A 144179-nucleotide genomic window follows, 5' to 3' on the forward strand; every position below is an offset into this window, starting at 1 on the left:
ACGACGAGGAGAGGAAGTAGCAGAGCGCAGGTGTTATGGTTGTGGGCATCTGGGGCATCTGCAGGCCTCATGCCCAGCCAGCTCATGGAGAAGTTGTCCTCAAACCCCTACAGCACCTTCAGGTGGGGGCCGGCCTCCAGGTTCCCTTACCCCTCGCCCAAGAGGACGCCTTGGATGGAGTGAGACCCAGCACACATGCTATCGATGTGGACAGCCGGGGCATCTGCAAGCCTCCTGCCCAGCTGTTCAAATGAGGATTAATCCTGTACCCAGTCGTATTATTAATTATGTACAGGGACCCGTAGAAGCGCTCTTGTGCAGCGCGAAACGGCCGTCGTCTCGTCTGCCGCACTCTCCCTGGCTAATTTCCTTTCCCCCGTGCCGTGAAGATGTTTCACTTGTTGTTGGAATAAACACTTTGAACTGCAGTCGGTGAGTGCATTTGCAATCCTTTCTTACTATGTTGGATTTACACAGACTTTTTTCATGCAAATAGCACCTCCCCCTCTTTCCCAGACTGCTAGATCAAAACAAATGAGCCTATTGTAAGTTTCTCTGTGTGTGGGACGTTGTGCTGCTCTGGTTTTCTTTTGTATTTCTTTTAATTATGTACAGCCAAGTGCCATGGAGGACGACGTGTCACCACTACGTGAGGACTGGCCTTGTGCCTCACCCACCCATGTTGCACCACTAGGAGTTTATGGTGTGCGACCTGCAGCTATGACGACTTCTGCTCATCGAGGTAAGCACTTGCAGGAGGTCGTGCTGGATGGACAGAGACTTATTGGATTTTGTGACTCAGGGGCTTTCCTCACACTGGCTGATCCCCGAGTGGTTCGGCCTGAGGCAATCTATCGAGGACCTGGGATTGTCATTGAACTGGCTGGTGGACAATGGAGGACTATTCCCACAGCCACTGTGGATCTGAACTTTGGTTTTGGGGTCAGGCGATATGTGGTTGGGGTGATGGGTGGTCTGCCTGCAGATGTTCTTCTGGGCAATGATGTGGGAGAGCTACGATGCCAATTCGTGGCTGCATGAAGCCACATGTAAGTTACGCTCTGCCTGTGCGTACTTAACCAGCGACCTGTAGAGGTCCCTGGTACGTACACAAATTGGGAGGGGAAGGGATTGTCATGATATGTACTTTTGCCCTGTCCTGTATTTGAATAAGATGCCATTTGATGTATGTAACTGTTCTCTGGTTTCTATTAGCTGTAATTTATGTATTCTCTTGTGCTGGGAGTTCACCTGTAACAATATGTCTCCTTCCCCCAATACTTGCAGCCCTAAGCTCTAATGTAATTAAGCTTTGTCAACATCACTAGTGGAGGAATAGCCATTCTTCCTCACAGCAGGTGGCTAGTCAAATGTACATACTACATAGATTAAGCGGAGCCCACCAGTCTAGAATCTTCTGGTGGACCCAACCATTGAATAGAAGGTGTGACCCCTACCCGCCTTCATGGGCGGATCCCAGGAGCTCAGACAATCCATTCTTATTTTGAGATCAGATGTGAGTTGATCCTTGAAGGAGAAGGAGTGGGGATTCTTAGCTGAGGCAAGACCCCATGTCCATCTGGGACTGCGGAAGCGAACTGGGCGAGACTTGAGCTGAGGACATATCTCGTCGTTCGTGGGATTGTTTTGGGATCCCTTGGACTCGTGTGGACTATTGCTTTGTTAGCTGGCACAAGGATTATCGGGAGGTGCCCCCGAACCTGTTCTGTGGGACTAATTGTGGACTCTGTAGATCTACCTGCATGTGTTGTTCCAGCGTTCTTGATAATAAATCTGTTGAATCATCCCTCGGCCTGTTGTCCCTTCTTGCTCTGCCGTACACCCCGTCACATAAGCAGACTGAGAACACAAGGAAAGACAAAGCAGGGAAGGAAGCCACAGACAAGGAGACCGAGAAAAGACAAAGTACAGACAAGGCAATGGAACAAGACACAGGGACAAAGACACAGGGACCAGGATATTCTGCCTCCTGGAGGGCGGACTACAAGATCAAGGCAATAGCACAGAGAAAAGCCTCCAGAGAGGGAGTAACTCAGAGCAAGGCCAGGCAAACTCAGCAGCTAAACACTAACTGAGCTAACACATTGCACAGGCCCAGACCACAGGGTGGAGCTGCACTATATACAGGAGGCCTCTTGATAATTGGTCAGGAACTGATTAGACAGATGCACCTGATTCCTATAAGAACCAGAGAGTTCAGGCGCCGGCCCCCTATACACATAGCCATGAAGCATGCACAGAGCAGAGACACAGAACATGGAGCTGGCATGAAACAGAAACCACATCATGGCCTGGAGCAGTGGGTAAGATTGTGTGAGAGATGTGAGGCCATGCCATGATGCCAGCAGAGTTGTTACAACCACCAGGCTCAAGGTGTGAGCCAGGAGAGGTATGTTTTTAAGTTCTGAAAGGGCTATGGCAGCCATAAAATTCCTTCCGTTATCACTGACTACTAGGGTTGAGCGAAACGGATCGGTCATTTTCATAAGTCGCCGACTTTTGGCAAAGTGGGGTTTCATGAAACCCGACCCGATCCCTGTGTGGGGTCGGCCATGCAGTACGCGACCTTCGCGCCAAAGTCGCGTTTCATATGACGCGTTCAGCGCCATTTTTCAGCCAATGAAGGAGGTCGCAGAGTGTGGGCAGCGTGATGACATGGCTTTCGGTCCACACCATCTTAGAGAAGGGCATGGCAGTGATTGGCTTGCTTTCTGCGGCGTCACAGGGGCTATAAAGGGGCGTGCACGCCGACCGCCATCTTACTGCTGCTGATCTGAGCATAGGGAGAGGTTGCTGCCACTTCGTCAGAAGCAGGGATAGCGTTAGGCAGGGAATATAAAACCCTATACCGCTTGTGCTATAGCGATTTCCACTGTCCAACACCACCTTTTCTTTGCAGGGACAGTGGAGTTTTTTTTTTGGTGCATCAGCTCTGTAGCTTAGGCTGCCTTATAAGGCTCCCTGATAGCTGCATTGCTGTGTCTACGCCGCTGTGCAAACCAACTGCTTTTTTCAAAGCACAAATCCTGTTGTTCCTTCCTTTCTGCACAGCTATCTTGTTTGTTTGTCCACACTTTTGTGTGCAGCAGTCCTTTTTATTGCTGCCTGCCATACTTTTCTGAGATTACTGTAGGGAGATAATAATTGTAGTACAGTCCCTTTTTTTAAAAAATATATCTTCAAGCCACTTTCTGCCCCTGAAACTGTGTAGTGTGAAACAGTGGGCCTGTATTTTTCTGCACTGTCCCACACCTAAAAAGGGAGATTTATATTGCCATTCAGTGCATCTGTGCCAGTCCAGTCTGTGGTATCTCTGTCAGTCATTTTGTGCCACAGAAACAATACTGTAAAACAGTGGGCGAGATTTATTCACTAGTCTTCCATATAAAAACAAAAAGGGGAGATTAATATTGGCAAATTTGTGCATCTGTGCCAGTCCAGTCTGTGGTATCGGTCTGTCATTTTTTTGCCACTGAAACACAACTGTAAAACTGTGGGCCAGAATGATTCACTAGTCTCCCATCCCCCCCCAAAAAAAGAAGGGGACATTAATATTGGCAAATCTGTACATCTGAGTCAGTCCTGTTAGTGGCATATCTGTCAGCCACTGTCTGCCACTGAAACACTACTGTAAAACTGTGGGCCAGATTGATTCACTAGTCTCCCATCCCCCCCAAAAAGAAGGGGAGATTAATATTGGCAAATCTGTGCATCTGCGTCAGTCCTGTTAGTGGCATATCTGTCAGCCACTGGCTGCCACTGAAACACTACTGTGAAACTGTGGGCCATATTGATTCACTAGTCTCCCATCCCCCCAAAAAAGAAGGGGAGATTAATATTGGCAAATCTGTACATCTGCGTCAGTCCTGTTAGTGGCATATCTGTCAGCCACTGGCTGCCACTGAAACACTACTGTAAAACTGTGGGCCAGATTGATTCACTAGTCTCCCATCCCCCCCAAAAAAGAAGGGGAGATTAATATTGGCAAATCTGTGCATCTGCGTCAGTCCTGTTAGTGGCATATCTGTCAGCCACTGGCTGCCATGGAAACACTACTGTAAAACTGTGGGCCAGATTGATTCACTAGTCTCCCATCCCCCCAAAAAAAGAAGGGGAGATTAATATTGGCAAATATGTGCATCTGCGTCAGTCCTGTTAGTGGCATATCTGTCAGCCACTGGCTGCCACTGAAACACTACTGTAAAACTGTGGGCCAGATTGATTCACTAGTCTCCCATCCCCCCAAAAAAGAAGGGGAGATTAATATTGGCAAATCTGTGCATCTGCGCCAGTCCTGTTAGTGGCATATTTGTCAGCCACTGGCTGCCACTGAAACACTACTGTAAAACTGTGGGCCAGATTGATTCACTAGTCTCCCATCCCCCAAAAAAGAAGGGGAGATTAATATTGGCACATCTGTGCATCTGCGTCAGTCCTGTTAGTGGCATATCTGTCAACCACTGGCTGCCACTGGCACTGGCTGCCACTGAAACACCACCAACATAGAAGAGGATTCTTTACTGTTAGGGCGGTGAGAATCTGGAATTGCTTGCCTGAGGAGGTGGTGATGGCGAACTCAGTCGAGGGGTTCAAGAGAGGCCTGGATGTCTTCCTGGAGCAAAACAATATTGTATCATACAATTATTAGGTTCTGTAGAAGGACGTAGATCTGGGGATTTATTATGATGGAATATAGGCTGAACTGGATGGACAAATGTCTTTTTTCGGCCTTACTAACTATGTTACTATGTTACTATGTTACTACTGTAAAACTGTGGGCCATATTGATTCACTAGTCTCCCATCCCCCCAAAAAAGAAGGGGAGATTAATATTGGCAAATCTGTGCATCTGCGTCAGTCCTGTTAGTGGCATATCTGTCAGCCACTGGCTGCCACTGAAACTGTGTACTGTAATACAGTGGGCCTGATTTTCCCTGCACTCTCACACACCTATAAAAGGAGATTTAAATTCACAACAATTTTGCATCCTCCTTGTAACAGGTTTTACAATACCAAATAACGTTTGTAAGTTTGGTTACATATTTCCAAGAATGAGGAAGTCTGGTGGAAGAGGTCGTGGCCGTGGGCGGTCATTGCCAGCTGGTAATGATGGTAGTGGTGGTGGAGCATCACATGGTCGTGGTAAAAGCAATATAGCACCTAAGTCTTGAGTTGTTCAGCCACCGTCATCGTCTGGCAACACAAGGCCTCGAACGCTCCCTTTTCTGGGAGTAGGAAAACCGCTTTTAAAGCTGGAGCAGCAGGAACAAGTTTTGGCTTTCCTTGCTGATTCTGCCTCTAGCTCTTTTGCCTCCTCTTCGGAAACTGCAAAAGGTAAAAGCAGCATGTCATCAGTGGATGTTCCCGGTCAGGGACAAGTCGCTTCCTTGCGTTCTTCACCCAGAACAACAGAGAAGGATGCGTCAGGCGACACAACGGGTTACTCCATGGAGCTCTTTACACATACTGTTCCTGCATTAGAAAGGGAAATTGTTAACAGGTCATGCCCATTACAAGATGAATCGGACATGGAGTGCACAGATGCACAACCACAGCCAGATTCTTATGCTGTTCCTTTGACTCAGATCACAACATTGCCCTCGCAGTGTACTGATCCAGAATCTGACCCAGATGAGACTATGGAGCCCCATCACGAACGCTATAGCACCGGCTTACACGGTGACACAGAGGAAGGTGCACAGGACGTAGAAGAGGAGGTCATAGATGACCCAGTTGTTGACCCCGATTGGCAGCCATTGGGGGAACAGGGTGCAGCCGGCAGTAGCTCTGAAGCGGAGGAGCCGCAGCGGGCATCAACATCGCAACAGGTTCCATCTGGCAGGCCCGTATCTGGCCAAAAAGATGTGGCTAAACCAAAACCAGTTGTAGGACAGCGTGGCCATCCGGTTAAAGTAGCTCAGTGTGCAATGCCTGAAAAGGTATCCAATAGTAGGAAGAGTGCAGTCTGGCATTTTTTTAACCAACATCCAAATGATCAGTGCAAAGTAATCTGTAAGAAATGCTCAAGGACCTTCAGCAGAGGTCAGAATGTTAAAAGTCTAAATACAAGTTGCATGCGTAGACATTTAAACACCATGCACTTGCAAGCCTGGACTAACTACCAAACGTCCCTTAACGTTGTTGCACCCTCTCACAATGAAGCTAGTCAGCAACGCTACATCCCTTCCCTCACTGTAAGCCCAACGTTTACCACATCACCTGCAGCAAATGTGGAGGTTTCGTCGCAAGGCCAAAGCAGTCAGGGAATCACCAGGTTCTTGGTACGAAACACTGTATGTAGGCCAACAGCAAGAATACCATCACCAACCCTCTCTCAGTCTGCCATGTCCACCAGCACCCCCGCTAGTTCCACCATATGCAGCTCTCCAGTCCAGCTCACCCTACAAGAGACTCTCATTAGGAAAAGGAAGTATTCATCCTCTCATCCACGTACACAGGGTTTGAACGCCCACATTGCTAGACTAATCTCGTTAGAGATGATGCCCTACCAGTTAGTTGAAAGCGAACCTGGTATAAGAGAGATGCCGTAAAGTGGCTACCAGGTACACATAAAATTGGCCATTTTTATGCGCTAAACGCTCTCATTTTTCATATTTCTAGTGCAGTAATGCAGTTCAATTTTCGTGTTTCATGTTTGCATGTTTTAGCGCTGCAGTGTGCTGCCTTATTTACTTGACTATATACGAGTTGGCGACTCTAGGTTCAGTACCTGTTCACACTTAGTCTATGTTTGGATGTGACGGTCAGTTTTTTGAAATGTATTCTTTAGCCTTCTGATCGAGCACTCCGCCTCCTAGCCACAGGTGTTTTAATTACAGCAGGTCCAATACCCCTCCACAGAGAGAGAGAATTTTAGTCTAAGAAGAGGTTTCACAGGTACCCATTCAGATAGCGACGTTTATTCTCAGCGAAGAAAGGCAAGTGTAGGACCTGGTATAAGAGAGATGCCGTAAAGTGGCTACCAGGTACACATAAAATTGGCCATTTTTATGCGCTAAACGCTCTCATTTTTCATATTTCTAGTGCAGTAATGCAGTTCAATTTTCGTGTTTCATGTTTGCATGTTTTAGCGCTGCAGTGTGCTGCCTTATTTACTTGACTATATACGAGTTGGCGACTCTAGGTTCAGCACCTGTTCACACTTAGTCTATGTTTGGATGTGACGGTCAGTTTTTTGAAAAGCAGTCAGGGAATCACCAGGTTCTTGGTACGAAACACTGTATGTAGGCCAACAGCAAGAATACCATCACCAACCCTCTCTCAGTCTGCCATGTCCACCGGCACCCCCGCTAGTTCCACCATATGCAGCCCTCCAGTCCAGCTCACCCTACAAGAGACTCTCGTTAGGAAAAGGAAGTATTCATCCTCTCATTCGCGTACACAGGGTTTGAACGCCCACATTGCTAGACTAATCTCGTTAGAGATGATGCCCTACCGGTTAGTTGAAAGCGAAGCTTTCAAAGCCCTGATGGACTACGCTGTACCATGCTACAAGCTACCCAGTTAACACTTCTTTTCGAGAAAAGCCATCCCAGCCCTCCACCAGCACGTAAAAGACTGCATTGTCCATGCACTCAGGCAATCTGTGAATAGAAAGGTGCACCTGACAACAGATGCATGGACCAGTAGGCATGGCATGGGGCATTACGTGTCCATCACTGCACACTGGGTTAATGCGGTGGATGCCGGGTCCACAAGGGACAGCAATATTGGGACAGTTCTGCCTAGCCCACGGTCTAGGAAACAGTTGGCTGTAGGGGTTGGCCCCCCCTCCTCCTCCTCCAGCAGAAGCGACAGCTCGTCCACAGACCGTAGTCACACGACCACTCCATCCGCAGCTGCCACTGTTGCACACGAGGTGTCCCATTATGGAACAGCTAGTGGCAAGCGTCAGCAGGCTGTATTGGCAATTAAGTGTTTGGGCGACAACAGACGCACCACGGAAGTTCTGTCCGAGTTCTTGCAGCAAGAAACTCAGTCATGGCTGGGCAGTGTACATCTTGAGGCAGGCAAGGTAGTGAGTGATAACGGAAGGAATTTTATGGCTGCCATAGCCCTTTCACAACTGAAACACATTCCTTGCCTAGCTCACACCTTAAACCTGGTGGTGCAGTGCTTTCTGAAAAGTTATCCGGGGTTACCCGACCTGCTCCTGAAGGTGCGCAGATTTTGCTTACACATCCGCCGTTCGCCCGCACACTCCAGCGGTATGCAGAACCATCAGCGATCTTTGAACCTTCCCCAGCATCGCCTAATCATCAACGTTGCAACAAGGTGGAACTCCACACTGCACATGCTTCAGAGACTGTGCGAGCAGAGGCGTGCTGTTATGTATTTGTGGGAGGATACACATACACGGGCAGGCAGTTGGATGGCAGACATGGAGTTGTCAGGTGTGCAGTGGTCGAAGCTACAAGACCTCTGTCAAGTCCTTCAGTGTTTTGAGGAATGCACATGGCTGGTTAGTGCAGACGATGCCATAATAAGCATGAGCATCCCCCTAATGCGTCTGCTGATGCAAAGTTTGACGCACATAAAGGAGCAGGCGTCTGCAGCCGAGGACGAGGGAAGGCATGATGACAGTCAGCCATTGTCTGGTCAGGGAAGTCTACTGGACGAGGTGGCGGGCGAAGAGGAGGAGGACGAGGAGGATGATGGGGATGAGTATTTTTTGGATGAGGAAGCTTCTCAGGGGGCAATAGAAACTGGTGGTGTTGCAAGGCCGGGTTCAGGGTTTTTGAGGGAGGCAAGTGACGTTGATTTGCCCGAAAGTGCTCCTCAACCCAGCACAAGCAGTGAATTGACAACTGGAACATTGGCCCACATGGCGGATTATGCCTTGCGTATCCTAAAAAGGGACCCCCGCATTATAAAAATGATGACCGATGACGATTACTGGTTGGCCTGCCTCCTGGATCCACGCTATAAGGGGAAACTGCAAAACATAATGCCACATGAGAACCTTGAACAAATATTGGCAACCAAACAAGCAACTCTTGTTGACCGTTTGATTCAGGCATTCCCAGCACACAGCGCCGGTGATTGTTCTCACACGAGCTGCAGGGGGCAACAGGGCAGAGGTGTTAGAGGTGCACAAATCAGAAGTGGCGTTGGACAGAGGGGTTTTCTGACCAGGTTGTGGAGTGATTTCGCAATGACCGCAGACAGGACAGGTACTGCAGCGTCAATTCAAAGTGACAGGAGACAACATTTGTCCAGTATGGTTACTATTTTTCCTCCCCTATCGATGTTCTCCCTCACCCATCATTCCCATTTGATTACTGGGCATCCAAAATAGACACCTGGCCTGAATTGTCCGAATATGCATTGCAGAAGCTCCCTTGCCCAGCAGCTAGTGTGCTATCAGAAAGAGTATTCAGTGCTGCTGGTTCAATACGGACCGAAAAAAGGACTCGTCTGGCTACCCAAAATGTTGATGATCTAACCTTCATTAAAATGAACCACTCATGGATTTCTAATTATTTTGCCCCACCTTTCCCGGCTTACACCTAGCTTTCCTTTAAAAAGGTCTTGCTTTTGGACTGGTCTTACTGAGTGTTCCAATTTCTCCATTTGCAGCTGCTGTATGTCCAGCATACGACACGTTTACACCTCCCTAAATGGGCTGACTCCCCCCACGGGGCCGTGGTCTCGCCACTTGGCGAAAACACCCGTGAGAGTGCCTTTTTTTTCTGAAGAGGTGGGTGTGCCCACTTTTGGTCGACTGCACTGGCACCGGGTCCCTCATAGTACAATGAAGTGTCTCTGGCGGTGGTGGCGCGCACTCAACGTCAGACACACCATTGTAACATGAGGGGCCTTGAGCCAGTACCGCCGGGCACGAGAGAGTGTCCCCCACCTCCCATCTCAAACTGTGCTCTACCACTTGCAAAATTATCTGTCACTGCTCCACCGCTGTTTAGTCTATGCGGTGAAATCCTTCAATGCCTGGCACTGACAATACCAATTTGTTGACATGTATGATGCTACTTAAAATATTCTGTGGCCCTGTCCTACATTTACACCAGTAAATACTTTGCGCCAAATAACAATGTCTGAAAGTCATCAGAGGAGCCCACCCCTGTACCTAAGTATGCCACCCTTTTTTGGGGGTTTTGTTTTTTTGCGAGACATTAACATCTATGTATTCTTTTGGACTACTGTGTCAGACACTCCTTCCAATAGTCCTCCGCTGACCACACCAATGCTGCCTGTGTACCTCTGCAAGATCATTGAAACTGCATTGAGCCACCTTTTTTTATGTTAGGCCTACTAAGTCTGTCTGCGGTCCCTCCTTCCAATAGTCCTCCACTGACCACACCAATGCTGCCTGTGTACCCCTGGAACCTATTTAAAAGTGCATAGACACCTTTTTTTTTATTTTAGGCCCACTAAGTCTGTCTGTGGTCCCTCCTTCCAATAGTCCTCTACTGACCACACCAATGCTGCCTGTGTACCCCTGGATCCTATTTAAAAGTGCATAGAGCCACCTTTTTTTTATTTTAGGCCTACTAAGTCTGTCTGCGGTCCCTCCTTCCAATAGTCCTCCGCTGACCACACCAATGCTGCCTGTGTACCCCTGCAAGATAATTGAAACTGCATTGAGCCAATTTTTTTTTTTTAGGTCTACTAAGTCTGTCTGCGGTGGGGCTACTAGTTTGGTTGGGGCCTACTAACGGTGTCTGCCGCTCTAAGATTTTCTCCTGGTTTCCTTTCCTGAGCTGCTATCTTCAGGCTTTCATTAAGTAGTTTTAATATTACACTGCATTTGGCCTACTAGTTTGGTTGGGGCCTACTAACGGTGTCTGCCGCTCCTTGCTGTTCTCCTCCACTGAACAAAGCAGTGCCGCCTGTTTACTACTGTTACCAATTTTGAACTGCATTTAGCCTACTTACTGATTTGGGCCTACTCACTGTGTCAGCCTCTCATTACAGTTGTCCTCCACTGAACAAAGCAATGCCGCCTGGTTAGTCCTGTTACGAATTTTGAAATGCATTTAGCCCACTTTATTATTTGGGCCTATATCTGTGTTTCCTCCTCATCCTGCCCATTGCCCAGCCAGTGCTAGATGAGTCTGCTGGTACATTGAACCAGACCACTACATTCCCCTTGCACGCTACACAGCCAGAATCTGACCCTGCTGAAAGTCAGGTTCCCCTTCCCGCATACTATACCACCTTACACGGGGACAAAGAGGAAGGTGCAGGTGAAATTGCAGGTTCCTTCATCAGGTGGGGTGGGGGGGAATACTCGTTGGCGACGTCACTGGCACAGGGCCCCTCATAGTATACAAAAGTGTCGCTGCTGGTGGGAGGCGCCCCCGTCGTGCAAACACACCGCCGTACTTTGAGGGGCCCTGTGCCTGTGCCAATGCGAACGAGTGGGCCCCCCCTGCTTGCTCAGGATCAAAGCACTTGCAAAGTTGAAATACTTACCTCTCCCTGCTCCACTGCCGTGACGTGGTCCACGTTTCCTGGGCCCACTAAATACTTGAACCACCATACCCCCCACAACTTTAGCCAAATGACCTCCAATTTCCAATGCCTAACTATTATTATAAGGTAAATTAAGATTGACAAGCTTCGGTACCAAGAATGGATGTTTTTGCCATTAAAATGGGCACTGTAGGTGTTTTCCTGGCCTCCACTCACTGCCGAATATGCTCCCCCATTGACTTGCATTGGGTTTCGTGTTTCGGGCGATCCCCGACCCCGACTTTTTCCGATAATCGACCTATTTCACTCGACTTGACTTTTGAGATAGTCGGGTTTCGCAAAACCCGACTCGACCCTAAAAAAGTAAAAGTCGCTCAACCCTACTGACTACCTTGCCTGCCTCAATATGTACACTGCCCAGCCATGACTGAGTTTGTTGCTGCAAGTACTCGGCCAATACTTCCGCGGTGTGTCTGTTGTCACCCAAACACTTCATTTCTAACACAGCCTGCTGACGCTTACCACTAGCTGTTCGATAATGGGACACCTCGTGGAGTGGTCGTGCGACTGCGCACTGTGGACGAGCTTTTGCTGCGAGAGGAGGAGGAGGGGTGGTGAACGCCTGCAGCCAACTGTTTCCTAGACCGTGGGCTAGGCAGAACTGTCCCACTATGGCTGTCCCCTGTGGACCCTGCATCCACCACATTAACCCAGTGTGTCGTGATGGACACGTAACGTCCCTGGCCATGCCTGCTGGTACATGCATCTGTTGTGAGGTGCACCTTTCTACTGACTGATTGCCTCAGTGCATGGACAATGCGGTCTTTGACATGCTGGTGGAGGGCTGGGATAGCTTTTCTCGCAAAGAAGTGTCGACTGGGTAGGTCATAGCTTGGTACTGCGTAGGCCATCAGGGCTTTGAAAGCTTCACTTTCAACCAACTGGTAGGGCATCATCTCTAACAAGATTAGTCTAGCAATGTGGGCGTTCAAACCCTGTGTACGCGGATGAGAGGATGAGTACTTTCTTTTCCTAACGAGAGTCTCTTGTAGGGTGAGCTGGACTGGAGAGGTGCATATGCTGGAACTAGCGGTGGTGATGGACATGGCGGATTGAGAGAGGGTTGGTGATTGTATTCTCGATGTTGGCCTACATACAGTGTCTCCTACCAATAACCTTGTGATTCCCTGCTTTGGCTTTGCGACGATACCTCCACATTTGCTGCTGGTGGTGTCCTAACCGATGGGCTTACAGTGAGGGAAGCAATGTAGCGTTGCTGACTACCTTCATTCTGAGCAGGTGCACCAACGGTACGGGACGTTTGGTTGTTAGTCCAGGCTTGAAAGTGCATGCTAGTTAAATGTCTAAGCATGTACGTTGTATTTAAATTTTGAAGATTCTTTCCTCTGCTAAAGATCTCTGAGCATTTCTTACAGATAACTTTTGACTGATCATTCGGATCTTGGTTAAAATATTGCCACACTGAACTCTTCCTACTATGGAATACCTTTTCAGGCATTGCACGCTGTGCTACTTTGATCGGATGGCCACGCTGTCCTAAAACTGTTTTTGTTTTTGACAAATGTTTTTGGCCTGAAACGGGCGTGCCAGATGACAGCTGTTGCGATGTAGATGGCTGCTGCGGATCATCCTCCTCTGCTTCAGAGCTACTCGCAGCGGCACCCTCTTCCCCCAATGGCTGCCAATCTGGGTCAACAACTGGGTCATCTATCACCTCCTCTTCAATGTCATGTGCACCCTCCTCTGTGTCACTGTGTAAGGTGCTATAGCGTTCGGGACGGGGCACCATAGTCTCAGTAGTGTCAGATTCTGGCTCAGTACACTGCAAGCCTAATAACTATCTGGTCAGTATGTTCAAATATTTAGTGCAGTGTTGCCCACCCTTGGTATAGGAGAATGGGCTTGGGTTGTATGTTTACCATATGTTCAGCATTTGGTCAGTATTTTACCTCAGTATCTGTAAGCCAAAACCAGGAGAGGAACAATCAGAGGAAAAGTATAATAGAAACATATGCACCACTTCTGCATTTATCACTCACTCCTGGTTTTGGCTTCCAAACCCTGAGGTAAAATGCTGACAAAATACTCAATGTGCGAACATGGCCTCACATGTCGAACTTAATCCTCAATGAACTATCTATGGCGGTATTGAGTTTGTTTTACACTTGACCTTTTTCAGTACATTGTGAGGTCGGGTAGTAGGCATCTATATACATAATTGTCTAAGGCAGGGGTGTCAAACTGCATTCCTCGAGGGCGGCAAACCATGCGTGTTTTCAAGATTTCCTTAGCTTTGCACAAGGTGCTGTAATCATTATGTGTGTAGGTGATTAAATTATCACCTGTGTAGTACAAGGAAATCCTGAAAACATGACCTGTTTGCAGCCCTTGAGGATTGCAGTTTGACCCCCGTCTACGGGTCACTTCCGTCTGTTTGTCTGTCCTTCTGTCACGGTTATTCATTCGCTGATTGGTCTCGGCAGCTGCCTGTCATGGCTGCCGCGACCAATCAGCGACGGGCACAGTCCGATTAGTCCCTCCCCTACTCCCCTGCACTCACTGCCCGGCGCCCGCTCCATAATCCCCTCCACTCACCGCTCACACAGGGTTAATGGCAGCGGTAACGTTACTGCTGCTATTAACCCTGTGTGTCCCCAACTATTTACTATTGATGCTGCCTATGCAGCATCAATAGTAAAAATATGTCATGTTAAAAATAATTAAAAAAAAACCTGCTATACTCACCCTCCGCCGCCTTTCTCGCTCCTCGCCACGCTCCTGGGATCGCTCCATTGCAAGCGGCAGCTTCAGGTCCCAGGGCTGGTGTGCGACAAGGACCAGCCGTGGCCCTGGCACCTGGCACCGGAAGCTGCCGCTTGCAATGGAGCGATCCCGGGAGCGTGGCGAGGAGCGAGAAAGGCGGCGGATGGAGAGTATAGCAGGACTTCAACGGGCTATAGGTGAGTATATGTTCATTTTTTTTTTAAGTCTCTATACTACGTGCCTCTGTGCTGGGCAATATACTACGTGACTGGGCAATGATCTACTACGTGGCTGTGCAATATACTACGTGGCTGGGCAATATACTATGTGGCTGGGCAATATACTACGTCGCTGTGCAATATACTACATAACTGGGCAATATACTATGTGACTGGGCAATATACTACGTGACTGGGCAATGATCTACTACGTGACTGGGCAATATACTACGTGGCTGTGCAATATACTACGTGGCTGTGCAATATACTACGTGGCTGGGCAATATACTACGTGGCTGGGCAATATACTATGTGGCTGGGCAATATACTACGTGGCTGGGCAATATACTATGTGGCTGGGCAATATACTACGTCGCTGTGCAATATACTACATAACTGGGCAATATACTATGTGACTGGGCAATATACTACGTGACTGGGCAATGATCTACTACGTGACTGGGCAATATACTACGTGGCTGTGCAATATACTACGTGGCTGTGCAATATACTACGTGGCTGGGCAATATACTACGTGGCTGGGCAATATACTACGTGGCTGTGCAATATACTACGTGGCTGGGCAATATACTACGTGGCTGGGCAATATACTATGTGGCTGGGCAATATACTACGTCGCTGTGCAATATACTACATAACTGGGCAATATACTATGTGACTGGGCAATGATCTACTACGTGGCTGGGCAATATACTACGTGGCTGTGCAATATACTACGTGGCTGTGCAATATACTACGTGGCTGGGCAATATACTACGTGGCTGGGCAATATACTACGTGGCTGGGCAATATACTACATAACTGGGCAATATACTACGTGCACATGCATATTCTAGAATACCCAATGTGTTAGAATCGGGCCACCATCTAGTTCAGTATATAATACGTCACGTTAAACAGAAAAAAAAGTTATGTCTCATTAAAAAGGAAAGAAAAGAGAGAAGAAACTAGAACTGACCCAGGAGGGAAGGGGTCAATGACGCTAAACACACGGGCTGACGCACTGCGGGCGCCTTTGCCAGGCTGAGGCTACAAACAGCTCACAGCCAGACCTTTGCCCTTCCCAAAGATGGCGCACGAGTTTCCGCTAACGTCCGTGACGTAATCCCGCAACGCACGGTGTGACGGAAGGGTCTCGTCTGTGGAGCTGCAGGCGGTACAACTGGTAGACTGGGCGAACTGGTGATCACTGGGCCGCAGCGGACCGGACACAGTTCCCGCTTGTTGTCTGCACTGACCGCGCTGCTGTGAGGCTCCGGCCCGGGAGCCGGAAGGAGAGAATATGTCGGATCCTCTCTGGCTCGTCTCTGGGATTCTCCTGCTACTGACGGCGGTGGCTGCGGCCTCGGACGCTTCATGCCCGGCGCCTTGTGTGTGCGACGGGAGGATGCTGGACTGCAGCAGGAGAAGACTGGGCAGACTGCCCGCAGCGCCGCTGCCCGAGGGCATCACCAGCCTGTGAGTAGTGAGGGTGGTGTACGTCCAAAGTGTACGGGGCAGCTCGGCCCGGGCCAGTAATGCTGTGTATACAGGGGTGTATAAAGGTCTGCCGGGGATACAGATATGTGTGTGTGTATATAAAGGTCTGTCGGGGATACAGACATGTGTGTGTGTGTGTATAAGGGTCTGCCGGGGATACAGATATGTGTGTGTATAAGGGTCTGCCGGGGATACAGATATGTGTATGTATATATAGGTCTGCCGGGGATACAGATGTGTGTGTATAAAGGTCTGCCAGGGATACAGATATGTGTGTGTGTGTATAAAGGTCTGCCGGGGATACAGATATGTGTGTATAAAGGTCTGCCGGGTATACAGATATATGTGTGTGTGTATAAAGGTCTGCCGGGGATACAGATGTGTGTGTATAAAGGTCTGCCGGGGATACAGATATGTGTGTATAAAGGTCTGCCGGGTATACAGATATATGTGTGTGTATAAAGGTCTGTCGGGGATACAGATATGTGTGTGTGTATAAAGGTCTGTCGGGGATACAGATATGTGTATGTATATATAGGTCTGCCGGGGATACAGATATGTGTATGTATATATAGGTCTGCCGGGGATACAGATATGTGTGTATAAAGGTCTGCCGGGTATACAGATATGTGTGTATAAAGGTCTGCTGGGGATACAGATATGTGTGTATAAAGGTCTGCCGGGGATACAGATATGTGTGTATAAAGGTCTGTCGGGGATACAGATATGTGTATGTATATATAGGTCTGCCGGGGATACAGATATGTGTGTATAAAGGTCTGCCGGGTATACAGATATGTGTGTGTGTATAAAGGTCTGCCGGGGATACAGATATGTGTGTGTATATATAGGTCTGCCGGGGATACAGATATGTGTGTATAAAGGTCTGCCGGGTATACAGATATATATGTGTGTGTGTATAAAGGTCTGTCGGGGATACAGATATGTATGTGTGTATAAAGGTCTGCCGGGGATGCAGATGTGTGTGTGTATAAAGGTCTGCCGGGGATACAGATGTGTGTGTGTGTGTGTATAAGGGTCTGCCGGGGACACAGATATGTGTGTATAAAGGTCTGCCGGGGATACAGATATATGTGTGTGTGTATAAAGGTCTGCCGGGGATACAGATATGTATGTGTATAAAGGTCTGCCGGGGATACAGATATGTGTGTGTGTATAAGGGTCTGCTGGGGATACAGATATGTGTGTGTGTGTGTATATAGGTCTTCCGGGTATACAGATATGTGTGTGTATAAAGGTCTGCCAGGGATACAGATATGTGTGTGTGTGTATAAAGGTCTGCCGGGGATACAGATGTGTGTGTGTATAAAGGTCTGCCGGGTATACAGATATATGTGTGTGTGTATAAAGGTCTGCCGGGGATACAGATGTGTGTGTATAAAGGTCTGCCGGGGATACAGATGTGTGTGTATAAAGGTCTGCCGGGTATACAGATATGTGTGTGTATAAAGGTCTGCCGGGTATACAGATATGTGTGTGTATAAAGGTCTGCCGGGGATACGGATATGTGTGTATAAAGGTCTGCCGGGGATACAGATATGTGTGTATAAAGGTCTGCCGGGTATACAGATATATGTGTGTGTGTATAAAGGTCTGTCGGGGATACAGATATGTGTATGTATATATAGGTCTGTCGGGGATACAGATATGTGTATGTATATATAGGTCTGCCGGGGATACAGATATGTGTGTATAAAGGTCTGCCGGGTATACAGATATGTGTGTGTGTATAAAGGTCTGCCGGGGATACAGATATGTGTGTGTATATATAGGTCTGCCGGGGATACAGATGTGTGTGTATAAAGGTCTGTCGGGGATACAGATATGTATGTGTGTATAAAGGTCTGCCGGGGATGCAGATATGTGTGTGTGTATAAAGGTCTGCCGGGGATACAGATGTGTGTGTGTGTGTGTGTATAAGGGTCTGCCGGGGACACAGATATGTGTGTGTGTGTGTATATAGGTCTGCCGGGGATACAGATATGTGTGTATAAAGGTCTGCCGGGGATACAGATATGTGTGTATAAAGGTCTGCCGGGGATACAGATATATGTGTGTGTGTATAAAGGTCTGCCGGGTATACAGATATGTATGTGTATAAAGGTCTGCCGGGGATACAGATATGTGTGTGTATAAAGGTCTGCCGGGGATACAGATATGTGTGTGTGTATAAGGGTCTGCTGGGGATACAGATATGTGTGTGTGTGTGTATATAGGTCTTCCGGGGATACAGATATGTGTGTGTATAAAGGTCTGCCGGGGATACAGATATGTGTGTGTATATATAGGTCTGTCGGGGATACAGATATGTGTGTGTGTATAAAGGTCTGCCGGGGATACAGATATGTGTGTGTATAAAGGTCTGCCGGGGATACGGATATGTGTGTGTATAAAGGTCTGCCGGGGATACAGATGTGTGTGTGTGTGTATAAAGGTCTGCCGGGGATACAGATGTGTGTGTGTGTGTATAAAGGTCTGCCGGGGATACAGATATGTGTGTGTGTATAAAGGTCTGCCAGGGATACAGATATGTGTGTGTATAAAGGTCTGCCGGGGATACAGATATGTGTGTGTGTGTGTATAAAGGTCTGCCGGGGATACAGATATGTGTGTGTGTATAAAGGTCTGCTGGGGATACAGATATGTGTGTGTATAAAGGTCTGCTGGGGATACAGATATGTGTGTGTGTGTATAAAGGTCTGCCGGGGATACAGATGTGTGTGTGTGTGTGTATAAAGGTCTGTCGGGGATACAGATGTGTGTGTGTGTATATAGGTCTGCTGGGTATACAGATATGTGTGCGCGTATAAAGGTCTGCCGGGGATGCAGATATGTGTGTGTATAAAGGTCTGCTGGGGATACAGATGTGTGTGTGTGTGTGTATGTATAAAGGTCTGCCGGGGATACAGATATGTGTGTGTGTGTGTATAAAGGTGTGCCGGGGATACAGATATGTGTGTGTATATAAAGGTCTGCCGGGGATACAGATATGTGTGTGTATAAAGGTCTGCCGGGGATACAGATATGTGTGTGTGTGTGTATAAAGGTCTGTCGGGGATACAGATATGTGTGTGTGTATATAGGTCTGCCGGGTATACAGATATGTGTGCGTGTATAAAGGTCTGCCGGGGATACAGATATGTGTGTGTATAAAGGTCTGCCGGGGATACAGATATGTGTGTGTGTGTATATAGGTCTGCCGGGGATACAGATATGTGTGTGTGTGTATAAAGGTCTGCCGGGGATACAGATATGTGTGTGTATAAAGGTCTGTCGGGGATACAGATATGTGTGTGTGTATATAGGTCTGCCGGGTATACAGATATGTGTGCGTGTATAAAGGTCTGCCGGGGATGCAGATATGTGTGTGTATAAAGGTCTGCCGGGGATACAGATGTGTTTGTTTGTATAAAGGTCTGCCGGGGATACAGATTTGTGTGTGTATATATAGGTCTGTGGTGTGTACAGGTGTGTGTGTGTATATAGGTCTGTCGTGTGCACAGGTGTGTGCGCGTGTATACACTTTGTGCAGAATTATTAGGCAAGTTGTGTTTTAGAGTATTATTTTTATTATTGATCAACAACTATGTTTTCAATCAACCCAAAAGACTCATAAATATTAACCTCTTAGTGACAGAGCCAATTTGGTACTTAATGACCGAGCCAATTTTTACAATTCTGACCACTGTCCTTTTATGAGGTTATAACTCTGGAACGCTTTAACGGATCCCGCTGATTCTGAGACTGTTTTTTCGTGACATATTGTGCTTCATGTTAGTGGTAACATTTCTTCGATATTACTTGCGAATATTTATGAAAAAAATGGAAATATGGCGAAAAATTTAAAAATTTAGCAATTTATAAACGTATTTTAATGCCCTTAAATCAGAGAGATATGTCACACAAAATAGTTAATAAATAACATTTCTCAGTCGCCCATGACAGCACTACCAGAGAGAGGGGATCCGCCCTTCAGGGACAGGAAACCTACAGGATAAAAGGGCGGTACCTCTCCCCTGCATCAGTTTGGTTTCCTGTCCCTGATGGGGAACCTTCTCGGACGGTACCTGTCATGAACGACCGGAAGACTAACCTGGCGAAGATCCGGAACCGGCCAGTCCGAGTTCTGGCGGCGGGGAGGCCCCTGCCACGGCTGGTCCGGTATCCGAAGCCGCCACGACTTCGACCGAGGGGTCTAGAAGCGTGAGCGGGGGGAAGCGCCGCCGCCACTCCGGATAGGAGTTGGAGCGCTCCAGCACACTGCCGCAGGACGCCAGGATCCAAGATGGCGCCGCACCGGAAGTAGTGGAGAGACTTCCGGTTCGGGGGCAGTGAGGTGAATGGCTACACCAAGATGGCGCTGCCCCGGAACCGGAATCCTTCATTTATTCAGTCGCCATGACAGCACAACGAGAGAGGGGATCCGCCCTTCAGGGACAGGAAACCTCAGACATAAAAAGGGCGGCACCTCACTCCCCCGCCAGTTGGTTTCCTGTCCCTGACAGTGGAACCTCTTCAGGCAGACCTTTTTTGAAGAAGGTTGAAGAAAGAAGTCTTCCCACTCCTGACAGGCCGGATCAGGTAGCGGGGGTCCCCTGCCTCGGCCTAGTCAGGAGGCCGGTAGCACCACACGGCAGGGGGACTGTTAGTGTCGGTGAGAGCAGGAGGAAGCAACCCCAAGGGGTTAGCTTCTAGGTGTCACATTACCTTGTGAGTATACGCCGCCGTGTCTACGTGGCCTCTGGGGTCTGTCCACTCCTGCCTTGGTGGTCCGTCTTGGCCGGAGGACGCTGCCGTCCTCTGTTCGGCGCGTCTGCCCTCGGCGCCGCAGCTGTGACCGGAAGGGGCGTGTCCGGATGACGCAGCGAGCGGCGCCGGGCGGTGGCGCGGCCGCGCATGCGCGGTAGCGTTCTTTCGCCGGCTAATGGCGGCGCCCAGGGGCAGGGGGAGGATACTGGCCGCAGGGAGTTCGGCGCTCAGCGTGGGGCACGGCGTGCAGTGGCCAGAGCCTATCGGTAGTTAATACCGATCGTTGACACCTGGAGGAAGCCCTGCTGACCCCCATCCGGGGGTGGTACCCAGGGGGATGTATTTAAGAGCTGCACAGATGCCCATCCTGGTTCCTGTCCATTTCCTAATGGAGTCACCGGAGGGAACTCCGCAGCTGTGCGGTGAACAGCAGCAGCCTTTGGAGCAGCCACAAACAGGAAAGTCTCAGAGAAGCTCCCAGCGGCGTTCCAGTGGCAGTAGTCGTGCTGGTGGAGCTAAAGCTGCTCAGAGGCCCACCAAATCCTCGGGCCGTAGGAATTCTCCGGCCAAAGAGGACCCCCCGATCACGGTACCGTTTACTTCAAGGATGGGTAAGTGAGCTACGTGAAAGTACACTTTCTGATTGGTGTCCCTCCTTGTATTCCCTCTCTCCTTATTTAGGGGAAAAAATGTGCTTCCAAAGCTAAACATAGGGAGTGTGCCGTTTGTACAGAGCCTCTCCCAGATGGGCATAAAAAGAAGCTGTGCAGATCCTGCATACAGCACTTAATCGAAGAGGAGGCCCCTGACCTGACGTCTACCCTTAGGGACATGGTCAGACAGGAGATCAGGGACTCCTTAAAATCCAGTTCTCATAAGAAACAATCCAAGAAGAGAATACTAGGTTCATCCCCTGTATCAGAGATGGATTCCGATATTGTGAGCTCGGATTCTCATCCATCATCTTCATCTTCAGAGGACGTAGAGTCTAGCCGAACATGTCTATCATTAGATAGGATTAATCATCTGGTGAAAGCTGTCAACAACACCATGGGGATTGAAGAGACTCAGCCAGAATGCTCCATTCAGGACATTATGTTCAGGGGCATAGACCGTAAATCCCGAAGGGTTTTTCCTGTGGTGGAGAAAATCAAGTCTCTGATTATGAAGGAGTGGAAGAAGCCCGAAAGAAAGGGGTCACTTCCGCCAGCATTTAAGAGAAGATACCCGTTCGGGGAAGAAGCTTCAGCTTCTTGGGACAAAGTCCCGAAGTTAGACGCAGCAGTGGCCAAAGCATGCAAAAACTCTTCTCTTCCATTTGAAGATTTAGGTAACTTAAAGGACCCGCTCGATAGAAAGGCTGATGTGTTCCTTAAAGGAGCTTGGGAGACTTCTGCGGGATCCCTGAGACCGGCAGTGGCGGCTACTTGCACAGCTCGGTCCTTGATGGTGTGGCTAGGCCACCTGGAAGATCAACTTAAGGATAAAGTGCCTAGAAGTGAAATCCTATCATCTATGCCCATGATCCAAGATGCTGCAGCCTTCCTTTCGGATGCATCAGCGGATTCGGTCAGGCTGGCCGCAAGATCTTCAGCCTTATCCAACGCAGCCCGCAGAGCACTTTGGATTAAATGTTGGCCAGGTGATTTACAAGCTAGGTCAAGGCTATGCGGCATCCCCTGTGAAGGAGTTCATCTGTTCGGTCCGGTACTTGATGAGCTGCTTGAGAAGGCGGGCGACTCTAAGAAGCGGTTCCCTCTATTAAGAAAACCTTTTTATAGGCGTGACTACAGCAGGGGATGGTCTTATCGCCGCAGATCTGATAGAGAACCAAATAGAGATTCATCCAAATATTACAGCAGCAGCAGAAGAAGAGGTAGGGGGTATATGTTTAACACCCCTCGGGACTCGAAGAAAACTCAATGACTAGCGGTCCAGGTGGGCGGTAGGCTTTTAGCTTTCTACCCAGCCTGGTTGAGGATCACCAACAGTCCATGGATACTCAGTATCATTAAAGAGGGATTAAAGTTCCAGTTTCATCAGATCCCTCAGGACAAATTTAAACTAACTCCTATCCGTTCTTCTCCTGCAGAACAGTTGGCGTTGGAGTCAGAAGTTCGGGATCTCAGACAAAAGGGGGTTCTTATTCGGGTACCCACGGAAGAGCGAGGTAGGGGGTTCTATTCCCCGTTATTCTTGGTAAAGAAGCCAGATGGGTCATACCGTACCATTATTAATCTGAGAGGCTTGAATGAATTCTTGCTAATCCCATCCTTCAAAATGGAATCTGTGAAAACGGCAATAAAGCTTCTTTTTCACAAGTGCTTCATGGTGGTCTTAGATCTAAAAGACGCCTATTACCATGTTCCGATACATGCAGATCACCAGCGTTTTCTCAGGGTGGCGATTTCTCTTGCCGGCACAGTGGAGCACTTCCAATATCAGGCACTCCCCTTTGGTGTTGCAGTCGCACCCCGGGTCTTTACTAAGGTTATGGTAGAGGTTATGGCACACCTTCATGAGCAAAACATACTGATAATTCCTTACTTGGATGACTTACTGATCGTGGGGCATTCAGAGTTACACTGTAAAGAGCAGTTAGAGAAAGTGATGGTAGCACTTCGTAACTTAGGTTGGATTGTCAATCTTAAAAAATCGCGTCTTCAACCCTCCACAGCACAGCAGTTTTTGGGTCTTATTGTAGATTCAGCTCAGCAGGAATGTCGCCTGCCAGACTCAAAAGTTGATGCTATCCACCGGCTGGCCTCTAGAGCAATTAAAAATCCCGTAGTCTCCTTAAGAAGTGCTATGTCTCTTTTGGGGTCACTTACTTCTTGTTTTCCGGCGGTGATGTGGGCACAGTTTCACTCTAGGTCTCTTCAGTGGGATGTTCTACGTAATTTTCGGCGACTAGGCGCCAACCTAGATAAGAAATTCTCTCTATCCGTAGAGGCCACGGTTTCACTAAGGTGGTGGACACATCCCTAATCTGCGTAAAGGGGTACCTTGGACATATCATATATCACGAGTAATAACAACTGATGCTAGTCCCACGGGGTGGGGAGCACATTGGGAAAATAATTACGTTCAGGGTCTATGGTCCCGATCTGAGCAGGACTCGTCTTCCAATCTGAAAGAATTGATGGCGGTGGAACGCGCCTTGGATAGGTTTCTTGTACCTCTACAGGGTAGACATGTTAGAATACTCTCGGACAACCAGGTGACAGTTGCTTATGTGAACCGCCAAGGAGGCACACGGTCTACGTCATTAATGAACGTTACAAATCGTATTTTTCAGATGGCCGAAAATCACCTACTCTCCCTTACGGCCCTTCATATAAAGGGGAAACTAAATACCATGGCCGATTACTTAAGCCGCAACGAGCTCAAACAAGGGGATTGGTCTCTAAAACCGGCTGTCTTCAATCAGATCGTACGGTTGTGGGGATGTCCAGAAATAGATCTGTTTGCCAGTCGAGGAAACAAGAAGCTCCATCAATTCTGTTCCCTAGACCCAAGAGACAACCCGTACGCAATCGACGCTCTTCTGATCTCCTGGAACTTCAGTCTCGCCTATGCGTTTCCCCCTCTGAATCTAATTCCTTTAGTTCTGAGGAAGATTCGGGAAGACAAAGCCCGAGTTATATTAATAGCTCCATTCTGGCCCAGAAGGTCTTGGTTCCCATGGTTAAGAAGCATGTCCATTTCCCAACCATGGATTCTCCCAGAAATTCCAGACCTCCTCTCCCAGGGTCCAGTTTTGCATCCACGAGTAGCCAACTTACATCTGACAGCGTGGAACTTGAGAGGTCACTTCTGAAAAAAAAGGGATTCTCTCAGAACCTTATAAATACGCTGCTTAAGAGTAGGAAAGCCTCCACGACTAGCATTTATGTTAGGATATGGAGGAAGTTCCTATCAAGCTCAGGAGCACAGATCGATCAGAAACCTAATATTGCTCAGATCCTAGAATTTCTACAGAAGGGCCTAGATTTAGGCTTAGCCACCAGCACCCTTAGAGTTCAGGTTTCGGCTCTAGGGGCACTATATAATTCCAACATAGCTAGTAATCACTGGATAACAAGGTTTTTCAAAGCGGTCACCAGATCCAGGCCGGTTATTAAACAGAGAATAGTTCCATGGGACCTAAATCTTGTGCTCTCGGCTCTAACACAAGCTCCGTTCGAGCCCATTGACTCTGTCCCGATCAAGATTCTGTCTGTCAAAACAGCCCTCTTAGTTGCCCTCACATCGGCAAGAAGGGTTAGTGATCTGCATGCATTGTCCAGGCAGCGTCCGTATATGCAAGTTACGGAAGATAGAGTGGTGATGAGGCCTGACCCTCTTTATCTTCCAAAGGTCGCGTCAAAATTTCATAGGTCCCAGGAGGTAATCTTGCCTTCATTTTGTCCTAATCCCTCTAACAATAAAGAACAGAGATTTCATTGTTTGGACGTGCGTAGATGCCTTCTCAGATATATTGCAGTAACAGACGCCTGGAAAAAAGATCATTCCTTATTTTTATCCTACCAGGGAGTTAAGAAGGGGCTTAGGGTATCAAAGAATACGCTAGCCAGATGGATTAGGGAGGCCATATTTCTTGCTTATACCGCAGGTGGCGTGGAAATTCCAGAAGGCATAAAGGCACACTCCACTCGTGCGGTAGCCACATCTTGGGCTGAGAGGGCAGAAGTGTCGATTGAAGACATCTGTAAGGCGGCCACATGGTCTTCTCCATCCACCTTTCTTAGACACTATAGGTTAGATCTAGGTGGCTCCTCCGACCTCACGTTTGGGAGAAGGGTGCTGGAGGCGGTTATCCCTCCCTAGTCACTTTATTCACTTCTCTGAAAGTCTCTCGTTGTGCTGTCATGGCGACTGAATAAATACGTACGCTACTCACCTGGTAGCAGTGTTTTTTCAGGAGCCATGACAGCACCCTTATATTCCCTACCCTCTTTGTTTATGGGTTCAACACTTCCTTTAGTTAATTCCTAAGTTTAGTCACTGGGTGAATTGTACCATATATTAATATTGTCTATGTGCTACTAACCTAGAAGGTCCTTTCATACTCTGTAAACCAACTGGCGGGGGAGTGAGGTGCCGCCCTTTTTATGTCTGAGGTTTCCTGTCCCTGAAGGGCGGATCCCCTCTCTCGTTGTGCTGTCATGGCTCCTGAAAAAACACTGCTACCAGGTGAGTAGCGTACGTATTTCCGGGTCGTCTAGCTGCGCGCGCATGCGCAGTGGCTAGGAATGACAAAAAAAAAAAAAAGAAAGCGCTTCCCCCAAACAGTGCAGCCACGGGGGGAGGGGGCCAAGCGCCACCCTTTAAAAGAAGGTGCGCTTGACAGACCCTTGCTGCATGCTGTTCCAAGATGGAAGACAGCGATCAGCAGCTCCAGCCACCGCCGCCGCCACCGCAGCAGCAGCAGCGCCATCGTCAGCGCCAGAAACCAGATATCCAGGGGAAGAGAACTTCTGCAAGCAACCGAAGTTCCCGATCCAGTAGCCATTCCACACCATGTAGTTCCAGTGTGGTAAACCTGCGGCCGGCCACGGATCATACGCCTCAGGATCCTACCCCTCCTCCAGAACCGGTACCTGTGGCTGCGTCAGATTGGTGAGTGATCTTCGTGAAAGCTCATTTTTTTGTAATTGGGGTTCCCCTTCTCCCTTATCTAGGCAAGGAAGAGAACGGGGAAGATGAAAAATAGGACCTGCCCCTTATGTGAGAAAGCATTACCACAGTCCTGGGAGAAGAAATTATGCGACTCCTGTATTGAGCGAGACCCCGAACTTCGCCTCTGAGTTACGCTCTGTAATTAAAGCGGAGGTTGAGACGGTGTTTAACTCCCTTAAAAGCGACAGGAGATCTACTAAGAAATCAGTTCCTGATAGAAATTCCGACTCTTCTAGCTCCGAGAGTAAAAACTCGGATACGCAAGATTCATCCCTCTCCTCTTCAGACAGTGAAAGTGGGGGTCGTCATTGCTTCCCCCTAGACGAGGTTGACGGCCTTGTAAAGGCTGTAAGATCGACGATGGGGGTGTTAGATCCTCGTCCTGATAAAACGGTACAGGACATTGTTTGGTGGTCTTTCCCAAAAAAAGCGTAAGGTGTTTCCCCTTAATGAAAATATTCAAACGTTAATTAAGAAGGAGTGGGAGAAACCTGAGAGGAGAAATGCATCGGTTCCCTCTATTAAAAGGAAATACCCCTTTGAAGAAGAGGCTTCGGTCTCGTGGGATAAAGCCCCCAAACTCGACGTTGCGGTAGCTAAGGCCTCGAAAAAGTTTGCATTACCATTCGAGGATATGGGAGCCTTGAAAGACCCTCTTGACAAAAGAGCAGATACTTTTCTTAAAGGGGCCTGGGAGTCAGCCGGAGGATGCTTAAGGCCAACTATAGCAGCGGCATGTACGTCACGTTCCTTAATGGGTCGACAACTTAGAGAAACAGATTAGAGATGGGGTCCCTAGGAATAAAATTTTAGAGTCCATCCCTATGATTAGAGGAGCCGCGGCATTCTTGGCAGACTCTTCGGCCGACTCCATTAAATTAACATCTAAATCGGCAGCTCTCTCAAATGCGGCACGTAGAACCCTATGGTTAAAAAGCTGGCCGGGGGATTTACAAACTAAACACAAACTGTGTTCAATCCCCTGTGAAGGTAAATTCCTCTTTGGAGAGACTTTGGACGATATCCTGCAAAAAGCAGGTGATAAAAAGAAAGGTTTTCCCATCCTGGCCCCAACATATAATAAACGGCCCTTTCGGAACAGAAAATTTTTTAGAAGGAGACCACCGAGGGAGCAAAACCGATGGGATGACGGGAGAAGGAAAGACAGAGGTTTCCTTTTTGGTAACTCCCCTCGAGATAGAACCCCCCCCCCCCCCAAGTGACGTCTTCCCCAGGGTGGGAGGGAGATTGACTCAATTCCTCCCGGCCTGGGAGAAAATTTCGACCAGCCCTTGGATATTGAAATTAATAGGAGAAGGGCTTCGCATAGAATTTTTATCCCTACCCCCACGGAATTATGTAGTATCACCGCTGAGATCATCTCCTCAACAAGAAGCTCTAGAACTAGAAATTGTAAAACTAGTAAACAAGGCTGTCATCCAAGAAGTCCCCCCTCTGGAGAGAGGGAAGGGATTCTACTCTCCATTGTTCCTGGTTCCCAAACCGGACGGAATCTTCCGAACTATAATAAACTTACGGAAGTTGAATACCTATGTAGAAAACTACAGATTCAAAATGGAGTCAATAAAATCAACGATAAAAAATCTGTTTCCCAACTGTTTTATGATAGTTCTAGATCTCAGCGACGCATTTTATCACGTCCCCATCCACAAGACCTCTCAGAAATTCCTCAGACTGGCAGTAGTCATAAAAGGACAGACCAGGGAATACCAATACAGGGCTCTTCCCTTTGGCATATCAATTGCTCCCCGCATCTTCACAAAGTTGATAGCGGAGATGATGGCACATCTGAGAGAGGAAGACGTCTTGATTATTCCATATCTAGACGATTTTCTGATTGTGAGCAACTCGGCCGAACTCTGCCGTCAACAATGCGACAGAGTCATAGACACCTTAACAAAATTGGGCTGGCTGGTGAACCTCCAAAAATCAAAACTGGAACCAACCAAGGTTCAAGAATTCTTGGGTCTCATCCTGGACTCAAGTTCTCAGGTTTGTTACCTACCAGACAAGAAAAAACAAAACATAATCCACCTAGTGTCACAAGCGCGTGCAAACCCTACCATGACTCTAAGAAAGGCAATGTCATTACTGGGATCCCTCTCTGCCTGTCTCCCAGCGGTTCAGTGGGCACAGCTCCACACAAGGACACTTCAGTGGGATATTTTAAGGAACCAAAAAATACTAGGAGGACGGTTAGAAAATCGAATGACTCTAAGTTTACCCACTATTCATTCCCTGGGCTGGTGGCTGAATCCCAACAACTTATCAAAAGGGATTCCCTGGGTAATAGAGGCGTCTCAGATAGTTACCACAGATGCAAGTCCCACAGAATGGGGGGCTCACCTAGACGACAGTCACTCAGGGGATATGTACAATTCAGGAGCTCAGATCTTCCTCAAATCAAAAAGAGTTGAGGGCCGTGAATCATGCACTACTGTACTTCCTAGACCAACTGCAAGGCCATCATGTCCGAGTATTCTCGGACAACAAAGTAGTAGTAGCTTACTTAAACCACCAGGGGGGAACCAGGTCTCAATCATTAATGGAAACTACCTCCGAAATTTTCAGCCTGGTACAGAACAACTTCCTGTCCCTATCAGCCCTACATATAAAGGGGGTGGAAAACCAAAAAGCGGACTTTCTGAGTCGTACCCAACTAAAGCAGGGGGAGCGGTCTCTAAATCAGGGCATATTCAACAAAATTACAGATCTATGGGGGAACCCTGTAATAGACCTCTTTGCCAATATGCACAACAAGAAAGTGGAAACTTTCTGTTCCCTAGATCCCAGGGGGAATCCTCAGGCCGTGGATGCATTCACAATACCCTGGACACAGACCCTAACATATGCATTTCCCCCTACTATTCTCATTCCAGCAGTTCTGAGAAAGATCAGGCAGGACAAATCCAGACTCATCTTGATAGCCCCCTTCTGGCCCAAGAGAGCCTGGTTTTCATGGCTGAGGATGTTATCGATCACCGATCCCTGGGTGCTTCCGGATCTTCCGGACCTCCTGTCTCAGGGACCGGTGTTCCACCCTCAATCAGAAAATCGCCATCTGACAGCGTGGCTTTTGAGAGGTCACTATTGAGGGAAAGAGGGTTTTCTGACAAACTAGTGTCTACACTAATGAAAAGTAGAAAACCTGTGACCACAAAAATATACGGCAAAACATGGAAAAAATTTTTGTCCTCCTCTGGGGTAAAATTGCAAGATGGTGTTCCAGTGTCTGAAATACTAGAATTTCTACAGAAGGGCTTAGACTTAGGCCTTTCGGTAAGTACCTTAAAGGTACAGATAGCAGCTCTAGGAGCTTTATACTGTGAGAACATAGCAGCCAACCCTTGGGTTATACGGTTTATCAGAGCAGCCGCAAGGTCTAAACCGCTAACTATAAGTAGATTACCAACCTGGGATCTGAACTTAGTTCTGTCAGCCTTAACAGACTCCCCGTTTGAGCCCATAGAATCGGTACCCCTTAAAATTCTTTCTCTTAAAACGGCCCTCCTAATAGCCCTGACTTCGGCCCGTAGGATAAGTGACCTCCAAGCCCTGTCTGTAAACCCTCCATTTACACAAATTCTGGATGATAAAGTTATATTAAAAACAGACCCTTCCTATCTACCGAAAGTTGCGTCAACATTCCATAGATCCCAAGAAATTATCCTTCCTTCTTTCTGTCAAAACCCTAAAAATAAGAAGGAAGAGAAATTCCATACACTAGACGTTAAAAGGTGCCTGGTCCAATACATAAAAATCACCCAGCAGTATAGGAAGGAAGGGTCTCTTTTTATCTGCTTCCAGGGACCCAGGAAAGGACTCAAAGCTTCTAAGGGCACTATAGCTCGATGGGTCACAGACGCAATAGCTTTGGCGTACTCATCCTCCGGGAACGCCATTCCGCAAGGACTGAAGGCACATTCTACAAGGGCTATGGCGACCTCCTGGGCCGAAAGGTCAGAGGTACCATTAGATCAGATCTGTAAGGCGGCCACCTGGTCATCACCTTCAACTTTCTTCAGACACTACCGCTTAGACCTAGCCTCTTCGTCTGACCTAACCTTCGGGAGAAGGGTTCTGCAGGCTGTGGTCCCTCCCTAAGCAATGATCTCTGTAATTCTCTCTGGTAGTGCTGTCATGGGCGACTGAGAAAAGTGTAGTTACTCACCGATAACGGTGTTTCTCAGAGCCCATGACAGCACCTGCTTATTCCCCCCCCCCTCATCACGTGTGCGGTGAGCACATTATTTGTGTGAAGTGGTTTTTTACATATAGACACGGTGTTCACTGTTAAGCATTATGATTAAATTGCATATTTTTTGTGTTGTTGTGACTAACCTGGAGGACCTCCGATGCTCTGTAAACAAAACTGATGCAGGGGAGAGGTACCGCCCTTTTATCCTGTAGGTTTCCTGTCCCTGAAGGGCGGATCCCCTCTCTCTGGTAGTGCTGTCATGGGCTCTGAGAAACACCGTTATCGGTGAGTAACTACACTTTTCCCTCATGTCTACTTTACATCACCACAATTTTGGGGAAAAAAAAAAATTTTGTTAGGAAGTTAGAAGGGTTAAAAGTTGACCAGCAATTTCTCATTTTTCCAACAAAATTTACAATACCATTTTTTTTTTTAGGGACCATCTCACATTTAAAGTCACTTTGAGGGGTGTACATGACAGAAAATACCCAAACTTGACACCATTCTAAAAACGACACCCCTCACAGTGCTCAAAACCACATTCAAGTTTATTAACCCTTTATGTCAGACCTGGGCGAGATGTGGCCCGCGGGCCGTAAACGGCCAGCCGCCCCTGGCACCGCTCGGCCAGCCGCCAGAGACAGTGCAGCTGTTGCGCGTCGCTGGTTCCCCTTCCCTTCAGCCACGCCTGTGCGCCCTGCATTCAAACCCCTGTCCGCTGAGAGGCGCTGACCGCCGCTGGCACTTCCGCATCAGGGAAGCGCCAGCAGTGGGTGACGTCACTCAGCGTGACACGGGCTGCTGTGCTGCTCTGTTGCGCCGGACGCCGGTGTTCTGTGTGGCACTGCGGCTGTACTGAGGTCACTTGTGGAGTCAGACGGTGACGGTGGTAAGTGCTCCATGCCCCGGAGACCGGGTGATGGAGCTGCCTGGCGCCTGCCTGCATGATGGGGGGGGAGGGGAAGGGAGCAGCGGCCAGCCCTGGGGGGAATGCGGATGGGGGCAGCACAAACAGGACATTCTGGGGCTATGGGGCACAATTATAAGGAGTAAGGACAGTATTATGGGGGCACAAGTGACAAATCAAGACAGTATGGGCTCCATACTGTCCTGATTTGTCACTTGTGCCCCGATACTGTCCTGATTTGTCACTTGTGCCCCCATACTGTCCTGATTTGTCACTATGGGGGCACAAGTGACAAATCGGGACAGTATGGGGCCCATACTGTCCTGATTTGTCACTTGTGCCCCGATACTGTCCTGATTAGCAAACAACTGGCTAAGACGATGGTGCAGACAACAAGGATTTGGATTCCTGGACCACGGTGTGAATTACTGGTATGATGGACTCCTCGCCAGAGACGGACTACACCTCAACAAACCTGGGAAACACACATTCGCCAGAAGACTCGCTACACTCATCAGGAGGGCGTTAAACTAGAAGAAGAGGGGACGGGAAGAAAAACATTAGACTCGAACAAAGACGACCCAGGAAAACATACTCAGAAGGGAGGTAAGAACATTTCTAAAACAATCCACAGTGAGGAGATTGGAACAAAACAAAATCCTCTAAACTGCATGCTCGCAAACGCCAGAAGCCTGACAAACAAGATGGAAGAACTAGAAGCAGAAATATCTACAGGTAACTTTGACATAGTGGGAATAACCGAGACATGGTTAGATGAAAGCTATGACTGGGCAGTTAACTTACAGGGTTACAGTCTGTTTAGAAAGGATCGTAAAAATCGGAGAGGAGGAGGGGTTTGTCTCTATGTAAAGTCTTGTCTAAAGTCCACTTTAAGGGAGGATATTAGCGAAGGGAATGAGGATGTCGAGTCCATATGGGTTGAAATTCATGGAGGGAAAATTGGTAACAAAATTCTCATTGGGGTCTGTTACAAACCCCCAAATATAACAGAAAGCATGGAAAGTCTACTTCTAAAGCAGATAGATGAAGCTGCAACCCATAATGAGGTCCTGGTTATGGGGGACTTTAACTACCCGGATATTAACTGGGAAACAGAAACCTGTGAAACCCATAAAGGCAACAGGTTTCTGCTAATAACCAAGAAAAATTATCTTTCACAATTGGTGCAGAATCCAACCAGAGGAGCAGAACTTTTAGACCTAATACTATCTAATAGACCTGACAGAATAACAAATCTGCAGGTGGTCGGGCATCTAGGAAATAGCGACCACAATATTGTACAGTTTCACCTGTCTTTCACTAGGGGGACTTGTCAGGGAGTCACAAAAACACTAAACTTTAGGAAGGCAAAGTTTGAACAGCTTAGAGATGCCCTTAATCTGGTAGACTGGGACAATATCCTCAGAAATGAGAATACAGATAATAAATGGGAAATGTTTAAGAACATCCTAAATAGGCACTGTAAGCGGTTTATACCTTGTGGGAATAAAAGGACTAGAAATAGGAAAAACCCAATGTGGCTAAACAAAGAAGTAAGACAGGCAATTAACAGTAAAAAGAAAGCATTTGCACTACTAAAGCAGGATGGCACCATTGAAGCTCTAAAAAACTATAGGGAGAAAAATACTTTATCTAAAAAACTAATTAAAGCTGCCAAAAAGGAAACAGAGAAGCACATTGCTAAGGAGAGTAAAACTAATCCCAAACTGTTCTTCAACTATATCAATAGTAAAAGAATAAAAACTGAAAATGTAGGCCCCTTAAAAAATAGTGAGGAAAGAATGGTTGTAGATGACGAGGAAAAAGCTAACATATTAAACACCTTCTTCTCCACGGTATTCACGGTGGAAAATGAAATGCTAGGTGAAATCCCAAGAAACAATGAAAACCCTATATTAAGGGTCACCAATCTAACCCAAGAAGAGGTGCGAAACCGGCTAAATAAGATTAAAATAGATAAATCTCCGGGTCCGGATGGCATACACCCACGAGTACTAAGAGAACTAAGTAATGTAATAGATAAACCATTATTTCTTATTTTTAGTGACTCTATAGCGACAGGGTCTGTTCCGCAGGACTGGCGCATAGCAAATGTGGTGCCAATATTCAAAAAGGGCTCTAAAAGTGAACCTGGAAATTATAGGCCAGTAAGTCTAACCTCTATTGTTGGTAAAATATTTGAAGGGTTTCTGAGGGATGTTATTCTGGATTATCTCAATGAGAATAACTGTTTAACTCCATATCAGCATGGGTTTATGAGAAATCGCTCCTGTCAAACCAATCTAATCAGTTTTTATGAAGAGGTAAGCTATAGACTGGACCACGGTGAGTCATTGGACGTGGTATATCTCGATTTTTCCAAAGCGTTTGATACCGTGCCGCACAAGAGGTTGGTACACAAAATGAGAATGCTTGGTCTGGGGGAAAATGTGTGTAAATGGGTTAGTAACTGGCTTAGTGATAGAAAGCAGAGGGTGGTTATAAATGGTATAGTCTCTAACTGGGTCGCTGTGACCAGTGGGGTACCGCAGGGGTCAGTATTGGGACCTGTTCTCTTCAACATATTCATTAATGATCTGGTAGAAGGTTTACACAGTAAAATATCGATATTTGCAGATGATACAAAACTATGTAAAGCAGTTAATACAAGAGAAGATAGTATTCTGCTACAGATGGATCTGGATAAGTTGGAAACTTGGGCTGAAAGGTGGCAGATGAGGTTTAACAATGATAAATGTAAGGTTATACACATGGGAAGAGGGAATCAATATCACCATTACACACTGAACGGGAAACCACTGGGTAAATCTGACAGGGAGAAGGACTTGGGGATCCTAGTTAATGATAAACTTACCTGGAGCAGCCAGTGCCAGGCAGCAGCTGCCAAGGCAAACAGGATCATGGGGTGCATTAAAAGAGGTCTGGATACACATGATGAGAGCATTATACTGCCTCTGTACAAATCCCTAGTTAGACCGCACATGGAGTACTGTGTCCAGTTTTGGGCACCGGTGCTCAGGAAGGATATAATGGAACTAGAGAGAGTACAAAGGAGGGCAACAAAATTAATAAAGGGGATGGGAGAACTACAATACCCAGATAGATTAGCGAAATTAGGATTATTTAGTCTAGAAAAAAGACGACTGAGGGGCGATCTAATAACCATGTATAAGTATATAAGGGGACAATACAAATATCTCGCTGAGGATCTGTTTATACCAAGGAAGGTGACGGGCACAAGGGGGCATTCTTTGCGTCTGGAGGAGAGAAGGTTTTTCCACCAACATAGAAGAGGATTCTTTACTGTTAGGGCAGTGAGAATCTGGAATTGCTTGCCTGAGGAGGTGGTCATGGCGAACTCAGTCGAGGGGTTCAAGAGAGGCCTGGATGTCTTCCTGGAGCAGAACAATATTGTATCATACAATTATTAGGTTCTGTAGAAGGACGTAGATCTGGGTATTTATTATGATGGAATATAGGCTGAACTGGATGGACAAATGTCTTTTTTCGGCCTTACTAACTATGTTACTATGTTACTATGTTACTGTCCTCAGGGGCACAAGTGACAAATCAGGACAAGTGACAAATCAGGACAGTATGGGCCCCATATATTTTTTATATATATATATATATATATATATATATATATATATATATATATATATATATACATATGTATACTACAGTATTGGGCAGAAACCCTATTGAAAAAGCCATTTGGCGCAACGTGCGTTCGGGGGCTTTGAGAAGGAGGGGGTGCGCTTCCTGACACCTAAAGATGGGTAAGCCTGCATTGTGTTACTAGTGGCATCTTGTTATTTATGCATATGGGATACCTGTGGGACCCTGTACAGCGTATGTGCACTACCACTATGTCAGCTATATAAAGATACATTGGGAGTGTTTCCCCCTCTTTGCTCAAATTCCGTCATGCCTTTTCCTTATTGTCCCTCCTTAGCCTGCATGGTGCATACAGCACGTTTTTGCGGCATTTGACTTATCTTGGTATATGTTTGTTGATATATTTTGTTTATAATAAAATTACGATTGACATTTTTAATACAATTATGTCTTTGTGGACTTTATCACTCTGCTTTTTCGTGTTTATATTTGTCTGGAGTGGTCCCAGTGATAGGACACCTCATCGGTGTTTGGGGAGAGCAGAATTTTGTCGCTCTCAGATATATCACACTTCGGTGCTTCTTGATTGTGCTATTATACAGTATTGGGCAGACCTGGGCAAGATGCGGCCCGCGGGTCGCATCCGGCCCGCCTGACAATTGTAAACGGCCTGGGTAAAAATTAGTTAATTGTTAGTCCGGCCCTCTAAAACCATCCAAATTTGTCATGCGGCCCCATGGCAAAATTAATTGCCCACCCCATTGCTTTATGTGCTTCACAGGAACTGAAATAATGTGGAAGAAAAAAATGAACATTTAACTTTTTTTTTTGCAAACATTTTATCCAGATCCAAGTAATTTTATTTTCACAAGTGTATAAAGAGAAAATGAACCAAAAATTTTGTTGTGCAATTTCTCCTGACTACGCCGATACACCATACGTGGGGGAAGGGGGGGGGGGTTATAGGGTCAGATCGCTGATCTGACACTTTGCACAGCACTGTGTCAGATCGGCGATCTGACATGCAGGGCTGTAGGCTCACCAGCGCTTGCTCTGAGCAGGCGCTGGTAAGCAACCTCCCTGCAGAACCTGGATGCAGCCCTGCGGCCATTTTGGATAAGCAACCTCCCTGCAGAACCCGGATGCAGCCCTGCGGCCATTTTGGATCCGGGGCCTGCTGGGAGAAGAAGGTCGGAGACCCTCGGAGCAACGTGATCACTTTGCGTTGCTCCGAGGGTCTCAGGGAAGCACGCAGGGAGCCCCCTCCCTGCGCGATGCTTCCCTATGCCGCCGGAACACTGCGATCATGTTTGATCGCAGTGTGCCGGGGGTTAATGTGCCAGGGGCGGTCCGTGACCGCTCCCGGCACATAGTGCCGGATGTCAGCTGCAATAGTCAGCTGCATCCAGCCGTGATCGGCCGCGCTCCCCCCGTGAGCGCGGCCGATCGCATATGATGTTAGTACATTATATATATATTATTGGCCATTAATCCCATATGACGTACTATCCCATCGAAGTGACCTGGGACTTAATTCCCAGTGACGGGATAGTTCCCGTCACTGGGAATTAAGTCCCAGGTCACTTCGATGGGATAGTACGTCATATGGGATTAATGGCCAATAATGCTGTTAACCTGCATATGCAGGGATAATCTACAGGTTAATGGCATTAAGAAGGTGTGAGGCATTTTGACTGACAGCCAGCTCAGCAGTGCATCAGTTCAGAGCCGGCTGTCAGTCTGTGCTGAGATGTGCTTTCAGTGATGTGAACAGTGACTGCTCCTACATGACTGAAAGCCGGGATCCCCAGGGAGGAATATAGTTAATTTTCTCCCAGGTGCTGCACTCTCAGTACTGTGGCAGGGCACATTCATAATGCTGTAAATCTGCAGGTTAATGGTGTTATCAGACCTGACAAGTTCCATTTAACATGGCCGGGTCCTAACACAAGTAATCATCTGTTCTTCTTCCAGAAAAATTAGCCGATATTTCATACAAATTGTCATGAGAATTTCCTCTAATACCTTGATACTGGAAAGAATGAAAAAAAAAAAAAAAAAAAAAAAATATATATATATATATATAGGTCCTTCTCAAAAAATTAGCATATAGTGTTAAATTTCATTATTTACCATAATGTAATGATTACAATTAAACTTTCATATATTATAGATTCATTATCCACCAACTGAAATTTGTCAGGTCTTTTATTGTTTTAATACTGATGATTTTGGCATACAACTCCTGATAACCCAAAAAACCTGTCTCAATAAATTAGCATATCAAGAAAAGGTTCTCTAAACGACCTATTACCCTAATCTTCTGAATCAACTAATTAACTCTAAACACATGCAAAAGATACCTGAGGCTTTTATAAACTCCCTGCCTGGTTCATTACTCAAAACCCCCATCATGGGTAAGACTAGCGACCTGACAGATGTCAAGAAGGCCATCATTGACACCCTCAAGCAAGAGGGTAAGACCCAGAAAGAAATTTCTCAACAAATAGGCTGTTCCCAGAGTGCTGTATCAAGGCACCTCAATGGTAAGTCTGTTGGAAGGAAACAATGTGGCAGAAAACGCTGTACAACGAGAAGAGGAGACCGGACCCTGAGGAAGATTGTGGAGAAGTGGAAACATCCAGAGCCACCGTGCACAGGCGTGTGCAGGAAATGGGCTACAGGTGCCGCATTCCCCAGGTAAAGCCACTTTTGAACCATAAACAGCGGCAGAGGCGCCTGACCTGGGCTACAGAGAAGCAGCACTGGACTGTTGCTAAGTGGTCCCAAGTACTTTTTTCTGATGAAAGCAAATTTTGCATGTTATTCGGAAATCAAGGTGCCAGAGTCTGGAGGAAGACTGGGGAGAAGGAAATGCCAAAATGCCTGAAGTCCAGTGTCAAGTACCCACAGTCAGTGATGGTGTGGGGTGCCATGTCAGCTGCTGGTGTTGGTCCACTGTGTTTCATCAAGGGCAGGGTCAATGCAGCTAGCTATCAGGAGATTTTGGAGCACTTAATGCTTCCATCGGCTGAAATGCTTTATGGAGATGAAGATTTCATTTTTCAGCATGACCTGGCACCTGCTCACAGTGCCAAAACCACTGGTAAATGGTTTACTGACCATGGTATTACTGTGCTCAATTGGCCTGCCAACTCTCCTGACCTGAACCCCATAGAGAATCTGTGGGATATTGTGAAGAGAAAGTTGAGAGACGCAAGACCCAACACTCTGGATGAGCTTAAGGCCGCTATTGAAGCATCCTGGGCCTCCATAACATCTCAGCAGTGTCACAGGCTGATTGCCTCCATGCCACGCCGCATTGAAGCAGTCATTTCTGCCAAAGGATTCCCGACCAAGTATTGAGTGCATAACTGAACATTATTATTTGATGGTTTTTTTGTTTGTTATTAAAAAACACTTTTATTTGATTGGATGGGTGAAATATGCTAATTTATTGATACAGGTTTTTTGGGTTATCAGGAGTTGTATGCCAAAATCATCAGTATTAAAACAATAAAAGACCTGACAAATTTCAGTTGGTGGATAATGAATCTATAATATATGAAAGTTTAATTGTAATTTAAACTTAAATGTAATTGTAATGTATAGGCTGAACTGGATGGACAAATGTCTTTTTTCGGCCTTACTAACTATGTTACTATGTAATTGTAATCATTACATTATGGTAAATAATGAAATTTAACACTATATGCTAATTTTTTGAGAAGGACCTGTGTGTATATATATATATACACACACATCAGCAATTAAAACATTTTTCGAGACTGAATAGTGTTTTTTTTTCTAAATTTAAAAATGGGTTGTCCAGGTAGTCCCCTTATAGAAGAAAACACTATATACTCGGCTGCGATGCTGTGGCTTATTATATTGTTTTGCCATGTGAGCCCTGTGGATCTGTAATAGATGAATGAGGTATGCATGGTGTCTCTACTTTTTTTTATTTTTTTTTTATGCACCTGTTGAGTGAAATAGGCATGTCTTAGGCTACTTTCACACTAGCGTCGGTACGGGTCCGTCACTATGCGTCGTACCGACGCACGTTGTGAAATTTATGCACAAAGTGGGCAACGGATGCAGTTTTTCAACGCATCCGCTGCCCAGTCTAAAGTCCGGGGATGAGGGGGCGGAGTTTTGGCCGCGCATGCGCGGTAGAAAATGGCGGATGTGACATACAAAAAAAGTTCCCTTGAACGTTTTTTCGTGCCGACGGTCCGCCAAAACACGACGGATCCATTGCACGACGTACGCGACAGATGCCAAACGACGCAAGTGTGAAAGAAGCCTTATCTGAAAAACAGATTACTAGGTCATGCTGCAATTTTATTTTTTACCCTTTGACCATCGGTTCGGTTTAAAAAAACCCTTGTGAACTAACCCATTGACTTGCATTGGTTAGTGTAAGCTCCTTTATGTTCATGTAGCGTGTGCACAACGCATAGACATAAAAAAAATTGACAGAACAAAGTGCTCTAACAAAAGGGCTTATTCAGATTTAAGTGATTTTTCTGGTATGCAAAAATAAATGACCAATTTTCATCAGTGTTTTGGACAGGGCTGTGGAGTCGGTAAGCTAAATTTTTCTGACTCCGACTCTCCAGCCCCGGTTACTAGTGATGAACGAGTATACTCGTTGCTCGGGTTTTTCCGAGCACGCTTGGGTGATCTTCGGGTATTTTTTAGTGCTCGGAGATTTAGTTTTTTTTATTTCTACGCAGCTGCATGATTTACGGCTGCTAGCCAGCCTGAGGACATGTGGGGGTTGCCTGTTTGCTAGGGAATCCCTTCATGTGTTCATGCTGTCTAGCAAGCCGTAAATCATGCAGCGACGGAGACCAACTAAATCTCTGAGCACTCACAAATACTCGGAGACCACCCGAGCGTTCTTGGAGAGACCTGAGCAACAATGCTATTTGCTCATCACTACTGGTTACTACTGAGCATGTACATAAAGTGGAGCACAGATTCATCTCATCTAAACCCCACAGCCCAGGTCACTACTGAGCCTGTACATAACGTGCAGCACAGATTCATCTCAACTACAACCCCACAGCCCTGGTCACTACTGAGCATGTACATAAAGTGCAGCATAGATTCATCTAATCTACAACCCCACAGCCCTGGTCACTACTACTGAGCCTGTACATAAAGTGCAGCACAGATTCATCTCATCTAAACCCCACAGCACTGGTCACTACTGAGCCTGTACATAAAGTGCAGCACAGATTCATCTCATCTAAACCCTACAGCCCTGGTCACTACTGAGCCTGTACATAAAGTGCAGCACAGATTCATCTCATCTAAACCCCACAGCACTGGTCACTACTGAGCCTGTACATAAAGTGCAGCACAGATTCATCTCATCTACAACCCCACAGCCCTGGTCACTACTGAGCCTGTACATAAAGTGCAGCACAGATTCATCTCATCTACAACCCCACAGCCCTGGTCATTACTGAGCATGTACATAAAGTGCAGCACAGATTCATCTCATCTACAACCCCACAGCCCTGGTCACTACTGAGCCTGTACATAACATAAAGTGCAGCACAGATTCATCTAATCTACAACCCCACAGCCCTGGTCACTACTGAGCCTGTATATAAAGTGCAGCACAGATTCATCTCATCTACAACCCCACAGCACTGGTTACTACTGAGCATGTACATAAAGTGCAGCACAGATTCATCTCATCTACAACCCTACAGCACTGGTTACTACTGAGCATGTACATAAAGTGCAGCACAGATTCATCTCATCTAAACCCCACAGCACTGGTCACTACTGAGAATGTACATAAAGTGCAGCACAGATTCATCTCATCTAAACCCCACAGCACTGGTCACTACTGAGCCTGTACATAAAGTGCAGCACAGATTCATCTCATCTACAACCCCACAGCACTGGTCACTACTGAGCCTGTACATAAAGTGCAGCACAGATTCATCTCATCTAAACCCCACAGCACTGGTCACTAGTGAGCCTGTACATAAAGTGCAGCACAGATTCATCTCATCTAAACCCCACAGCCCTGGTCACTACTGAGCCTGTATATAAAGTGCAGCACAGATTCATCTCACCTCTGACACCACAGCACTGGTCACTACTGAGCCTGTACATAAAGTGCAGCACAGATTCATCTCATCTAAACCCCACAGCCCTGGTCACTACTGAGCCTGTATATAAAGTGCAGCACAGATTCATCTCATCTACAACCCCACAGCCCTGGTCACTACTGAGCCTGTACATAACGTGCAGCACAGATTCATCTCATCTACAACCCCACAGCCCTGGTCATTACTGAGCATGTACATAAAGTGCAGCACAGATTCATCTCATCTACAACCCCACAGCCCTGGTCACTACTGAGCCTGTACATAACATAAAGTGCAGCACAGATTCATCTAATCTACAACCCCACAGCCCTGGTCACTACTGAGCCTGTATATAAAGTGCAGCACAGATTCATCTCAACTACAACCCCACAGCCCTGGTCACTACTGAGCCTGTACATAAAGTGCAGCACAGATTCATCTCATCTACAACCCCACAGCACTGGTTACTACTGAGCATGTACATAAAGTGCAGCACAGATTCATCTCACCTCTGACACCACCGCACTGGTCACTACTGAGCCTGTACATAAAGTGCAGCACAGATTCATCTCATCTAAACCCCACAGCACTGGTCACTACTGAGAATGTACATAAAGTGCAGCACAGATTCATCTCATCTAAACCCCACAGCACTGGTCACTACTGAGCCTGTACATAAAGTGCAGCACAGATTCATCTCATCTACAACCGCACAGCACTGGTCACTACTGAGCCTGTACATAAAGTGCAGCACAGATTCATCTCATCTAAACCCCACAGCACTGGTCACTACTGAGCCTGTACATAAAGTGCAGCACAGATTCATCTCATCTAAACCCCACAGCACTGGTCACTACTGAGCATGTACATAAAGTGCAGCACAGATTCATCTCATCTAAACCCCACAGCACTGGTCACTACTGAGCATGTATATAAAGTGCAGCACAGATTCATCTCATCTAAACCCCACAGCCCTTGTCACTACTGAGCCTGTACATAACGTGCAGCACAGATTCATCTAATCTAAACCCCACAGCCCTGGTCACTACTGAGCCTGTACATAACATAAAGTGCAGCACAGATTCATCTCATCTACAACCCCACAGCCCTGGTCATTACTGAGCATGTACATAAAGTGCAGCACAGATTCATCCCATCTAAACCCCACAGCCCTGGTCACTACTGAGCCTGTACATAACATAAAGTGCAGCACAGATTCATCTCATCTACAACCCCACAGCACTGGTCACTACTGAGCATGTACATAAAGTGCAGCACAGATTCATCTCATCTAAACCCCACAGCACTGGTCACTACTGAGCATGTACATAAAGTGCAGCACAGATTCATCTCACCTCTGACACCACAGCCCTGGTCACTACTGAGCATGTACATAACGTGCAGCACAGATTCATCTCATCTAAACCCCACAGCACTGGTCACTACTGAGCATGTACATAACATAAAGTGCAGCACAGATTCATCTAATCTACAACCCCACAGCCCTGGTCACTACTGAGCCTGTACATAAAGTGCAGCACAGATTCATCTCATCTACAACCCCACAGCACTGGTCACTACTGAGCCTGTACATAAAGTGCAGCACAGATTCATCTCATCTAAACCCCACAGCACTGGTCACTACTGAGCATGTACATAAAGTGCAGCACAGATTCATCTCATCTAAACCCCACAGCAATGGTCACTACTGAGCATGTACATAACGTGCAGCACAGATTCATCTCATCTAAACCCCACAGCACTGGTCACTACTGAGCATGTACATAAAGTGCAGCACAGATTCATCTCACCTCTGACACCACAGCACTGGTCATTACTGAGCATGTACATAACGTGCAGCACAGATTCATCTTAACTAAAAGCCGAGATCCTTAGATCAGGAACAGAACAGATATTTATAGGACATTTCACAACTTTCCCAAATTCATATGAAAAAATATTCAGCACATCCTGCACTGAACTACTGCACCCAATTTATTATATGTTTTCAGAAATGGTCCATTTTATACCTACACTGGCTCCACAACTCGACTCCAAAGCCCTGGTTTTGGATCAGATTTTCATCAGTTTTTTTCAGTTTTTACCATCTGCTTCATCAGTTTTTTTTTTTTTTTTTTCATATGAAAAAACAAATGAAAACTGACGGAGGCTTTTCAAGCTTCTTTTATCATTCTTGAAAAGTAGTCAGGGCGCTGATGACATCCATACATTTGCTTTGAAAAGTTTGATCCAAGACAGATGAAAATTGGTTATGTCCCTGTGTGACTCGACACAGCCTGTAATAGGTACGAGTTCTGCATGTGAAAAACACAGCTATGGCTTTTACCCAAAAAACGAACATTCTAATGAGCCCTAATTAATGAACTTTGTCATTTGTAGTGTGCGCAGAATACCTGAGACTCAGAAATCTGCCCGCTGTGGGTGTAAGGGTATGTGCACACGTCAGGTTTTTTTCCTGACAAAATCCGGAGAATTCTGGCAGAAAATCGCGTTTTTTTCCGCGCGGATTTTTCACGGTTTTTGCGCGGATTTTTTGCGGAATTTTTGCGTTTTTTTTTTTTTTTTACTTGAAAGTCATTTTGGCTTAGAAATCCGCAAAAAGAATGAGCATGTCCATTTTTTTTTGCGGTAAAAAACGCATCCATCTGCACAAAACATCCGGAATGCATTCTAAATGATAGGATGCATATTTTTAGCGTTTTTGATGCGGAATTATAGCGTTTTTATAGCGAAATTCCGCAAAAAAAACGCTAAAAATCCGGACGTGTGCACATACCCTAAAGGTGGTTTAGGTAATCTTCCCTGTATTAAGTGTTCATCCAGTAAATTGTCAGCCTGTGAGTAATTCGCTCCTACATAAACACACCAGAGGAGTGAAACAAAGCCACAGCGTGTGAGATTTCTGCAGGCAAGGCTGTGTGACATTTGTATTGCTTTTTTTTTATTAGTAATTTTTCTAGTTGTTTTTTTTTTTGGCTTATCTTGCACAGTATGACGTATCGACATGTGCATGAAATCTCTACAAGCGCAGAATAATTAGGCAGCCACCTTTCCACATGTACCTGTACTTACACTTTTTTCCTGGACAAAGAGGATTGAAAGGGCACGATAATAGATTGAAAAGTGTTGCTCAGTATTATTAGTTATGCCGGTGTGTCACTTGCAACTGCAATGCGAGAAACTCGTGCCTCAATACCCAACCGCCGGCACTCTGGACCGGAGTGTGCGGCTGCATGTATTCCTATGCCACTGAACGCTCCGTCCTGAACCGCCGGCGGCAGTGCCGGGTATTGAGGCGCGAGATTCGTGAGAGTTTCTTTGTGAGAGTTTTTTTTTTTTTGGGGGGGGAGGGCGCAGCATGGAAAGAAAGTTATGAAGTTATGCACTCATTTCATTAGGGGATTTGTCATCATTCCTATAACAAATTGCATGTAAAGTTGCTTTCAAGGCCCTACTTTTTGTCTTGACTGCCTTTTGCAATATTGATATAAGTTCCTACTATTTTGGAGTACAGGTTATGGCAGAGAAAGGGTCTGCTCGGCACTTGTCTCACTAACTGGGGATAAACCAGTTAAATTAAACTACTGTTGTCGGTGTTTTGTATCAGCGTGTCATCAATAAACGGTCCGTGTCAGTCTATACCCTCCATGTGTCATCAGTGTGCGGTCCGTGTGTCAGTCTTTACCCTCCATGTGTCATCAGTGTGCGGTCCGTGTGTCAGTCTTTACCCTCCATGTGTCATCGGTGTGCAGTCCGTGTGTCAGTCTATACCCTCCATGTGTCATCAGTGTGCGGTCCATGTGTCAGTCTTTACCCTCCGTGTGTCATCAGTGTATGGTCCATGTGCTACTTTACCCTCCATGTGTCAGTGTACGGTCCATGTCAGTCTTTACCCTCCATGTTTTGTCAGTGTCTGGTCCGTGTTAGTCTTTATCCTCCGTGTGTCGTCAGTGTGTGGTCCGTGTTAGTCTTTACCGTCAGTGTGTGGTCCGTGTTAGTCTTTACCCTTCGTGTGTCGTCAGTGTGTGGTCCGCGTTAGTCTTTACCCTCCGTGTGTCGTCAGTGTGTGGTCCGTGTTAGTCTTTCCCCCCGTCGTGTGTCGTCAGTGTGTGGTCCGTGTTAGTCTTTCCCCCCGTCGTGTGTCGTCAGTGTGTGGTCCGTGTTAGTCTTTACCCTCCGTGTGTCGTCAGTGTGTGGTCCGTGTTAGTCTTTACCCTCCGTGTGTCGTCAGTGTGTGGTCCGTGTTAGTCTTTACCCTCCGTGTGTCGTCAGTGTGTGGTCCGTGTTAGTCTTTACCCTCCGTGTAAACTATAAAGCTTCTCCTATAATTTGCAATGTTAAATACAAACAGCACAGATTCCATCCATGTGCTTATGTGTTTTTCATTAACCCATAGACTTGTATTGTCACACTTTATCTGTGATGGCGGAATAAAACAGACATGTCTCCTTGAGTTTGGCACAAACACATGATGTGTGAAATCGATGTTCATAGTGATGATGGCACTTATTGGTGATTTAAAATCTTCAGTATACCTGTGCTTGTACCAGCAATAGCGATGAGATTTCAGAAATCTCATACACCCGTTTTTGTTTTTTTTTTTTGGTTTTTTTTTCCTGACCGAACTGGAAAACTGCTGTGTTTTTGCAAACTGTAGCATGTCACTTTGTTCAGCCTTGCCTGAAAACACTGCAATACCTACTTTTTGTAAGCAGCATGTTTACTGCCAAGAGAGCAGGTTTTTCCTGCAGAAAAAATGCAGCAAAACGCAACGTGTGAACATAGCTGGAGAGTTATGTCATGTCTCTTTAATGTCATTGTGGTGGTTACACCTTTGGGGTTGTATTGTTGTCTTTGTGGCGTTGTACAACTCTTTGGGTTAGGACATTCTCAAAGAATGTTAGTTAAAATCTAATTTTTATAGCAGCTTTTGTTCTCCAAAAATAACTTCATTCTAGTAAGTTTACAATGGGACACTGAGCTTTTAACGCTACATGAGTTGGGATGTCTCGTGGCTTTTGACTAATGCATAGCTGCAAAGCCAGTGTTGTATGGAGGGACATAAGAAAACAACCCCATACAGGTTTGACAAAATGCTTTCAATTATTGATTTCCCCAAACTGTTCTGTGAAGGCAAATTTTGATTTATCCTCTATTTCTATGGAAGATGAGCCAGTTTTTGGCACATGGGCCTGATTCACCAAACTTTTACGCCACCTTTTTCGCTAAACGTTTAAGTCACAATTTCTAAAGGTGGGAGTTGCACTAATGTTTGGCAGCTGTTAATGTTTTCACACCACCTTCTCTCAGCTCTGCGCGGCAGGGGCCTGATGCTGCCACGCGTTGTCTAATGACTGACTGTGGTGTACCTTAATCCAGAAATCTCACTCCAGTCTGAGAGACTGCTGGTGTGGCGCACTTCACTCATCAGAGGCGACCGTTATCTGAAGTGGATATACACTTGTATTTTCCTCCCGTGATGCACCGCTGCTGTAAGCTAATGCTGATTATGTATTACAATTAGAATATTGCCCAAGTAAAGCCAGCCGTAGACAATGCCTGCAGGGCAACAATTTAGAATATTTCCAATTGTATAGGTTTTTGGCTTGGAGACCTGTATGGTTTTGTGGTTTGGAAGGATGTACCTAAAGAAATTGGACCTGATCTTTGAGTGTGGGATCTTCACTCAAAACTCAATTTTAAGCTATCAGGTAGACTTGCCGTTTAAAACTCTTATCTGTAGTACACTTTTCAGCATTTATTTTTTCTTTAATGCAAATTTTCATCTGCGTTTTACAGGGCTAGCAAAGTCTGACATTTCAGAAATCTCATGCACACACCTTGGTTTTTTTTTGCCATTAGTATTTGTGCTTTGCATGTTTTTTGCGCAATAGCGCAACTTCTTCGCATGCCACTTCTTTTACTGTTTTTTTTTTTTTTTTTCTTCTTCTGTGTTTTCACCCATTGAAAGTCATGGGTGGTGAAAAAAAGCTGAAAATCTGCACCAAAAAAATGCAGGTGTCAGGTTTTGCAGCGTTTTTTTTTGTGTGCCAAAACCTAATTAAATAGAATCAGATTTTTTTTTTTTTTTTTGCACTAAACTTCAATCATCATACTCAAGAGACAAATGTAGCATGCCAAAACCGCAGCAAAACCTGCTTCTTTCCTGCCAAGAGATCAGGTTTTGTTGCTGCTGCTGCAAAAAAAACGCAGTTAACACATTGACTAAGCCTACATCGTTAGATCCGGAATAGAAGAGACATCTATAGGACATTTCATAACTTTCCCAAATTCTTATGAAAAAACTTACTGCACATACTATACTGAACTACTATACAAAAACCAAGGAACCCTAAAATATAACTTTTAATTATTTAAAGTTAAAATCAATTTATTCCAAACTACAAAGACACTCTGACAATCAGTAAGGGAATAGGGGGAATGGAAAAAAAAATAGAAATGTAAGCCATCTTACCCTGTCAGGACCCTGATACTGGTTCCTACCTGACAGCGGAGGTTGGCACCCTAAGGCTACTTTCACACTAGCGTCGGAATCTCCCCGTCGCAATGCGTCGGGCAGAGATTCCGACGCTAGCGTTTAACGTACTGCACAACGGAGGCAGCGGATGCATTTCTCCAGCGCATCCGCTGCCCCATTGTGAGGTGTGGTCGGAAGAAGCGGTCCGTCAGGAGCAAAAAACGTTACATGTAGCGTTTTTTGCTCCCGACGGTCCGCCATAGCACGACGCATCCGTCGCACGACGGATGCGACATGTGGCAATCCGTCGCAATGCGTCATCAATACAAGTCTATGGGGAAAAAACGCATCCTGCAAGCACTTTTGCAGGATGCGTTTTTTCTGCAAAACGACGCATTGTGACGGATTGCAGTTAACGCTAGTGTGAAAGTAGCCTAAGTTTCAGCGGTAGGCGCCCCCACTCGACGACGGCTCACCCTAATAGCCCTAAGTAGCCCCTACTGTCTTAAATGTGCAAATATAACCATTACCCAAAAAATAAATAAATAAAAAAACAAAGGAAAATAGAAAAAATATCAAGAAAAAATCAAAAAACACAACTCGGCAAAAAAACCAAAAATTGTCTTTTCACAAGCAGACCCTTAATAGGGTATTGATAAACATATATACATAGTCAGAGGTAATAAGTGTCAAAATCTTCTCTATCCAAGAATGATTAAAAAAATAATGAGGAAACTGCTCCAAACAGATTAGGTTGAGTACAAGCAATGTCCCAATTACTCCTAAGGATATGTATCCAACATGCAAAAACAATTAAATAACTTTTTCATCCGGATATGAATAAAAAGAGCAGTAATCTGAGAAAAATAAACCCCAGAGATCTTATTGAACAAATTTCAGACATATCTCTAGATCAGTGGTCCCCAACCTTTTTGACCTTGAGAGCCACATTCAACACAGGCTCGCGAGCCACATTCAGCTCTGAGAGGTGGTCACGAGCAACATTCTGCTTCTGTCCCCCTCAAAGACGTGTCAACCAAAGCCACTATTATGGGTATAATGATAACCGAACCTTTTCCACAGGAATCACTCCAAAGCAGTACACAGAGATCCAGGGTTCCCACTATGCCCCAATTTAGTATTATCCCAATAAAGGACTCCTAACACGCTGTTGCATCCAGCTTCAAGAACCTCCTCTAATAGGTAGTATCATCCTCCAGCGTACCATACCTAAAACATCTCTAAACCCCTAAGACCGGTATATGTGCATCCAGATCTGATCTGTGCTGGGCTACTCAAAAATTCACAATTTTGAGATGTACTCTTCATACCCGTTTGCTAGACCTGGAGCTAATGCACCAAGCTGGCAGACAGTTGCGAGCCACAATTCCTGGGACCGCGAGCCACATGTGGCTCCCGAGCTACAGGTTGCGGACCCCTGCTCTAGATGATAGTGCCCTATTTTCATAGCTCAATAAACGCAAAAAAGATAAAGTGCTTCTACTTATCTGTTTTTCAATATACCATTAAACCATCAAATCATCTAGACGATCTCCAATAGGGGCATAATCCCTCACTATACCCGACGCGTTTCCCCCCCGTGGGAATGGCGGGGGTTCATCAGGGGATATAGACCATCCGAGCAATGAGAAAAAAAAAAAACGCAGTGAACCATTGCCAAAGCCTACATCGTTCGATCCGGAATAGAAGAGACATCTATAGGACATTTCATAACTTTCCCAAATTCTTATGAAAAAACTTCCTGCACATACTGTACTGAACTACTATACCCAATTTATTATATTTTTTTGGAGTTGGTCCAGTTTATACTGACACCACCAAAATGGACACCGACTCCATAGTCCTGTTGAAAGCAACACGAAGACACGAATATATATACACACACACACTGTATATTATAATATATAACGTATATACTCGAGTATAAGCCGACTCGAGTATAAGCCGACCCCCCCCTAATTTTGCCACAAAAAACTGGGAAAACTTATTGACTCGAGTATAAGCCTAGGGTAGGAAATACAGCAGCTACCGGTGAATTTCAAAAATAAAAATAGATGCTCCATACCGTTCATTATTGCCCCATAAGATGCTCCATATAAAGCTGTGCCACATATAATGCTCCATACTGTTCATTATTGCCCCATAGATGTGCCATATAAAGCTGTGCCATATAGTGCTCTGCACCATTCATTATTGCCCCATAGATGTGCCATATAAAGCTGTGCCATATAGTGCTCTGCACCGTTCATTATTGCCCCATAGATGTGCCATATAAAGCTGTGCCATATAGTGCTCTGCACAGTTCATTTTTGTCCCATAGCTGTGCCATATAGTGCTCTGCACCGTTCATTATTGCCCCATAGCTGCCATATAGTGCTCTGCGCCGTTCATTATTGCCCCATAGCTGTGCCATATAGTGCTCTGCGCCGTTCATTATTGCCCCATAGCTGCCATGTAGTGCTCTGCACCGTTCGGTATTGCCCCATAGCTGTGCCATATAGTGCTCTGCGCCGTTCAGTTATTGCCCCATAGCTGCCATATAGTGCTCTGCGCCGTTCATTATTGCCCCATAGCTGCCATATAGTGCTCTGCACCGTTCAGTATTGCCCCATAGCTGCCATATAGTGCTCTGCGCCGTTCAGTATTGCCCCATAGCTGTGCCATATAGTGCTCTGCTCCGTTCAGTATTGCCCCATAGCTGCCATATAGTGCTCTGCGCCGTTCATTATTGCCCCATAGCTGTGCCATATAGTGCTCTGCGCCGTTCATTATTGCCCCATAGCTGCCATGTAGTGCTCTGCACCGTTCGGTATTGCCCCATAGCTGTGCCATATAGTGCTCTGCGCCGTTCTGTATTGCCCCATAGCTGTGCCATATAGTGCTCTGCACCGTTCAGTATTGCCCCATAGCTGCCATATAGTGCTCTGCTCCGTTCAGTATTGCCCCATAGCTGTGCCATATAGTGCGCTGTGCCGTTCAGTATTGCCCCATAGCTGTGCCATATAGTGCTCTGCACCGTTCAGTATTGCTCCATAGCTCTGCCATATAGTGCTCTGCGCCGTTCAGTATTGCCCCATAGCTGTGCCATATAGTGCTCTGCTCCGTTCAGTATTGCGCCATAGCTGCCATATAGTGCTCTGCGCCGTTCATTATTGCCCCATAGCTGCCATATAGTGCTCTGCGCCGTTCAGTATTGCCCCATAGCTGTGCCATAGAAAGCTCTGCCATTGCTGCTGCTGCAATAAAAAAAAACGCCATACTCGCCTCTCTTGCTTGCAGCTCCCAGCGTCTAATGTTACAAATAAGAATACTTAAAAAAAACAAACAAAAAAGCCGGATTACTCACCGGTAATACTCTTTTAGTGAGTCCACGACAGCACCCTACAGGAGAGAGGGATCCGCCCCACAGGAACAGGAAACCTACAGAAAGATAAAAGGGGGCGGTCCGCCTTTCCTCCTCAGTTTTGATTTCAGAGTACCCGGAGGACCGCCAGTATTAGGCAAATATAATTTATTTCATTTTCAAACTCATTTGCTCATGTATGATTAAAAGAATTTTACTCAATAGTTAGTACTATATTAACCTAGGGAGGGATGTAAGAGGGTGCTGTCGTGGACTCACTAAGAGTATTACCGGTGAGTAATCCGGCTTTTTACCCCTCGCCACGACAGCACCCTACAGGAGATCTTTCAGAGACCATCACCTAGGGGGGGGGACCACCGTGCTGAGGACAGTCCTGCCAAAGTCTAGGTCAGAAGTTGACGATAGGTCAAGCCTATAGTGGTTATAGAAGGTAGAAGGATCTGACCAAGTTGCCGCCTTACATATGGTTTCTATTGGGACGTCTCCTCTTTCGGCCCAGGAGGATGCCATAGCTCTGGTAGAGTGCGCTGTTATGCCTTCCGGAGGGTTTTCTTTCCTCGCGGAGTAAGCCAATGTGATAGACTCCCTGATCCACCGGGATAGGGTGCTCTTTGTGACTGCATGACCCTTCTTGTGACCCTGAAAGGATATAAACAGAGCCCTACACTGTCGCCAGCTACTGGTCCTTTCAATGTATTTTAAAACTACTCTTTTAACATCTAGAGTGTGATATTTACATTCCTCAGGAGTGGAAGGGTTACTGAAAAAGGTGGGTAGGACTATTTCTTGTGACCTATGGAATTTCTTCGCTACCTTGGGAAGATAGGAAGGGTCTAATTTAAGAATCAACTTATCCTGAAAAGTTAGCAGGAAAGGTGGATCTATAGAAAGAGCTTGGATGTCACTGATTCTCCTAGCTGAAGTCAGTGCTACCAAAAGGACAGTTTTAAGTGATAAATATTTAATGGATACTGAATCTATTGGTTCAAATGGAGGATCTGTTAGGGCTTGTAGAACTAGATTTAGATCCCAGGGTGGAATTCTAGGTATATTAACAGGATTTATCCTTTCACAAGCCGTGATAAATCGGGATACCCATCTATTTCCTGCAATGTTATGGCCATAGAGGGCTCCCAGTGCTGATACGTGAACTTTTAACGTATTTACAGCTAAACCTAGTTCCCTCCCTTTTTGAAGGAATTCCAGGATAGACTGTATCGGAATTTCTGATGTGTTGGGAGATTTATGGAACTGTAGGAATTTTTTCCAGATTTTTGTATAAATTTTCGTAGTAGAGCGTTTTCTACTTTGGAGGAGTGTGTCAATTAGTCCCTCGGAAAACCCCCTTAATTTTAGCATCTGCCTCTCAAATTCCAGGCCGTCAGATGGAGATTGTCCACCTGGGGGTGGAGAAACGGACCCTGGAAGAGAAGATTGGGTGTCGAGGGGAGGACCCAAGGGTCCGAAACCGACATGGCTTGTAGGCATGAGAACCATGGCCTTTTGGGCCAGAATGGTGCTATTAGTACAACTCTCGCTCCATCCTCCCTGATCTTCCGAATGACCTGTGGTAACAATATTATCGGAGGGAAGGCGTACGCTAGACTGTATTGCCAAGGGATTTGGAAAGCGTCTAGAACGTCCGGATGATCTGCTAACGATAGGGATGCAAATTTCTGGACTTGCCTGTTTTGTCTCGTGGCGAAGAGATCTATTTGCGGACAACCCCATAGGGATACTATCCGTTTGAAGATATGATGGCTTAGGCACCACTCTCCCTGCCTTAGGGTATGTCGACTTAAGAAGTCTGCCTGCTGGTTGTTTTTCCCCCTTATGTGAACTGCAGTGAGGGATAATAGATGTTTTTCTGCCAAATCCAGAATTTTTCCAGCGGAAGACATCAGAGTCTCTGATTGAGTACCTCCTTGTCTGTTTACATAAGCCACTGTGGTGGTGTTGTCTGAAAGGATTCGAATGTCTTTTCCCCGAAGCTGTGGGAGAAAATGACATAAGGCGTATCTTACTGCATTTAGTTCTTTCAGATTAGATGAGTTGTGGCCTTCTTCAGTGTCCCATAACCCTTGGCAAAAATCATTTCCCATATGAGCGCCCCATCCATGAGGACTGGCGTCAGTGGTTATAATATGAGATGGTGTTATTACCCATGGAACACCACTCATCAAATGGTTAGAATCCAGCCACCACGTTAAAGAAGATAAAACTTCCTGGGACAATGTTATCCTTGCATTTAAGCTAAGTAACCGTCTTTCCTCTTGGAGGATTTGGTGCTGCAGTGTCCGGGTATGGTATTGTGCCCACTGGACTGCAGGTATACAGGAAATAAGAGATCCCAGTAATGACATGGCTTTTCTTAGGGTCATTTGTGGATTATTTATTGCTGTTGTGACTTTATGTCTGATGAGTGAGATTTTTACCTGAGGGAGCAGACATTTTTGAGTTATGGAGTCTAGATGGAACCCCAGAAACGCTTGAAGTGATAGTGGAGTCAGTCTGGATTTGTCGATATTGATTATCCAACCTAGATCCTGTAGAGATGAAACTGCATGAGCTAAACGGTCAGCACATTGAGAAAATGAGTTTCCGATGACTAAAAAGTCATCCAGGTAGGGCACAATTAATGTCTCTTTTTGACGAAGATAAGCCATCACCTCTAGAATCACTTTGGTGAAAATCCTTGGCGCTGTAGAAAGGCCGAAGGGCATGGCTGCATACTGGAAATGACAAATCTTGCCTTTGATTGCCACCGCTACCCTGAAGAACCTCTGGTATCTGTCATGGATAGGGAGATGGTAGTAAGCATCTTTTAGATCAATGCCCCCCATCATACAGTTTGGAAAAAGTAACTTTATGGTGGATTTTATAGACTCCATTTTAAATGTATCATTTTTAATAAATCAATTAAGCTTTTTGAGGTTTAGGATTGTTCTGAATGAACCATCGGGTTTGGAAATTAAGAATAGAGGGGAATAGAATCCTCTAGTCTCTTGTCCTTCTGGAACTTGGACTAAAACCCGTTTTGATAATGGGGTTTGGATTTCACTCTCCAGGGCCTCTTGTTGTATAGGCGAGCTGAGAGATGTTATAATATATGATTCGTGGGGAAAGCGAGAGAATTGTAATTTTATTCCATCTCTGATTATATTTAAAATCCACGAACTAGTTGTAATGTTTTCCCACTGGGGAGTGAAAAATTTTAATCTGCCCCCTACTGGAATGGTTATATCCTTAGTATTTGCTGTCTTTTGGGGGGTTGGGTCTTCTGAACATGGTACCTCTTTGTTTATCTTCTTTAGGGAACCATGTTGTCGACCTGTCCGTCTGCCTTCTCTTGCCGAATGGCCTTCTCTTAAAGGCTCTCCTATAAAAGGGAATAGATGTATCAGGAAAAGCCTTTTTCCTGTCTTTTGCCTTTTTGAGTATGTCGTCTAAGGTTTTGCCAAAGAGGAACTCACCCTTACATGGGATTGCGCATATCTTAGATTTTGATTGTGCGTCCCCTTTCCAGCTCTTCATCCATAATGCCCTTCTTGCATTGTTTACCAGACCTGCGGATCTAGCCGCTAGGCGGAGAGAATCTGCAGACGCGTCCGCCATAAAGGCTGCTGCACCTCGTATTAAGGGAATAGCTGCTCGTAATTTTTCCCGTGACATTTTATTCTCAATGCTTTGGTCTAGCTGGTCAATCCAGATGAGCATTGACCTGGCGGTACAAGTGCTCGCTATTGCTGGCTTAAATATGCCTGTAGTTGCCTCCCAGGATCTTTTAAGGGACGACTCGGCTTTGCGATCTAGAGGGTCTGAGAGTAACCCCGCGTCTTCAACAGGCAATGTGGATGGCTTAGAGGTAGAGGCAACAGCTGCGTCAACCTTAGGGATTTTGGTCCACGTAAGTAACTCATCGTCACTAAACGGGTATTTCCGTTTTGACGCAGAGGGCAAAAAACTTCTCTGATCTTGTTTCTCCCACTCTCTTTTTATTAATGCTTTTACTGCTGAAATAACTGGAAAGCATTTCCTTTTTCTCTCCGCCAAACCCGCAAACATTATATCCTGCGTGGTTTGTGCGCCCTTTGTCTCCTCACACCCCATAGTGTCTCTTATTGATTTCACTAGATTATCCACACTTTCTAAGGGGAAACATGAACGTCCCTCAATTTCCGAAGCTGATGATGATGATGATGATGAAGAGGCTATAGAGATATCTGAGAGTACAGCTTGTTCACTATCAGAGTCTGATGAGGGCGTTGGCCTTTTGGATTTACTTTTTTGTGATTTATCCTGTGACATAGTTTTTAACTCTTCCCTTATAATGGCGCGCAAGTCCGTAATGGACACCGCTGCTCCTTGTGTGGTTTCTGCTATACAATCTTTGCAGAGTTTTTTGGGGTATGTGTCTGGTAGGGGCTGGCTGCATAAGGCGCATTCCTTATGTTTAGTTTTTTGCCGTTTTTTGGCCTGGTCAAAATTAAGACATAGCGAGAGAAGGAGAAAGAGAGAGAAAGGAGGGAGACGGCGTCAGCTTAATAGGCAGAGTTTATAAACTCACCCAGTGAAGCTTTTTATTACCTGATCAGACGGCCGAGATCCTTTGGATTTATCCACAGTGTCGCTCTTTCGACCGGCATCTGATGATCCTCTGCTGGAGCGGTCCTTGGTAGGAACTGGTTCTCCTGCTGCAAGATCCATGGCACCTGGAGATGACATCTTGCATCGCAGGTAACAGTGGTTAGCCAGCTTAAATAGAGCGCCATTTTCTTTTTTTTTTTTTTGTAGCGGTACTGCGCATGCGCGAACTCGCGCCACCCCCACCGCTGATCTCGGCCTGCTTACCCCGGAAGTTTAGCATCTACTTCCGGGGTGAACTTACTAATAGCGGACAGCGCTCGCGGTGCGGCCTTCTCCGGACCGCCATGCAGGGAACTCCTGCCACTCACCCTCCGCCGGGCGAGGATCACGCTGGAGCCGCCGCATAATGCAGATGCCGGGCGGCTTTCTCCGGACCCGGCCATCTGTATGCCTCCCAGACGAGGAGGGAGCCGTCTAGCGGAACTCCCCCAACGCTGCTTCCAGGCTGCAGCCCCTGCCGTTCCGCAGATACTGCACAGGCGGCGTACATGCCTAGGTATGTCTGTAGCTTCTTAGCGTCCTGTCGTTCCCGCAGGAACAGGAAACCTAAACTGAGGAGGAAAGGCGGACCGCCCCCTTTTATCTTTCTGTAGGTTTCCTGTTCCTGTGGGGCGGATCCCTCTCTCCTGTAGGGTGCTGTCGTGGCGAGGGGTAAAAAGGGGTTTTCTCACCCTCCGACGTTGCGTCCTGTCCTCGGCAGTGCAAGCGGCAGGTTTAGGTGCTAAGGATGCTATGCGAGAAGGACCTGCCATGACGTCACGGTCATCACAGGTCCTGCGCTGATACCAACCCTGGGACTGGAAGCTGCCGCGTGCACCGCACACAGGCAACAGGACTACAAGGGGCCCTCGGAAGGTGAGTATATGTTTATTTTTTAACCTGTTACATACGTGGCTGGGCAATATACTAAGTAAGTGGCCAATATACTACGTGTCTGTGCTGTATACTACGTGGCTCTGTGCTTTATACTACGTGGCTCTGTGCTTTATACTACGTGGCTGGGCAATATACTACGTGGCTGGGCAATATACTACGTGGCTGGGCAATATACTACGTGGCTGGGCAATACACTATGTGGACATGCATATTCTAGAATACCCGATGCGTTAGAATCGGGCCACCATCTAGAATATTTCAGGCCATGGACCCATTCTATGTCCATTTTGCAAGCCAGCGAGAAAATCTCACCATACGGATGACACACGGATAATTTTTGGAGAAAAAAATCACATCCTCGCATTGAATACGGATCACTGTTCAGGAACTTTTCTGCGTATCTCGGCCATCAAAAACGGACCGTATCTTTATACGTTGTGTGTGACTCCGGCCTTACTTTTACAATTCTTGCTTCATGGTGGCTCATAAATGTATTTCCTAATTGATTACATTTTAATTGCAAACTTTGTGAAGAACTCCCGAAAAGCAGATTCATGTAAATGCAAAAAATGCAGGTAAAAGTAGCAAGTTCACATTGTTGGTCTACATGGGAGGTGTATGCTTGATGGGTCTCGTTTTTTTTTTTCTTCATGCATTTTTTTGTCCGAAAACTACCTGATATGCTTGGTCACCTTTAGAGTTTGTGCACACGTTGCAGATTTGGTGAGTTTTTGCCATGCTGATTTGTTAGCAAAACTTGAAGCAATCCTGATGCCAGCAAAGTGAATGAGAAACCTAAAGTGTCATGCACACAATGAGTATTTGTTAGAGATGAGCGAATATGTTCGGCTCCCTCCTTATTCAGCAAGTTATAGCCTTTACCGAATAAGCCGAGAATTTTCCCACACAGCAGTGCCGCAAGCGACAGTATGATCTCCGGTGACCTCTGATGGCGGAGTGATACAATGACTGCAGGTATCCTCCCACAGTGGATCACCGGAGGCCCATTGGAGAGCGGTCACATCTGCTGATGTGACAGCTCTACACGGGAGATTTTCGTGGGACACTTATTAAATGGATTATGTCGGAACAGGGAGTATACTGTAGGTTTATATTTATCGGCTAGCTGTCACTGTAGCAGGCAGAGCAAGATGGGACAAGTAGTCCCATCGAACGATGCCTGCCTATGTACAGACCCGCACACAGCCCCGCCGACACACACACACACACACACCACACAAAACACACACACACACACACACACACCACACAAAACACACACACGCACGCACGCACATATAGTCTCCCCCTACACAAATAGTCTCTAGCATGCAACTCCGTAGCAAAATCGCAGATCTTTTTAAACCTGCGGTTTTGCTCTGGATTTGCCTGAATTAATGGTAGTCAATGGGTGCAGAAACGCTGCAGATCTGCAAAATGAATTGACATGCTGCGGAAAATTAAAACGCTGCAAACGCTGTATTTTCAGGTAGCATGTGCACACCAATTCTCAATTTCCCATTGACTAACCTTGGTGGTGCAGTACACTGCGAATTTGATGCAATTCCGTGCTTCCAAAAACACTGCGGATCCTCATCAAAATCCGCAACGTGTGCACATAGCCTAAGTAAGGCCGGCAAGGAGATTTTGGCTCTTAAGCCTGCAGAATTGTGAATGCAGCTCTAGAGTATATCAGTGTTACAGGTGCTTCTCACTAAATTAGAATATACCATAATCAAAAAGTTAATTTATTTCAGTTCTTCACTACAATGTAATTTATGGTAGTGGTAAATTTAGGTTGTTTCGTGTTTATTTTTAAAAATATCAAAAATTTGACGTTTTAAAAATTTTGCAATTTTCAAACTTTTAAGGATTATCCCGTTAATCCAGATAAGTCACATCACACAAAAACATTAATAAATAACATTTCTCACATGTCTTCTTTACATAAGCACCGTTTGTAAAATGTTTTTTTGTTAGCATTTTAGAAGGTTTAAAAATGGAGCAGTAATTTTTCATTTTTTAAGGAAATTTACAAGTCATTTCTTTTTATAGGGACCTGTTCATATTTGAAGTGATGTTGGGGGTCCTATAAGAAACCCCCAAAAGTGATACCATTTTATAAACCGCACTAATCAAAATTGCTTTAAGTAAATCAGATGATGTGCATCTCTGTAATGAGGAGGGGTGTTGTCTAATGACATCAAAACCCTATATATGTGTGCTTAATTATTAGGCAACTTCCTTTCCTTTGGCAAAATGGGTCAGAAGAGAGATTTGACGGGCTCTGAAAAGTCCAAAATTGTGAGATGTCTTGCAGAGGGATGCAGCAGTCTTGAAATTGCCAAACGTTTGAAGCGTGATCACCGAACAATCAAGCGTTTCATGGCAAACGGCCAACAGGGTGGCAAGAAGCATGTTGGGGAAAAAAGGTGCAAAATAGCTGCCCATGAATTGAGGAAAATCAAGCGTGAAGCTGCCAATATGCAATTTGCCACCAGTTGTGCCATATTTCAGAGCTGCAACGTTACTGGAGTAACAAAAACATAAGGTGTGCGATACTCAGGGACATGGCCAAGGTAAGGAAGGCTGAAAAACGACCACCTTTGAATAAGAAACATAAGATATTTCTTGACCCAGTCTTGACGTTTTATCTTAAGACTGACTTTTCAAAGGTTTTATGGACTGATGAAAGGAGTGACTCTTGATGGGCCAGATGGATAGGCCAGAGGCTTGATCAGTAAAGGGCACAGAACTCCACTCCGACTCGGATGCCAGCAAGGTGGAGGTGGGGTACTGATATGGCCTGGTATAATCAAAGATGAACTTGTGGGACCTTTTCAGGTTGAGGATGGAGTGAAGTTCAACTCCCAGACCTACTGCCAGTTTCTGGAAGACCACTTGTTCAAGCAGTGGTACAGGAAGGAACGGTATCGTTCAAGAAAACATGATTTTCATGCAGGACAATGCTCCATCACATGCCTCCAACTACTCCACAGCCTGGCTGGCCAGTAAAGGTCTCAAAGAAGAAAAAATAATGACATGGCCCCCATGTGCACCTGATCTGAACCCCATAGAGGACTTGTGGTCCCATATAAAATGTGAGATCTACAGGGAGGGAAAACAGTCCACCTCTCGGAACAGTGTCTGGGAGGCTGTGGTGGCTTCTGCACGCAATTTTGATTGTAAACAGATCAAGCAACTGACAATCTATGGATGGAAGGCTGCTGAGTGTCATCATAAAGAAAGGTGGCTATATTGGTCACAAATTTTTTGGGGGTTTGTTTTTGCATGTCAGAAATGTTTATTTCTAAATTTTATGCAGTTATATTGGTTTACCTGGTGAAAATAAACAAGTGAGATGGGAATATATTTGGTTTTTAAGTTGCCTAATAATTCTGCACAGTAAGGCTGTGTGCACACGTTGCGGATTTTTCGCGTTTTTTCGCTATAAAAACGCATAAAAAAATGCTTACATATGCATCCCATCATTTAGAATGCATTCCGCCATTTTTGTGCACATGATGCGTTTTTTTCCGTGAAAAAAACCCATCGTGGTAAAAAAAAAAAACGCAGCATGTTCATTAATTTTGTGGATTTTTTTGCGGATTTCCCACTATATTATTGCATTGGGAAATCTCCGGAAAAAAACGCAAAAAAATCCGCAAAAACACGCATGCGGATTTCTTGCAGAAAATGTCCGGTTTTGCTCAGGAAATTTCTGCAAGAAATCCTGACGTGTGCACATAGCCTTATAGTTACCTGCACAAACAGATATCCTCCTAAGGCCTCTTTCACACTTGCGTCGTTTGACCTCCGTCGCAATGCTTCGTTCTGTGCAAAAAAACGCATCCTGCAAAGTTGCCCGCAGGATGCCTTTTTTACCCATAGACTTGTATTGCCGACGGATTGCGACGTATGGCCATACGTTGCATCCGTCGTACACTGGATGAGTCGTGTTTTGGCGGACCGTTGTATCGAAAAAACGTTCGAGGGAATGTTTTTTCGTACGTTGGATCCTGCATTTCCTACCGCACATGCGTGGCCGGAACTCTGCCCCCTCCTCCCCGGGACTTTACAATGGGCAGCGGATGCGTTGAAAAACTACATCCGCTGCCCACATTGTGCCGAATTTTCACAACGTCCGTCGGGACGTCGCGCTGACGCTTGGCGACAGCCCCGTACCGACGGAAGTGTGAAAGAAGCCTAAGATAGCCAAATCTAAAAAAAAAAAACACTCCAACTTCCAAAAATATTAAGCTTTGATATTTGAGTCTTTTGGGTTGATTGAAAACATAGTTGTTGATCAATATAAAAACAATCCTCTAAAATACAACTTGCCGAATAATTCTGCACACATTGTATATCTGTGTGGATAAAGTTTCAGCAAAACTTGCATGATGTTACAATTCCTGGGGCTTGAATGTATAGGAGTCCAGTGGATGGTCCGGTTCAGTGATTGCATGCAGTCATACAGTGAATGCTCTCAGAGATAGCGGTAAATCCTAGTAGGACCGCTTACTGGACTCGTGTACCTGCGATTTCAGTGGAGAGCACTTGATTGAGCGTGCGCACACACCAGATCATTAGATGTATACACTGCTCAAAAAAATAAAGGGAACACTTAAACAGAATATAACTCCAAGTAAATCAAACTTCTGTGAAATCAAACTGTCCACTTAGGAAGCAACACTGTTTGACAATCAATTTCACATGCTGTTGTGCAAATGAAATAGACAACGATGGAAATTATTGGCAATCATCAAGACACAATAAAGGAGTGGTTCTGCAGGTGGGGACCACATCTCAGTACCAATGCTTTCTGGCTGATGTTTTGGTCACTTTTGAATGTTGGTTGTGCTTTCACACTCGTGGTAGCATGAGACGGACTCTACAACTCAAACAAGTGGCTCAGGTAGTGCACCCCATCTAGAATGGCACATCAATGCGAGCTGTGGCAAGTAGGTTTGCTGTGTCTGTCAGCGTAGTGTCCAGAGGCTGGAGGTGCTACCAGGAGACTGGCCAGTACACCAGGAGAAGTGGAGGAGGCCGTAAGAGGGCAACAACCCAGCCGCAGGACCGCTACCTCAGCCTTTCTGCAAGGAGGAACAGGAAGAGCACTGCCAAAGCCCTGCAAAATTACCTCCAGCAGGCCACAAATGTGCATGTGTCTGCACAAATGGTTAGAAACCGACTCCATGATGATGGTCTGAGTGCCTGACGTCCACAGATGGGGGTTGTGCTCACAGCCCAACACTGTGTAGGACACTTGGCATTTGCCACAGAGCAACAGGATTGGCAAAGTCGCCACTGACGCCTTGTGCTCTTCACAGATGAAAGCAGGTTCACACTGAGCACATGTGACAGATGTGACAGAGTCTGGAGACGACGTGGAGAGCAATCTGCTGCCTGCAACATCCTACAGCATGACCGGCTTGGCAGTGGGTCAGTAATGGTGTGGGGTGGCATTTCTTTGGAGGGCCGCACAGCCCTCCATGTGCGCACCAGAGGTAGCCTGACTGCCATTAGGTACCGAGATGAGATCCTTAGACCCCTTGTGAGACCATATGCTGGTGCGGTTTGCCCTGGGTTCCTCGTAATGCAGGACAATGCCAGACATCATGTGGCTGGAGTGTGTCAGCAGTTCCTGTAAGATGAAAGCATTGAAGCTATGGACTGGCCTGTCCGTTCCCCAGACCTGAATCCGATTAAACACATCTGGGACATCATGTCTCGCACCATCCACCGACGTCCCGTTGCACCAACGATTGTCCAGGAGTTGGCCGATGCTTTAATCCAGGTCTGGGAGGAGATCCCTCAGGAGACTATCCGCCGCCTCATCAGAAGCATGTCCAGGCATTGTAGGGAGGTCATACAGGCACCTGAAGGCCATACACACTACTGAGCATCATTTCCTTGTCTTGAGGCATTTCCTCTGAAGTTGGATCAGCCTGTAATTTGATTTTCCACTTTGATTTTGAGTATCATTTCAAATCCAGACCTCCATGGGATATTCATTTTGAATTACATTGATCATTTTTATGTTTTATTGTTCTCAACACATTCCACTATGTAATGAATAAAGATTTGCAACTGGAATATTTAATTCAGTGTTATCTAGGATGTGGTATTTTAGAGATTAGTGTGTCCTTTATTTTTTGAGCAGTGTATATCTATCTTATAGCTTTGCGACTCTGTAAGGTGCCAATTTTGAACAACTGCCCACACTCGTGTCAATGGAAACAAAAGGATGGGATGTTTGATTTTAGAATGCCCTCATCTGCCCGTGGAGAGTCAGGAGGCCCCATACACATCTGTGGGAGACAGTAGGCACAAGAAAATCCAAGCAGTTCTGTAGTCTCAGATGTTTGGTGTCTGTTAGTGGCACAGGGAATGGATAGCTCACGGATAAATGTCTCATAGAAGTTAAAGTGCAGTACTTTCCTGAGGGGTTTCCTTATTTTTGTAGTTGCTATTTCTTACCTCCCATGACTGTTGGTTACTTGGGGTGACAATTCTATCATATCTGAATTGTTGCATCAAGTTGAGACTCTTGTGCGGTTCCTAGCAGCAAATTGTTTGGAATTCCGCTTAGTTTTTGAAGTGTTAGCCCACTCCTCCCCCACACACAGTGGAGCCAGGTTATGCTTCATACCTTGTCACTTCTCCAGTCAGGCTCGTGTTGCTGTACGGCTGAAGGCAAACAGATTTGTCTGCTTCCTGCATGGAGTGCTGCACACACTGCACACTATATTCTCAGTGTGGACCACCGATCAGCCATCTGGTTCTGGTTAATCCATAATAAGAGGGCTTTCTGGTATCTGGGCCTGCTGAAGGTTGACGCTGTCTGCCAGAAGCTTTACATTGTTCTGTAGAGGCTGTAAGTAGAGCTTTCTTCCCGGGATACCTTGCCGCACACTTAGCCCCATTCCTTACTTTTCTACATATAGCTGCAGCGGTAAGACATCAGCTCAGTACGGTGGTCTGCAATGAATGTTTTATTTGTTCCATGTGAAAAGTGGCTGGTAATTGGAAATATCATGAAAGGAGCAGACTGGTACATTGCCCCTGGCTACTGCACTGATATCACGTATCTAGTTTTGATCGAGAAGACCTTTTCCTAAAAGCCTTACTATGACTTGTCTCAGGTGACTTGCAGATCAAGTAGCGAGGCACAAGAAAGATCAGATTTTCCACTAGGCACTTGTTCAAAATGAGTAGATGGAAACTGCTTTGTTCTATGCAGGAAATGTAATTTTATATATCTTTTGTACAATGTTGATTATTTTTTTTTTTAAGTGTCTAGTGATCTTTTATTTTTTTTCTAGATTGCACAGTGGTGGTATAATCAATACCAGCGATATTGCGTTGACAGTTTTGAGTCCAGTTATAGAATGAAAGATCTCCTGATTCTAGGTATATTTAGTCTCCGCCGTCCCAGGCTGACTGATAGCTGCATCTTGTACTGGGCAACAACGGGGAGAAATGACAATGAGGAGTTGTCACAGGCCGAGTGGGCGGAGATCACATTCAAACTTTGAAGAATTATTATATGGCTTTTTCTGACATGGTTACACCATCAAGTGAAAATGATCTATTTAGCAACGCAGGATGATTGTCTGTGAGGTCTGGTGACAGATGTTCTTTAGCATGGCCAAATTGATCTTTTCACGATACTGGTAACCTTGAGTTAAATGGACAGCAGACTTCAGGAGTTGGACCCAAAATGCTAGCCATGGTATACTGTGTCGTCTAGGGTAATCTGTAGTCCTTGCTGGACTGTGCACTTTTATATTCAGTAGAATGATGTTCTACTGCAACTCCCTGCAATGTTTAGAGGAACCCAAATTATAAAAAAGAGCCTGGCACAGAGAGACGTGTCCACCTGGCCGTACTCTCCAGCTTCTGCCCACCAGAATTGACTTGATGTATAGTTCTCTGTGAAGCCAGTCAAGTTCTTCCACATAAAACTCTCGTAACTGTGCCTTCACAGACATTGCTTTTGTTCACAGGGCATCGTCCTGTTAAGAGGAAAGGGCCTTTCCAAAATAATTCTCACTTTCTGGAAGGACACAGTTGTTTAAAATGTTTGTGTGCTGAAACATTAAAGGGAATCTGTCACCACTTTTGAACTATGTAACCTATTAATATGGGCATACAGGTTACAGATTGCTGCCCAGAAGAGAACTCTGCCTCTGCACGTGCATCATCATATGTTTGCCCCCCGCAGCGTCACTGTGTCCCTGTGATGTCGGGTTTTCATCCTATAAATTTGCACCTGCACATTCCCACTGCCGTCATTCCCTTCAGTGTTCTGCCGTACTCCTGGGCATTGGCTTCACATTACTTCTGAGCAGGTGCCCAAGAGTCACTAGAACTTTAAGATTTCTTTCTCTGTAACCAAGGGGCCAAGGCCGTCTCCTAAAAGCATAGCATTATCCATCCTGAACCAAACTTTAGCAATGGCAAATTACAGTCAGGCATGTAACTGTCTTCTGGCATTTAGGAAACCCAGAGAAGTCTTCCAGATTGCCAGATAAAGAATCTTAGTCACTCCGCAGAATATCTCCACTTCTCCAGAATCCAGTGGTGGCGTGCTTAACACCACATTATCTGACCTTTGCAATTGTTCTTGGTGATGTTAGGGTTGTATGCAGCTGCTTGGCCACAGAATCCCATGCCATGAAGTTCCCAATGCACAGTGTTTTAATACCAGAGAAAGTGTAGAGCTTTGCCTTCGGCAGAGCGTTGGTGACTTTCTATTCCTGCCCTCAGTGGCCCACTGAGAACAAATTTTATGAGCTGACTTTTAACCTTGGTGGCATTAGATTACAGGACCATGCACAAATTCAGCCAGAACGAGTCATTCTTTCACAATTGCCAGTAGGGGCTGGATTTTATACAACTGTGGCAGTAGGACTGAAGGAACAACCTGAATTTAATGATTGGCTCCTTCACGACATCCGCCGTACTTGACAACAGGCTTATGGAGCGGCTCATGAGGGTGAACCTGCCCCAAACCTGGCAGATAATGGCTGTGTGTTACAAACGGCAAGCGGCTCTAACAATTGTGGCTGGAGCAGAGCGTATCTTTCCCTGCACATGACAGCTGATTTAATCAGCCATCATGTGCCTCTTAACCACCACTGGTGGAGTGGAGCTCTGTCCATGGCTGTTAACCTGTTAAATGTTGCTGTCAGACTCTGACAATGACATTTAACACATGCCGGCATGTGGGTGCGTCATTCCATGCTCCCATCGTGATGTCATCACGGGTCGCTATGACAGCTGCGGGTCTGCTGAAGACCCCCCAAGGTTATCCTTGTCATTATGGATCGTGATGAGTGGCTCCCTGTGTTTGCTCATCCTGGTGCAGTCAGTGAATCTGGTTACTACACACAGCTTCAGTGTGCACGCGTAGGGAGCGGCTCGTCACCGCGCATGCGCGGCTTCCCTAACAACACTGCGCAAGCGCTGCATTTTTCAAAGCGGATTTGATTGATGTCAATACAACCCCAGGAACATCATTCAGATTGCATGGGCGGCCACAACCGTAACTGGATAAAATGAAGCACTATGACTAAATGACCGATAGTCATTTGAAGCACTATGACCGAGTTTTAATGAAAAAAAGCCTGTTAGTGATGCACATTGCATCACGAACAACACACTGGCGAGTGGGGAGAGTTAACATACTGAAAAGGAAATAAAAGGTTTCCTTTAAAACCCTTCCTTTGGCCAGGCTTCAAAGTAGGCAAGCATCTAACAAAACTGAAAAGTAAAAGAAAAATTCATATTGCCCTCTTTTTCCCCCATTAAAAATAGATATAAAAAATACATGTGGTGTCGCCGCATTCAAAAAAGTCTGATCTATCAAAATGTAAAAAATAATGAACCTGATTGTTAAACAGCAATAAAGACAAGTTTTGATTCATTATTTGGAGGGGTATGACAAATGTCCACCTAAAGAAAATCTCTCTGGGAACTTTGTTTGGTCAAGTGCAGGCGTATGTTTTATGACGAATTCTGGTTGTATATCGTAGGTGTATGGCTCCGCACACGTCACCCATTTTGGCATTCAATTTTTTCTTTGGAGCATGTTAAGAGGATAATGCTCTTTTACACCCCAAACTGTCCCTTTATTGAAGCCTATTATATATGACTAGATGGTGGCCCGATTCTAACGCATCGGGTATTCTAGAATATGTATGTCCACGTAGTATATTGCCCAGCCACGTAGTATATTGCCCAGCCATGTAGTATGCAGTATATTGGTCAGCCACGTAGTATATTGGCCAGTAATGTAGTATATTGGCCAGTGACATAAAATAAACATATACTCACCTTAGTCCTTGCTCCTGTGTACAGTGCACACGGCTGCTTCCGGTGCCAGGGTTGGTATGACTATGAGCGCAGGACCTGTGATGACGTTGCGGTCACATGACCGTGATGTCATGGCAGGTCGTTCTCGCGCAGGCGCGCAAGACCTGTGATGACGTCGCGGTCACATGATAGTGACATCATGGCAGGTCCTTCTCGTGCAGGGGCGCAGGACCTGTGATGACGTCGCGGTCACATGACCGTGACGTCATGGCAGGTCCTTCTCCCATAGCATCCTTAGCACCGGAACCTGCCGGCGGACAGGACGCGACGTCAGAGGGTGAGAATAACGTTTTGTTTTTGTTTAATTATTATTATTTGTAACATTAGATCGTTTTACTATTGAGGCTGCATACGCAGCCTCAATAGTAAAAACTTGGTTACACAGGGTTAATAGCTGCGCAACCGGAGTGCGTTACACTGCGCGCCGGTAATGCTGGCATTAACCCTGTGTGAGGGCTGACTGGAGGGGAGTATGGAGCGGGCACTGACTGCGGGGAGGAAAGAGCGGCCATATTGCCACCGGACTGTGGCCGTCGCTGATTGGTTGTGGCAAAACGCCTACGACCAATCAGCGACTTGGATTCCATGACAGACAGAGGCCCCGACCAATGAATATCCGTGACAGAAAGACAGACGGAAGTGACCCTTAGACATTTATATAGTAGGATGGTCATGGTTTAGTATTCACCAACTGGCTTGCTCTGTATTGTCACTCCCTAATGTAGCTGTTAGGCTATGTGCACACGATGCGGATTTTCCGCTCAGAAACGCTGCAGTTCCGCACTGTGATGTACAGTATAATGTTATTCAATGGCAAAAAAAAAATGTGCGGAATTGCTGTGGATTTCAAAGAAGTGCATGTCACTACTTTTGTGCGGATCTGCGGCGTTTCTGTACCCCTCGATGTTAAAATTCCATAGTGGCAAAAAACTCCGAAAATCCGCACAAAATCCGCATAAAAACCGCGGTAAATCCGCGGATGCGGATTTCGTGCAGAAAATTCTGCACCTCTTTTCTGCAGCTTTTTTTTTTTCCATGCAGAAACGCTGCAGATCCGCAAGTGATTTACAGTACAATGTAAATCAATGGCAAAAAAATGCTGTGCTAATGGTGCGGAAAAATCTGCATGGAAAACGCAGCTGATTCAAAAAAGGACCATGTCACTTCTTTTTGCAGATCTTCTGCGTTTCTGCACCCATTCCATAATGGGAATCTGCAGGGGGAGAAAAGGAAGAAAGCCGCACAAAAACCTGCAACGTGTGCACAGACCAAAAAAGGCGCAGATTCTGACCTGCGTTTTCTGCCAAGAAATGCAGAATCTGCACAGAAAATTCCATAGTCAAATCTGCAACGTGTGCACATGGCCTTAGGGCTCCGACATGCTAAATCCTTTGACCCCAGCCTGGGGTATCGCTCCTAAGAGAGTGGTAATGACTCCGGGGTGATCTGACACCACCTGAGCAGCAGATCCCTTCAGTTCTTCTTGTCAGTAAATGTGTATTTCTGTGTCAGTCCGATGCTGAAACTGAGAGGTGGCGGATATTAATGTTTGGCGAATCGCTATATCTCCTAGATAATGCAGTATGTATGAGGCTGTAAAGTTGGCACTGCATGTTATATAGCGGCGTGTTAGACTGGACTCCTGGGCGCATGGGTGGGGGAATGACCATTCATGTTCTAATGGGTTTAATATTTCATTAGCAGAAAATCTCTGCTGGGAATCGGGGGCTATCACATAGATTCAGCGCCGATTTCATGACCTCATCCCTGCCGTTCTGATTGGTGAAATATTAATGAAGTCCCTTCGCTTACAGCATGTCAGTAGCGAATGATGCAAACAAAGATCAATTTGCTCCTCTCGCACACACTTAGCAGTGGCATTTAATTCCGCAGCCCGTTCGCTCTCCTCGCCATATAAACAAACCACATTTGCATTAGCGATGTGTGAAAGCAGGAAATGGCAGGAGGAGAGGAAGAGTGAAATCCCTGGGCGGAGGAGTGTGACTCGCACATTCTCATTACCGCAGAAAGATGGCAGAATCGCATCGAGCCTACGGAAACTGAGCAATGCCTGGGATCTCAGGATGTGCAGTCTTGGTGTTATGGGTTAGACATTAGAGCGCCTACTGCTATTATTTCAATCCGTTTTGAATATAAAAAATATTTGATCAAAAACATTATACAATCAGTGGCAGGTGAAAATAAATAATTATAACTTACAAAATCATTAACGTTTTTGAAGAGATATATATATATATATATATATATATATATATATATATATATATTCTATGCTTTTTATTTGTAATTAAGAATGCATGTTTGCTCAGTTAGTTCCTAGGCTTAAAGGGTTTATCTGATATATATTACATAATATAAATGTGTGTCTATACTAATTCTATATAATTACAAGGCATCAATGATTTAGCGAAGGTAAATGATAGCTTGGCATATGCGACTTCCAGCAGGCTACTGTGGAGCAATGTCACTGGGCTACTAGCTTGGTCCTGTGATTGGATGCAGTGGTCGTGTGTTAGTTCTCAAATGTTTCTCTGACACGGTTATAGTCACCTGACCGCTGCTGCTAATCACAGGCTTCAGGAAGGGTCTGTAACTTTTTGTAACAGCGGCCTGCTCTGGATCCAAGGGGCTATTGGTAGGTGATTATGCCTCCATTTTTTGATTTTAAAAGCATACATGCGTAAAAAAAAAAAAAATACCGTATATATATATTTTTTTTGGGGGGGGGCAATTACTTTATTAAAGCCCATTGCTTTTTGGCATTTTCGAGCCTTTCACGGAGATTTATATTTGATCAGTTAGCCTGCTCTGGCATTAGGTAAGGCCAATAGATGTGGAGTTGTACCAAGTCTCATCAAGGCACCCATATAGGGCCAACCTGAAATTCTGGAGGTCTCCGATTCCATTCCAAATCGGAGAAGAAAAAAGTGGCATGCTACTAATGTTTCCTAAAGGAGAGCATCTTGAATATATGGTTCCAAATGATATACTAATTATTAATTATTAGCAGGAAAATACTTGGTCTTTCCTTGGGTGAAGTGTAAACCCACGGTGTCCAGTGTACATTACAAGGCAGTGAGCATTGTCGTTATTCCAGGAGATTGTTCTGTAGCACGTGACTGATGTTCAACGTTTTTTTCCTCTTTAGGGAGATCAGCCACAACTGGTTGACTATATCCAACAGCAGCCTGGTGCCTGAATTGTACTCGCTGCAAGAGGTGTAAGTACAATATCATTTTATTCTTCTGCATAACTGGGCTGGGTGGAAGGGGTCATCTGTAGATACAGGAGCAGGTTTATCATACGAGTCAGGCCTTTCACTAAGGCTGCTTTCACACATCAGTTTTTTGCCGTCAGTCACAATCCGTCGAATGTTGAAAAAAAACCGGATCTGTCGCACATTGTGAAAAACTGATGTGGCGGATCCGTTTTTTCGACAGATCCGAATAGCTGATCCAGCTAATTGGATCCCCCAAAAATTGGAGCATGCTCAGTTTAAAAAAACGGAATCCGTCGCTGGTTTCCGTCATTTGACGGAATCGGCGCCATAGAGTTTCCATTGTAGCAAACGCAGGATGCCACCGGATCCTGCGCTGTCCAGTTTTTCGCCGGAGACAAAAAACCTAACTTTGTACATTTTTTTTTCGCGCCACCGGAATCAACAATTTTCGCTGGATCCGGCGAACGGTGGATGAAACGTGGCCATCCAGCACAATCCGTCGCTAATACAAGTCCATGGGAAAAAAAACGGATCCGGCAGCATCATACGCTGGATCTGTTTCTTTCAAAATCTGCTGGATTGAGCCTGACGGCAAAAATGATGTGTGAAAGCAGCCTAAGGTTTTGATCACACTAAGATTTTGTAAAAGAAAAATGCATACAAATTAATGTAACCTTTATCTTTAGAATATTGTGCAAACTGGAATGTCCTCAATCCTAGCGCTCTTATTACTCATTGCCGGTGGAGAGACATTCATCATGCCGGAGTCCTTCTCTTTTTTTTTTTTTTGTGGTATGCATCACTTATATTTTTTTAAACTTACTGTTATTAATCAATAAAAGTGAAGTTGTCTTCTTGAAGCCTGATACAACCTGTTAGCATCCATTGGAGAGCTCCTGGCCTGCTGTCTGGGGTTGTTCGAAGACTAACAAATACACAGCAAATACACTGCCTAATTTATGGGGCTCCCCTCTCCTACAGCTACATTTTGGGACCTGCTGTACCTGGCTGTTAGTCCCTTAAAGAGAACCTGTCATTAATATAATCCATGTTACACTAAAGGTATGGGCAGAGTGATGCTGCAGCCTGGTTTTCATTAACTCATCATGATAAATGTCCGTTTCCTGGGTGCTTCAGGGCTGGATTATGGGTAGATTGGGCGCTGGCGTCACCTGTCACTACACCACAGCCCCGGGGCAGAGCGAGTGTCGACACCGCGGGATCGGCGATGGCACTTGAGGGGAGTACAGGCTTTATTATTTTATCGGGGCCAAACATTTAGCTTAAGAAGGGGGTGTTCTAGTAGTGGACAATGCCTTTAATCGTATCCTTGTAATTGTTGATCTAGCCATACATTTTCTTAGCTGTTACAACATCTTTGATTTTGTTTTATATTGTGTACACCTCAGGAAAATGAATTACAATGAGTTAACAGCAATTCCTCACCTGGGAGAGCCAACATCTAACATCACGCTTCTCTCATTGTAAGTATACCTTAAAACATTTCTTAATACATGGACAGAACATAAATTATGTAGATTTAAATTAGTACTCTATGCCCTGAAGTCCACAACATGAAAATTCTTGCTGTGTGAATGGAGCTTTTAGGCCTTTTTTTTTCTTCTGTAATTTTGTTTCTCCACCATAGAATACTTTTTTTAGAGTCCAACAGAAGACACCTCTTCCACTGTATAGAACATGCAACATCAGATGTTGAGGGGAGATGATGGTGACTTGTCAAGAGGTGCCGCTTAAAACACACAGAGAAAAAGTTATGGAGACGCCGTGGTAGAGAGGGCTGGCTCTGTGGGAACGATATCCCATTTATACACACTCACCCATAGAGCAGGAGACGGCACCGATTCCCACCAGTTTTGTACCTAGTGGGTAAATGGAAGTAGAGGTTGTGTGTTGCGGGATTTGATGGTGCGCTGTCCGTTCCGGAAAGAAAGTCACATAGCAAGTGTTCAGGAAGTTTGTCACTATACTCACCTGACGAATGCTCCGAGGTAGAGCAGAGAACTGGTTTATGCTTTGAAGACGTCTAATAAAGGCATTTCCTGAATATTTGCTATGCAATTTCCTTTCCGCAACAGGTACGATACTTACCGGCCATGTATGCTTTCTGGTAGGCACTGGTCGACAGGCTCGTGCCAGCTGGGCTCACTTTCACATGCGTAAGTGGGAATCCCCGATGCAACCTTTTAAATATTAGCTTTGTAATAAATATTGGCTTTGTATAAACATTTGCAGGCTTATATGTTTAATTGACGTGTTTCTTTTTTTCTCTCCTTGCAATAGGGTACATAATAAAATTTCTGAGTTGAATGGTGATTTGCTTCAGCAGTATCTTTCACTGGAAACCTTGGACCTGAGCTCCAATCTCCTAACGGAAATCAAAAACACATTTTTCCCAAGGATTCCTCTGAAGCATTTGTAAGTGATTTTGTTTGTCTTTTTGTAATGTTTTACATGAGTTATTTTTCTGTTATTGCTCTGATTTTTATTTTTTTTCTTATAGCATTACCCTTTTTTTTTTTTTTTTTCCCCCTAGGGTTGTTTTTCTTGAAAAAGCTATGAGCAGGTTTACTACTATAGAAATGTATTTATTTTTACTAACTTGTATAGTGAAATTCTATTCCACTGCACTTTACAGACATTATCGTCACGTCCCCATTGGGGCTCCTAATCTAGATTCCCTATCAGTATGACTTCTTATTTTTACTGTATTGTATAAGTTTTAAGATTTCAATCTTTAAAAAAAAGATGACAAAAACCCTAAAGTTTCATGGTAGTTTTATTTACCTATAGGCTAGACATTTCATCAAAAGACCGAATAAGAGGAAAGCTACATCAGCCCTTTACTTTGGGTGAGCCGATAGAGATGGCTAACTATCTTACTCAGAGGATTTATGCTTACTCAACAGTTTAAAGGGACAAGGGAAGTGACATATTGTGGATTATTGCTGGTTTTGATTCAGTTTTGGATGAATTGTTTAAGATGCTGTATAGTGACTGCAGCAAGTGACTGCACCCCAATGTGAGCTGGCAGCCATATTCTTTGGACTGCATATTGGCAGACCAAACATATTAGGAAAAAGGGAGGTCTGCAATACAAAGAGCTAAACTATAAAGTAGAAGGCTAGTGGAGTACCCGCTTTAAGAATGCAGTGTCAGATTAATTTTAAATTATTTTTTACCAGACTACATATTTAGTACAGCCTTGTGTAAGATTTTCACAAACTTAATATCTGTAGAACTTAATAACTAGCAATCAGCCCATTATTTCATCGTTAAAGGCATGGTGGTAAGTGCAGTAAAATAGGTCCAGGGACAAGTGTAAATGGGCTCCGTGTGATCATCCAGCCACAAAAACTGTCTGCAAACGAATCTCCACTGATTAGATCTCATCCAGCTTGTGACGTCTAGCCTGTAACTAGAGCGGATGGATGGCCAGTCCAGTACAGGATCAGATTTCTATTAAACTACAAACTCTGATTTTGTGATTTGTGGCTTAACACCGCTTTTTATTGCTTGAACACAAATGAACTGAACCATTCAAAGTGACTAAATTATGATTGCATGACCTTTCCTATTTTATTTGGTGTGCAATTTGTCTCTGTAAAGTTTTTGATTGCGCTCCGTGTGCTTTTAATTCAAATTCCACTAATCAGGCAAAATAGGTGCCTGCTCCACTCCTAATGCGTCCCCGAACCACATGTGAACACTTTGCAGAGTTCACGCAGCTTTTCAGAAGGATCATTAATCATTTCAGTTTATGAAGAAAAAGAATCACGTTACTCATCTTCCTTGTTCTTTAGCCCTAAAGAAGATTGGCGTCATAATTAATTTCCCATAGAAGAAAAAATTAAGGTTTTCACACCCTAAGAAAGCGTGAGCCAGCTCCGAGGTCCTTCATGAGTCCGTTGACTCCCAATTACTCTCTTCTTCTAATCAAGGTCTTTTCAAGCTAAAAGGAGTGTAATGTTGTCTGTATACGATTGACCCCATCTCTGCTGGTGGAGGAGAAAAGTTAGCGAGCCAGTGATTGATTTAACAGCCGCCAATCCTAGAAGGCAGAGCTCTAGGGAGGGGAGAGGGCAGCATCTTTGCCAATCATTACACCCTTAAATTACTGTACCTGTAAGCCCTCTGTAGATAAGGTGTAGTCACAGCTCTGATAAAAAGGAGCATAAATATCAGCTGTTGTATTTTACTTAGTGACTTGCATTATGTGTGTTTTAATGTCTTTGTTGAGCAGTTGTTATAAAGCACCTCTCCAGTGCGGCTTTCTTTCAGCACTGGAGTGATTCTTCAAGTCCAAGGTACCTGCCCTTAGGCATTTTCACCTTTTTTTCAGCACCGCTCCAGTCCTGCAGCACCATAATCGCAACATCTGACTGTCTATGAAAATAAGAAGTTTGTAATATATCTTTGAGAAATCCACTTCTTTTTGCACCTGGATTGATGTTTGTTTTCCCAACACTTGTGTTCAAAAAGTTCTTTGGAGAACTGTAAGGCTATGTGCACACGTTGTGTTTTTTTCACTTTTTTTCCACTGTGAAAACGCTTAAGAAAACGCATCCCATTATTTTTAATGGAATTCAGCATTGTCGTGCCCATGCTGCGTTTTTTTTTCCGCCAAAAAAACGCATCGTGGAAAAAAGTGCAGCATGTTCATTAATTTTGCGGAATTTCAGCGATTTTTGCCGCTATATAATTGTATTGGGACGCTCCGGAAAAAAACGTGAGCGGATTTCCCGCAAGTGGCGTCCGGTTTTGATCAGGAAAATTCTGCACACGTTCTGCAACATGGGTACATAGCCTCACTGTCGTCTCAGGAGAACTTGCAGCAGAATGTCCGCCTGCCTCTAGCTCCTCCATCCTCCATAGAATTGTAAAAGCTCCAACTGTCATTTCCGATCTCAGTGTTCTCAATACAAATGTTACCCATGAATTAAGACTGAAAGATGCATCCAGGAGGAGAAAGAATCAGATTTCTCTGATGACCTATATTGCAAAGTTTCTTATTTTTATCTGGACTATTAATTTGTGTTTATTTTGTGGAATTCTTAACTATTATAGTTGGATAAGTCGTCCTATGCCCAAGCTAACTTTTTTCCTTCCCCTAGAAACCTGAGCAACAATAGAATTACAACTTTGGAGGTTGGTTCTTTTGACAATTTGTCTGGATCACTAATAGTTTTAAAGCTAAACAAGAACAAGATCAGTGTGATTCAACCGAAAAGCTTGAAACTCCCAAATCTGCAACACCTGTAAGTGCAGTGTCTTGAAGTATATCTTTTGTGATTGTGACGATCCTTCCTTTGTGATTAGTCATTTGAGGCACTGTCGGATTATTTAATAATCTAGCTGCACTGTTTGAGCACAGATCCCTTGCTTAGGGGAAGAATACCTGGCACACGGGCCAAAATACAGGATCTTCTTTCTAATTAATATGCATTTTATTTGTTTTATTCATAAACTAATTGCAGATCACCCATTGTATTTAAACATTAGGCTAGTCTAGATGTGACTCGACAAGCTGAGCAGCAGCTGACAGTGTCCTGTGAAGACAAAGCTGGACAGTTACCGTCTCAGCCTTAAGACCCCCATACACATTAGACTACATAAATCAAACTATGACCAGCGAGGTGATTATATTTGGTCCATGACGCCGGCGAGGAAAGGGGAGACCCATCCGGCATTGCACTTTCAACTGTATCGGCATCCTTTATGCCAATACAGTTGAAAGCAATGATGGAGGAGGGAGCATCAGCGAATGATCCCTTTCCCATCATTCCTACCTCTGCGTCACGCGTCAGTGCAGCAGGCAAGATGACGTTATTAAAACGCTCCCGATGTGCAGAGGATCAGAAGACACCATGAGATCGGAGCAGCGCGGGAACTGAGAAAGGAGAGTATTTTAATGTGGGAACCGTTATACTGTATGGAAGGCAATGCGGGGGCCCGTTATACTGCATGGAAGTGAGCATTATAGTTGGGGAATCATACTGTGATGGGGTAACCATACTTTGCCTAGAGGGGCCTAGACAGTAGGGTCATCATACCTTGCGTGTACAGAAATACACTGTGGGGCTATCTTTGTTTGGGGGGCACGTTTGTTTTCATCATACTTTATATTATTCAAGGTTTTTTCCTTTTGTTATTACATATTTAACCCTCCGTCACATACAATATTCGGACTAACGAGTTCACATACAATGTGCCTGTCAGGCGCCTGCTGGAAAAATACCTATAATATCTAATGTTTGCAATTTCAGTGCTCTAAAAGTGATCAGTGACCTTCATAGGGATGTAATAAAAGAGACTACACATAATCAGTTGCAAAAAAAACCATTTACTTAACATAAAACTAATAACTATGAAATACAAACTTTTCAAAACTCCCGCCAAATAGTCCCCAGTTCGACTCTCTCAAAAAAATGTACAAAGAAAATTTTTGAACACAAACTTAATTTTAAGGTACCTTAAGTACTATTAAAAACATATTCAATCAGAAGTAGATGCTGAGGTTTCCCCAGAAAAGTCACACTTGCAGAGCAAATAGCAAGAATTACACACCATTTTTGCATGTGTCAGGCAAATTGCTTTATGACATTTGAGACATTCATAATTTGAAAGCCTTCTGGTTCCGCTTTCCGTTTGGCAGGTGGTGCATCTCCTTCTTTTGTGAGGTGGTGCAGATGGTGACTTTTCACCATCATCTTCTGGGCGGAACCTTTTGAGCTGAACTTGAAGGCGAGAGGGGATACCGATTGTTTTCACGCTTCTCCTGCGTAGCTCTCCAAGTACTAGTTCATGGGCCAATTTTTTCAGATACAATCGTCTACGGAGTGGTTCAAGCTTGTTTTCAAGATAAATTACTTGTCAATTTATACCACCCAAATTCAACATAGCAAAAAATATGACCATTGGCCAGCGTTTGATGTTTCTGCTGACGTTGAAAGTGGAGCACATCTGATCTGCTGTATCCACACCCCCTTTGGTGGCATTGTAAAATGTAATTATCTCCGGTTTTTTTTCTGCCCCAGTCCCAGGATCGATGGCAGCATCATCATGAAGTGTTGATAGAAGAAGTACGATTTTTTTGGCATGTGGTACATAGGAAACTAAAGCCTTTCCATTATGGAATGCAAACATACTGCTGTACTGTTGTCTCTCTTTCACACTTACAAACTGTGGCGGCAATTCCCTTTTGTTTTTTCTTACAGTTCCCACATATGACAGCTTCTGAATTTTCAGATAATCAATCAGATCACAACTTGTAAACTAATTGTCAGCTGTAATATTGCGACCCGATCCAAATAAGGGTTCAGCCAGTCTTTTTACAACATCAATGGGTTTGTTGCTCACACAGTAAGGACCTTCTGGTTGTTTTCCTGCATAAACTTCCAGGTTGTAAGTGTAGGTCTTACTGGCATCAACAAGGGCATACATTTTTATTCCATATTTGTTTGGCTTTGATGGAATATATTGACGAAAGGCACATCTACCACGAAAACCAGGGAGCATTTCGTCAATAGTGAGATTCTCTCCAGGGTAATGACTTTGTTTACAGTTTACAACAAATCTTTGAAATATATCACGAATTGGAGCAAGTCGGTCATGTGTTTTGCGTTCGGTTCGGGTAGTTCTGTCGTCAAACCGAAGGCAACGAATTAGAATCTTGAATCTGTTTATGGACATAACAAGGCTAAATTTTTCAACTCCATCCCCATCTTTACCCCAAAGTTCCTCCAAACTTTGTCTATTTGCCCTATAAGCTCCTGCAAGGTACAGTAATCCAAAAAAAGCACGCAGTTCTATTTCATCTGTGGGCTTGATGGTTCTGTTGCAGATGTACTTGTCCTTTATAATGTCTATATATTGGTTGGTATATGTGACAATAGAGTCCAGAATGTCATCTGTAAATATACTGTTCCAGCGTTCAACTGCAGTTTTTGCATTACGTGCAGTTCCTATTACTGCAGGAAGGTGAGTAATAATGTTTAAAGGTTCCCTACGTTTTTTCTGGAATGGCTTCTTGTTCCATTTAGTATTTTTATCTTTTCCAATATAATATGATCCAACTTCTTCATCCTCACCACTGTCACTATCTTGCTCTGTTTCAGAATCCAGGACACATTCTTCCACCTCATCATGAGAATCAATCTCACTTTCCTCTCCTAAATCCTCATTCAGTGTGAGGTCTCTATCATCTAACAGCATGTTTGTTACTTCCTCAACATCAAGTTGTTTGGATAAATTGTACATTTTCCTCTCCATTTCAGCAGATAATCTGAAGCAAGAGAAGGAATATGTTAGGGAACTACTGTATATGCCTGAGCAGCACACTTTCTTTTATAAAATCTCCCTTATTTCTATGAAATATCCTCACATTTTGTGCTATACATTCATAAAACAAGCTAAATAAACTATTGTGATGAATAAAAACATAAAATACCAACCTTACTGAATGTGACGTATTCACATACAATGAGCCTGAGAGATCTGTGCAGCTATATCCTCTCCCCTGAAGCTCTGAAATCCAACTGTGATATCAGGTTTCACAGACCTTCAAGAGACAGGAGACTACCTGGAGGGAGGGGGTTTCCTCACAATCTGGTGAGGAAGGAGAAATGAAAGTAAAAGAGAAGCGCCTGTCAGATCAGTTGTATGTGACGGAGGGTTAAATTAGTCCGTTGGACCATATACTTTTTACTGCTCTTACATAAAATATTGGAATAATGTTACTTTAAGATCTATTAATTAAAATGTACTTTGCTCGTGCGACAGCCCCTTTAACTTTGTGTATGAGAAAGTTCATCTCTGCATTAAACTAATGTTGGCCAAGCCTACCAGTATCCAGATTTAACAGACAATGTGTAGGGGGGCTCTATCTAACTGATTGTTGCAGGACATGTCTGGTTTTGGACCGCCCATCACTTTGTTTTTCTGGAGCTTAGAGGGGCTCGCCTGTCTCTCAGTGGCTTTTTCGTAGACCACACAGGAGCTTGTCTGAATGCATCTAGTGGGTATGGTTGGATTTTCATCCATCTCCAGCAATTGGTACAGTGCAAACGTATGAGCTGCAATGATGCTTATTTTGTGGTTTCTGACAATTGCCTAACACATTATTTTATTGCTGGGAATATTTAAGGTTTGTTGGATAAAAAAAAAAAAAAAAAAAGTGGGAGAGAAAAATGTTAAAGAACCATCTTGGTTCTGTCTTGGTGATGGACTGATCAATATATTGGTTGTGAACGAGGGGACTGAGGTACATTAGCGGGTCATTCCATGTCAAGTGAACCAATGATTTTTACCTCTATATTTTTAATTCTTTTGAGAATTTGGTAATAGTGTGTCAGAGAATGCAAAATATGAAGAAAAAAATTCTAGAGTTTTTTTTTTTTTTTTTGTTGATTTTCAAAGTTCAGAAAAGTGCGAATTTCGGTGTTGCCTGCCTTTACATTTCTCCTCATAACTCAGGCAAGATAAAAAGATAGATAAACTAAATAAACACCATTCTACTCAGAACTGTACAGGCTTTCACCAGATATGTCACAAGAGTATCTTTGATAATATTTTACCCATACGAACGCAATCGCAAAGTTGTAAAACGCATTTCCGAAAAAAAACCATTTCATTTAAAAATGTCAAAAACTGCACCTGTGCCTGCTATGCTCCTAGCCACATCTGTACCAAAATACAAGCTGGGATCGTGATGGGATCATATTTAAGAAATAAAACTATTAGTGTCAATTCGAAAATCTTGAATTCAGATCTGTTCAGCCTGTGGAGGTCGGCTTATACTCGGGTCGACTTGTACTCGCGTATATACGTTAGATTTCTCCAAAACAAAATATAAAGAAACATAGTCTTGTGACATATCAAATGAAAGCCGGTACCGTTCTGAGAAAAATGATGCCTCTCCCACCTCTTTATCTTAATTCTAGCCCAATATATGATAAAAAGTATAAAGCCTTACCAGGCCAAAATTCACGCTTTTTCAAAACTTTAGAGGACTGTAAAAAAAATAAATAAATAAATTTAACTGATAAAAAAAAAAAAAAAAATCAAAACTTTTAATTTGTAATTTAACTAAAGTTGTGCTTCATAAAAAAAATTAAAAAAATCCTAAAGACGTCCAGTAAAAAAATTATATTAATATTTGGATCACTTGTTATGGAATGTCCCAGCAGGGCCTTTTTATTGACACTTGGGTGTGATATGGCATTCTGTGCTCATTGGGATGACCAATATGTCATAGTTGCGTCATCTGATTATTATTTTTAATAGAGATTGTGTAGCTAATTTTGTTACTTTCATCTTTTTTTTCCCCCCACTTTTCTTCATTGCCAGTGAATTGAGGCGTAATCGCATTCAGGTTGTGGAGAGCCTGACGTTTCAAGGCCTGGACTTGCTGAAATCTTTAAAAATGCAGAGAAATGGAATTGGCAAACTAATGGATGGTGCGTTTTTTGGATTGGACAACATGGAACAGCTGTAAGTGGCTTATTTCAGGGTCATCCCAACAATGATCAGGATCTACACTTAGCAGATGTCCTGCTTTTAGAGGCCATGTCCCGTTGGGACTTTTTTCAGGACATGCTGTGCATTTTCATATACTCTGCATGCTATTCAGAGCTGATTTTACCCATTGAAATGCAAATATCTGCATGGGTTACAGATTCAGCTGCAAAGTAGTCTGAGAGCGATCAAAGAGCGCCCATTCTAGCCAAACCTATTTGTTGTTTGCATCAATGTCCTATTTCCAGACATTTAAGTATAAGTGAAGTTGATGTCCGTTTTTCTCGCACCCGCTGCTTTCTAGCTTTGTATTTCTGTACAGCCCATTGTCTAATTTCTAAGACTTAACTGTTGACTTATAACTGTAATGCTGCCATATCATATGTGGTACGTATAATAGGATTTCTCATTAGGGCACTGGTTATTAGAAAGAGAAGGTTTCCCATTGAAGAAAGCAAGGTTGCACTTATTTTGGAGCCTGTCGGTAACACTAACCCTGTGTAAGCAGACGCAGTGCAGGATGGGGCAATGTGAAACATTCTCACAGAGACCACCTATGACAGTTTCCTCTTTTTGTGCCGACTCTCGCTTTCATTGTTTGCAGTTTTGGGTGTATCGGCATGCTACATGCCAGTGACACTCCCTTCTTCTAGACCAGGGGTGGGCAATTAATTTAGCCATGGGGCCGCATGAGAAATTGGGATGGTTTTAGAGGACCGGACTAATATAATTAACTAATTTTTACCCAATACTGTAGTATACTGTAGTGGCCCCATATAGTGCTGCACAAGCATTATGGCCCCATATAGTGCTGCACAAACATTATGGCCCCCATGTAATGCTGCACAAATGTTATGTCCTGTCTGGCCCAAACCCCCCCCCTCTCCCTGGATACGCCACTGCCAGTCACAGCCTCCCAGGACCAGTATAGATGGGGAGGCCACCAGTCACAGCCCCCCAGGTCCAGTATAGAGGGGGCGGCCGCCAATCACAGCCCCCCAGGACCAGTATAGAGGGGGAGGCCGCCAGTCACAGCCCCCCAGGACCAATATAGAGGGGGAGGCCGCCAGTCACAGCCCTCCAGAACCAGTATAGAGGGGGAGGCCACCAGTCACACAACCTCAGCAGTCAGCCAGAATGCAGGCCGTTGGGTGCAGCCCGTCAGGGTGAAGCATGGACGGTGGGTGCAGGGAGGGCGGATACAGCCTCTCTCGGACACTTACCAGTGACCTTGGCGCCGGTCTCGTCTGCACGGACAATCTCAGGGATAAATCTTGGCTCCTCACACCCGGCCGCCACCGTTAAAGCCCGCAGAAGCCTCCAGAGACCGCTCCCCATCACCGAGGTCAGTGACAGACTGACAGGCCAGCCAATCACAAGTAGTGATGGAGCGAGAGCCGGGCAGCCCAGCCAATGGTGTGGAGCACAATGCAGCCAAAGGGCGGGGCCAGGAGCTGCACAGTGTCTGAGGAACCGCCAATGGCGTCTGGCCGAGCGGTGCCGAGGGCAGCTGTCAGAAGTGACAGCTAGCTGGCGGGCCGTTCAAAATCATCAGGCGGGCCGGATGCGGGCCGCATCTTGCCCAGGTCTGTTCTAGACGGACAGTGCAAAGTCATGTTATGCTGAGTTTATCTCCGATATTAATCTAGAAGGGGGGGCTACACCGGCAAGTCTATGAGCCATAGACTGCAAGTGCAGGGATTTTGCTCCCCAGTGCACTTGCAAACCTAAACATGATATTAAAAGCCCAGTATGTGTGAATTGGCATAACTTTATTGTGCTGTCTTGGGTATCTATAAAAATATATTCTGCTCCATCCCACACCACTTTTGTTTCAATAGTGTTAATGACAGGTTCCCTTTAAAGTTGTGAAAAGCAATAAATCAGACTTGTAACCCCTGCTCTTTCTGTACTTGGGTGCCCAGTAGGTGGTCCGATTCAGTGTTACACATCCTTCCCTGGATGACGGCGGCGTATACAGAGTTTTCGGCCACAAAGTAGGCCCACGCATGGACTCTCTCAAGAGCAGAAAGCAACTTACTGAATGTTTTATTTCCCACAAATCTCTTAATTTCCTCAGGTCTTTCAGCTCACAGCTAGGACTTTATGGACAAAGACTCCTTGTTCACTTTGGCATTTTCTTTGCAAGTCTTGGTACTACTAGGCATGGCTGCATAATGTGTCCATCCATCTTTCTGTATGCAGACTGGCAGAATAGTATTAACCTTTCATTGTATCTGTTTCAGCACGGCAATTAACCATTCTTTGGTCTAGGCTATGTTATATCCAGTAATCATCCGTTAGAACGAATCCGTTACCAATAGACGACAACGGATGTGCCATTAACGGATCCATTGTCTATTGACTCCAATGTTAAGAAACTGATCCGGCAGAGAACACTTTTTGTATAACGAACTAAAGTTGTCAGCACAACTGTTTTCCTAATGGATTTTTGCTGGATCTGATGTAACGAATCATTACTGGATATGTGAACATAGCTATTTTGTTGTCTAAGACTTTAATCATGATTAAAAATCAGTAGTGGGCCTTTGTTTCATTGACCAATTGAATGCATAACATGTTGTCGTCATTTTTAGTCTAATCTGATTTAATCTCCTGCAGGGAGTTGGAATATAACAATGTCACCGATATTAACAAAGGCTGGCTCTATGGACTACGGTCACTACAACAGCTTTACATAAGTCAGAATGCTGTCAACAGGATCAGCCCAGATGCGTGGGAGTTCTGCCAGAATCTCTTGGATCTGTAAGTGTTAAAGTGCATCCTTCTTTATATGGCGTATTTCTCAGACTTTGTTAGATTGCACTCTTGAATTGTCCTTGGTCTTAGAACTATCCACATTTACCTGTAATAAAAGCACTGGCTGATTTATTTGGGATCTACCTCCCAAGATTTTTACAATGCTAACCAGCACCTTCAGATTTTAAAGACCACCATATGTGTTCCTTCTACAAGACTAGCATCTCCAGACAAGAGTAGTGTAATGAAGATGGGTTATTTTTACATAGGAAATCAATGTGTGTGAACATAGATGCCATGTCCTGCTCTTTACTGTTGTAAAGTGTTATTTCAGCTTGTGCAGTCTATCTCATGGTCTGTCTTTTTTCCTTTGCGTCCCCCAGAGACCTGTCAAACAACCAGCTGAACCGTTTGGATGAGTTTGCATTTATCGGACTTGGCTCACTGGAAAAACTGTACCTTGGGGATAACAGAATAAATCATATTGCAGAAGGTGTATTTAAGGGGCTTGCAAATCTTGTGACTCTGTAAGTGATTTTTTTTTCTATCTGGTAAAGTGCAAGTTGTTGAGTTAGCAATGTATTTGTATTTTTAGGTTTCCTGGAGATAAAATTAAAGTAAAACGTAGCAAGGCATTTTGGGTTTTATGAATGACATTTTTAAATGTGTAGAGACCATTTTCCATATGCAATTCTCCGCTGCGTTAATCAGGATTTTCCCTTTTAGAATTAGATTGCTTATCCTAGTAATCACGATATAGCTCTATGGTTAGAGCAGTTCTCATGTCGCACCCTTGCCCGAGTTAGAACAATTGTCCCAAATCACAGTGCTGTCACCGGATTCAGCATCATCTATTTCTTACCTGATGAAGGGTGGAACATAGGACACTTTTTTTTTTTCATTTTAAGTTGCACTTGAGAGAAATGAGATTCAGTTCTAGTATTATCCAATAAAGGTTATAATTTCATAATAGGTGGAAATAAAGTTTTTTTGCCCTCACGTGTTATTATTATTATTATTATTATTATTATTTATTGTTATAGCGCCATTTGTTCCATGGCGCTTTACATGTGAGGAGGGGTATACATAATGAAAACAAGTACAATAATCTTAAACAATACAAGTCATAACTGGTACAGGAGGAATGAGGACCCTGCCCGCGAAGGCTCACAATCTACAATAGATATATAATTGCACATACCACTTTTGAGTCCCTCTTCTGTGCACTGAGAGTAAGCCCTAGGCTCCAATGCTGTTTTTGTAGTTCATGTCCGCGATCACCTCTTCTCTCACTGCAGACGCTACACCACTGGGTAAACTTGTATCTATGAGACCTTTATTGTGTGTTCTCTGGGTATGCCATAATGTCCAAAATTAGAACACCTCTTTGTAGGGTCTCTGGTGGAGAAAAGACCATTTGCAATGCACGTCATGCGTGGAATTGCAGAGGAGCAATGTCTAACGCTTTGGAGAGGTCATGGTGGTAGAGGGCCAACCGTCTATTTTTAATATGTGGCAGAAAGTGAGTTTGTAGATCCCCATTGATACGAGGTTTAGAAAGTAGAAGCTGTAGAGAAAAGATGTATGGTTCTTGGCTGGCCACATATGCAGCAAAAAGCTGAGCCGTCTGCTTAGCTGTAGAAGTCATCCACAATAGGAGTTACCCCTGAGGAACGCAGCACGAAGCTGGTCTCATCTGTCGCAGGTTATCTCTGGTCCAGATACTGATCCATTTAGATGTCTATACAAGTAGCCTCTTTGACGAACGGGCCATGTCAGAATCCTTTTTTTTTTTTTTTTTTTTTTTTCAGAATAAATTGTCCTCGAAAGCAGGGCTGATGAATGTTTCCACTCGTTATGTGCCTTGCCTCTCAAAAACAGGCTCTTTTACCGTGTTTCACTTTGTAAGAGCCACATGGCAAAAAAACAAAGCAGTTTGCTATAAAACCATGTGCGTTTTTTATTTGACCATGCAGCATGCTACCGGTAGGTATGCCGGCAACTAGGAACTGCGTAATTCACTGGAATTTTTTTCAGTTAATGAGGCTTTTGTTTTTACCATCTTTGTTTCTCTTTTGTACGGTGATGGCATATAAAATGATCTTCCTCTTCCCAACTCCTTCATGCAGTCTTTCCTCTCTCTCCTTTTTGCAGTTGAGCCGAGGATGATATCTGAATGCATTCATATTCTGTTAGCCTTTGTGCAACCTCTCTAATGCAATAATTAAAACCAATCTGAGCGAGTTAGAGCCTCCTGAAAGGGAACAAGAGTACATGAATTAGGCCCCTTTTTGTGGCACAATGACAGGCAGACTATGCAGTTCAGGGTCATCGGATGTTCACAAGCAGGAGGGCCGTGCTGATCAACAGGGCTCCAATCACTGATGCCTATCCAAGCATGAACCAGGGACCATAACGAAACCTGGGAGAAGTGAGATTTTACTCGACAAAAGTAAAATGTTCACAGATATGTTAATGAACTTTAAAGGTGCTGATAAAGCTTTGTTCACATGTCCAATTCTCATCCATTGGTAACAGATCCAGTATATAAGGGAAAAAAGGATCCATTACAAACTGCGCAAAAATGAATGCAAAATGAAAACCATCTGTTATGAACCTTTTTACATATTTAATTGATGAAAAGAAAGCTGATCCTATCTGTTCATTTGGCTGTACATAAAGCTTAGTTTCTTGGTCCAGCTAAAGAACAGACTGCAGCCTGAAATTAAACGGAAGACATTTTATGTGACTGGATCCTGTACTAGAACAATTTATTTTCATTTTTATGGTCCCCAAACTACTGGACTTGTGAACAGAGCCTTACACGTAAGAATCTCCCCAAACATTTTGAATACTTTGTTGGTTAAACACATTCTGTACGGTACGATAAGATGTGATTTATCAGCAAAGCAACAACCTTTGAACATTTAAAGGAATATTAAGCCTAGAAATTAAAGGAATTCTCCACTACTGGACAATCTTTGCTTAATCAATTCAGGGTCCGATAGAGATTAAAAACAATTTATACTGAGCAAAGGTGGTCAAGTAGTGGGCATCCCCTTTTAACAAAAAGGAACCCAATCTGCCTTCTGAATTTTCTGCATATTCCCAAAACAAACCATGTTGTAGAAATTGTGTCAAAGATGCAAAGGATAATTTCCTCTTCCATTTTCAGGGGTAAATGACTGAACAATTAGGGAATAGATGTGAGGTAGGGCTTAACGGTTTTGTTGTATTCCAGACTGAGCTGAGGGAAGAAGCTTCTGCTGCAGTCAGTTGTCTTACGGCAATGTTTGGCCTCCTGCGACACCTCATATTTCTTCAAACACTTCTCCGTTTTTATTGTAATATGAGACAAATTTAAGTGTTTGCAACCACAAGGAGAAACCTTGCCCCTTAGACCCCAGTCCAGAGCCTCTCACCTAGCCAAATCAGTTCTCATACTTTGCACTGACGAGGGCCAACAGCCCGAAACACCGTGTCTGCGAATTGAGATACTGATTTGGCTTTTATCCTAAGTCATATTACAAGACTCGTTAAAGGGTTGATTGTGACTTGTAGGATCGCTACTTCCAATAGGTGGCGCTATATAGAGTTCAAGTCCTCTTTCTGTCTGAAGAGGCAATTTGCATATTTAGTATCTTTTGTCATATTTTTTGTATATGTCTGAAATATTAGGTTACTGTGGGTCTGTCTGGCCCTGCATGTAAACCAATCGGTTATTTTCACCAGGCAGAATGTAGACATTATAGGAGGCTGGGACAACACAGCTCAGTGTAGTAGCTGTTCTTGGGTACTGCAGCTCAGTTCCTCAGCTTCAATGTTCCGGCTGTGTACCCTTTTTACATTCGCCTGCCATTTTAAAGGAACTCTGCCAGCACTGAATTACTGTTCAAACCAAGTACAGGCGCTCGGTGCATCATGGGGACACATTTATGCACCTTCCCACCTGCTTGTTTTCTATCTCTCTGCCCTTCTCTGGCTCTATGAAGGCAAAGTTTTCAATCTGAGAAATAGGGGGATGAGATAGAGGGAAAACAAGCAAGTGGGAAGGTGTATTTAAATGTTTGGCCCCGCCATGATACACTTGCACTTGGACTGTTTCAACAGTCATTCTTTGCTGACACAGAAAAAAGAGAGAAAGAGACTAAAGGAGGATGCAAAATGTAGATGTGTTCCTTATCTAATTTTGATCTATACATAAATCTAACTTATTCCCTGTAACAACCCACTGAATCACTACATAGTGATCCTTCCCTATTCAGAAATGGCTTGAGAAAATGTACAGCAAGCATGAAATTGGCCAAATATTAGTGGGAAGCACTTCTAATGTGCTATCGCTTGTCATTTTCTTAAAAGGCCAGTGTTTACACAGTTTATTTCCTTTGGTTAGTATATTTAACGTTCACCATAATGAAATGGTGTAGCAATATTATTAATGCTGTAAAGTGATCTGCTTATAGGGACCTGCGGAACAATGAAATCTCCTGGGCTATTGAGGATTCCACGGAAGCGTTTGCTGGACTTTCCAAACTACATACTCTGTAAGTAACAAATACCCCATGGGGCAGATGACTGAGTAGTCGGGAAAAAAAATTCTTGACATTTTTTAAGAAGAAAAAGGTTTCTTTTTGTTGCCCTATCCCAAGACCCGACGTAACGTTTTCATTTTTTGGGATATGCGACTGTGTGAACACATCTTTTGTGCTCTGAGCTGATGTTTTTCCTCATACAATTTTGGGGTAAATATTATGTTTTCATCAGGTTAATTAATTTTATACTTTGATAGATTGCATATATATGAATGCAGCAATACCATCAGCACTGTCATATATAGCCAAAATCACAATCTCATATGAACCCCAGGCAGGAGAATAGTAATGAGAGGAACGGGGACCCTCTGCTGTCATGACAACCCATCGGCACCCAGCGATCACGTCATGGGAGAGTGGAACAACGCGAGCCCCTGTCGGCGCACTTGTTAAATGCCGCTATCAGAGATTGACAGCAGAAGTTAACAGCCACGGGCGGAGAACCTCTCCACCCGCTCCTGTTAGAGGCAGATGACTGCTGATTAAATCAACAGTCATGTGTGGGGGAAGATGGGGTCTCAAGCCAAGCCCACATCAATTAAAGGGACACAAAATATGATGCAAGTTTTTGATGAATGCCTTTTAGAGTAGAAACTATGGTAATTGATTTTTTTTTTCTTCCTCAGTGTTTTGCAAGGAAACAAGATAAAATCCATCACAAAAAAAGCCTTTTCTGGTTTGGATTCACTGCAGCAGCTGTAAGTATATGGAGTGGCGTAGTGTCTAGCTGAAAATGTCTGATCTGCTATTTAGTTGAATGCGATGGATGTTTTAATGAGCTGAGCACTGATCACATAATCTATTGTATAAGTGCTGTGAAGCTATGGGTTGACGTAGCCCTTGAATAAAGTGTTCTGATGCATAGTCTCTGCTTCATATAGTATTGGCACAGCACTCCCAAGTGTTCAGAGTGGTCTTTTTGCCAGTAATTCTCTCCCTTTAAGGGAACCTGTCAGGTGCCCCATGGCCTCCAATCCAGCAGCATTCAGCTCCTGAACTTCCGGACATGTGCAGTGTACCCCTCTGAAGACTGGAAGCATACACCTGGCTTCGGGAATGCACTGCACATTACCCGAAGCCATCTCCTGAATTTGTGGTCATTCACAGTGCGCGCCTGTGAAGTCAGGAGGCAAGTACCCGGCTTCAGAGACGCCGTGACGCTGCTGGAATGAGCGGCAATCGTGCTCAGATTTGCATAAGCTGGCAATGAGGCCAGGTCGTGCAAATTGTTGTCACGTCCACAGGGGCGTGATAACATGGAAAAGAGGAGCTTACTAGTCTGGGGCAACTAACTCCCCATCGACTAGTCATAGCCCTCTTTAGCATAGTAAAAGCCCCCTCATCCCCATCCTGGTATGCATGGCCTCATCAGAAAAACGTTAAAAAATAAAAATAAATCATAAACCATTCTACTTGCCTTCTTGCGCTCCCTCGCAGCATCATGTTCTGATGCCAGCAGCTTATTTATACTTGTAAGCAGTGCATGACCGTGATGGCAATGCGCTGACTATAAGCAGTGAACAGCTGCTGGAATGCTCACTGCTCCCCACACCAGGACTAAGGGCATGAGGAGCAGTGAATATTCAATGATCTTTAATAGTGGCACAGTGTTAGCCACAGCCACCGACTCCTGCAGCGGTCGGGCAATCACGTGTGCTCGTTACTAATGGGAATGAATATTCACTGCTTTCCACATCCTTGTGAGTAGAGAGCAGTGAATATTCATTCTCTTTATTAGCAGGCACACGCGATCGCTCAGCAGCTGCAGGAAGCCGGCAGCTGCTACTGTATCCGCTTTTAAAGATGAATGAATATTCACTGCTGTCCACACCTATGGGTGTGGACAGCAGCGAATATTCATTCCCTTAAGTAGCAGGCACTCGTGAATGCCGGAGCTGCAGAAAGCAGGCGGCAGCGGCTAACAGCTTTTCGCCATTAAAAAAAAAAATGAACATTCACTTCTCTTCACTCCCATTGGTGTGGAGAGATGTGAATATTAATTTCTCTTAGCAGTGGGCACAGAAGTTAGCCGCAGCAGCCGCCTCCTGTGACCCGCTGCTCTGCCGCTGCCACTCCCCCAGCTCCCAATCCACAGCCAGAGCAGACGTCTGGACTGTAAGACGCACCCCTTATTTTCCTCCACGTTTTTGGAGGAAAGCGAGTGTCTTATATTCGGAAAAATACGGTATGTTATACAGAGATAGTTGGGGAGGAAGTTTAATCACCCAATGCTGCTGGATTGGCGGCTATGTGGGAAATGACCATTCCCTTTTAAAGGGAGTCTATCAGCAAGATTTCACCCCAAAACTATTTATATGCAAATAGAGCGTTTTCAAGCACAGGTCCAGCAATACCTTTACATGGACAGTCTGTTCTCCCATTACTGAGAAATCAGTGTTTGAACTGAAGTGAGACAGAAGAGCTATTTGTAGATTTGAAGCCCGTCACGCCATCTCTAACAATAGTAACATTTGGCCACATTTTGTGAAAAATATAAATATCCACATTGATAAGTTATGTGTTCATAGAAATAAATGGGCCTTTTGGTTACTGAGAGACAGACCTATAATTGATAGGATTATCTGTAGTCCTTCTCACCCATATTATGATGTTATGCCATTTTTGGGGAAGTACAGCTACATTCTTTAGGTTTGTTCATAACTTGAATAAGTGTATAAGTCGGAATAGGGCTGAAGCTTACTGTGCGCCATAAGGTAGCGATGACAATACAACCTTATGACGCGCAATGAGCTCTGCCTTGGACATGGCCGTAATGCCTGGTTTAGAGTGAAGAGGCCGGAGATGCTGAACACGAAGGTGGAAAGAAGAGGACTGGAGAGTTCAGTGGTGAATATTAAATAATTTTTTCTTCCAAACATCCGATGTTTGTAAGTCGGGGGGGATGCCTGTATGTAGTAGTCTGACATATGAAATCACTATAAAATACTCTGGGGCCACCTTGATCAACAGCCTTTCACTTAGTCATGTTGTCCAGATCATTTGGATTGAAGCCATACAGAGAGATCACGTATGTTCCATCCAGATGTCACCTTGTCAAAGGCTAGGTTCTGATGTTAGACAGCAAGTCCGTATACTGGACCGTCTCTAACGCCAAGGTTTCCCAGCGACTAAAATAAGATTCTCCTAGTACAAGCCTCTTAATATGTGCATGTTGCAGAGGGGTCCTCGGGCTGTGCTGTCTCCATGTGATGGCAGTAGCTTGGTAGCAGAGGTCACCTTTTCATTTACTTGTGATGTGCTGCTGTATCTGACTGTAATATTCTTGCATGCCGTTCTGTTCCAACGATGCATAAATAATGGCAGCAGCTTCATTCAATAAACACCGATATGGATTTTCTATTTGACATTTGTTCATTTCTCTTCGCAGTGACTTGAGCAATAATGGGGTTATGTCTTTACAAGATGACGCTTTTGCTCATATTAAACTCCAGCAGTTGTAAGTATTACTAATCCTAGTGCTCGATATTTGCAAGCAGCACATAGACTCAGTCTAAAGTTTCACAAACTGATATTAGGTTTTTTGTCTTGTAAGTAAAATCTACACTTGCTATGCCGGCTCCAGGGAATGATTTGCCCTGCCGTTCTACTTCTGAACATTTTATGCCAGGCTTTACAAGCACGAGTATCTAAAACACTGCTCTGTTGGAGTTCTGATGATCATTGACTTGTTCTACCCATGATGATTGTGACAAAATAAGCTGTCTAGCTGTTCCCTGTCTGATGATAACCTTCTGTTCGTCTTCTCCAGAATCCTAAACACAAGCAATTTGCTATGTGACTGTCAGCTAAAGTGGTTTCCCCATTGGCTAATTGACAGCGGTCTGCAGAATTCAGTAAATGTGAGCTGTGCCCATCCTGATTGGCTGGCCGGGCGTTCTCTGCTCAGCGTGGAGTCTGGAGATTTTATCTGTGGTTTGTATCTAATTTCAGTTTCATTACTGGAAGTTTAAAAAATGTCTGCGCTTCTTCTTTAAATGTAGTTTACTCTGGATCTGTAGGTTTACCTAGTGGGCATACACTGATCAACGATCCCGTTGAAAACAGGACAAAAAACAAGGCATTAAAATGGCTAGATGTTGGCCTGAGCATCTTCAAAAAGGCAGGTCCTGGGGGGATGGCTTGATATGCAGTGGTTGGTACCTGCCAAAAGTGGTCCAAGAAAGGGCAATAGGTGAACAGGCCAACAGGTTCATGGGCAGCCTATTAAATTCAATAGCAGGTAAAGTTATTGGCAATGAACACTAGACAGTGGAGATAAACGAACCCCTGGGTGTTCAGTGAGCCCGCAGTTGCAATCGGAAGTAAAAAGTTTACTTCCGGTCACTGGCGTCGGTTGACGGGACTACTACTACTTTCAGCCTATACATGCTGCCGCTAATAACAGTGAGAGCAGACGGCGGCTGATGGGAGTATTCATCAGCCAGCTCCTTTTGATCTAAATAAATTAGAATAAAAAAAAAAAAATTTGGTTTCCCCTGTATTTTTGATAACTGGACAGGCAAAACTGACAGCTGGGGGCTGCAACCCTCAGCTGTCAGGCTATGTGCGCACGTTCAGGTTTTATCACGTTTTTTTTTTGCATTTTTTCGTTATAAAAACTCATTAAAAACGCATACATTATGCATCCTATCATTTAGAATGCATTCTGCATGTTTTGTGCATATGATGCATTTTTTTCCGCAAAAAAAATGCATCGTGGTAAAAAAAAAGCAGCATGTTCATTAATTTTGCGGATTTTCTCTGTTTTTCCCCCTATTCTATGCATTTGGGAAAAAACGCACCAAAAACGCATGAAAAAACACGAAAAACGCATGCGGATTTCTGGCAGAAATGTCCGGTTTTTGTCAGGAAAATTTCTGCAGGAAATCCTGACGTGTGCACATACCCTTAGCGTTAGCAAGGCTAGTGATCAAGAATAGAGGGGTCCCCATACCATTTTTTACGTTATTTATATAAATAAAACAGCGTGGGGTCCCCCATTTTTGCCAACCATCCAAGATAAAGTAGATGGCCGTGTCTGATATTCTCCGGCTGGTATGGGGCCATGGATATGCCTAAATATAGCAACCCACAGCTTCCCAGAAAAGGCACATTTATTAGATGCGTCCATTCTGGCGCTTTGCCCGACTGTTCCCACTTACCCTGTGGCAGTGGCAAGTGGGGTTGATATTTGTGGGGTTTGTCACGTTTGTATTGTCCAGTGACCTCTATAAGGCTCCTCTCCATTACTAATCCTCTATTTATATTGTAATTCAACACCCAACAAGAATAAAGTCCTTTTGTTTGAAATTAATAAAAAAGTTAGTGTTTTTTTTAATGCCCATTCCACTGAAGCCCCCCGTCTCCCGTAAAAAACATAAAATAATAAACAACCATGTCCCTCACTTGTCCATCGTTCTGTCCCATACCGTAATCCATGTCTGGGGGATAAATGGTTTTCAACCTGGATGGTGCCAAGATGCGACCGTCCAGGCTGAGAACCACTGAGGAATGAGCTGCCGTAATGACGTCACCGCTAGTCACTGATCCTGTGCTCGCAGCAGCTCCTTCCCCACTGGTTCTCAGCCTGGACGGTCGCATCTTGGCACTGTCCAGCTTGACAACTGTTTATCTCAGAAGCTTGAGGAAGGGTCATTGCTATAAGGGCTCGTTTCCACTCTGCTTTTTTCACTAAAAATACAGCGCTTTTCCAGCAAAGTAAATGAGATTTCTGAAACCTTATGTGCATGTTGCTTATTGTTTCTCTGCAAATTTGGGTTGTGTTTTTTGTTTCAGTATTTTTCACCCATTCATATGAATGGGGAAACAAAATCCTCAAAAACACACTAAAAAAAATGTAAAGAAAAACCAGCATGTATTTCATTAAAGCATTTTTGCTGCCAACACTCAGAAAAATCAACAAATGCAGATACCCTCAAAGTAGTGGGCAACCGCTATATTGCTGGCCGTGACAGAAAGGTGTCGGCGCACTGTGCACCATTTGTTCTCCTACTACAGGACTGGTTTTCTTGTTTTCTGTGCTGCTCACGTCCAATGTGTTCTCAAAATAAGTGAGTGTTCCAGTCTATTTACGAGCACCTGCTTTACACCAGTCTTTGCGGTTTTCCCTCATACATATTCCAGCTAGTACAAGAAGAATAAATATATCCTTTACACAGATGTGTCATAGGGGGAGACACGAAAGGTAGATTCTGTTTCTTCATAAATTGAAATCTTGTGAGAAGGGCTCTCACTTCTTTTGGTATCTGAGTTATGTTTATTCTGTGTTGTTTTTATTGTCTGTACAAGTCCCCTATAAATTGTAAAGTGTTGGCGCTGTAAAAATAAAAATTATTAGAATGCTCCATATATTTTCTTATTGTTCTGAACCGCCATAGCTTGCCAAAAAGCGAGAGAATGCTGACGATTGGAGCCATTAACTGGCTGTACCCTTTTTTGTCTTGACCTTATTCCTGATTGCACACATTGCATATTTTAAGAATTGGGAGAGTTTTTGTTGAATACTCCTATCTGTCTGAAAGGCTGCATGTACACAGCCACGGGAATAGAGCAGGTGACATTACCCCACAGACTAAGCTCAGTATGAAGTTTAACCTCTGAAATGCTTACAGTGTCCGTTACGTTTATTAATTTGTATTTCAAGTAACTTATGTTCATTCTTTCTTCCCCCACTCCTCCTCCCTAGATAACTTTCCAAAACCACAAATCCGAATTCACCCAGAAACCACCGTGGCGCTGAAAGGAATGAATGTGACTCTGACTTGTGCCGCAGCCAGTAGCAGTGACACCCCGATGTCTACCGCATGGAGGAAAGACACGGAACTCTTGTATGATGCAAGGATAGAAACCTTTGCCAGATATCAGAAGCACGGGGCTGAGCTGGTGGAATACACCACTGTTTTGCACCTTTTCAACGTGAATTTTACAGATGAAGGAAAATACCAATGCGTCATCACCAACCACTTTGGCTCCAATTATTCCAGTAAAGCTAAACTCACCGTTAATGGTAAGCAAAATGCTCAAAATAATGTAGGTCCTACGGGTCAAGCAGCATGCATAGTGCAAGGAATACTGCGTACTAATCACTCTTAAACCTTAAGGTGACCCTCTTGTCTGAAAGACAAATTTGACGTTATGAATCACATGTATAGTCCACGTTCCTGGTGTTGCTATTGTGAAATATTAATAATGAAATGTATACTCTTCAACATTGAAATTGCAACACAAAGAAGAAAAGTCGGGGGGAATCCTGAAAATCACAAAATTGATACATAATGATATGCAAATGATGGGGGAATACAAGTAAAACATTCAAAACCTTTCGATTTATTCAGTATTGTGTATGAGCACCACACAAAAATAAACACACATACCTTGGTATGCTATCAGTAAGGTTATTAATGGTTGTCTGAGGATTGTTCTGCAACTCTGATTGCATTTAGGCAAATCATCAAGATCCACTGCTGACCGCTCCATTTGCAATTGCAGACCAATGACGCCACCACTCTCAAAGGCTTTCATGGTGCAGAGCAAGACAACAATAGAATAAGAGAGAACATATCCAATGAAAATAATAACTCTCCTTTAGGGAAGTAGAATGAAATAAAGGAAAGGCATATACTGGATGCATGTTAGTTACCGTATATACTCGAGTATAAGCCGACCCCCCTAATTTTGCCACAAAAAACTGGGAAAACTTATTGACTCGAGTATAAGCCTAGGGTGGAAAATGCAGCAGCTACCGGTGAATTTCAAAAATAAAAATAGATGCTCCATACCGTTCATTATGGCCCCATAGCTGTGCCATATAGTGCTCTGCACCGTTCATTATTGCCCCATAGATGTACCATAGAAAGGTGTGCCATATAGTGCTCTGCGCACCGTTCATTATTGCCCCATAGCTGTGCCATATTTTGCTCTGCACCGTTCATTATTGCCCCATAGCTGTGCCATATAGTGCTCTGCACCGTTCATTATTGCCCCATAACTGTGCCATATAGTGCTCTGCGCCGTTCATTATTGCCCCATAGCTGTGCCATATAGTGCTCTGCACCGTTCATTATTGCCCCATAGCTGTGCCATATAGTGCTCTGCACAGTTCATTATTGCCCCATAGCTGTGCCATATAATGCTCTGCACCGTTCATTATTGCCCCATAGCTGTGCCATATAGTGCTCTGTACCGTTCATTCTTGCCCCATAGCTGTGCAATATAGTTCTCTGCACCGTTCATTCTTGCCCCATAGCTGTGCCATATATTGCCCTGCACCGTTCATTCTTGCCCCATAACTGTGCCATATAGTGCTCTGCACCGTTCATTCTTGCCCCATAGCTGTGCCATATAGTGCTCTGCACCGTTCATTCTTGCCCCATAGCTGTGCCATATAGTGCTCTGCACCGTTCATTCTTGCCCCATAGCTGTGCCATATAGTGCCCTGCACCGTTTATTTTTGCCCCATAACTGTGTCATATAGTGCTCTGCACGGTTCATTATTGCCCCATAGCTGTGCCATATAGTGCTCTGCACCGTTCATTATTGCCCCATAGATGTACCATAGAAAGGTGTGCCATATAGTGCTCTGCACCGTTCATTATTGCCCCATAGCTGTGCCATATAGTGCTCTGCACCGTTCATTATTGCCCCATAGCTGTGCCATATAGTGCTCTGCACCGTTCATTATTGCCCCATAGCTGTGCCATATAGTGCTCTGCACCGTTCATTATTGCGCCATAGCTGTGCCATATAGTGCTCTGCACCGTTCATTCTTGCCCCATAACTGTGCCATATAGTGTTCTGCACCGTTTATTCTTGCCCCATAGCTGTGCCATATAGTGCTCTGCACCGTTCATTCTTGCCCCATAGCTGTGCCATATAGTGCTCTGCACCGTTCATTCTTGCCCCATAGCTGTGCCATATAGTGCTCTGCACCGTTCATTCTTGCCCCATAGCTGTGCCATATAGTGCTCTGCACCGTTCATTCTTGCCCCATAGCTGTGCCATATAGTGCTCTGCACCGTTCATTATTGCCCCATATCTGTGCCATATTTTGCTCTGCACCGTTCATTATTGCCCCATAGCTGTGCCATATAGTGCTCTGCACCGTTCATTATTGCCCCATAGCTGTGCCATATAGTGCTCTGCACCGTTCATTATTGCCCCATAGCTGTGCCATATAGTGCTCTGCACCGTTCATTATTGCGCCATAGCTGTGCCATATAGTGCTCTGCACCGTTCATTCTTGCCCCATAACTGTGCCATATAGTGCTCTGCACCGTTTATTCTTGCCCCATAGCTGTGCCATATAGTACTCTGCACCGTTCATTCTTGCCCCATAGCTGTGCCATATAGTGCTCTGCACCGTTCATTCTTGCCCCATAGCTGTGCCATATAGTGCTCTGCACCATTCATTCTTGCCCCATAGCTGTGCCATATAGTGCTCTGCACCATTCATTTTTGCCCCATAGATGCTCCATATAAAGCTGTGCCATTGCTGCTGCTGCAATATTAAAAAAAAAAATGCCATACTCGCCTCTTTTGCTTGCAGCTCCCCAGCGTCCCGTCCTGGCGTCTCTCTGCACTGACTGATCAGGCAAAGGGCAGCGTGCACACTATATGCGTCATCGCGCCCTCTGACCTGAACAGTCAGTGCAAGAGGACGCGAAGACAGAGCGGCGCCCGGCGGGTGGAACGTGGACAGGTGAATATAAAATACTTACCTAGTCCCGGCGCTCCTGACGCTGCCCCTGCCTGTCACACTGTCTCTGGGTGCCGCAGCTCTTCCTGTCAGCGGTCACTGGCACCGCCCAGAGGAATGAATATGTGGCTCCACCCCTATGGGAGTGGAGTTCATATTCATTTCTCTAATGAGCGGTCCCATGTGACCGCTGACAGGAAGAGCTGCGGCACCCGGAGACAGTGTGACAGGCAGGGGCAGCGTCAGGAGCGCCGGGACTAAATGAGTATGCCTCAGCGCCTTCTCCCCCTCACCCGCCGACCCTGCCGCCCACCGTGACTCGAGTATAAGCCGAGAGGGGCACTTTCAGCCCAAAAATTTGGGCTGAAAATCTCGGCTTCTACTCGAGTATAGACGGTAATTAAATCCTTATTAAACGCAATATACGGCTATAACAAGAATGTCTTCTAAAACAGCAAACCTTTCAGGAATGATGTATATAATAGATCAAACAGAATCAATAAATTCCTGAGCAGAAGAGACTAGAAGTCTCGCCTGTAAGAGTATTCCCCTGATGAATGTAAATGACATAGGTGGATAAGAATTATAATAACCAACCACAAGAGGTAGACAAATATAAAGAAATGTAAAACCCAATGTCATACTCAGTATGGTTGCTAACGTATGAAGACCTATATACATACAGGTCTATATACCAATACATTTGGAAACCCCCTATCAAACAGTAGCATGCCTGCTATAAAGTGACTATTGTAATCATATATGCAGTATAAAAATAAATGGCACTGTATCCTCTACGATAAACCAAAATATGAGGACAGTATCTAGGAAGTCATTGTGGTTTGTCCTGATGAAGAGGTATTATTATTACCTTGAAGCGCGTTAACTAATAAAACTGCATCTGGTCGTACACTGGATCCTCGGCTGCACAGGTTTACATCCGCTTTCATCTCCGAGATTGTCAAGCGCATTCATCGTGGCAGAACATTCCTCAGACAACCAACAAGAACATTGTTGGTAGCATGGTAAAGCAAATAAGTGCGTGTATTTCTGCACATGGCGCTCATGCTCAATACTGAACAAAATAGAATATTTTGAAAATGTATTTCCATTTTCATCATTTGCATATCATTAACAAATTAGATTTTATGATTTCCATAATTCCCTGACTTTACCTTGTAACTGCAATTTCAATGGTGAGTGTATCATTTGAAGAGGAAATGTACCAGTAGAGCACTTTAGTAATGACATTAACCTTGTGATTTGCTGTAGTAAAGACTCGGGCTCTTTGCGCCTGCTATCTTCTAATGATTGGGGTCTTAGATAGATGAGATAAGACCATATCAATTTCCATATGAGGAGTTAGGTCAAGGCCTCAAGTTAGCTGGGGTTTACTACACTTTCATGGCAGATCACCCGAATATACAACCTAGCAATCTTTAGTGTGAACTTGTCACCTTGAAGATGCTGTCTAGTCTGAGAATAACAAATTGATAATAAGTGTGGTAAAGGATTCTTATTACTTACTTTATGGATTTTATATTGCTGCTAATATTGGGTTCTAGTGTGCGGAACAACTTAATGACAGGTTGTTGTTTTTTTAATCATTGACTTATTTAGATGGCTGTCAATCACAGATTAGCACCCCCCACTGGACTCCTATTATTGATTTAATAATTTTAAAAAAAAAGCTGACCAGCTTTTTTTTTTCTTGTTACCATCTAGTAATTTGTGTGTAATCGGTGAGTTAAAATGGTTGCAATCTTCTGCCGTCTCCACCACTGTTCTGATCTCTCTTCACATAACCATAGTTAAGCTCTGCTGGCTCCCAGTGTGTCTTCTGCCTTACCACTTTTACGTTAGAGATCACTTTCTCAATGTATGTCTGACACTAAGAACATCACTCTCATAGACAGTAATGCCTCATTCAGACATCCATGTAACAAGGTCTGGTCGCAGGTCTCCTGACCTAATCTTGATAGCCTCATTAATAGTTTAGGAGACCCACAGCTGGTCAGTGATGAATGGACGTCTAAATGAGGCTTGTAGGGTACTAACTCTTTAAGTGTGAGGCACCAAGAAATGGCTGTGGTCACGTGATCTAGTAGAGACCCAGAGCAGCGCTGCAAACGGCAGAAGACCGCGACCAGTAAGTATTTTAGTGCACACATTACCAATCAATAACGGGGAGAAATTAAAAATACTGGCGTACTCCTTTTTTAGAAATAAAATACAAGATCTGAATCTTTCCCCATAAACCTATATATCAATATGTGCAGCCCCTTCATTGTAGAATATGCTGCCTGCAGAACAGGCTGTAAATTTACTATTGCAAATTCTCTTTATTCCTTCCCATTTTAGTTGTGTCCGAAGATGAAGAGAACAGTGTCTCTAGTGCCACTCTTTAGTGTACAATCCTAAAAGTCCATACCAACCTTTAAAAAACATAAACAAAAAAATAACTTGACACGTGACTACCAGAATCTTCTCTAAGGAATAGCACTCCTTTTACAGGCCGCAGTTTCTCGGTTTTTGCTCCCCTTTGCTCAAAGTGAGCAATGTCTGGCCTGGGAGTATCCATACGTCGACTATTCTTTTCACAAGGAGAATCTCCGACTACCCTCTGCCCCCAAACCATTGTCAAGTGTAACCACGTGTCTACATCCAAATTCTACTGCTTTAAGTTGAGAAACTCCTCCTAATGGAGCGCATCTTCTATTCTGTTATACCTCGTCTCCTGACATTAACCCTGCATTACTACAAACTACCAGTGGTTGTCTTTCTGCTGTTTAACATTATGTCCTCCCTCTATCTAAAACTGAACTCCTTGTGTTTCCTCCCTCCACTAACAATGTCTGTGTGTGGCTCCACCATTACTCCCCAGCAACAGGCTCACTGTTTTGATGTTCTCTTTGATTCAGATCTTTACTTCATTCCCCACATTTGATCACTCACGTGCTCATGTCTCCTACACCTTAAAAACATCTAGAATCAGACCTTTTCTTACCTTTGACTCGGCAAAAACTCTTACTGTAGCTCTTGTTCATCTCGTCTGGACTATTGCAACTGTCTACTAATCGGTCCCCGTCTTACTAATCTCTCCCCTCTCCAAACTGTCTTGAATGCAGCAGCGGGATCATATTCCTCGCCAGTTGCTGCATCGAGGCCTCTACCCTGTGCCAGTCGTTGCACTGGTTGCCTATCCACTCCAGAGTTCAATATAAACTTATCCCTATCACCCACAAAGCTCTCCACGGTCCAGCACCCCCCTACCATCTCCTCCTTCGTCTCCGTCTACCACCCTACCCATGCCCTCCATTCTGCTAATCACTTAAAACTAAAGTCCTCAGTAATCTGAACAGCCCACGCCTGTCTCCAAGACTTCTCACGTGCTGACCCAATTTTTTGGAATGCACTACCCAGGAAAATTCAATTAATTTCCAATACCCACAGTTTTGAGCGTGGCCTAAAAACTCATTTCTTTAGACTGGCCTATTGCCCCACCTCATTTATCTAACTATTCCCGTTTGTCCCATACAAAATTTTCTTAAATCTTGACACCTGTAGCATCTGTTCACACCCTGCATGCACCTAATAGCCCTATGTGTCTGTACTGTACACATACTGGCTAGCGACAAGTTCATGCAGCATTATGTGCATACCTTATTGTACAATATAAGCAATTTTTACCATTTACCTTTCGTGTCTTCCCGATTTGCTGCTTGTGAGCAGGGCCCTCACTCTTTTTGGTATGAGTTATGCTTATTCTGTAATGTCTTTATTGTCTGTACAAGTCCCCTCTAAAATTGTAAAGTGGTGCAGAATATGTTGACACCACAAAAATTATTTTTGCATTTTTTTGTGGCGTAACATATCTTTATCGGAAACGGTTATCACTAGAGTTTAGTAATAGACTTTAAATAACATTTATTACAGTGATATAATCTTCATACTGCCTCCTATTTTCTCATACCCCTTTTCACAGAAATGCCTTCATTTCTTAAAACTCCAATGGACTTGACAATCCGCACTGGTGCCATGGCACGTTTGGAGTGTGCAGCAGAAGGTCACCCACCTCCACAGATCGCATGGCAGAAAGATGGTGGAACAGATTTCCCTGCAGCCCGAGAACGCCGCATGCATGTAATGCCAGAGGATGAAGTCCTCTTCATTGTCAATGTCAAAATTGAAGATATGGGGCTGTACAGCTGCATGGCTCAAAATGCCGCAGGCAGTATATCAACCAATGTGACATTGACGGTGTTGGGTAAGTAAAACGTGTTTGTCCTATGCATGGGCAAACCAATTTGCTGTTGCTAATTCTCAGATTACCTAGCCATATGGTACACTGGGAGACGCAATTAATAGTTTTGATCTTGTAGATTCAATAAAAGTGCATCTCAAAACTATAAGCAGGATTAAATGTTGCCATTCACAAGGGCTGTCCAGGCTTGGGGTTCAAACCTCAAGTCACTAAGTGTGACTGCAGACTTGTGAATCCTCACGGAGCGTGCCTGTCTGGATTCTCCAGTCCTGGGAGCAGCAGTCATGTGACCACATGTATGTAATTTGCATACTTCTGCCACATTCCTACTAGACGTGTCCAGCCTGGCTTGTATTGAGCGAGGCTGCACTTGTTTAGTCGGCACGTGATCACATGTATGCAAATTGCCTACTTGTAGCCACGCTCCCGGGACCAGGGAATTCTGGCTGAGCACTGGGCACGCTCGGAGGATTCACAAGTCTACAGTTGCATAAAGTGATTGCAGACCTGAACCCCAAGCCTGAAATGTGTTTTCATCATCCGTTGCACCATATAGATGGAATTATAGTGCTGGTAGACTTGTTTGTTATTTATGGATATGACAATGACCATGTTGTGGGCTGTGTACAGTGGACAAACACGTCTGGAAAGTCACACGATAGTCCTTGTAGTGTACGCAATGGCATTTCTCTTATGCCTCTATATTAACGTTCACTTGTCCTTTATTATAGAAAGTCATGTTCTACAGTTTTCATACATGTGATCCTTATGTCTTTAAAAGCATGGCTTCTGATGGTTTTTTTTTTCCATAAATTGTTCCTCAATTCTTAGTTGCAAATCATTAAAAGGATTGCCCACAACGTTGACGTTTATGGCCAATCATTCAGATTTTCACCAATATCAGATTGGTGGTTATTTGATACCCCACACCTCCACTGATGAGCTGTTAGCATGTCCCCCGGTGGCCCAATATACAGTGTATAGAGACAGAAATATACGGCTCTGTACCTTGTTGTAGTGGCATTCTCTGGTGCTAAGCTCTAGTGAGGGCAATGAGAGCTGAACTGAAGGACTTGAGACTGGCCATTGCACAGTGTATTGAGCTGTGGTGTTTTGGCTCTGGACACTTGTACATCCAGCTATAGTGAGAACTGTTAACAACTGAGCAGTGGGAATGCTGGGTGTTTAGCCCCCCACCAATCTGATATTGAGGACCTACCTTACAAGCTTTCTATTTCACTTTTTTTTTTATCCTCCCCTAAGCCTGTGTGTGTATTTAGTGTAGTATTGGTGTGTTAATAGACTCTCCCACTACAGTCTTTTCTGGTATCCAGCGCTGTTTTGCTCCTCTTCTAAAAGACATCACTGCTCTTCAGACTCTCTGGATCATACTGCTCTGCGTGACCCGGAAGTGACTTTTACAATGTAGTCTCTGATGAGACAGATTGAGGTTCCATAGGCCATCATTGTAAAAGACTTCCAGCACACACACAGCACGGTGTGATCTGGGGAGTCTGGATTGTCGTCACCCGAGTCCGAAGAGAATCGGAACGGCGCTGTATTCTGAAGAATATGGTGGTAGGTTAGTAGATTAATACATTGTCGTACATATACACAGGTTTAGTGGACAGAAGTTCATGGGAGGGTTTCTTTTTAGAATGAGTCATAAATCTCAAAGTCCTGAACAATCCCTTTAAATAATCATTTGTTGCTGGTTATAATTATGTGATGTCTCTTCTTTCAGAAACTCCTTCTTTTATAAGACCCCTTGAAGACAGAACAGTGGCTCGTGGGGAGACGGCAGTCCTGCAGTGCATAGCAGGAGGTAGCCCAGCACCTCGCTTGAACTGGACCAAAGACGACGGGCCCCTGATGGTAACAGAACGCCACTTCTTTGCAGCCGCAAATCAGCTGCTCATTATTGTTGATGCAGGCCCAGAAGATGCTGGGAAATACACCTGCAGCATGTCTAATACTCTTGGAACGGAGCGGGGTCACATCAACCTATATGTCTTGTCATCACCAAACTGTGACTCCTCACAAACAGTCATTGGCTATGAAGAAGATGGGTGGACTACTGTTGGGATCGTCATAATTGTGGTTGTCTGCTGTGTCGTGGGGACATCGTTGGTCTGGGTGATTGTTATCTACCATATGAGAAGGAAAAGTGAAGACTACAGCATTACCAATACTGGTAAGTGGCCGTATCACGGCTATTCACTTCTCATAGTTCACAACAGGCGGCCCTGGTTTGTGTTGTGGGAAATGTATAGCCTGAAGTTTTATCCTGTTTGCTAATTTCAGGCCTTGTTGGTCATCAGTAACATAGGGCTAGTAACTGCTCCTTCTGGCAGGAACCTCCCCAGAGTACACCATTTCTTCCTACGTTTAGATGCACACAAACACCTGTCACCTGCCAGGCTTACATGGTGTCATCCTCAGAAACCTGACAAAACAAATTCAACCTCTCTGTGCCCTTCATGTCTCCGCCTGCTTTATCCCGATAAATGATGTACACTGAAAAGCCGATGGTAAGGAATTGAATTGTACAACCACAAAGCACGCTGCCAAGCAAGGCTTAGGAATACGGAAAAACATTACTATCTCGAAAGCACAAACCAGATTCCGATGATGTGAGCGTTCAGCCTTTTCATCTGCTGTGCACAGATATTCGTAGGGATCTTTGTAATCTAATATGTTCAGTTCCTAGCCACGAACCTGCAGAGGTGATCTCTCTATTGTAGGTCACGGGTGGGAGCGATTACACAGGTCTTATTGTTTGCTATAAATAAGTGTGCCGGAATGATCCCCTCCACAGAGCCTGATGTGTGAGGACTATGCCCACTAGATGTCTCGTGGAACTCTAACTTTGTGTTTGCTCACTGAGACCTGGAGTCTGCGGCAACATTTCCTCTTTGATCGTCCACAAATGGAAAATTTGACTAATAGCCATATTGTCATAATGATGTTTTTTTTCACTTACACAGAGAGTTTTTTTTTTTTTTGCACTGAAAGTAAAAGATAAATGAACTTGATTTTCCCCGGTAGTGTTGCAGTTTGTCACGGGGCGGCGCCGTGAATATACAGAGCAGCTTCTGTAACCATGCTGGCCCTACCCTCGTGACTAAAACCAAATGCTTCCAGGGAGAATAAAGTTCATTTTCGCCCTCCAGCGGTTGGCTGCATGCAGTCCTCGGGCAGATTAGTAATGCCATTAACCTGCAGATTAACCCCATATCTGCTGGGTAATAGCATTTTTTACTGGTGACCTTTTCTCTAACTGCCATTCGTTCTTTTTAGCCCTGTTAGGGTCTTGAACCTGCAGTTATCTGACTATTTCCTATGAAGTCCCGTCTGGACTTCATGGGAGTACAAAGAAGGCAGTGTCAGCGACTTTCAGTAGTCGACTTGTTGCTATGGTGGCTCATTGCACCCCCACCCACTTCCCGAGATCTTGTGTAGGGAGGACTGGGACGTGGATTCCAACTGTGACAGCGCATCTAAATGATTAAACATCAGTGAGTGCAGCTAGGCAGGTGCCTGCTCTGTACACCCATATCTAACATATAATGTACATGTATCTCCTGCATTGGGAGAAGTTTAAACGTGGTACGTTTTGGAAAGGCTAAGTTCCTGTTAATACACAATACAACACAAGTACATGTTCACATGGCAAACATTTCTGTTCCAAAACAGAAGGCTCCCCCTACTTGCCATTTGCATGTAGATGTACCCCTACTCCAATATAGCTAGTCTACATGTGACAGATAGCCAGGTCAATAATAAACCTAATTCTTCATTTCCACTCTACGGTGCATATTCAGTAAGACATGAAATACATGCAGATTTCCAGCATCTGAAGGTGCCCTAAGAGCGTCACATTACCGAAGGCCTCACACACCCATCAGGATTTTACACCCGTTTTGTGAAAAACTTATTAAAAATGAATGAGACCAAATATGTATAATGTATGGCAATTGCTATATCTGTAATTATTGTATTCTATACGCAGGAACGATTTCCTAGACTCAGTGATGGATTAAGCTTTTATATATTTTGTCTCGTTTCTTCAGAGGACCTGAATCTACCTGCTGACATCCCCAGCTACCTGTCTTCCCAAGGAACCCTGTCTGAGCCACCAGAAGGGTACAGTAACTCCGAGGCTGGTAGCCATCAACAGCTCATGCCTCCTGCCAGCGGCTGTGTTCACAAGGGGACAGATGGTAAGTACATGGGGTCCAGAGCACAGCTTCCTTTGTGTCACAACTTGATGTTTGTGAAGTTAAATGTATCTTGCAGAAGTCTTCAGCTAAATGCTCCTGCTTTATCTTTTATTTAATGTAGCGAAGAACAAATTGGCAGAAAAAATATGCATGGATAGGAATGTAAACTTTCCATGGAGATGGCAAACTACTACATGCATAGCGCTTGTAGGAAACTCCTTGCCCACTGTGCAGTACATGTACGGCGCTTGTCGGAAACTCCTTGCCCACTGTGCAGTACATGTACGGCGCTTGTCGGAAACTCCTTGCCCACTGTGCAGTACATGTACGGCGCTTGTCGGAAACTCCTTGCCCACTGTGCAGTACATGTACGGCGCTTGTCGGAAACTCCTTGCCCACTGTGCAGTACATGTACAGTGAAGGATGAAAAGTGTTTTAACAAAACAAACAAAAACAAAACTCAGAAACAGTGTCACTCCTAGGAATGACACTGTTTCTGAGTTTTGTTTTTGTTTGTTTTTTTAAAACACTTTTCATCCTTCACTGCTTCACTGTACATGTACTGCACAGTGGGCAAGGAGTTTCCGACAAGCGCCGTACATGTACTGCACAGTGGGCAAGGAGTTTCCGACAAGCGCCGTACATGTACTGCACAGTGGGCAAGGAGTTTCCGACAAGCGCCGTACATGTACTGCACAGTGGGCAAGGAGTTTCCGACAAGCGCCGTACATGTACTGCACAGTGGGCAAGGAGTTTCCTACAAGCGCTATGCATGTACTACACAGTGGGCAAGGAGTTTCCGACAAGCGCTATGCATGTACTACACAGTGGGCACGGAGTTTCCGACAAGCACCGTACATGTACTACACCAAGGGTCCTCAACTCCAGGCCTCGAGGGCCGCCAACAGTACAGGTTTTCAGGATTTCTTTAGTATTGCATCGGTGGTAATGTGATCATCTGCACAGGTGATGATTCCAACCCCTGTGCAATACTAAGGAAATCCTGAAAACCTGCACTGTTGGCGGCCCTCGAGGCCTGGAGTTGGGGACCACTGAACTACACAGTGGGCAAGGAGTTTCCGACAAGCGCTATGCATTTACTACACAGTGGGCAAGGAGTTTCCGACAAGCGCTATGCATGTACTACACAGTGGGCAAGGAGTTTCCGACAAGTGCCGTACATGTACTGCACAGAGGGCAAGGAGTTTACAACAAGCGCCATACATGTACAATGAAGTGATGATGCTGGCTCACAGGAGTTTCATTAACCGCAGGTGGCAACTATATATTATATCCCTGCTCACAGGGATTTAATTCTTTAGTTGCGGTTCTCGGTCGCTATAGAATGCTGCATCTAGATTTGAGGGATGCTAAAACATTTGTTAAAAAAAGAATACAACTTTTTGTCCAACCCATGATTGTACTGACCTAAAAACTAAAGATATCATGCTAAATTGTCGGTAATTTATGCAGTCTGTTTCCCAAAAATCTGAATGTCAATTAAAATGTTACTGCACCAATAACAACTCGACTTGATACCAAAAGCTCACGCCTGTACTGACCTGTTGGCTGTTAACAGAAAAAAGGGTTTTCCACGTTACTAGATGCTCAAAGATGCTGGAAAGCCTCATGACTCCCCAGAAAAACAATCCATTAAATTCTACACCCTTTAAACCAAATGGCCCCTTGGGAGCCCAGTTAATGTTGACATGTCGCATTGCTGCAGTGTGGAGAACCCACCTTAGGCTATGTGCACAAGTAGAAAAATCCGCAGTGCAAAACCGCTGCGGTTTTTACTGCGGATTTATAGCGTTTTTTAATGCGGATTCTGCTGCGGTTTTCCATCTGCATTTTTCTATTGAAGCAGATGGAAAACCGCTGCGGATTCCGCACAAAGAATTGACATGCTGCGTAAAATAATCCGCTGCGTTTCCACGCGGCTTTTTCCGCAGCATGGGCACAGCATTTTTGGTTTCCCATAAGTTTACATTGTACTGTAAACTCATGAGAAACTGCTGCGGATCCGCAGGAAAATCCGTAACGTGTGCACATAGCCTTAAGGGGTTTTCTTGACTCTAATGATTTAAAGTCTGTTCAGTAGATAGATTATCAGTGTGAGATCGGTGATGCTATAACACTAGCTACACCTGCTAATGCAGTCACCCAAATTAAGAAAGGTACTATAGGAACTCAGCAGACCCGAACATTGCTTAATGGCCGCAGAGTTCTGCACTTTATCTGCCAAGTGAATGTACCTCAGCACTTGGCAATGTACGGGGCCGCTGTGTTCTGCCCCCTACATCTTAGTTCTGGATCCTGTTGGAATAGTTATTAGCTGATTGTTGGGGTCTCTGAGCTCCATACATTTCATATTGAGTTAGACCATCAATTGTTAGGTAAGTGACAAGCCATTTAACAATGTATGCAACTGAAGAAAACGTCGGAACTCTGTCCTCAAGGATGAACTCCTTTTTATTTAAAAAAAATTATGTGCATAGACAACATTTTAAAATGCGTATCAGAACACACAGAATATGCATTTCGGAATTAAATGCCTTAATCGTAGCATATGATTAAAAGGAACCTGTTACCCCCAAAATCGAAGATGAGCTAAACCCACCGCCATCAGGGGCTTATCTACAGCATTCTGTAATGCTGTAGATAAGCCCCCGATGTATCCTGAAAGATGAGAAAAAGAGGTTAGATTATACTCACCAGGGGCGGTCCCAGTGCGGTCCGGATCCAATGGGCGTCGTGGTCCAGTCCGGGGCCTCCCATCTTCTTACGATGACGTCCTCTTCTTGTATTCAGGCTGTGGCTCCGGCGTACTTTGTCTGCCCTGTTGAGGGCAGAGCAAAGTACTGCAGTGCGCAGACGCCGGGAAAGGTCAGAGAGGCCCAGCGCCTGCGCACTGCAGTACTTTGCCCTCAACAGGGCAGACAAAGTACGCCTGCGCTGGAACCACAGCGTGAAGGCCAGAAGAGGGCGTCATCCTATGACGATAGGAGGCCCCTCACCGGACCGCGACACTCATCAGACCGGATCGGGACCGCCCCTGGGTGAGTAATCTGAGTATAATCTAACCTCTTTTTCGCATCTTTCAGGATACATCGGGGGCTTATCTACAGCATTCCAGAATGCTGTAGATAAGCCCCTGATGCTGGTGGGCTTAGCTCCCCTTCGATTTTACGGGTGACAGGTTCCCTTTAAGGAATTTCATTCCAAAACCCGTAAGAGGATGTTCTGATATATGTATTTTTAAATATAAATGTAGATATCTCCAGAAGCACAAGCACGGTGCTATAGACAATCATTCATCAACTGAGGCCACAAATATGTTCTTTCAGTTTCTGTCTGGCCTATATGCATTGACATACCATTATATGTATAGGAAAACACATCAGGCTGCACTTTCCTAATCAGAAAGCCACTGCAAGGAAATGTGTATACCATGTTTTTCTTTACAGTGGGTCTCTGGATATATCTTCTTCCATCCTAATAATGGCCTCTGTCTGGGGCATACCTCCCTGAGCAATTGTTCAGTTTGGTCCTATCCTTAGTGACTTCCCACTCCCAGCAGAGTGAGGGCCAGAGAAGCCTAGGTTTTGGTAGTCAAGTTTCTAATGGTGGTTTGATACTTACACTGCAATATACTGTTATTCTCCCTAAGGTCTGTACGTTGATACCGGTAGTGAGGCAGATGCCGAAATCCTTAATGCGCAGTATGCATCGAATATGCAGAATGGGAGAATACAGCAATTATTTGGTCGCGGCAATGGCTTACATACTATAGACAGAAGGGACAGCCTTCCCGTTCCAGGTAAGAGAAGTAATCACCCAGCAAAAATACCGTATATACTCGAGTATAAGCCGACCCAAGTATAAGCCGACCCCCCTAATTTTGCCACAAAAAATTGGGAAAACTTAATGACTCAAGTATAAGCCTAGGGTGGAAAATGCAGCAGCTACCGGTGAATTTCAAAAGTAAAAATAGATACCAATAAAAGTAAAATTAATTGAGACATCAGTAGGTTGTGTTTTTGAATATCCATATTAAATCAGGAGCCCCATATAATGCTCCATACAGTTTATGATGGCCCCATTAGATGCTCCATATTAAAATATGCCCCATATAATCCTGCATAAAGGGTAATAAGGGCCCCATAAGATGCTCCGTACAGTCACTTGCCCCATATAGTGCTGCACAAGTGTTATGGCCCCATACAGATGCTCCGCACAGCCACTTGCCCCATTTGCTTTTACTGCCATAAAAAAAAATCACATACTCACCTCTCCATCGCTCAGGACCCCGGCATTTTTACCTGCTCCTCGTGCGACTCCGTCTTCGGCACTAACGTTCAGCAGAGGGCGCGCACTGACTACGTCACCACGCCCTCTGACCTGAGCGTCACTGCCAGAGGACGCTGGAGACGGAGCCGCACCGGAACGAGGAGCAGGTAAATATCGCGCAGCGCTCCCCTCCCCGTATACTTACCTGCTCCCGGCGCGGTCCCTGGACGTCCCTGCTTCTTCCAGTGCTGCATCTTCTTCCTGTATTGAGCAGTCACCGTTACCGCTCATTTACAGCAATGAATATGTGGCTCCACCTCTACGAAGGTGGAGCCGCATATTCATTTCTGTAATGAGCGGTACCATGTGACCGCTCAGTACAGGAAGAATCTGCAGCGCTGGAAGAAGCAGGGACGTCCAGGGACCGCGCAGGGAGCAAGTAAGTATAATTACACAGCCCTCGCTCCCCCTCCCCCGCCGACCCCCAGGTATGACTCGAGTATAAACCGAGAGGGGGACTTTCAGCCCAAAAAAATGGGCTGAAAACCTCGGCTTATACTCGAGTATATACGGTACTTCTCTGTGGATGGAGATAATGAATCCCTGACAATATTGGTTTATTCAAAAGGCCTCAGCCTGGTTCCTGCGCTTATTTTCTGTGCAGTAACTTGTTGCCTATAATGATGTAACATGATTTTATGTCACTCCAGCCAAAATGGAAAACCTTACTGTGCCCTGTAATCTGTGTTCAGTAACAGCATGTAGCTGTTTATGCTCCATGTAGAAAAATGGATTTCTTGATGATGCAGTGATGAGGGTCTGTTGATTTTTCTAGGTGGCGGCCAGCTTCTGATCTGTTCTGATTGTTACGACAATGCAAACATCTATTCGAGGACGAGGGAATTCTGTCCTTACACATACATTACAGAGGAGGACCCAATGGACCACGCATTGTCTAACCTTATAGCCCCCATTCCCAAGGACATGTTTCCCAATCACTCACATGACATGACCACATCTGCTGCTGACATGTCTGCATTCCTCACCAGCTACGACAAGGACTGTGCAAAACCCAGCTGTGGTAAGCAACCAAACTCTCCACATCTGGCCTTGTAAATGTCATTATTTTCTTCTTTCCTGGGATGAGAGCTCATTTTTCCACATCCTCGCTCTCCTATTAATACCGCGGCATTATATTCTGCTGATATGACAGCTACAGCTGCGTGTCCTTAATTGCTCCGTGTCTCCAAAGGACCATTACTCACAAAGTAGATGAAAACGAGCTAATAAATATCTCAAGTATCCGTCATTGTGATGTTTTACAGATTGCTTTAGGGGTTGGAGGAATGTAAGAAAAAAAAAAATGTACATGTGCGTAATTTTGTGCCAAGGGGTTAAAGAATAACACAATCAAAAATGCTTAGCCGTGTATTGGTGCTTGTGTGTTTCTTTGCACGTTGTAAAATCTGTGCCCCCTATATTTGTTCGCTGCTACCGTGTGCTTCCAAAATGGGTAGAAATGTCTGATTATTGGGAAACCCCATTAATGGTTTTCCTCTATGCAGCCAAAGGGTGAAAGAAGTTGCATGGTCACATATGTCTATTAGACAGGGGTGACTACCAAACACAGCACACGCCGATTTCGCTTAGTCCCATAGACGTTGACGAGAGCGGCAATACACATCCCTGACTGCAGTGACAAACAGGTTTGGGGACCCCGCTCTAGTGATCATGGGGGAGCCGCCAACTTTCATAGTTAGAGATATGGCCGATGTTTATTGAAACAACGCAGCATGACTGACTAGTTTTCTTTCAGCTCCTCGTAGAGTACACGGGAAAGGTTTTTAAAAAAGGGAAAAAAAACTCACTATGGGAGATTGCATTGTGTGACCAATGTGAAATAAGTCTTAAGAATTGTATGCGTCAGCATGAGTGTGTAGTAATGTTCTGTACAGTTGTATTCCAGTTACTAAAACCCGATCATTAACTAATTGTTTGTGCTTTTAGATTCCTTTCCTCGCCTGTCTTGGAGTATAACGAAAGATGACAACCGTCCAGCAGCACATCCTCACTTCTCCCACCATCCTGTACCAGTCCATGAGAAAAGCCTTCTCAGAAACGAGGTGGCCTCTTCAGTGAAGTCAGACGAGCACCCCCTTCCTAGACCTTACACAAGATCATGTGACCAGGACTACGACTTGGGCAGGACTCTAAATATTGGAGATTACAAGGAGACAACCTAATGAAACCAAAGGAATCTTCAAGTCAGCTGACTTTTCTAATGACTACCTCAACGTTGAATAAATGGCCAAAGAGTGCTACAGTGGGTTTGTTTACAAGCGCATCATGTGGACCAATGCAAAAATCCTGTGTCAGACGGCAGCTGGATCACTGCTACGTAGCTTGGACCGGTCATTATTTGAGCACTTCTACGTTTGCTTCAGGATGAGCTGGACAGACGTGAACCTCTGTGAATAGGATGATGTTGTGGCATCCTAACATCAGAAGAAACTAAAGATCTTTTTCCACGTTCTGTTCATAAAATTTCCGGTGGATCCTTTTTTATTTGCAAATGTTCTGTGACTATGCATAGATGCAGGCATTTACCTGTAAACCGTTGCTGAAAAATCATCATATTCACAGGGTGCACATGTACTGTGATGATCCATCTGAGAATGTGAAGGCAGAAAGTGAGCAAATGCTATGGCCCCTATAGCTCGTATTTAGACCACCCATGATATTAAATCGGGCGGGGGGTGGGGGATCTTTATGGAGAGATCATAATGGCCAGTTGTCCACTGCTCGAAATTGAATTGCATTCAATAGTTGCATACAGCGCCTCTGTGTGGAAGATCGAATCAGTGCGTTATTCTGTGACCACGTGTCTAGGGTTTGCATTTCTAATGTGTAATGTCGTTAAAGATGGCCAGTGCGGGAACACTTCTATTGACTTCTATATGTCCTCATATTGAAAAATGCAGACTGCTAGTTCAGTACCTTTAGGAATACACACCCAGCCGAGCGTCCATGCAAGTTATGTCACTCCATAGAAAATATGCTAAGTAGAAGGAATTTTTTAATCAGTCTAATACTAGACTATTTGTAATTTACTGTTTTGGTTCTGACTCTTATTGGGCATATTCTGCTGTGCAATCAGCCATATATACATAAGTGTATAGCTATAATTTATTATGCAAGCAGATTAATCAGATTCCACATTCGTACAATGATGGTTTCTTTCAATTTTTTTCCTTTTTTTTTTTTTTTTTGTGTTTGTGGTTGCATGTATGAAGCTAAGTTACTCCCTAAATAATACAGGAAAGAAATATATCTTGGTACCGTGTTAGCCAGTGGATAGAAAAATATTTAGAATTGAGAGTCCTCAGTGGTTGATACCTTTTAATGGCTAACTGAAAAGATGGTAACAAATTGCAAGCTTTCGAGACTACACAGGTCTCTTCATCAGGCAAAGACTAAAACAAATTCTGAAGAATCACATATTTATGCACAACATAGTATAGGAAAAAAAAAAAAGGGAAAAAAAAAAAACCATGGATAAGCCAGGTGACATGAAGCAGAATTACCATGGGTGATGGACGTAACTGTTTATCACCCATGGTAATTCTGCTTCATGTCACCTGGCTTATCCATGTTTTTTTTTTTTTTTTTTCCCTTTTTTTTTTTTTTTCTATACTATGTTGTGCATAAATATGTGATTCTTCAGAATTTGTTTTAGTCTTTGCCTGATGAAGAGACCTGTGTAGTCTCGAAAGCTTGCAATTTGTTACCATCTTTTCAGTTAGCCATTAAAAGGTATCAACCACTGAGGACTCTCAATTCTAAATATTTCCCTAAATAATAGAAATATAAACTGAATCACCACTACAGAGTATCTTCAGCATTCTCGAATACTATTTTTGAGTCACCGCAACACATGCAGGGACTGCCTGTTCGACAGCCGCAACACATGCAGGGACTGCCTGTTCGACAGCCACGACGAATCAAACATATTAGTCGAGAAAGCCGAATATACGTCAACACCCAAGCATTCTCGGATAACACCTTATCTGAGCACTTTCACCCAACACTAGTAATAAACTGTCATTTTGAGTTTATTTATTTTATTTAAGCACTTTTTATTCACTTGTTTGTACCATAATTTAAAGATGATAGATGCTAATTAGGAGGTTTCCACTTTAAAGTGAGGCCCAAACTTTTATTATTTAAAACGACGAATAGAGCAGGTACTTGCCCTCCAAGGGTCCATTGCTGGATCTCTGCAGCTGCAGGAGTCTCCATATTGTGACATGATCTCACCGTAACTCATGCTTACAGTACTGTGTTTTGACACATAAGATCCTCTTGAAGTTGGGCAGTTCCAATATGTTCTGTCTTTTTTGTAAAATGTACATCTATGTCGAGTTATGTCGAGCTCTAAGTGCTGCTGGTAGATGGACTTTACAGTAAAGTAATGCCAAGCATGCAGCAGCTTCTACTGAGCATGTGCGAGAAATCCGTGTAGAAGGCGGGTGAACTGTAAAAAGAGCTCGTCAATCAACTTAGGTGAGCAGAAAGCATTTTACAGCTTTGAATACTTTTGGGCCCCAATTCATCAAGACCAGCGATGTTTACACACACCTCTTAATTAATCAGGAGCGTCTGATGAGTGATATGTGTAATGCCAGAAATCTTAGGCTATGTGCACACGTAGAATGGTCCTCTCCGGATTTTTCCGCAGCGGATTTGATAAATCAGCAGGGCAAAAACACCGCTTTTTTCCTGCGGATTTATAGCAGATTTACTGCGTTTTTTGTGCGGATTCCACTGTGGTTTTACGCCTGTGGTTTCCTATTATGGAGCAGGTGTAAAACCGCACAAAGAATTGACATGCTGCGGAATGTAAACCGCGCGTTTTTTTCCGCAGCATGGGCACAGCGTTTTCGGTTTCCCGTAGGTTTACATTGTACTTTAAACTCATGGGAAACTGCTGCGGACCCGCAACGTGTGCACATAGCCTTACTCCTGTCACTGACTGGTGTAAGATTTCTGACGTAAGGCACTCTACAGTTATGGACAAAAATTTTGAGAATGAGACAAATATTAATTTTTCCAAAGTCCACTGCTTCATTTTTTCTAATGGCAATTTGCATATACTCCTGAATGTCAGAGTGATCAGCTTAACAGCAATTACTGTTCTTGCAAAGTCAATATTTGCCCAGAAAATTAACTTTAAACCCCCAAAACACATTTCAACATCATTGCAGTCCTGCCTTAAAAGGAGCAGCTAACATCGTTTTAGTGATTGATCCATTAACACAGGTGTGGGTGTTGATGAGGACAGGGCTGGCGATCAATCAGTCATGATTAAGTAAGAATGACATCACTGGACACTTTAAAAGGAGGTTGGTGCTTGGTATGATTGTTTCTCTTCAGTTATCCATGGTTATCTCTAAAGAAACACGTGCAGCCATCATTGCACTGCACAAAAATGGCCTAACAGGGAAGAGTATCGCAGCTACAAAGATTGCACCTCAGTCAACAATCTATCGCATCATCAAGAACTTCAAGGAGAGAGCTTCCATTGTTGTCAAAAAGGCTCCAGGGCGCCCAAGAAAGACCAGCAAGCGCCAGGACCGTATCTTAAAACTGTTTCAGCTGCGGGATCGGACTACCAGCAGTGCAGAGCTTGCTCAGAAATGGCAGCAGACTGGTGTGAGTGCTTCTGCACGCACTGTGAGGCGGAGACTCTTTGAGCAAGGCCCCAACAATGCTTTTTCCAGCATGATGGAGCACCTTGCCATAAAGCAAAGGTGATAACTAAATGGCTCATGGAACAAAACAGAGATTTTGGGTCCATGGCCTGGAAACTCCCCAGATCTTAATCCCATTGAGAACTTGTGGTCAATCATCAAGAGATGGGTGGACAAACAAAAACCAACAAATTCTGGCAAAATGCAAGCATTGATTATGCAAGAATGGACTGCTATCAGTCAGGATTTGGTCCAGAAGTTGATTGAGAGCATGCCAGGGAGAATTGCAGAGGTCTTGAAGAAGGGTCAGCACTGCAAATATTGACTTGCTGCATTAACTCATTCTAACTGTCAATATAACCTATTGGTACTCATAATATGATTGCAGTTATATTTCTGTATGTGATATAAACATCAGACAAACACTAATAAAAACCAGAGGGCAGCAGATCATGTGAAAATATAATTTTGGTGTCATTCTCAAAACTTTTGGCCATGACTGTACAGTTTGTCATGAATTGGATAAGCTGTAGTGTCTTGCCCCAATCCTGCCCCAGCTACTCCCATTTTGCCAAGCTAGGAGAAACTATGTGAAAACGTGAACGTCGCCCCCAAATTTTGCGACTTTTTCAAAGCAATTTTAAACCAGAATTCTGTTGAAATTACTTTGATAAATTGGGTCCTTGGTCGGAGTGTGACAGTGTACAGCTAATCCCCTAAAATCCTGATTGTTCTGGATCAGATTGATACTCGTTCTTGTGGGATAAGTTTCAGTAAACCTTGCATTTTATACATTTGGAATCCCTGGTGTTTGAATGCATACGAGTCCAGCGGGCAGTCAGACTAGTGATTGACAGCTGACTGACATGCAGTCACTACTGTCTTTCCACGACTAAAATACAATTTATAGTGAATCTTTTCCAATAAGCTTGTACATCATTCTGCACTGCTTCTTCTACACACCATGCTGACCACAGATCGGATGTACGCCGTGTACAACAAGACAAGTTCCCTTTAACGCCGTGAAGAGGCTGATTGCCAGCATCATAAAAAAAAAAAAAATTCAAGAAAAGAATCTTTCCCCCTGTGATCACTAGATTTCTTCTCTCCTATCCCTTCCTTCCTTCAAGTTCTGTGCCAATTTTAATGGCCACCCTGACTGTGGATTCCTGATATTATGCCACTCTTTCAGCACTCCGAATAATTGTGCAATTCATTTACGTCATTGTTTGTTTTTGCTGCTTTACCATAACTCCTTATACTGATGCATGGAGGTTCAGTCCTACAAAAGCGCATCATTGACTCGTGACCGTGCTGGGTGGCATAATTAAAGGCTGTATGGAATAATTGTATGCTCAGTAATGGCATATGCTGCTCCATACTTTGAGTATCCTTGTACACCTACGACAATATTTTTATGCTTCTTTGTCCTGTATTTGCAAAAACTAATTATTCTGTGTAGTTTTAGCTAGTTCTTTCTCATATTCTCGTGTTCTTGTTTTACGTCCATAATTATAGTATATTTGTAACCCCGTACACATTGAGATACACATTTACTTATACATTAATTTACATTTACCTTTGCGACTTTGCCTACGTACAATAGAAATATATGCAGCATTACCAACTAAGACATTGGGCAATATACTTGTAAAATTGCTTTCTGCTGTCTTGGTTTTGTACAGATGATAAAGCCTGCCTCCTGTCATCGTGTTTTAGGGTTCATCAGTATCAACTGTTGGTTAAAAACAGGCCCCTGTTCGTCAATTCATCATTGATTTTCCCCAGTAATAGTAGCTTTAGTATTTGAACCTTATATTCGAAGTTTTGCACCATATTTTTAAGCTTTTTTTTTTTTTTCCCCCTCAACAACTTTGCTTTATCCGGTTCGTACTGTGACTTTTTCCAAATATTCCTTTTACATTTAAAGCACGTCTCGCGTGCCAATCCTTGCCTTGATTAAAGTTTTTTTGCGGAGGATTTGCAACTTATGTTGTAAAATCACAAAAACCCTTTAAAGACGCAAGCGACGGACGTTTTTGATTTTGCACCAAATTCAGGAAACTTGTGCACCATTTTTAATGATTTCTCAAAAACCGCAAGACAAAGAACCCATTGTCCTAATTCACAAATTATGAATCCGGGGCCATAGACTTGATTACTTTAGGCTGCATTTACACATCCGTGTGAGTGTTAACATCCAAGCGAAATGGACCAATTTCCGCTCCCCCTTTCGACCCAGGCAAGGTTGATCCGAACTCCAGGCACGTGGCACTGATGCCTTTGGAGTCCGTTAGTTATTTTTCTGTTTTTTCCTTTTCATTAGCTTTGTAAGGTTGTAACGCTATTTTTAGTTTGTTAAATATGCAGATGTATTTCAATGCTATAATGATCCTTTTTATCCATGCACTAAACTTCTACGACTTGTTTCCCCAAATGCGACAACCAAAGATTCTAGGCGCCGATGCCGACTGTTCTATATGTAAATATACTTGTGATAAGATATTTTTGTACACATTGCACATACCTGTAGTTTGGATGATTGTTTTTTTTTTGCTTTTTTTATTTTTTAAACGCCAAAACTGTTTTATGTTAATCATGCAGCGCTTTAGCCTACTATCAAATGACATTTTTATGAAAGCTTCCTCAATGCAGAGATCTGTGTGGATGAACTGTAGATAGAAATATATTTCAATCTTACCGCCTCAACACTAAGCTTTGAAATGGCTCTTTAATGGTTAATCTTCCATGAAATGAATACGCATAAATTGTTTAGAGATGGCAAAGGACAAAGGCTTTTTTTATGGTCTCAGCAGAATGTTGGGAATGGTGATGAATAGCGGAGAGGAGTATGTAGCCACTTGCCCTGATGCCTTTTTATATTGCACCTGTTTTTGGATGAGATGGCTAAGGTAATATGTGCTGCTGCAATGAATTTATATGGCTTCTGGCAGAAGTGGAACGATTGACTGGCTCAGTGGGTTGCGTGATATCTGCAAATGTAAGCGATGACCTTCAAAATGAGTAGTTTTCTAGGCATCTACCATCAAACTGGAGACTGCTTTAGAGATTGAATTTAAAATATGCTACTCTGCAAAATGTTTTGTAACTTTCTACCAAAAATAATAGAGAATTGTAAAAAGTGATGACATTCTTGCTCAGAATAAGTGTCCTAGCTTACAGTCCATGGAACGGATCGTTTTATCCTCACACTAGAATCAAGATCTCGTCCTTTGCGCATCGTAATCGAATTATAGTGGCAGCCCTGAGGCACTCGGCCGTTTAAAAAAGAAACTTGTGACAATCTTGAGAAAATTGTAACTCCAGTTTATAATGTGACAATCTGCTTTTGTGGTGTTGGCTATATATGTATTTTTGTCTTTTTACTTTGAATTCAATAAACATAATGTGTACACCGGGCAAATTTGCGAATTTTAGGTTCAACCAGCAAAGTTGTGCCACAGATTTTTCCTTTACGTTGCAGCATTTAGGAGATCCCTCACTGCCATTCACTAGTGCTTTATTAGGCTACGTTCCCACAATGAGATTTTGGTGCATTTTTGATATTGCACCATTTCTGCACTTATTTAAATTGTTACTTTTTTCATTGCGTCTTTTACTTTTTTTTTTTGTCATTTTGGTGTTATGCTTTAAATTAAGCAGCTTTGTTTTTGTTTACATTGTTTTTAGCTTTGACAAAACTGCTATAGTTGTATATTGTTATAGTTCGGAGCTGATTACTTAGGTTTTTGATGCTTTTCTGCCACGGGGTCTTGGTAAAAAACGCATGTGCGTTTTATGCTTTTTTTTCTGCATCTAATGTAAGTCTGGTGAAAATCCATACAGAAAACCTCAGCGCACCCTCGAGAGAAATGTACATGCTGTGGATTTGAAACACGCACTGCAGGTCAGTTTACGCAGCGTTAAAAAGCATAGTGGGCATGAGATTTCTAGAACTCCCATCCACCTTGCTGGATCTGTAAAATCCTGCGTTATTTGACAAAGCAGAAAAGCACGCAGCATCAGAAAAGCACCAAAAGTTCATTGAGGGAACATAGCCTTAGTGTCATGATCCGCAAATGTCTGAAAAGTAGTTTAAATGTGGCTAAAGTGAAAAAAGCTAAAACTTACTCATTGTTCATACTCAAATTAAATATGACTCCTATCATGAGATATCCGCAAAACTTCCAGCAACTTCTTGCTTTGACACCATAATTAGATTATAAAGTGGAGTCCATTAAAAAGACCACAACATTGCACATATAACATCTCTCTTAGTAACGTTGTGGAGCTATGTTGAAGTTGAAAGTCCACAATAGGTAAAATTAAGGCTGATCAACACTATCCGTTTGGTGTCATAAAATCGCAGACCACTAACTTCTCATATCAAAACTTTTGACTATTCAGTTAGCATCCTACACCCATCACTGGTCTCATGCAGATGCAGAATCTCTCTTCTGTTGCGAAACAAAGCTGGGATTTGTGCCTCTTAATTTATTTTCTTTTTCGCAACTATATTAGTCACTTTTTTCCCCAGTCATTCTAGCAATGGCAAAATACTTTGGTAGCTTAGGAAATGCTAGAAAAAGTGGCCTATGCCAGTGCTAGTCAATAGATTTTAAAGGACCGCACTACATTTTCACTATATCAGCAAAGGTTGCATTTAATGTGTATGGCCATATTTTTTTCCCCAAAGTTTTCTCTTTTTAAAATTGAATGCCACAACTAGTGATGAAACATTTAATGGACTCCTACATACAACCTTCCCTATTTGGACCCACCTCCAGTAAATTGTGTGACACCGATACTTTGAGTTTGATATGACTAAACTGCTCGATATAATTGTATACACTCCTAACCTGAAAAAAATTAAGTTTCATTTTATTTTGCTTGTTTTGTATATAATAAATATACTAAAGTGGAAAAATATGATCTCTTGTTCTTTTGACCAAATTCCTAATATAATGTATGGTTGATCGTATGCCGAAATTATGTAATTTTTTTTTTTTCAATGACGCTCTTTTATACTTTAAGGTCTTACTGTACCTATTACAATTTTCTTCCTCTACATTACAATACCAACCATTCTTTTTAAAAATGTCAAAATATTTGAATGTGTATGAAGCTTGATAACACACAGTGGGGGAAATAAGTATTTGATCCCTTGATGACTTTGTAAGTTTGCCCACTGATAAAGATATGAAGTGTCTATAATTTTAAGGGTAGGTTAATTTTAACATTGAGAGATAGAATATAAAAAATAAAATCCAGAAAATTACATTGTATAAATTATATAAATTGATTTGCATTTTGCACTGAGAAATAACTATTTGATCTCCTACCAACCATTAAGAGTTCTGGCTCCTATAGACCAGTTGGACGCTCCTAATCAACTCGTTACCTGCATTAAAGATGGCTGTCTTACATAGTCACCTTAGTCAGCTGTCCTCAGACTCAATCAGTCATACTCTAACCTCTACATCCTGGGCAAGACCAAAGAGCTTTCTAATGATGTTAGGGACAAGATCATAGACCTGAACAAAGCTGGAATGGGCTACAAAACCATAAGTAAGGTGCTGGGTGAGGAGACAACTGTTGGTGCAATAGTAAGAAAATAAGAAGAAATACAAACTGACTCACTCAACATCAATATGGAGCACCATGCAAAATCTTACCTTGTGGGGTATTCTTGATCATGAGGAAGGTGAGAGATCGGCCAAAATACTACAGGGGGGGGGGGGGGGACTTGTTAATGATCTCAAGGCAGCTGGGACCACAGTCACCAAGAAAACCATTGGTAACAGATTATGCCATAAAGGATTAAACTCCTGCAGTGCCCACAAGGTCCCCCTACTCAAGAAGGCACATGTGCAGGCCCATCTGAAGTTTGCCAATGAACACAAAGTGATTGGGAGAAGGTGCTGTGGTCAGATGAGACAAAAATTGAGGTCTTTGGCATTAACTCAACTCGCCGAGTTTGGAGGAATAGCAATGCTGCCTATCACCCAAAGAACACAGTCCCCATTGTCAAACATGGAGGTGGAAACCTGTTTTGGAAGTGTTTCTCTTCTAAGGGCACAGGACTACTTCACCACATCGATGAGAGCCATGTACCGTAAAATTTTGAGTGACAACCTCTTTCCCTCCGCCAGGACATTAAAAATGGGTCATGACTGGGTCTTCCAGCAAGACAATGACCGAAAACAGACAGCCATGTTAACAACGGGGTGGCTCAAAAAGAAGCACTTTGAGGTCATGGAGTGGTCTAGCCATTCTCCAGACCTTAATTCCATAGAAAACTTATGGAGGGAGTTGAATCTATGAGCTGCAATGAGACGGCCTCAAAATCTTAATGATTTAGAGACTATCTGCAAAGAGTGGGCCAAAATTCCTCCTGACGTGTGCAAACCTCATCAACTACAAAAAAAACATCTGACTCCTGTGCTTGCCAACAAAGGTTTTGCCATCAAGTATTAAGTCTTGTTTGCCAAAGGGATCAAATACTTATTTCTCACTGTAAAATGCAAATTTATATAAATTATACAATGTGATTTTCTGGATTTTATTTTTGATGTTCTATCTCTCTATGTTAAAATTGACCTACCCTTGAAATTATAGACTGTTCCTGTCTTTTGTCAGTGGGCAAACTTAAAAAATCAGCAAGAGATTCAATATATAGATTTTTTTTTTTTCTACCTGTAAAACGAATTTATATTACTGTCTGGGATAAGGGAATCTCGTGTAGCAACTGGTCTATGTGCTTTGTCTGCACAGTACTGATCCAGCTTTGAGCAAAGCAGGATCGGTTGCTATTCGGAGATCTTCAGCTTCCTTAATGTGTCTGTCACAGCGCATTCTAAGAAATCAGTCTGTCTTGGACTACTGAGGTCTTGAGCACAGAGCTGCATCAGTGTCTGCAAATAAAGAAGCAAGGAAAAGCACTTTTTTTTCTGAGTTTTCTTCTAAATTAGTTTTTGTACAAATACAGTACATTTAGGCATAGAACCATGACCTAACTCTTTAAACTTTTTAACCCTTTTACTCATATCACAATATTATATGTTTAGTATGGATTATCTGCAAAGACTGAGTCTCATTAATGGAAAGTCCCATGTTTGAAAACCTAGATGTTGATCATAATCTATCATTTCTTGATGGGCTTTTAGCTCAAGTTCATCAATCAATGCATGTAATTTCCCACAGTGATGGGGTTAACATGAGAGCTTTATTCTTGTAACTCAGTGATTGGAATCTAATGTTCTGGTACTGCTATGTATTCACACAATATAATCTGTTCGAAAACATCTTGTGCGTGTCTGGTTTTCTTTGAATAATTTAAGATCTTATACTGAAGCCTTTGGGTGGTGGTAGCAAAATCTCTTTTAATGCCAAGTGCATTCAGTGTACAAGTACATGGAGATAGAATAACATATAAATTTTACATTGCACTTGGCAAAAGTAGCTCATTATCTAGTAAGAATTCCGCCATGGGAATATTGTTGGGAAATGTGGCAGTTTCTCTGCTTATCTGGCTCAGATGCCCTGCTGTTGTTTTTTACCCATCCAGTAATATTAGCTGGATACTGTTTTCCATTATATTCTAAGGTGTAAAGAGTCACTCATCCCAAACTGTATTTAGTGAAGATATAGGGCTAGGCTCATTATTGCTTTTGCACTTTGTCTAGTTTCTGGTGTTTCGCCAATTTTTCATTTGATCCTGATTTTTTTAATTTGCACCTTTTTTTTAAAGTCTACTTTGAGTTCACCTGTTTTCGTTTTTCTTATGTTCCCCATTATGGTTGGCATGTAGAGTTTCCAGATGTTTTCTTTTCACCTGATTCATCATTTGAGACTTTTCGAAAGGTGTACTCCAGTCCCTGCTGCAGTGACTTTACGTATGCCATCAAGATTTTGACCAATTTTTGTTCGATTTTTTTCACGTATGACTTTGTGCACTAAAAGATGCAAAAAAGGATTAAGGCGTTGTCCGGAGCTTTGTTTTTTGTTCCTTATGGGGCTGAGAACTTACTGTCAGGTAGTTGCTAACTATCTGCCTGTTCTGCACTACAATGATCTCGCCAAGCTCGATGGGTAATTTTATTGCTTCTTTTGACCTTATGATGACAGACCATCTCTTTTACAGTATCTTCTGCTCTTGTCCACAAGATGTTGCTGCCAACGTGATTCTGATTGACAGATGACTCCCCACAGTTATTCAAAAGGAAGAAAGTTTTCTCTAAAGTCTCTGAAAAACATTATACCTATCCAAGCTCTTCTTATGCTAGTTCATAAAAAAAGGTCACCATTTCAAATCTCTCCCATATAGGAAAATATTTAATCTGGATCACCCAGAAATAAGTAGTCAAGTATAGGCACTCTTCCTTGACTATGAGAATATTTAAAAAACAAGCTTCATTCTAGGCTGTTTACCTCTCCATACTAACTTCCTAAACACACAATTAAACAGTCTAAAAAAATGTAAGCATTCCACATGGGAGAATTAGGCTGCTTTCACACATCAGGTTTTTTGTTTCAGGCTAAATCCAGCTCTCGAAAGAAAAACCGGAAAAAATAAAAACCAGATCCGGTTTTTCCCCCATTGACTTGTATTAGCGCCTGATGGCCCAGCGTTACTTCTGGTTTGATGCCGGATCCGGCGTACACTCAATTCCGGCGTCTGGAAGAAACGTCTACTGTAATGTTTTTTGTCTCCGGCGAAAAAACCTGAAGCGGCGCTTCCGGCTGTTTGCCAGAATGGGAGCCGGAAGGTGCCGGATGCAGAAAATGGCAGATCCGACGGCCTGATCCGGTTTTTTAAACTGAGCATGCTCCAATTTTTTTTTATCCAATCTAGATAAGCTAGCCGGATCCGTCAAAAAAACAGATCCATCGCATCAGTTTTTCACAATCTGCGCCGGATCCAGTTTTTCCAACATTCGCCGGATTTTGCCTGAAATGTGTGAGGTCTAGTCGATATAAATTGTGGGAGTTTTTTACACTTTGATCATAGCATGAACTGCTCTAAAATTTCCTGGTAGACAGCTGCACTGACTTAGGTCTTGTTTAAACCAAGTGCATTTACTGAACATACATTTCAGTAGGCCAACATTTCAGATGTTAAAATCATTTTTTCAAGCTGGTGTTATAAAGTTTTTTAATTTACTGAGATAATGACTTGGGTTTTCATTGGCTGTAAGCCATAATCAATATTAACAGAAATAAACACTTGAAATACATCACTCTATTTGTAATGACTCTACATAATATATGAGCGTCACTTTTTGTATTGAAGAACTGAAATAAATTATCTTTTTGATGATCTAATTTTGTGAGATGCAACTGGAACGCCCGCCAGGGCCGTGGGGTACTCGGTACCGGATCTGGTACTTAAAGGGATGTGTCACGGTGGCGGCAACCTGGTCCGTGGCCCTGGGCACCCATGTTAAAGGGACGGTCTTTAAAGGGATTTGTAAAATAAATGTGCTGCCACCTGTGGTATTCGGTCAGGGATGACCAACGCTGCTTCAAGGGGGTCCTCTGGGGTGATGTTATGGCAGCCAGATGGTATAACTTCCCACAGGTGAAGTAAGTCTCCGGAGCTCCCAGTGAATAGATGGAAGATGGTGAGTGATGCTGTAAAGAACGAAGGATGCAGTTGTGCTGTTTTTTTACCTGGTTTACTGATGGTAGCAGGCAGCCACAGTCCAGAGCACCAGATCACATGTACAGGCAGGGTCCGGCTGGCTTGGAAGCGAGTTCAGAGTTCAGCTATACCAGGTGGAGTTAAAAGCCTTCCTTCTAGCACTGTGTTGTAGTTCCTTACTGCCTATGGCTTCCTAGCAAGGTCCTCTGTTATCTCTGTCCTTTATTGTAGTGGGACACAAACCCGTATGACAGGTGACTCAAGTCTTTTTACAGGGTCTCGATCATGACCTGGGCTCTATGTGTCACTGTGTCTCCTGGGCATTAGGGTGGACAGGTTACTTATAATCTAGTTGTCCTACTGGTTTCTGCTGTGCCTCCTAGAGCATGACACAACCTCGGTCTTCCGGATATCGGTATCTGCGCTCTCAGGGAGGTAGCCCTGTCGCAGCTATTCTCCCTTGACAGTCTTCTGTGCTTCGCTCTCCGGCACGTTAGCTAAAGGCTGTTCTTCGTTCTGTATCTTGCTATCCTATCTAGGAACTACAGCACCTCAGGCTGTATGGCCCCTCACGCCTTCTGCCTTAGACTGCTCCAGTCTGCTGTCTGGCACCAACTGTCGAAATCTTCCCAACTGCCAAGCAACTACTCCCGACTGAGGAGAGAGCAACTCCCCTGATTCAGGGTGTAGAGCTCCCCCTTCTGTCCTGAAGTCAGAATGGTGTTGTATGTGCTAATTACCTGTTAAAAGAAATCCTCCATCGCTTCCAAGCATGACATCACTCTCCCCATGAGGAAAACAATGCCACTGTGACAACCAGGACCCTGGGGCGTCACACTGCCCCACACCCCTCTGTTAAATCCAGTACTCACAGACTGGGAAAACAAAGACAATAAATGGTTAAAGACATGCAAAAATTATAAAATATACATTACAATAAGTTTATGTAAACTTTTCTTCCTTTTATGGGAGGCTGTTTTCTTAAACGTTGCAGGAACATGTATACAAGTGCAGAAAATAACTTTGCTTCCCTTTATGGGAGGTTTCTTGAATGTTATATAACACAAATGCAAACTTTTTTTTTTTCAAATGCACATTACATTTATAACACTTTTACGTCTTGTTTTAGGGCAGCCCCTCAGGCCTTCATCCTCCTGGACTGGAGGCCAGCTGGATCTTCTAATTTTGGGGCTCTTGCATGGACTGCACAATTTTGGTTAAGGGCATTGTCCCGTATACTGTCCTGCACCCTCTGTTTACATCCAAAGAATCTAATTTTTACCATTGCTGCAGTGCGAGTGTCAAAAGTGTCTTTCATTTTGGCTAATATTTGCTCAACAGTTCCTTTTTCAATATCCGACCAGGATTTTACTTCTCTTTGTGCTGTACCAATTAATTGGCCAGTTAGGATGCTGACTTTGTTCCAACGGGGGTACACCTGAAATAAGCTGCAGAGTCTTTCTTTAAAGTCATTAAGGGTGTGGAACGCCCCTGAATATTGTGGCAGCCAGGCCACTCCTGGTATATAGGTCACGGATAGCGGCGTTATAGGAGCTGTTACTGTGGCTGGGTCTGGCCTATTTGCAGGAGCTGCGGGCATTGCGGGGACTGGTGGCATTATGGGACCTTCGGCTTTGTGCACCGCTGGGCCTGGGGGCATCATGGGACCTGCGGCTGTGACCATCGCGGGGCCTGGTGGCATCATGGGACTTGCGGCTGCGACCACCACTAGTTATCCTCCCAGGTCCGACATTTCCATTCCCCCATTCTAACCTTCAGTTTGGCTGAGGTCTCTCCTCCAGTCTGCAGCGGTTCCTCCTGTGTGCGGTTAGTCACTCTTTCTGGTCCGCCGTCCAGGACTTTGCAGCATCTTCACTTGCGGTTCTCCTGCATGGCATCCTCACTTGCGGCTCTCACTTCAGGCTCCACCCACAATGGCACACCCCTCTTTCCTGTGCTCCTCGCGGTGCTCTTTCTGGCGGCTGTTGGCGGTTATTTTGAAAACAAAGTGCACGCACCGTGTGATGCGGTTATGGAGGCAGTTATGGTGTGACGCAGTTATGGCGATGTTTTAGAAACGCATTAAAATCTCTGGCATTCAACTTAATAAAGTCTCTCTTTTAAGCACAGTCTCTTAGGCACACAAGACCCGTTTTCTGGGTCGGTTCATCCTTTTCATGATGCCAAGATGGGTCGCCCGTCAGGGCAGTGGGGTACCGGGTCCGTTACTTAAAGGGACATGTCACGTGGCGGCGACCCGGTCCATGGCCCTGGGTGCCCATGTTAAAGGGACTGTCTTTAAAGGGATTTGTAAAATAATTAATGTTCGTGACGCCATCTGTGGAATTCGGTCAGGGATGACCAATGCTGCTTCAAGGGGTCCTCTGGGGTAATGTTATGGCAGCCAGATGGTATAACTTCCCACAGGTGACGTAGGTCCCCAGGGCTCCCAGTGAATAGATGGAAGATGGTGAATGGTGCAATAAAGAACGAAGGACGCAGTTTTGCAGTCTTTTTACCGGGTTTACTGATGGTAGTAGGCAGCCACATTCCAGGGCACCAGATCACAGGTACAGACAGGGTCTGGCCGGCTTGGAAGCGAGTTCAACTTTACCAGGTGGAGTTAAAAGCCTACCTTCTAGTGCAGTGTTGTAGTTCCTTACTGTCATGATTAAGGGAGCTTAGTCTCCAGAAACGCGTTGAGATTCTTACCCATATAGTTCGTGCTGAAGTCTGTATCCTCCATGTTCAAAGTTTGTGAATAAATAAAACTCTTTTTTACGGATTTGGTGAAGCTGACCATTCTCTTTTTTGGACTTTATATGCCTGGACACAGTGGGTCCGTGCTCCCGAAGATTGGTTTATGCATCACAGGTGAGCTGGCTTATATTTCTTCTTTCGTAGTTCCTTACTGCCTATGGCTTCTTAGCAAGGTCCTCTCAGTTATCTCTGTCCTTTATTGAAGTGGGACATAAACCCGTATGACAGGTGACCCGAGTCTTTTTACATTGTCTCTATCATGACCTGGGCTCTATGTGTCACTGTGTCTCCTGGGCATTAGGGTGGACAGGTTACCTATAGTATAGCTGTCTTACCGGTTTCTGCTGTGCCTCCTAGAGTATGAGACAACCTCGGTCTTCTGGTTACCAGTATCTGCGCTCTGTCAGGGAGCAAGCCCTGTCACAGCTATTCTCCCTTGTTGTCACTCTCCTGTGCTTCGCTCTCTGGCACGTTAGTTAAAATCTGTTCTTCCTTCTGTATCTCATTGTATCAGTACAATGTAAATCAATGGCAAAAAAAAATGCTGTGCTGATGGTGTGGAAAAATCTGCACGGAAAACGCAGCAGATTCAAAAAAGGACCATGTCAATTTTTTGTGCAGATCTGCTGCGTTTCTGCACCCATTCCATAATAGAAATCTGCAGGGGTAAAAAAGGAAGAAATCTGCAGAAAAATCGCAACGTGTGCACATACCAAAAAAGGAGCAGATTCTGACCTGTGTTTTTTACCAAGAAATGCAGAATCTGCCCAGAAAATTCCACAGTCAAATCTGCAACGTGTGCACATAGCATTAATCTTCCCAACTGCCTAGCAACTAACTCCTCCCGACTGAAGAGAGAGCACATCCCCTGATTTTGGGTGTAGCACTCCCCCTTCTGTCCTGAAGTCAAAATGATGTTGTATGTGCTAATTACCTGTTAAAAGGAATCCTCCATCGCTTCCAAGCGTGACATCACTCTCCCCATGAGGAAAGCAATGCCACTGTGACAACCAGGACCCTGGGGCGTCACACTACTGTACATCATTTGTAAGCCATAGTGGGAAAGCATGATTAAAAAGGGTTTTCAGCACTTTGATATTGATGGTCTATCCTTAGGCCATGAATTTGGTTCTTCAAGTAATAAAGCTCAACTCTGATTTATGTGAATAGGCGCTGAGCTGCCGCTCAATGTATAGAGCTGTTCTGTTCCGACTTTGAACACTGTACAAGTCAGGCTGTCGTGGGAACTGCAAACAGTTTTTGAGGTGTGAGACTCCCTCCAGAATGATATGATGACATTGCCTAAGTATAGGTCATAAGTACCGTATATCAATCCTGTGAAATCCCATTCATTTAATTAATTTTGCCCGTTCTCGTCACCTCTAAGTTTTCTCTTGTGCACACAGTTATCTGCTACTCTAGAAATGCTTACAATCTCATTTTGCCAGAAAATACCAAAGAAGTTAGAGAGAACTTGCATAAAAAGAACATATATAAACTCCATATACATCCTTATTTCACAGGTGAAGATGAGAAAACAAGGAGATGTTTTGTCCTCATCACTGAGGGTCACAATTGAGCTTCAGAAGCTAGCCTGACATCTGCCTGACAAAAGAATGGTTTTCCTTAAAATGCTTTGGATACCATTATTAATGATTTCAATGTGCACAATGAGTTCATCCAGGGTGATTTTGTGTTTTTCCTGTGGCATTTTACTTATACAAGCAGAAGTCTAATATTTGTAAAAGTGGAATTTATAAACTCCCATGCACGCATGCAGCAACTAGGGTTGAGCGAAACGGGTCGAACATTTTCAAAAGTCGCCGACTTTTGGCTAAGTCGGGGTTTCATGAAACCCGATCCGACCCCTGTGCGGGGTCGGCCATGCGGTACGCGACTTTCGCGCCAAAGTCGCGTTTCAATGACGCGAAAAGCGCCATTTCTCAGCCAATGAAGGTAAACGCAGAGTGTGGGCAGCGTGATGACATAGGTCCTGGTCCCCACCATCTTAGAGAAGGGCATTGCAGTGATTGGCTTGCTGTCTGCGACGTCACAGGGGCTATAAAGAGGCGTTCCCGCCGACCGCCATCTTACTGCTGCTGATCTGAGCTTAGGGAGAGGTTGCTGCCGCTTTGTCAGAAGCAGGGATAGCGTTAGGCAGGGTCCATTAACCACAAAACCGCTTGTGCTGCAGCGATTTGCACTGTCCAACACCACCCTCGGTGTGCAGGGACAGTGGAAGTTTTTTTTTTTTTTTTTTTCCCCTCAGCGCTGTAGCTCATTGGGCTGCCCTAGAAGGCTCCCTGATAGCTGCATTGCTGTGTGTACGCCGCTGTGCAAACCAACTGCTTTTTTCAAAGCACAAATCCTCTTGTTCCTTCCTTTCTGCACAGCTATCTTTTTTGTTTGTCCACACTTTTTATTTCATTTGTGCATCAGTCCACTCCTTATTGCTGCCTGCCATACCTGGCTGAGATTACTGCAGGCAGGGAGATAGTAGCTGCTTGCCATACCTGGCTGAGATTACTGCAGGCAGGGAGATAGTAATTGTAGGACATTCCCTGTTTTTTTTTTTTTTTTTTTTTTGGTGGGAGATTAAGATTGGCAATTTGGCATTTCTGCTAGAGTGCCATCCCTGTGTGTGCCATCTCTCTCACATAGTGGGCCATAGAAAGCCTTTTCATTTTTCTGTATTTTTTTTTGTGGGGTGTATAAATTCTCCCTGATAAAAATACAGTGGGAGATTAATATTGGCCTTTGGGCTTGTGTGCCAGTCCTGAGTGTGCCATCTCTCTCACAAATAGTGGGCCATAGAAAGCCTATTTATTTTTTTTTTTGGTTTTATAAATTCTCCCTGAAAAAAAGGGAGATTAATATTGGCCTCTGGGCTTGTGTGCCAGTCCTGAGCGTGCCATCTGTGCCAGCCCTGAGCGTGCCATCTCTCTCACAAATAGTGGGCCATAGAAAGCCTATTTAATTTTTTTTTTTGTTTTATAAATTTTCCCTGAAAAAAGGGAGATTAATATTGGCCTCTGGGCTTGTGTGCCAGTTGTGAGCGTGCCATCTGTGCCAGTCCTGAGCGTGCCATCTCTCTCACAAATAGTGGGCCATAGAAAGCCTATTTAAATATTTTTTTGGTTTTATAAATTCTCCCAGAAAAAAAGGGAGATTAATATTGGCCTCTGGGCTTGTGTGCCAGTCCTGAGCGTGCCATCTGTGCCAGCCAGCCCTGAGCGTGCCATCTCTCTCACAAATAGTGGGCCATAGAAAGCCTATTTAATTTTTTTTTTTGTTTTATCAATTTTCCCTGAAAAAAGGGAGATTAATATTGGCCTCTGGGCTTGTGTGCCAGTTGTGAGCGTGCCATCTGTGCCAGTCCTGAGCGTGCCATCTCTCTCACAAATAGTGGGCCATAGAAAGCCTATTTAAATATTTTTTTGGTTTTATAAATTCTCCCAGAAAAAAAGGGAGATTAATATTGGCCTCTGGGCTTCTGTGCCAGTCCTGAGCGTGCCATCTGTGCCAGTCCTGAGCGTCCCATCTCTCTCACAAATAGTGGGCCATAGAAAGCCTATTTTATTTTTTTTTTGGGTTTTAGAAATTCTCCCTGAAAAAAGGGAGATTAATATTGGCCTCTGGGCTTGTGTGCCAGTTGTGAGCGTGCCATCTGTGCCAGTCCTGAGCGTGCCATCTCTCTCACAAATAGTGGGCCATAGAAAGCCTATTTAAATATTTTTTTGGTTTTATAAATTCTCCCAGAAAAAAAGGGAGATTAATATTGGCCTCTGGGCTTCTGTGCCAGTCCTGAGCGTGCCATCTGTGCCAGTCCTGAGCGTCCCATCTCTCTCACAAATAGTGGGCCATAGAAAGCCTATTTTATTTTTTTTTTGGGTTTTAGAAATTCTCCCTGAAAAAAGGGAGATTAATATTGGCCTCTGGGCTTGTGTGCCAGTTGTGAGCGTGCCATCTGTGCCAGTCCTGAGCGTGCCATCTCTCTCACAAATAGTGGGCCATAGAAAGCCTATTTAAATATTTTTTTGGTTTTATAAATTCTCCCAGAAAAAAAGGGAGATTAATATTGGCCTCTGGGCTTCTGTGCCAGTCCTGAGCGTGCCATCTGTGCCAGTCCTGAGCGTCCCATCTCTCTCACAAATAGTGGGCCATAGAAAGCCTATTTTATTTTTTTTTTGGGTTTTAGAAATTCTCCCTGGAAAAAAAAAGGGAGATTAATATTGCCCTTTGGGCTTGTGTGCCAGTACTAAGCGTTCCATCTCTCTCTCTCTCTCAGTCAGTGGGCCATAGAACGCCTATTTTTGGTTTTATTTGTTTTCTAAATTCTCCCTGAAAAAATCATTTTATTTTATTTGGTTTCTAAATTCTTCCTGATAAAATCATATTTTTTTTATTATTTTTATTTCTAAAGTCTCCCTGAAAAAAAAAAAAAAAAACAACCAAAAAAACAGTGGGAGATTAATATTGGCCTTTCTGCTTGTGTGCCAGTCTTGACTCCTGGGTGTGCCATCTCTCTCTCTCTCTCTCTCTCTCTCTCTCCAATTGTGGTCCATAGAAAGCCTATATTTTTTTTCCTTGATTTGGGTTCTAAAATCTACCAGAGAAAATAACTACATCAATCATTGGTAGAAAAATATTGGCCTCTGGGTTTGTGTGCCACTCCTGACTCCTGTGTGCGTCATCTCTCAGTCAGTGGGCCATAGAACGCCTATTTTTGGTTTTATTTGTTTTCTAAATTCTCCCTGAAAAAATCATTTTATTTTATTTGGTTTCTAAATTCTTCCTGATAAAATCATATTTTTTTTATTATTTTTTTTTCTAAAGTCTCCCTGAAAAAAAAAAAAAAAAACAGTGGGAGATTAATATTGGCCTTTCTGCTTGTGTGCCAGTCTTGACTCCTGGGTGCGTCATCTCTCAGTCAGTGGGCCATAGAACGCCTATTTTTGGTTTTATTTGTTTTATAAATTCTCCCTGAAAAAATCATTTTATTTTATTTGGTTTCTAAATTCTTCCTGATAAAATCATATTTTTTTTATTATTTTTTTTTCTAAAGTCTCCCTGAAAAAAAAAAAAAAAAAACAACCAAAAAAAACAGTGGGAGATTAATATTGGCCTTTCTGCTTGTGTGCCAGTCTTGACTCCTGGGTGCGTCATCTCTCAGTCAGTGGGCCATAGAACGCCTATTTTTGGTTTTATTTGTTTTATAAATTCTCCCTGAAAAAATCATTTTATTTTATTTGGTTTCTAAATTCTTCCTGATAAAATCATATTTTTTTTATTATTTTTTTTTCTAAAGTCTCCCTGAAAAAAAAAAAAAAAAAAACAACCAAAAAAAACAGTGGGAGATTAATATTGGCCTTTCTGCTTGTGTGCCAGTCTTGACTCCTGGGTGTGCCATCTCTCTCTCTCTCTCTCTCCAATTGTGGTCCATAGAAAGCCTACATTTTTTTTCCTTGATTTGGGTTCCAAAATCTACCAGAGAAAATAACTCCATCAATCATTGGTAGAAAAATATTGGCCTCTGGGCTTGTGTGCCACTCCTGATTCCTGTGTGCGTCATCTCTCACTCAGTGGCCCATAGAAAGCATATAGTTTGTTACATTTGTTTTCTAAATTCTCCCTGCAAAAATCTATTTTTTTTTTTTGGGGGGGTTTCTAAAGTGTTCCTGAAAAAAATAAAAATAAAAAAAAAATAATAGTGTGACATTAATATTAACATTTGTGCTTCAGTGACAGTCCTGCGTGTGGGGCATCTCTCTAATTTGCAGCCACCAAAAAAAGAGTGTGTAACATTGGGCCTGATTTTCGCTGTGGTCTCACCAACCTGTAAAGGGGTAGCTAAATCATACTGAAGTTATAGCTCACCGTGTAAGTTGTGTGACTGCAACAAATAACGTTAGTTTGGTTACGTTTTTAAAACAATGAGGAAGTCTAGTGGAAGAGGTCGTGGCCGGGGGCGTTCATTGTCAGCTGGTAATGAGGGTAGTGGTAGTGGTGGAGCATCAGGTGGTCGTGGGGGAAAAAATATTGCACCTAAGTCTGGAGCTGTGGAGCCAGGTTCGTCGTCCGGCTACACAAGGCCTCGAACGCTCCCTTTTCTGGGATTAGGAAAACCGCTTTTAAAGCCGGAGCAGCAAGAGCAAGTTTTGGCTTATCTTGCTGACTCAGCCTCTAGCTCTTTTGCCTCATCTCGTGAAACTGGTAAAAGTAAAAGCAGCGCGTCGTTAGTGGATGTTCACGGTCAGGGACAAGTCACTTCCTTGTCCTCTTCAGCAAAAACAACAACAGAGAAGAATGCAGCAGGCGACACAACGGGTTACTCCATGGAGCTCTTTACACATACCGTCCCTGGCTTAGAAAGTGAAGCAGTTAACAGTCCATGCCCATTACAAATTGAATCTGACATGGAGTGCACTGACGCACAGCCACAGCCAGACTACTATGCTGGTCCTTTGACTCAGACCACAACATTGCCCTCGCAGGGTGCTGATCAAGAATCAGACCCTGATGAGACTATGTTGCCCCATCACGAACGCTATACCACCGAACGACACGGTGACACAGACGAAGTTGCGCAGGAGGTACAAGAAGAGTTATTAGATGACCCAGTTCTTGACCCCGATTGGCAGCCATTGGGGGAACAGGGTGCAGGCGGCAGCAGTTCTGAAGCAGAGGAGGAGGAGGGGCCGCAGCAGGCATCAACATCGCCACAGGTTCCATCTGCCGGGCCCGTATCTTGCCCAAAACGCGTGGCAAAGCCAAAACCTGGTGGAGGACAGCGTGGCCATCCGGTTAAAGCTCAGTCTGCAATGCCTGAAAAGGTATCCGATGCTAGAAAGAGTGCAGTCTGGCATTTTTTTAAACAACATCCAATTGATCAGCGCAAAGTCATCTGTCAAAAATGTTCTACTTCCTTAAGCAGAGGTCAGAATCTGAAAAGTCTCAATACTAGTTGCATGCATAGACATTTAACCACCATGCATTTGAAAGCTTGGACTAACTACCAAACGTCCCTTAAGGTTGTTGCACCCTCGGCCAATGAAGCTAGTCATCAACGCAACATCCCTTCCGGCAGTGTAGGACCACCATTTAGCGCACCACCTGCTGTATCTGTGCAGGTATCTTTGCCAGGCCAAAGCAGTCAGGGTCAGGGAATCACCAGTTTCGTAGTAGGAAACACTGCATCTAGGGCACCGGCGGCAACAATACCATCTCCCACCGTCTCTCAGTCTGCCATGTCCACCGGCACCCCCGCTAGTTCCACGATCTCCAGCTCTCCAGTCCAGCTCACCCTACATGAGACTATGGTTAGAAAAAGGAAATACTTAGCCTCGCATCCGCGTACACAGGGTTTGAACGCCCACATAGCTAGACTAATCTCGTTAGAGATGATGCCCTACCGGTTAGTTGAAAGCGAAGCTTTCAAAGACCTGATGGACTACGCTGTACCACGCTACGAGCTACCCAGTCGACACTTTTTTTCCAGAAAAGCCATCCCAGCCCTCCACCAGCATGTTAAAGAGCGCATCGTCCATGCACTCAGGCAATCTGTGAGCACAAAGGTGCACCTGACAACAGATGCATGGACCAGTAGGCATGGCCAGGGACGTTACGTGTCCATCACGGCACACTGGGTAAATGTGGTGGATTCAGGGTCCACAGGGGACAGCAAGTTTGGGACAGTTCTGCCTAGCCCACGGTCTAGTAAACAGTTGTCTGTAGCCGTTCGCACCCCCTCCTCCTCCTCCTCCTCCTCCTCGTCCTCCTGCAGAAGCAAGAGCTCGTCCACAGACCGCAGTCGCACAAACACTCCATCCGCACCTGCCACTGTTGCACACCAGGTCTCCCATTATGGGGCAGCTACTGGCATACGTCAGCAGGCTGTATTGGCTATGAAGTGTTTGGGCGACAATAGACACACCGCGGAAGTTCTGTCCGAGTTCTTGCAGCAAGAAACGCAGTCGTGGCTGGGCACTGTAGATCTTGAGGCAGGCAAGGTAGTGAGTGATAACGGAAGGAATTTCATGGCTGCCATCTCCCTTTCCCAACTGAAACACATTCCTTGCCTGGCTCACACCTTAAACCTGGTGGTGCAGTGCTTCCTGAAAAGTTATCCGGGGTTATCCGACCTGCTCCTCAAAGTGCGTGGACTTTGCGCACATATCCGCCGTTCGCCTGTACACTCCAGCCGTATGCAGACCTATCAGCGTTCTTTGAACCTTCCCCAGCATCGCCTAATCATAGACGTTGCAACAAGGTGGAACTCAACACTGCACATGCTTCAGAGACTGTGCGAACAGAGGCGGGCTGTTATGTTTTTGTGGGAGGATACACATACACGGGCAGGCAGTAGGATGGCAGACATGGAGTTGTCAGGTGTGCAGTGGTCGAAGATTCAAGACATGTGTCAAGTCCTTCAGTGTTTTGAGGAATGCACACGGCTGGTTAGTGCAGACAACGCCATAATAAGCATGAGCATCCCCCTAATGCGTCTGCTGATGCAAAGTTTGACGCACATAAAGGATCAGGCGTCTGCACCAGAGGAAGAGGAAAGCCTTGATGACAGTCAGCGATTGTCTGGTCAGGGCAGTGTACATGACGAGGTACCGGGCGAAGAGGAGGTGGAGGATGAGGAGGATGATGGGGATGAGTATATTTTTAATGAGGAAGCTTTCCCGGGGGCACGGGAAATTGGTGGCGTGGCAAGGCCGGGTTCTGGTTTTTTGAGGGACACAAGTGACGTAGATTTGCCTGCAACTGCCCCTCAACCAAGCACAACCGCAGATTTGACAACGGGAACTTTGGCCCACATGGCGGATTATGCCTTGCGTATCCTCAAAAGGGACACACGCATTACAAAAATGATGAACGATGACGATTACTGGTTGGCCTGCCTCCTTGATCCTCGCTATAAAGGCAAATTGCAAATTATGCCACATGAGAACTTGGAACTAATATTAGCAACAAAACAATCAACTCTTGTTGACCGTTTGCTTCTGGCATTCCCTGCACACAGCGCCCGTGATCGTTCTCACACGAGCTCCAGGGGCCAGCAGACCAGAGGTGTTAGAGGGGCAGAAATCAGAAGTGGCGTTGGACAGAGGGGTTTTCTGACCAGGTTGTGGAGTGATTTTTCTATGACCGCAGACAGGACAGGTACTGCAGCATCAATTCAAAGTGACAGGAGACAACATTTGTCCAGTATGGTTACAAACTATTTTTCATCCCTTATCGACGTTCTCCCTCAACCGTCATTCCCATTTGATTACTGGGCATCCAAATTAGACACCTGGCCAGAATTGGCAGAATATGCATTGCAGGAGCTTGCTTGCCCGGCAGCTAGTGTCCTATCAGAAAGAGTATTCAGTGCTGCAGGTTCAATACTAACAGAAAAAAGGACTCGTCTGGCTACCCAAAATGTAGATGATCTAACCTTCATTAAAATGAACCACAACTGGATTTCAAAATCTTTTGCCCCACCCTGCCCGGCTGACACCTAGCTTTCCTATGAAAAGGTCTTGCCTGTGGACTATTCTGAATGACTTTTCCAATCTCGTAATTTTCTTCACCTGATTGTCCAGCATACGACATGTTTCCACCTCACGAAATGGCCAAACTCCCCACACGGGGCCGTGCTATCGCCACTTTGCGCTTGGACCCTTGAGAGTGCTGTTTGTCTGAAGAGGTGGGTGTGGCCGCTTTTGGTCGACGGCACTGCCACTGGGTCCCTCATAGTACAATAAAGTGTCTCTGGCGGTGGTGGTGCGCACCCAACGTCAGACACACCGTTGTAATATGAGGGGCCCTGTGCCTGTACCGCCGGCCACAAGACAGTTCCCCCCCCCAGCTCAAACAGTGCTCTACCACTAGCAAAATTATCTCTCACAGCTTCACCAATGTGTAGTCTAGCCGCTGACATCCTTCAATGCCTGGCACTGACAATACCATTGTTTTGACATTTTTGTTATGTTAGGCCTTCGAAGCCTGTCTGCGGTCCCTTCTTTCTACAACTACTACACTGACCAGGCCACTGCTGGCCGTGTTACCCTGGAACCAATTTAAAAGTGCCTACAGTCAGCCCAATTTTGTTATGTTAGGCCTTCGAAGACTGTCTGCCGTCACTCCTTCCACTAGACTTCCACTGACCATACACTGCTGCCCATGTACCCCTGGAACCAATTTAAAGTGCCTACAGCCAGCCCAATTTTGTTATGTTAGGCCTTCGAAGCCTGTCTGCGGTCACTCCTTCCACTAGACTTCCACTGACCAGACCACTGCTGCCCGTGTACCCCTGGAACCAATTTAAAAGTGCCTACAGCCAGCCCAAGTTTGTTATGTTAGGCCTTGGAAGCCTGTCTGCGGTCACTCCTTCCACTAGACTTCCACTGACCAGACCACTGCTGCCCGTGTACCCCTGGAACCAATTTAAAAGTGCCTACAGCCAGCCCAAGTTTGTTATGTTAGGCCTTGGAAGCCTGTCTGCGGTCACTCCTTCCACTAGACTTCCACTGACCAGACCACTGCTGCCCGTGTACCCCTGGAACCAATTTAAAAGTGCCTACAGCCAGCCCAAGTTTGTTATGTTAGGCCTTGGAAGCCTGTCTGCGGTCACTCCTTCCACTAGACTTCCACTGACCAGACCACTGCTGCCCGTGTACCCCTGGAACCAATTTAAAATTGCCTACAGCCATGTGTTATTATTTTAGGCCTTCGATGCCTGTCTGCGGTCACTCCTTCCACTAGGCCTCCACTGACCACACCACTGCTGTCCGTGTACCCCTGGAACCAATTTAAAATTGCCTACAGCCATGTGTTATTATTTTAGGCCTTCGATGCCTGTCTGCGGTCCATTCTTTCAACTACTACTACACTGACCAGGTCACTGCTGCCCGTGTACCCCTGGAACCAATTTAAAATTGCCTACAGCCATGTGTTATTATTTTAGGCCTTCGATGCCTGTCTGCGGTCACTCCTTCCACTAGGCCTCCACTGACCACACCACTGCTGTCCGTGTACCCCTGGAACCAATTTAAAATTGCCTACAGCCAGCCCAATTTTTTTATTTTAGGCCTTCGATGCCTGTCTGCGGTCCATTCTTTCAACTACTACTACACTGACCAGGTCACTGCTGCCCGTGTACCCCTGGAACCAATTTAAAATTGCCTACAGCCATGTGTTATTATTTTAGGCATTCGATGCCTGTCTGCGGTCCATTTTTTCAACTACTACTACACTGACCAGGTCACTGCTGCCCGTGTACCCCTGGAACCAATTTAAAATTGCCTACAGCCATGTGTTATTATTTTAGGCCTTCAATGCCTGTCTGCGGTCACTCCTTCCACTAGGCCTCCACTGACCACACCACTGCTGCCCGTGTACCCCTGGAACCAATTTAAAATTGCCTACAGCCATGTGTTATTATTTTAGGCCTTCGATGCCTGTCTGCGGTCACTCCTTCCACTAGGCCTCCACTGACCACACCACTGCTGTCCGTGTACCCCTGGAACCAATTTAAAATTGCCTACAGCCATGTGTTATTATTTTAGGCCTTCGATGCCTGTCTGCGGTCCATTCTTTCAACTACTACTACACTGACCAGGTCACTGCTGCCCGTGTACCCCTGGAACCAATTTAAAATTGCCTACAGCCATGTGTTATTATTTTAGGCCTTCGATGCCTGTCTGCGGTCACTCCTTCCACTAGGCCTCCACTGACCACACCACTGCTGTCCGTGTACCCCTGGAACCAATTTAAAATTGCCTACAGCCAGCCCAATTTTTTTATTTTAGGCCTTCGATGCCTGTCTGCGGTCCATTCTTTCAACTACTACTACACTGACCAGGTCACTGCTGCCCGTGTACCCCTGGAACCAATTTAAAATTGCCTACAGCCATGTGTTATTATTTTAGGCATTCGATGCCTGTCTGCGGTCCATTTTTTCAACTACTACTACACTGACCAGGTCACTGCTGCCCGTGTACCCCTGGAACCAATTTAAAATTGCCTACAGCCATGTGTTATTATTTTAGGCCCTCGATGCCTGTCTGCGGTCACTCCTTCCACTAGGCCTCCACTGACCACACCACTGCTGCCCGTGTACCCCTGGAACCAATTTAAAATTGCCTACAGCCAGCCCAATTTTTTTATTTTAGGCCTTCGATGCCTGTCTGCGGTCCATTCTTTCAACTACTACTACACTGACCAGGTCACTGCTGCCCGTGTACCCCTGGAACCAATTTAAAATTGCCTACAGCCATGTGTTATTATTTTAGGCCTTCGATGCCTGTCTGCGGTCACTCCTTCCACTAGGCCTCCACTGACCACACCACTGCTGTCCGTGTACCCCTGGAACCAATTTAAAATTGCCTACAGCCATGTGTTATTATTTTAGGCCTTCGATGCCTGTCTGCGGTCCATTCTTTCAACTACTACTACACTGACCAGGTCACTGCTGCCCGTGTACCCCTGGAACCAATTTAAAATTGCCTACAGCCATGTGTTATTATTTTAGGCCTTCGATGCCTGTCTGCGGTCACTCCTTCCACTAGGCCTCCACTGACCACACCACTGCTGTCCGTGTACCCCTGGAACCAATTTAAAATTGCCTACAGCCAGCCCAATTTTTTTATTTTAGGCCTTCGATGCCTGTCTGCGGTCCATTCTTTCAACTACTACTACACTGACCAGGTCACTGCTGCCCGTGTACCCCTGGAACCAATTTAAAATTGCCTACAGCCATGTGTTATTATTTTAGGCATTCGATGCCTGTCTGCGGTCCATTTTTTCAACTACTACTACACTGACCAGGTCACTGCTGCCCGTGTACCCCTGGAACCAATTTAAAATTGCCTACAGCCATGTGTTATTATTTTAGGCCTTCGATGCCTGTCTGCGGTCACTCCTTCCACTAGGCCTCCACTGACCACACCACTGCTGCCCGTGTACCCCTGGAACCAATTTAAAATTGCCTACAGCCAGCCCAATTTTTTTATTTTAGGCCTTCGATGCCTGTCTGCGGTCCATTCTTTCAACTACTACTACACTGACCAGGTCACTGCTGCCCGTGTACCCCTGGAACCAATTTAAAATTGCCTACAGCCATGTGTTATTATTTTAGGCCTTCGATGCCTGTCTGCGGTCACTCCTTCCACTAGGCCTCCACTGACCACACCACTGCTGTCCGTGTACCCCTGGAACCAATTTAAAATTGCCTACAGCCATGTGTTATTATTTTAGGCCTTCGATGCCTGTCTGCGGTCCATTCTTTCAACTACTACTACACTGACCAGGGCACTGCTGGCCGTGTACCCCTGGAACCAACATCAGAAAATATAAAAATAAGTATTTTGCTTATAAAAAAGAAAATACTGGTGAGATATCAAATGCAGACATTTTAACATTAAAAACAAACACACAACTAAAATCTGGTACAGTACTAAAAATGGCCACCAGCTACAATTACTTTCTCCTGCAAGTAGTTAACTGAAAGTTTTTTTAAATTGAAAACACACATATGGCATCCACCGAGTGTTGTCCTGTCGCGTCTTCTTTATATTATTGCCGAGAAGATGCAAAATAATGAAAATAATAAAATCATTAATTACCAAAATAATAGAGAAAGTCAACACCACATTGCAAATAAACATTCATTCCAAATAAAGAAGCAGGGCGCGTCCGAGGGTGAGTATATACCTAATAAGAATATAATCACCCTCGGACGCGCAATGCTTATTTCCAACAGCCTTCCTTCCTAAGAATCAGCCCTTCCGTCGTGTAGAGAGACGTTGTGTTACACTCCAAGGTGTTCCCCAGGTTGCCTTTCCTGAGCTTCGATCTTCCGGCTCTCGTTTAGTAGTTCTTGGAAACTACTCTGCATTAGGCCTTCAAATTGGGTATGGGGTGTAGAGAGATGGTGTGTTCCACTCCAAGGTGTTCCCCAGGTTGCCTTTCCTGAGCTTCGATCTTCCGGCTCTCGTTTAGTAGTTGTTGGAAACTACGCTGCATTAGGCCTTCAAATTGGGTATGGGGTGTAGCGAGAGGGTGTGTTACACTCCAAGGTGTTCCCCAGGTTGCCTTTCCTGAGCTTCGATCTTCCGGCTCTCGTTTAGTAGTTCTTGGAAACTACACTGCATTAGGCCTTCAAATTGGGTATGGGGTGTAGAGAGAGGGTGTGTTACACTCCAAGGTGTTCCCCAGGTTGCCTTTCCTGAGCTTCGATATTCCGGCTCTCGTTTAGTAGTTGTCGGAAACTACGCTGCATTAGGCCTACAAATTGGGTATGGGGTGTAGAGAGAGGGTGTGTTACACTCCAAGGTGTTCCCCAGGTTGCCTTTCCTGAGCTTCGATCTTCATGCTCTCGTTTAGTAGTTGTCGGAAACTACGCTGCATTAGGCCTACAAATTGGGTATGGGGTGTAGAGAGAGGGTTTGTTACACTCCAAGGTGTTCCCCAGGTTGCCTTTCCTGAGCTTCGATCTTCCGGCTCTCGTTTAGTAGTTGTTGGAAACTACGCTGCATTAGGCCTTCAAATTGGGTATGGGGTGTAGCGAGAGGGTGTGTTACACTCCAAGGTGTTCCCCAGGTTGCCTTTCCTGAGCTTCGATCTTCCGGCTCTCGTTTAGTAGTTCTTGGAAACTACACTGCATTAGGCCTTCAAATTGGGTATGGGGTGTAGAGAGAGGGTGTGTTACACTCCAAGGTGTTCCCCAGGTTGCCTTTCCTGAGCTTCGATATTCCGGCTCTCGTTTAGTAGTTGTCGGAAACTACGCTGCATTAGGCCTACAAATTGGGTATGGGGCGTAGAGAGAGGGTGTGTTACACTCCAAGGTGTTCCCCAGGTTGCCTTTCCTGAGCTTCGATATTCCGGCTCTCGTTTAGTAGTTGTCGGAAACTACGCTGCATTAGGCCTACAAATTGGGTATGGGGTGTAGAGAGAGGGTGTGTTACACTCCAAGGTGTTCCCCAGGTTGCCTTTCCTGAGCTTCGATCTTCCGGCTCTCGTTTAGTAGTTGTTGGAAACTACGCTGCATTAGGCCTTCAAATTGGGTATGGGGTGTAGCGAGAGGGTGTGTTACACTCCAAGGTGTTCCCCAGGTTGCCTTTCCTGAGCTTCGATCTTCCGGCTCTCGTTTAGTAGTTCTTGGAAACTACACTGCATTAGGCCTTCAAATTGGGTATGGGGTGTAGAGAGAGGGTGTGTTACACTCCAAGGTGTTCCCCAGGTTGCCTTTCCTGAGCTTCGATATTCCGGCTCTCGTTTAGTAGTTGTCGGAAACTACGCTGCATTAGGCC

At 44.4% G+C, this 144179-nt stretch overlaps 1 protein-coding gene across 1 annotated transcript; it reads left to right on the plus strand.

The window, feature by feature from the left end:
* The first annotated feature begins 15622 nt into the window (after positions 1-15622).
* On the plus strand, positions 15623-113949 carry LRIG2 (leucine rich repeats and immunoglobulin like domains 2). The gene is made up of 19 exons (XM_069761754.1): positions 15623-15959; positions 70276-70347; positions 71757-71831; positions 72649-72783; positions 75480-75623; positions 80713-80856; positions 83503-83646; positions 84024-84167; positions 88104-88184; positions 88859-88930; positions 91621-91689; positions 92002-92165; positions 94939-95259; positions 101933-102214; positions 103956-104405; positions 106285-106434; positions 110105-110254; positions 111560-111805; positions 112732-113949. The coding sequence occupies exons 1-19, from the start codon at positions 15784-15786 to the stop codon at positions 112965-112967; spliced, it is 3255 nt and encodes a 1084-aa protein (XP_069617855.1). The 5' UTR covers positions 15623-15783; the 3' UTR covers positions 112968-113949.
* Positions 113950-144179: the final 30230 nt, after the last annotated feature.

This window comes from Ranitomeya imitator, chromosome 3 (assembly GCF_032444005.1).
Source record: "Ranitomeya imitator isolate aRanImi1 chromosome 3, aRanImi1.pri, whole genome shotgun sequence".
NCBI classification, from domain to species: Eukaryota; Metazoa; Chordata; class Amphibia; order Anura; family Dendrobatidae; genus Ranitomeya; species Ranitomeya imitator.

Coding starts and splice junctions, on each gene's coding strand:
- LRIG2 (XM_069761754.1), top strand. CDS start 15,784: ATGTCGGATCCTCTCTGGCTCGTCTCTGGGATTCTCCTGCTACTGACG. Junction 15,960..70,275: donor CCCGAGGGCATCACCAGCCT/GTGAGTAGTGAG, acceptor TTTCCTCTTTAG/GGAGATCAGCCACAACTGGT. Junction 91,690..92,001: donor CATATTAAACTCCAGCAGTT/GTAAGTATTACT, acceptor CGTCTTCTCCAG/AATCCTAAACACAAGCAATT.